Genomic DNA, 144,179 nt, shown 5'->3' on the forward strand with positions numbered 1-144,179 from the left:
GACGTTGCGACAGAGGTGGCAGCTGTGGGTACTAAATTTGGAACCTTCTCACCCACAAATCACCTATAAATTTAATCATTGCTTGTTCCTACTGTACTGCATAAGCACAGCAAATAGCTAAAATTTCGTTTTCCCGTCCTTACTAGTGTTTGCAGATTTAATGACCAGCAATGGACTTTCATCATATCTGCAGGTAAAACATATTCGACAAAGAGCAAAAGAACTAAGATTAAAATAAGACTGAATGCTTTAGTACGATAGGGAGCGCTTGCTTGTAGCAGTTTCCAGCGACAATCTCCTACGCATTTTGGTCAGAGACTAGCAACCCTACACGAGGCCGTTCGTTGTACCGAAACTGTTCCAAGAATGCCCAACATGCACAAGGTGAGCAGGACCATGTTTTAATTAACACGTCTCTCGGAAGTATCAGAGTTCCCTCGTGGGTCTTCCTTGAGCTAGAGAGAATGCCGCCCACGCAGCTTAGTATTCCGGCTATCGGGTGTCTAATTGGAAAGCAACCTTTTCCTCAAGGGACCAGAAACATTTTTCTGAGTAATTAGCCCGGAAATCACTCATGTAAACCGACGTAAGTAACCGTAATTGGTTGTAAGGGAAACAAACGTGTAGGCTGCACGACTCGTGTAATTACAAAGATTTTTGATTTCATTATAGTCTTTACTGTTAAAACATTTTCTATGTCATTATAGCTTTCCATGCGATGCAGCAAAATATTAATTCCAGTTAATATACATCGTCAAATAAACTGAAGTAACCTATTTTGCTTACAACCCAAGCACTCCAGGCCTGTTATTTTACACAGGTGGAACTATTCAAAGACGAAATCGCGTTCTTAATTAATTTCATGTGTCTTACGTAAGTATATCACATTGAGGAACTCTTTTAGTGGTCTGAAGGTATTTTTCTATTACATTTGATTACACACTCTCTCTAAAGCTTTTTCGTAGTTGCTGTTGTCGTTGCCACATTTTCATTTGAGCAACATTTTTTTTCTTTCTTGTGACCGCTGATGGGTAGAAGATATGAGCGCTTTCTTGGGAATTTGAGAACTTGTTATTTTCCAGAGTACGGCGTATAATCGTATATATATGCACACTTTGTACACGTAATAATTAACTGTGTGGCCTAGAAATTTCTACGGTGTGTATAAATTTTCGTTTCTTTGTACAGGATCACTTCTGCCCTTCACTTAGAGAATATCTTCAGTCCTGGAAATCAAATCGAGTAGGCGTGCTGTGTGGACCTTTCTTCAAATACATCGACGAATGCGGAATGCCGGGTTGGAAATAAATGTTTATTACTGACGGTAGAAGAGAAAGATTAGTATTTTTGCATAGAAGAAATAGGTTAGTATGTTTGCATATTTTTATGGACTAAAGTGAGACTACAATTATTGCCCCTAAAGGTGTTTATACCAGTATTTAATTTCATAAAATGTTAGAGATTTTGTAAGAAACATACGTTGAGGAAATGCGTATTATTCATCATGTAGTGATATGAAAAATGTGGTCTCGTAAAACACAGAAGAAAATTTAATGTACAGTAACACACGTTCATTTAATTGCTGAGAGCATTGCCAGTATTTTCAAAATTGTAATAATTGTAGGTAATGATTTCAGTCGGTGTATTTTTTATGAGTGAATCCATTGACCACCTGAGATATTTCACTTTTAGAGCGTAGCATGATCCTGAAAATACCGACGCACCACTTCATAGGATGTCACTAATTGAAGGTCGCTACGGAAACTATGACATCTAAACAAAGTCATTTATACTAATTATGAGCAAACATAAACTGGCACCTCGTGGTGGAAATTCTTCCCTAAGACACATATTGTTATTGGTTTAAACAAAAAGTGACTGAAGTGAGATTCACTATTTATTTTTTCCTTATACTTTCTTGATAAGAAATAATTTTGGCTGTATGATGTCGCCAAAAGGACACAAATAATTCCAGTGTGACACCCGATCATGGACTTTTACGTTCGAAACAAAGAAATAAACAGGAGCGAGAATCATGATTTACTTGCATCACTGATGAGAATGTGCATCACAGCCATTTTTGGTCAACAGAACTTGCAACTTAATAGCCTTCGAATGCAGAAAATAGAAACATATTTACAACGCTAATTTTTGTTGATGCAACAAATATATGTATTGCGAGAGCTTCGAATAAAAGGGTCAGTATTTTCTGAAGCGGTTCAGAAACGATGGAAGACACTTTAAAATTTCAATAAGAAAAGACCTTCTTGAATCTAATTCTTATATCCCCACCAGTCACAGTTCCTATACCTTCGATGAAAAACCATTTATGATATTTGTTCATCTGTGTTTAAAGTTCTTTGGCTGACGAATGTTCCGTAAAGTTCTTTGGCTGACGAATGTTCCGATGATTTTATAATTGGCTTGAAGTTTCGAAGGAAAGACCAGCACTGCTGGTCGCGACCAGAAGTGGCAGTTTTGAAATTTCCAGCCAATTATGATAGCGAAACGCTAAAAATTTATTTAAGCAAACTTCTGCTGAAGAGTCCCCAGTGAAACCAACGTGGAATCTCACGTCTAGTAACTACCAAAGATACAAGACTTTTCTGCTGTTTTAAATTCCTTTTTATTACTGTGGCATCACGGAAATTTACATCGGTTCTTCATTTACATTAGTTAATTCCTCATTTAATATCTACATCTTCAAGTACTACTTGTCCATACTTTCATTGTGGTTCTTTCGGTAGTGAAAACTGACAATGATTTCAACTTTACTTGCTCTATCAGAAAACAGTTTTATGTCTTGCGTAATGATTCAGGCTAGTTCCAGCGGAGAACACGTAATTACCTCACACTGTACTCTTTTCACTTGATAGTCTAGATTGACCTTAATGTTTTTTCTGTGAGCACTGGACTTATTGTCAACTTCTTTTTTAAAGTTATTAATTCATTATTCGATTTGCTTATATATGCAATTATTTTTCACCCTAAATGCTAGAAATAACACTCAGATCGAGAAATCACCACATTCAAGTTCAGAGACGATGCATTTGATTGCAGTTACCTCTTGTGGCCTGCGATCAATTGTTTAACGATTTCGGCTGAAACAGATTTAGACACCTCCGTAAAACAAGCGTCACAAACAGCTCAATCCGACTGGGGTAAGTAGCAGGATACAATTTTCGAAATATTTCGAAGCCCGCTCCGTCAGACACTAATACTTGTTCTGTACTCCAGATAGCGTGTTAGGGCAAGCGTTCTCTGGAGGGTGCAGTACACGCCACAAGAGGAACCGCTCGTATCATTTTGTACTAGACTTTCACCGATCTGCATCAACACCGCAGCAAACTTCTGCATTCAGTTCTCACCATTTAACGTTTTGAAGTTGAGCGTGCCGGCCAATATTTTGCTACAATGCTGTATCGCAGCGTAGAAATATCTGAAAAAGAGAGAGATCAAATTGTCATTACTTGCGAGCTGTTCAGCGAAGAGGAAACGAAAAAGAAAAGGAGATTTGCAGGTTTTGGGTAAGCAACATGGTCAGTAGAATACGTAAGAACTTCACATGCAAATTCAGGCTTGCGTAGGTCCTTAACTATTTTCTGTTTTATCGTATGAATCAAACGAAATACATGTCGCGTTTGTGTAACCGCCCACATTCCGCAGGTGTTGCCAGAACAGGATTCTTATCACGAACTGACCTCTTCAATTATGTCTCATAAATGTTCTATGGGATTCGTGTTGGGTGATCTGGGTGGCCAAATCATTCGCTCGAATTGTCGAGATGTTCTTCAAACCAATCGCGACCAGTTGTGGCCTGGTGACAAGGCTATCGTTGTTTGGGAACATGAAGTCCATGAAAGGCTGAAAATGGTCTCCGAGTACCCGAACATAACCATAACAAGTCCATTCCATGTAAACACAGCCCACACTATTACGGAGACACTAGCAGCTTGCACAATGCCTTGTTGACACCTTGGGTCCATGGTTTTGTTGGGTCAGCACCACACTCGAACCCTCCCATCAGCTCTTACCAAATGAAATCAGGACTCATATGATCAGGCCACGGTTTTCCAGTCATCTAGGGTCCAGCCGAAATAGTCACGAACCCACGAGAGCCGCTTCAGGTGATGTCGTGCTGTTACCAAAGGCAGTCGCGTCGGTTGTTTGCTGCTATACCCCATAAATTCCAAATGTCGCAGCACTGTCCTAATGGATATGTTCGTCGTACGCCCTACATTGATTTCTGCGGACTTTGCACGCAGTGTTTCTTGTCTGTTACCTTCGACAACTCTGCGCAAACGTTACTGCTCTAGGTCGTTACATGAAGACCGTCGGCCACTGAGTTGTCCGGGATGAGAGGTCATGCCTGAAATTTGGTAATCTCTGCATGCTCTTGAGGCTGATGATATCGCAATATTGAATTCCCTATTGATTTCCGAAATGGAATGTCCTTGCGTCTAACTCCAATTACCATACCGCGTTCGAAGTATGTTAATGCCCGTTGTGCTGCCATAATCAGGTCGGAAACCTTTTCATATGAATCACTTGCGCACAAATGACACCTCCGCCAATCCACTTCCCTTTTATACCTTGTGTACGCGATACTGCCGCTATCAGTATATGTACATATCAGCCGGTCTCTGTGGCGGAGCGATTCTAGGCGCTTCCGTCTAGAACCACGCGACCGCTACGGTCGCAGGTTCGAATCTTGCCTCGGGCATTGATGTGAGTGATGTCCTTAGGTTCGTTAGGTTTAAGTAGTTCTAAGTTGTAGGGGACTGATACCTCAGATGTTAAGTTCCATAGCGCTCAGAGCCATTTGAACCATTTTTATATACATATCACTCTCCCATGACTTTTTGTTACCTCAGTGTATTATACTTACATATTAAGAAACTTACAGCGAAAATGATTGAGTTCAATTATGTTGATCTTTAACAGATTCGGGGCAACAGTCAATATATGTGCACCTGTTGGAAGTAGGCCTGTAGATTTCTTTTCTTAATTCTGAAGCTGTTTCCTTCAGCTGTCTGTTTCATTGAAACCGATTCTTGTGATTATGTAGCAATCCTTATTTCTGCTATAGTCACTATGTCAAAGGCTTCCTGTTGATATAGATTTTTCCTTTCAATGTCAACAAATTCGTCGTTTGTGCCAAATTGGCGAGGAATTTGCTACTAGCCGTCTCACGTCGTTGGCAGATTAATTTGTGCAGTGTATAAAACAAAAGCATTCGCGATGTATAGGCAAAACTGGAATAAAAGTCCCAAAAAGTCTCACCTACTTAGTCTTCCTTTGATGAGTTTGATCACTGAAGTCATTGTTGTGACTTACTGATTTTATATATTTTAAATTTCACTTTTTTAAGAGTTTCAATATTATACTGGTATATATTATCAATGAAATCCCCTTCGTCAAGAACTGTACAAGAAATTTATGAATCTAAAAATATTACCGACGAAGCACATTACTTTACTTTCAAACTCTGCTAAAGCCCTGAGGATTACCGTCACACGTTTCATTCACCTCACCAACTGACACCACGCCTGCACTTCTGCTGTTAATTTTCGAACTACCATGAAGGCAATATTTCGTCCAAACAGCTACCATTTCCAAAACGTTTAGAAACTTGGAATATTTACAGATTAACCAAGTTAACAAAGTTGTCATCTGGAAGTTGCAAGCCGACCTCCACTGTGAAGTGCAATTCTCTTCTTAATCGTAGATATTCTGAGTCTGAGAACTAAAACTTAAAAATACGCCGATATGTCATTGTCACCAACTTGGCGCAGTTTCGGTAAAAGCGCGATAGCAGACCTCAAAACATAATTTTTTTTTGCTCGTAGTAGAACGATATTAGTTATGCATCATGAGAGAAAAAAACTGACAAAATAAAAGCGTACGAACCTGACAATTCTTAAACTACGACTTTAGATATGATGCACCGCTTTTATCGTTTTGGCACTCTGCTCAGCAGATTTGAGGCTTGTAATAAGCAACGACTGTGTTCAAGCCATGTCGCGCCGTATAGCCGACCTACAAGCGGCTAAACCGTCGCTGGCTGGAGCTGTTTGTGAAACACGTGCTGTATACACTGTGGTTAGATGCTTTAGCTGTACAAATTAATTTCACATCTCAGGCGAGAAGCATTCGATCACACAAGTACCTTAGATTACGTAAGTTTTCCTTTCTGGAATGAGGAGGGACTACACGTTCCAAGAGAGCCACTTCCCAGGTCCTACTAACCGAAAACATTGTACATATTTCATACAAGATTCCGATATGCAATAAATACATTTAATTGTCTTGGTTAACGTTTTTCACAGATTTATTAAACATACACCAAATCGTGGAAGGTTTAGCGAATGAATCGCTTGTTATCAAACGTTCCAAATACCGTCAGCAATGTAACACTTCCCAAGTATGTGTTAATAATTATTTGTTATAAATATCTTTTGGAGCTTCTGCCTTGAGAAAAACACAATTTCTACATTACAGCTGATATTTTAACACAGGTTTTCATCGGCAAATAAATGGATATCTCACCCTCATACCAAGTATTTCCGAGTAATATTTACAATAAAGCCCGAAACATCATAATAAAACTATATCCTACTATATTTGATATCAATTTCGATGTATGCTGTGTTTCTCATGATGATATTTAAGCATGTACATTTAAAAGTAAACGGTGTATCGTCTACAGCTCAGTGTGCTCTTAATAGAGAAAGGAAGGTTAAAACAGAAAACTGGACATCTGTTTTCCAGCAAGCAGTAATTCAACGATAAATTTTTCAAAACTCATCCATAACTGTCAATTCTTATATCAATTTCATTAATGTGTAATGGTATCAAAAAGACTGTTAAACACTGGGCGGAAATGTTAATTAAGGCAAATGGGGAACAGAAAACTATGAAACTGACGCAGTTTTTGAAGCATGATGATAAATACAGAGGAAAAACAAAAACCACACATCCCACAAACGGCTGGTCAAGCTCACTGTTATACAGTTTACGAAACAAGAACCATGCCAGTTCGAAAGAAGTGTTTAACTATATCAACATGTGTTACACACAAGACAGTGGAAAAAATACTCACAGAAAGAAAATAAGTAAATAATTAACAAGGAATGCACAGTAACTCAAACTCCAGTGCAAGCCTTACAAGAAAGCTAGTAGCAGAGGAAATGAGCAGCATATTATGGGAACATTACGTCTAGACCGAAAACGGAAGATCACTCATCCAAAAAATAAGGCATTGACATGAAACAACTAACTAGGGGAACAGTATAGTAACAATAAAACAAGATGAATACATAAATAAAACTTTTAAATTTCTAGAGGACAACAACATAATAAAATTAACCAGGGTTCTTTTATTTTAGCCACTGAATTTTCTGTTTTGTGAATGTGAGTTGTATGTCTGTTAAAAGTTTACATAAATTTTCTGTTTCTTGTGTTGTATTAATGACTGAAAAAACATCCCACTGAAAGCAGAACTAAGTACAAAGGAAACGAAGTTTAACAACCTAACCGATAACCACAATAAATCCGGCACTTACGAAATCATATGCCACAACTTTAGTTACACAGAGCACATATAAAGGAACTGTGGAGTGAGAAGTGTCACACTATATATACAGAGTACCTTACTAATATGTATCATAGGACAACAAACATTAACTCAGGCCTAGAAATTATTAAATACGGTAATGGCCTTTCACGAAAACTAATAATTGAAGGAATCTGAAACATATAAAAAGCTACTTCCTTCCTCTCTCATCCCCCACATAGTGAGAGAAACTGACAGATCTGTCCAAACCACCCCCCCCCCCCTCCACCGTACCGCTCTCAAAGCTTGCTGTCGATACAAACTTCGAAATATCCGCACATGAGAAAGAAAACAAGACGGCGAAGCAAACGAATGAATCGTGATCAGTGGAATGGTGCATCTTACAAATACCGTTCATAAGGTTTTGACAACATGTAAGTAGTGGGGCTACAGGGGTGCTGCCCCACATTCCATTGTTGCTAGATGTATCCAAGATCTTGGCGATGACGTCATACAAGATGGCTTCATGTAGACTCGACAACAGTGCATGATGTAATCCAAGATGGCGGCTGTGATATCATTCAAGATGGCGGATATTGATGGGAAGTTTGAATTTTGGCAGGAACAAGGTCAAATGAACTACCTCCACTAACCTAACCCCTCCCTAGAAAAATGGCGGGAAGTTCAAATTCCAACAGGATAATGCATCACACCACGGTTATCTCTACTAACCTAATAAAATCGCAGGAAAATAGGTCACATGGGCTACCTCCACTAACCTAAGTCATCCGACCGCCACCTCTTCCTACGAATTTCTGGGAAAAGGATTTAGTCTGTCCTAGGCTGCTGGAGAGAGGAAGGACTGTACTTTATTTATTTTGGAACAATTTATTTAGGGATGGAGTATATTTATTACATTGATACAAAATAAATGTTCTGACATTCTTGGGGTCATGCCACACAGCCTACAGACATGCAAACCACTAAAAGACTCTGGAAACATGCTTGCTAATCGTCAACTGTTGAAATCATGCACCAGTCTTTATTTAAACAATTTGAGCCACTACTACCATCCAGTGTGTTTGCAATGAGGTCCAGAGCCCAACTGACCTAGTACACAGCACCACCACCAGAGGGAGCTGTCATCCGTTCTGTGACATAATCCAAGATGGCCACTGTGATGTCAGCTGATGGATGTGAGTACCATTACCCAAAATGGCGGGAAGCAGTGTGTTCACCATGAGATCTGGGACTAGTATACAGTACTCCCACCAGAGGGTGCTGTCATCCATTCTGTGACATACTCCAACATGGCAGCCATGACGTCAGTTGATCACACGATTACCATTATCCGAGTTGGCAGCAAACAGGGTGTTCACCACATGGTATGGAGTCCAACTGACCTAGTACACAGTACCACCACCAGAGGGTGCTGTCATTCCTACTGTGACATCATCCAAGATGTGGACTGGAGGGGGAAAATGGCGTGAAAATTACTCAGCCTGCGCTGGGCTGCTGGAGAGAGTAAGGAAGGAGTGTACTTTATTTATTTTGGAACAATTTATTTAGGAATAGAGTATATTTATCACACTGATACAAAACACATGCTTCAGGTCGCGCCACATAGCCCACAGACCTATAAACTACTCGTAAATAACGCTCTGCAAACACGCAAACAACTCCTAATTTACCGAAATAATTTCAGTACTGAAATACAGACTCCTCCTTAATAATGCAGTACATAGTTGCGCAGACACGAAATCAACTCGTAAACTGTCCAAATAGCGCCAGGCACAGCCTACAGACCTGCAAAATAATGCAACAGACACGCTATCAACTTGCACAAGCACCGTCTACCACCCCCTGTCCAGTAGACCATGCACGAGGCTACCTGTAGCCCCACAAAGTGACGTGGGCGACAGTTGTCAAACCACGCACAAGTGCCCTCAAGCATGAGGCGGTGACATCTCTTTCATAGTTGTTACCTGAGAAATTCATCTCGAAATACGTGTTCACCTAGGCGCCATTCCTGACACGACCGGATGGGAGCGCAGACGCTCCAGGGACATGTGCGCCGACACAGCTGCGAGCCACCGCATGTGTTTATGTTCTCTCTTAGCAATACCTTCCTGCTCCTGATCCTAGACTCTGGAACAATACTTTAAAATTGATAGTTTGGTTGATTTACGTAAAAATGAGTCGAACTCAATCCATCTGGAGCTCCATCACGAATAAAAATCATCCGTTTCTTGTTCTTCTTAACTGTCTGCTATTACATCACGACATTTTGAAATCTGTTACTATACATCGATAAGGAGTACTAACCTCCTCGATATGAGCATATCTCGAGAAATCTTGTGTACTGGGATGGGTGAGGACTCAGCAAGCCCATTCATTCACGAGACGTGGAATGCAGCAGTCTTCTTCTGGTCGGTTGCAGATTAAATCGGTAACGGTGTTGCAGGGCGGGTTGGTCAATGGCAGTGTGAGGAGGGCCTTTCACTCTCTAATTCTACCCTAAGACAACGAGGATGCTCTGTGACTCCCATTCACAGGGAGACAGATCGTAAATTAAGCACTATGCTCGAGGTGTTAGAAATATTTAGAGCACTGTTTGATGTACTTTGATGTTGTATGTGTTCGAGAATTACCAATGAATGGACAAACTGCACAGTCATCTGTCCAAGTTCACAAAATGGAGAAGGTTGGTTTAGCTATGATACTGAAATTGGGAAACATGCTGTCGCATCATTGGTCAGTGTTGAAATTACTCTAAAATAGCCAAAACTGTTCGCACTATCAACTGGATTGCTTATTATTAGAGTTCATCGATGGTGTCTTATCCATTCCATCGGTCCACTGGCAAGCTGTTGGTTACCACATAATGATTGACTGACATCGCTTGTTTGAGTTGGAGAAAGAGTTTTGGTGGATGGACAACACCTTCTGGGGTGGATAGCACCTAAACAGTGAACACGTACATAACTGCAATATGATGAATCAGTCGAAACGAAACGTAGAGTCATCAGTCATCAGCTATTCCATGACTATGACAGATGAGTTTCAATGTAGAGTTCCTGTGTCACTTTCGGACTGTAGTTTTTCCACTGAATGGTGAAAACACGGTCCTGTTGCACTAACTCAGGTCGTTCTGTTTCTACATGGGCTGCAGAAGGTGCTGGATATGGCTTTCTCTGACTTTTGCTCAGTTCTGACTTAAATTAGAACGATCACATGCGCAAAGCTGCAGAAATGGAGGCAGTTGCAGGATGCCTAGCGACTGACTAAAACCACATTGAAAACTTACTGTAGCAGATAGGTTCGAGAAAGGTGACTCGTTTCGAGATATGAGAGCGCCAGAAATATGACTCACTTATGGTTCTGATCCAACACAGGTGTGTGGTTGAATGGAAGGACTTGATTCCAAATCATAGACATCATTTCTAGCGGAAAGCGTAACACAAGAGATCTGAAAAGCTAGTGTACATTTCTTATGGCCTCAATCAGAACATCATCAACTACTACTGTTTGTGATCCTTCTCCAGCAGTCATCGCTTATAACTCAGTGGGTATATTGCAGAACCTCTGACATGGTATCGAGACAGAATACGTTACAAGTACTATGGAAATATCTAGCTGGGACGGTGTGAGGGAGTCGCAAATACCGCTTACATACCACGTTCCTCAGTCGAATCACCCTCAAAATTCAGCGATTGTATCACGTGGTTGCATCGTGGGCTATATGTAACCGGAGTGCTGGTCTGATAGTACACATTCCTACGATCACCGTCTTAGTATTTGTCCGGAAAAAGTACGTCATTCAGAGATAATGTCGTACCTCGACTGATAAAGCCAGTATAGTTTTTAACGTGGATACTTGTGTGCACCTGTAGAGCCAAGACCGTTTGTGACAGTAACATACAGTAGTTTTTGCGGTCGGTTTTTTTTTTAACATCTGGCCGATTACGTCTCTCTTGTTAAGACACAGTGGCAGCCCTCGCTAGACAAACTTATGAGACATGTCCACCCATCGTTGATTTTCTCTCAGTATTATTTCCTATCGCCAGCGATCAGTTATTGATGAAGTATTGCCGGCCGGTGTGGCCGAGCGGTTCTAGGCGCTACAGTCTGGAACCGCGCGACCGCTACGGTCGCAGGTTCGAATCCTGCCTCGGGCATGGATGTGTGTGATGTCCTTAGGTTAGTTAGGTTTAAGTAGTTCTAAGTTCTAGGGGACTTATGTCCACAGCAGTTGAGTCCCATAGTGCTCAGAGCCATTTTTTGATGAAGTACTATACTTAGTAGTAGTAGGGGATGTGTGATAGGTTCACCTTGAGGATCCGGCTCATAAAGTATGTGTTTGTGTTCCGACATGTGCAAAGGAGATGACTATGGAATACTGTGATAGCGTGGGAAGAGTATGTCAAGTCATAAGGATGGGTACCAATGTTTCTATTTCCAGAGCCACAGCTTTCAGCAGGGTGTATTTCCAATACTTTGCTCATTGACGAGTGTCATTCAACTCAGACCGCAATGGTAACATTTAGTTGTAAGTACAGGGATAAAATATATATGTGAACGATTTCATAGGATCATTCTGTCCATGCGTGCTTGGCCTGCAGCGCCGATGACCTGTACGGGAATTATTCACATTTCCTGTTAATGGCAGCAGCTGTCAGAATGCAAAGGACTGTTGGAATGCTGGAATGTATCTCAATTAGCTTTGCTGTCCTCTAGAGGGCAGAATAGTGAACTAATACTTAGTATGTGTTGGGCAGCTTTCGTGATCGAGTGGAAATTTGAGAAGATTGAATATGGAGGAGTGTTTGCACTGGACCGTTATTTCCTCCCATATAAATTGTTCGGTTGATTGCTTCTGCGCATTTCGCACCTTTATTTAGCTGAACATCGATTGTGTTGTGTGCATCTAGCAGGTGAAAGAGATGTTTGCCTGTTCTCTAGACATGAGAAACACCTTAGTTGACTCCGTAAATTATAGGGATGATCTGGAATCTGTTACATCACCAAAATCGGTATTCACGAGTGGAAATATCATTTTCCTCTATTTGTTTCGAGTTCTCAGGTAAAGGTCTGTGCAGACGGGATAAGCGCTAAAGTTTCGGGTTTGTAGAGAATTAATTTCCAGTCTATATCTTGGGAATTATGTTGCGTGAGCGATCGGTAGGCTAATGCTGTTTGCTTGATATCGAGAAGTACCGCGAAAATGGTATAATATTATGGCAAACCATGCGAAATTACTTGTGTTCTTGTAATCCCAAAGTCTGGAGATGGGTGTAGAAAAGCAAGCATGTTAGCAGGTCCGGACCAGAAACAGTAAGCGGTTGTGCCGAGGGGAAGCGAGCCCGAATTTGTAGAACAGTTCTGAGAGTGACTTCGGTCCGCTGAGGGTGCTGTGGCCACCCGTCAGGCATGGAGGCCATAGTGCCGCGAGTATACGTACTGTGCTGTCTGTCTTTGCGGTATTACAAATGATGTAAAAGGGGCGATTTTGTATGTTTACTGCATCGACACGGTATGCAGTGATATATTGCTGGGTTGGAGTTCGTTTTGATGTTCTAATATTCAAGCTCCTGTCCTCAGTGGGAGAGCAGTGTAAATGAGTAGGAGTCTTTCCGTATTTGACGATATGTAGGGGCACTTTGCACGGTTTAATTGTCGATGCAATATGCCTATCTGTGTAAAATAGGTTTTATCCCGCTGAAATTCTCATCTGCAGAAAGAAAGAAAAGGCGGATGGTGCTGCCAAACCTGTAGCAGCGGCAGTTTGATGGGTAAATTCAGTGACAGACGGGCTGTACTATTAGGAATGCACCCTGTGCTATTCTGGGAAGTATTGCAACATCTCTCTGTCCGCACTGGACACTATGCGCCATCGCGCCAGCAACGGTACCTAGGTGAATACGTATTTCGACAGGAATTTCTCAGGTGTCAAGTATAAAAGAGATGCTGGCGCCTCATCCTTCCTGGACCTGAACGGTCACGTCGTAGCTTCGCGGTGACAGCCGATACACCCCGACTCCAGCGTTGGTGTCGGGCGTATGGTGGTGGGATGTGTTTTTCATTAGCAATCTTTTGTTTAAACTATGTTCCTTCTGCATCTACATATATACTCCGCTAGCCACCAAGCGGTGTGTGGTGGAGGGCACTATTCGCCCAAAAGTCATATTTCCGCCCCTCTCTGTCCACTCACAGTTCGTGCGAGGGAAAAACGACTGTCTGAACGCCTCAGTACAAGTTCTAATTTTCCTAATCTTTGAATGGTGATTATCCTGCAATATGAAAGTTGGCGGTAATAATATATGGGTTGGGTTGGGTTGTTTGGAGGAAGAGACCAAACTACGAGGTCATCGGTCTCATCGGACTAGGGAAGGACAGGGAAGGAAGTCGGCCGTGCCCTTTCAAAGGAATCATCCCGGCATTTGCCTGGAGCTATTTAGGGAAATCACGGAAAACCTAAATCAGGATGGCCGGACCAGAATATATGCTCTACATCCTTGGCAAAGATAGGATTTTGGAATCTAGTGAGCAGCCCATTCCATTTAGCACATCGTCTATCTGCGAGTGTGTCCCACTTCAAACTTTCAATGAGTTTTGAAATGCTCTCACGATGTATCAGTCACGAATCTTGTGGTTCCTCTTTGGACCTTCTCAGTTACTTGAATCAGATCCAACTGTTAAGGCCCCCCCCCCCCCCCCATACAGATGAACAATACTCTAGGACCATTGTGATGCCGCAAATTGAAAAAAATACCCCATGCATCTGAAGAATATCGATTTAGTAATTTGGATAAATTTTTATATCAATGTGGTGTTAGCGGTACAACAGTTAAGGGGAGGCTGTGTGTGAGTGGGTCACATGGAGCAGAACAGCAGGTTAAGTGCTGAACACTAAGTTATTTTGAATAACTTTTATGTAAAACTCATTGCAATAGTTTAAGGGGGTGGATAACAGAGGAGAATGCGCGAGAAATGGCGTTCAAAAGCATGTGAAACTCGAAAGGTGTACCAGAAAATGGTGGGAGGAATAACTAATTTCATAATTTGGTATCAAAGGCGGTTCAATAGTTTAAGGAAATGGGGGTGACATGGAAAACCACTTAACAGAACAATAGGTTAAGTGCTGACAAAGGCCCAAACATTAGATCAAGACACCCAGAGTACAGTGCCGAACATTAGATTATGCAACATATTTGCTCCATGCAATTGCTTCTTGTAAGACCTAGATGTTTCCAAACAGCAGAGAATGATAAAGAAGAGAAATCCAACCCCCACAAACTGAATTTTTTATAAGTAAACTATACACCCTTTCCATATATTCCATACATTGTCGAAATTGTTTAAACATTATTCCATAGAGAGCAATCAATTTCCCTACAAATGACCAATCGACTGAGTCTTTTTCCCGCAATTTTTTGGGAGGAAGGATAGGGTGGGTGCGGAGGGGGTTTACCAGAGGAAGAGAGGTTAATTAATTGATCAACTTAATTAAATAGTCAATCACACTGATAGTAGTAACAGGGGGTATTCCAATAACTCACACCTGAAAGCGTACCTGTAGCCGCAAGGGGAGGTTTACTGAGGGGTAGGGGAGTGGGAGGCAGTAGGGGGACAATAGGTTAAGTGCTGTGACATAGAAAACCACTTAACAGAACAATAGGTTAAGAACCGGTCAATCAAAGGAAAACTATAGGTTAAGTTATGTTAATCAAAAGAGAAAAATAGGTTTGCCACTGAGTGCATACATGCCCCTGATGTAGGCAACCCACACTAACAAAATGTGCTCGCTTCGGCCTACCCCCCTCCTCGTGTAAACCACAACCGCCAGTACCAAAAGTAAGCAAAAGTGAATGACAAATTCCTCCTCACACTCTCGATCTTATGAAGTCCATCTCTAGCAACACGTTTTCCCAACTATCCGGCAGGTACATTTTTTAACGGAGTACCTATAACGCATAAAACCAAAAAAAAACATCAGCGTACAACTGTTGAGAGTGACACTAAAAATAAGAAACAGAAGTAAGATAAATAATATTAACGAAATGGAAAAAAACTTAAGCATCAATAGTTTCATTTTAAGACTAAACTTATCATTCCATACACAGTACTTTAGAGAAATTCTTATTAATTGCAAATGACAAGTTACATATAAACCTCGGCTGTAATGCGATAGAAAGCGACATGAACAGCAAAATGTACTGTTAAACAGCTTAAGTTGTAGTATTCTAGATGACAACGATGTCTGTCAAGAAATACAAGTTTATGGATGCACCTAACATACAGGCAAGACGCCGTACGGTGAACCAGGATGATTCATTTACTAAATCTACGGCCAATTCCTCGCACATTCCTGTTCATCTGAGTACTCCATTTACAAAGACCTACAAAATAAAATAAAAGCAGCTCTGCGATCAGAATCAGAGGACAACGAATGCCGACCGGTCGCCGTATCATTCTGTGGCACATGCTGTCATCGTTTGCGGTGTGGCGGGGTATGTGGTCGGTATATTGTTCTCCTAGCCACCGTCAGGTTTCCAGACCTTGGAGCCGCTACTTCTCATTCAAGTACCTCCTCAGTTGGCGTCAATTGAGCTGAGTGCACATGTTTCCAGTGCTGCTGTCGTCACAACGGTGATAGTTCTTGTACTGAATAATTGTTCTACACAGAAATATTATCAGCCTAACATGTCAGTCGGTTGTCAGTTGGTTCTAAACATTAGTACACTGGTACTTAGTACTCAAGCTCGTCTCTGGATCTTAACTACGATGAGGCTGCTATCAGAGTGGTCTAGCGGCGCTGTGCTCTGACGTAAGGAGACATCCACTAGCGGCGGCGTACGGAACCTCTTCAGGGCGTGTCTTCATCGACGTCTCTCATTCGTAGATGCGACTGTCTCTAGCTTGTGGCTACGTCGCGAGGTACTATCTTAACCATGGGACCCCACTCTTCGGACGTCCCACAGTTCCCGATGAGACTTAGTCTTTTCCGATCTACTGTCTGTATAAATACGCAAACAGAACAGACGTTAACTGTCAGTCGGGCTTGCTAATCAAGTCCGTAAAAAATTAATGAACCGCTCTGAGAGAATATTAAAACCTTCCACCTCAAACGGCAGGCGTAACACAGTATCTTAAGACTGGTTCCACATTCGCCTCTTGTTATGTAAAATAGACGTAGTGGTAGATCAACTGTGAAGCGTTTTTCACCTTTTGACACGAAATGAAACATATTCAGTTCAAGTGTGGCGTACAAAAATCTGTAAACCACAAGCAGCGCACAGAAGATTGTGATCTTCCCGTAGATGGATCAGAGCACAGTGTCCCGTCAGGGGACGCGTTACAGATACAGTCACTACCACGAGAGTGTAGTTGACGTGTAGGGTGACGACTTATTGTGGCACAGTGGTGGTGGGGGAGGGGGGAGGGGGGAGGGGGGGAGGGGGGGGGTTGTTAGGTGTAGCACCTGCGGTCCCATTCCTCTGAAGTTCATCGTTGTACGTCTTTATACAGGAACCCGGAGTTGCTTGATAATGTGCAGAAAGCAGTCGCAGGACTAGACCCAGAAGTTTCTCTCAGTATACCTAAAAGCCAAAACTTTCATAAAACTAGTTCCGTTGTCGAATACGTCCTCACAAATTGTGGCGAGTCGATGTTACGTCTTGAATGTTCTCGGCCGTATTTCTTCTCAATAATAATTCATTAGTTCTTTAATCGCTAAGGTATTTTCTAAAAGAATGAAAACTACAAGTTTCTGTCGTGCATTAAACTTTGTGTCAATATAATGGCTTTTTAGTTTGTAGCGTAAGCATCTCAACTGGAGTAGGACCACTCTCTAGTGTCAACAGACGTAGCTAACAATGCGTAGATGACTGATAGTCATCTTTTTGTAACAGGCAGCCATCGGACAGCACCGTTAACGCGGTTAGACGAGCCACATAGCACAACACTCACTAACTTAACTATAGGCTAAAATTAAAAAAAAAATCAATTATGCTTCCTGACGAACAATCTACTTCTCTGTATAGGGTACAGAAACAACTGACACAAAACAATAGGGGAAAGTGTTGTACACTTTGGAGACTTTGGTGTCTAGACAACCATTAAATGGAAGTTTAATATATTTTGTGATTTCATTTTAAATCATGGCATTCACTTTGTATGTGTTGCAGAATTCTTCAAAACTTACAAAAATTACTCCGGAAAATTAGATTTTGTCCAAATCTGAAACATATTCCAAGGTACAACATGGTCATGTACCTAAGAAGAAATCTTCTATTGAAGTTCGAAAGGGTTGTAGTTGATAAAAATCTTGTCAATACTGTATTTAAACGTCTATTTGTTACGTTATTACTCTGTTACATTCCAAGAGTCAGTAATTGAAATCAAATTAAGCGGAAATATTATCAAAAACCAGTTACATGCTAAATACCTTCTGAAATAGAAGCAAGCTATAGGAAACTAACACAAATTTCCATTTTCAAAACAGATAAAATATTCAACACATTATAAAAAGTCACTTCATTTTCAGATATCACATATTCCATAGTAGAAATTCTTTTTTTGCTTCAAGGTTCATGATGGTGCACCGCCGATGAAGTATGACTTTACTGCCCACATGTTATATAAATAATTCTAAAAATATATATCATTTTATTCGCCATAAAATTTTGAATCAACAACATATTCAAAATGCCTTTAATATACACTCTAAGACAAAAATAAGAAGATGCACCAAGAAGCAATTTCCAAATAAGCAGGAAATGATGTTCTTGTACATGCAAACAAATGAACACAATTTTTTTTAAAAATGAATGATTTATTCAGGAGTAAGAATTTCACAAACTGAGCAAGTCAAAAATGCGTTGGTCCACTTCTCGTCCTTTTGCAATCAGTTATTCGGCATGGAATTGAGTAATGGAATTGTTGGCTGCCCTGAGGGATACTGTGCCACATGCTGTCCAGTTGGGGTGTTAAATCGTCAAAATCCCGAGCTGGTTTTCAACTGGGGAGAGATCCGGCTACCTTGTTGGCCAACGTAGGATTTGGCAAGCACGAAAACAAACAGCAGAAACTTTCGCCGTATGTGGGCGTGCATTATGTTGCTGAAATGTAAGCCTTGGATGGCTTGCCATGAAGGACGACAAAACGGGGCGTAGAATATCGTGGACGTACTGCAGTGCTGTAAGGGTGTCACGGATGACAGCCAAGGATGACCTGACCATCACTCCTGTTTATCAGGCCGTATGCAGGTGGCAGTGACTTTGGTGTACCACCGCTTTCCGGGGCGTGTCCAGACACGTCTTCACTGTTCGAAGCAGGACTCATCACAGAAGACAATTATACCTTAGTCAATGAAATTCCAAGCCGGAGACGTGTGTGGAGGCGCCCCAGACAATGGTGGGTCATCGCATTTTGACTTGCTCTATTTGCGAAGCTCTTTCTCTTGAATAAATAATGCAATTTTTCTGAAATTGTAATCATATGTTTGTCTGGACATGTACATCACATCTACCGATTTCCGTCCCAGTCGGACAGTTACTTCGTCGTACTTTTTTTTTTCTTAAAGTGTTTTACGCAGCACTTAAATGTGTAGAATACGAAATGTGGTGTCACCGCCAGACACCACACTTGCTAGGTGGTAGCTTTTAAATCGGCCGCGGTCCGGTAGTATACGTCGGACCCGCGTGTCGCCACTGTCAGTGATTGCAGACCGAGCGCCACCACACGGCAGGTCTAGAGAGACGTACTAGCACTCGCCCAGTTGTACAGCCGACTTTGCTAGCGATGATACACTGACAAATACGCTCTCATTTGCCGAGACGATAGTTAGCATAGCCTTCAGCTACGTCATTTGCTACGACCTAGCAAGGCGCCATTACCAGTTAATATTGAAATTATAAAACATGTACCGTCAAGAGCGATGTTCTCCAATTATGGATTAAAGTTAAGTATTATATCAACTACGTACTTTATTTGCTACTATTAATTCCCTTAACTGTTCCAGACCTCGCGCCAGCCTGCGTGAGCTTAAGCGCGTGCCTTTCGGCTTCCTCTCATAGTGACTTGGCTGTCTTGCCAAGTCACAACACGAAATATTTACAAATGCTGCACAAAACACAATCTCATGTCTAACAACAACAAAAACTGTAGAAAATGGCGGAAACTGTTCATGGGATCTCTTGTACGCGTTCCTTGGTGTGATTCTGGAATCAGTTATTAGAATGAATTACCAACCAAAGTACACCATGTGTTCCTAGGAACACTATCCTCTAGGCGCAACACTGTCCCCTATTTCCCTTACCTGTATGTTACAAATAAGCATAGATTCAGTTCATCGCGCCACCGAGCGCTTTAAACCTCGTAAAAGTTTTTGCAATTTCGTGGAGTGTTTGTCAACACCACACCACTGACACTAAATGTTGTTCTTATTTTTGTTATTGTTACTGTCATATTCTTACTTTCAGTGGAAAGTGAGAGCTGAACGTAGACCTAAGAAGTATCTGAGCTTAGTAATCTTTCGACGACGATGTTGTTAGAAGTGGAAGAAGCTTGAACTGGAATGGGACGCAGTGGTTAAAACGCTCATCTCACATTCATGAGGGTGGTGGTTCAAAACCCCGTTCGACCATCAACGTTTAGATTTCTCTGACTTGCTTAAGGTAAGTTCAGGTATGGTTCCTTCAAAAAGGATACGGCCCCTTTACTTCCGCATCAGTCCCCAATCAGATCTTCTGCTTCATCTCTAATGACCTCGTGATCGGCGGACGTTACATTCCATCTTTGTTTCTTCCCTCCTTTGGTCTTAACAAAGATTACGCAGATAATCAGATGTGGCCTGTCTGAAGGAATCATTGTACCTTCTGCCTGAAGTCATTAAGAGAACACTGGAGCGTTTAAATTGTCAGGGAAGGATTTATTCTCCCTCTTCTTGATCTCGAAACAGAATTCCAAATGAATCGGTAAAGAAGTGCGGCTAACCATCTGTTTCCTATTCCAAAACGTTGTAGTTTTAATTACCTTTTTCAGTGTTCAATATTTCCTCGCTAGGGATGTTATTAGAGGCAACAGTGTCAAGAACGAAAAATTGCTTCATTAATACAATACGACAATATTCAAAGATTCTTCGCGATCCACGATGCAGATAAATATCTCGTTCAGTTAATTCCCTAAAATGATTTTCTTCTCTGAGCAGTAGAGAATGCCTCGTTTCTACCTTTAAAGATGGAAGATGTTATACATAAATACATTAACGGTAATATATCTCGAATAAATAAGACAATAATGAGCTGAAGAACTGCAAGAGACGCTGAAAACGTTTTTGACGTGATAAAGAACATGTCACGCATAAGAAGCATGCCAAACAGTTCAGAAAAGAAGAGAAGCTTTCGAAATTCGGTGCTACAGAAGAAATATGAAAAACTAGATGGGTAGATCGAATAACTAATGAGAAGCTATTGAATCGAACTGGATACAAAGGGATGTATGACACGGAATTATTAAAAGAAGGGATCTGTTGATAGGACACGCAGTGAGTCACCAAGGAATTGCCGATTTGGAAATGGAAATGTGGAGGGTGAGAATTACAGAGGGAGTCCAAGGTAAGCAGGTTCCAATGAATGTTGATTGCAGTAGTTATGCAGAGATGAAGAGGCTTCCACAGAACAGACTAGAGCGGAGAGCTGCATCGAAACAGTCATCGGACTGAAGACCGCAACATACTTAGGACTATACTACAATCCTGTTTCGTTCGAATCACTCCTACTGCTTCCCTTTTATGTCTTTGGGCTCTTGTAACTATAGTTTAGTTCATGTACAATTTGTAGATAACCTCCTGCTGGCTGTTTTCACTACTGCTGCCCGCAGAATTGAAGGAGATTACTTTGCAATGTATTATCGTATTTGGTAATAAAATTTTATTAGTTTCCAAGAAAGTTTTGTAGTTTACACGATGATAACAAATCTCACACTTCCGAAAATTCTGTGTGTCATCTGCAGAGTAGTAATTTCAAAATAAAATATTATTTGCACCCTGTGCATGTCATTTCCGTTAGAATGAAATCGGGTACCGTCCTAGGACCAGAAGCATAAATCGAAGTCTGACAGGTGAGGCTGAGAGCGGCCAGAGGCACCTGGTGAGTCAGTGGAGCCCCAGGAATTCAGGGACCATAAACTGGACCACGCGCCTCGGTCTCGGCGCTCCGTTGTTTGCGCGCGTACAGACCGCACAAGAAGCGCCGCAACAGCCGTGGCCGGCCGACCAGCAGCCTGGTATGCGAGTCTTAGCAGCCGAACATCTTATTCCACCGAAGAGGCTGCCCACTACGACTGGATACTCCCACTACACTCACGAATCTATGTGGTGCAGAGTGGGTGCTTCACAAAACGACTTCGCAAGAGGTATACGTGAACTTTAGTGTCTAGTCGACATGTGGAGGTAAACTGAGAGGAACTGTTAGCTTGTTGCACCCGAGTGTACTGTCTGTACTGTCTAAGAAACCGCTCTGCCTCACACGCTCTCTTACATTCTTTCGTAACATACTATCGAAAATTTAAGGTAGACAGATAAAGTGTTAGATAAACTTTATTTATATTTGGTGTTCCACAATAACGCATTATCAGTATTCGGATAAGAGAGCCACAATTTTTTCATTATTAGCGATTTCGTTTGTCAGAGGAGAGCATCATCGGATTATCATGCCCTGATGGCAACACATTAAGGGTTGGATCGAACTCGCACTCCTTCATGCTTGACTGTGATCCCGAGTGGTGTTTTTAAACTGTAACTTGTTGGCGTCAGAGAAAATATTATCTGACGATGTTTACGCCTGACGAGCGAAACCAGCAGTTGTGAATCAAATTGTGCGTGACCTGTTAAAGTTAATTACAACGTTCGCTGTGTCCATTGCATGCGATGCCTCTGTGTATTGAACACATTATCACTTCGCTAAGTCTTAATGTCACCAGTCAGTTCAGCATTTGCACAAGAAGAAAAAGAGATTTTGAAACTGAGCAATGTCTTGTCTTACTTATAGTGTTTCGAAAATTTGTTAAACTTTTACTTTTACTGAAATGCTACTAAAACTCAAAATCTATGGCCTATTTTCTGATACACTGAACGTCATTGACAACTTCCGTTCATTACTTATCATTGGAACTCCAAGTGGTTTCACTGAAACGGTCGGTTTCAGCTACGCTTTATGTGATGCTGCGACACATTGCTTTTTATTGGCGGCGGACAGTTTATTACGACATATAAAGCGCTGTCACAGGTTTTTATCTTTAGTGCGCAATCCCTCTGCCACTTGGCAGATCTCTTTCCTCATCCATGATCTCTGCTGCTACACATTAATACGAAAATGCTTTAAAAGGCATTTTATACTGAGTAGGAATCTGATAAACAATTCCTTCTTGAGATGAACGCACACGAAAGGTAAAGGTAGAAACGCATTTGCTGGGTTGCTGTCTGTAACGTTTGTTTTCTCGTTAAGTTCACAGACAGAATCTTGCGTTTCATTAAATGCTTTATCAGCTTCCTTGTGAATAATCAGCCCGCTCCGCACAACTTGGACACACAAATTATTTCATAAACTGTTCGGTATATCGAAATTAACTTTACTATACGTGACGTTACGCAAAGGAATTAAATTCTTACAGGGTGTCAGATTTTCGTTGGTTATTTTAATGCTGAGAGTTGCATTTCTAAGCCGACCGCTGTGGCCGAGCGGTTCTAGGCGCTTCACTCTGGAACCGAGCGACCGCTACGGTCGCAGGTTCGACTTCTGCCTCGGCCATGGATGTGTCTGATGTCCTTAGGTTAGTTAGGTTTAAGTAGTTCTAGGGCCTAGGGGACTGATGCCCTCAGATGTTAAGTCCCAGAGTGCTCAGAGGCATTTGAACCGTTTTCGTATTTCTAATCCCTTTTAAAAGGCCTACGAGCGCTCTTGTAAAGAAGAGGACAATGATGTATAATGTTGGTTAATGCATATTATTCGTTTTGCGCTGTTATGACAATTCCCAGTAGATGTTAACTGTATGTTAGAACCAGCCTCGAAACTCGGAGGTTTCATTTCGTAGGGAATAGTCTCCCAGTGCGAAAAATTATTTTAAAATGTTATAAAGTTTCGAGGGTGGTTTTGCTAAAGCACATGGGAATTGTCAGCAAATCGTGTGGCAAGTTACTGGTCAGAGCCCTGTTGCAGAATGTTCACAAGCCCATACGGGTGAAAATGCCTTCGATATTCACAGTTTTTCACTGCTAATTTGGCAAATCCTCATTGCACGGAACATATTAGCTAATATCGTATCGTGTTACTCCTCTCGTCGATAGGTACCGAAAGCCAATAAAAAAAGGTTTTCGTTCTATTAAAATATTCTGCAATTGCTTCAACGTCCCGTGACACAGAACTGTTCAGAATATTTAGCGTACTCTAATGTACTAGCTCTACTGTGTGACATCAGTTATTTAAAAACGTAGTTCCGTCGTCTTTAAGTTAGGGTCACCAGTAACTCAACAGCTAGTATAGAGCGATGTGGCTCCGTGGTGAGGCAATGGACTCACATTCGAGACGCAGCAGTTGAGATCCTCGTCAAGCCATTCACATTTAGGTTTTTCGTGGCCTATCTAAACCGCTTAAAGCAAATTCCGGATTGGTCCCATTCAAAACGATACTATTTATTTCCTTTGTCTCCATATGTTTATGTGGTCAGTCTCTAACGACGCCAACGGCGGTGGAATGTTAAACTGTAAACTTACTTCCTGTTTATTGAGATGGATACTTTACATCGAAAATTACGTACATTCTTTTATTATTTATCTAGTATTTACATTCTTCTCAATATGGGCGGGAGGATGGAGATGGCAGCGGCGATGTTGCCGCACATCAGCCTTTCAACAAAATATCTTTAAGGAAATGTATGTAACACACTGACAAGAATGAAAATTATCGTATTACGCTTGATGGGATGGTGGAGCAAGTGGTCTGGAAACTGTAAAGATTATGGTGCTGTGGACTCCTAGTGATGGCCGGCCGAAGTGGCCGTGCGGTTAAAGGCGCTGCAGTCTGGAACCGCAAGACCGCTACGGTCGCAGGTTCGAATCCTGCCTCGGGCATGGATGTTTGTGATGTCCTTAGGTTAGTTAGGTTTAACTAGTTCTAAGTTCTAGGGGACTAATGACCTCAGCAGTTGAGTCCCATAGTGCTCAGAGCCATTTGAACCATTTTTGAACTCCTAGTGATGGATTTGGAGGTATACAGGACTGGAGAGGAAAGGAGAAAGCATGTGGGACTGATAGTGGGATACGTAAAGACATGGAGTGCAAGAAGTAGGCCTTGAGTGAGATTCAAAGTCTGCTGAAAAAGGAGTGGGCTGCAGCCTTCACATGGAATAGATGGGGAAATTATAGTTAATGGTATGGGTAGATATGTATTTTTAGTTACTTTTATTTGCGTTCCTACTTCGATGTGAGCTAAAGAAATTATAATAATTTTTGTTTACGTTCTGAATGTGCAGAATGCGCATCCTTCGGTAGATTTTTTTTATGGAAATGATTCTGAAAATTGTTAGGATTACTTTTTGTCTATTTTCCTGGCGAATATGTGAGGTGAGGGATTTATTTCAGTTTTCCTAATACTCCCTCTCTATCAGAGATTTTGATACATTAAGTGGTGACTTTACATTATAATTTTCTTGCACGAGTCCCCTAAATTTACAGGTTGCTTCCGAGAGGCTAAGAGTTAGATGAGCGATTTTACGGACATTTGAATTCACAACAGAACCATAATTATATGGAATTTTCAAACATTATTTTGTTAACTCTCTAAGTTTCGGTATAACAAATCTCTACGCGTATTAATCTCAGTAAAAGTTGCTATGGATTAGTTTCAGCACGTCGTTTGGTCTCCGGCCTTACTTGAGACAGAAGTACAGAATTTTGTTGTTTCGACGCTTTTTACACATAGACTACAAAACATACTGCTTTCTGCCTTATTACTTGGGACGTATCTATTAAAGAGTTGTCAAACAGAACGACTACATTTTTTCCGCCTGCGGTAGAGCAGACCAAATATTAACTTCGTAAGCAATACATGAAACACTTGACTCTTCCAGATCCGTCGGTGGTATTCTACCTATAGTTAGTAGACGGCTCTTGTGCCGTGGATATTTGTTCAGCTGAAAGTTCACGTGTGCGTAGATACTGAGGGCACACCATGCCTCGATTACTATAAGCCTCTGTTTCTATGTACATTGTTGGTCAAGCTTCCCTGTACAGTACGTTCCGAAAGCCAGCATAATCGGAAAATACCATACCAAAAATTTCAAAATAGGTCAGTTATCTACATGTTAGTTAATATTGTACCTCATTTATTATAATATTAACAAGCGTTTTTGAAAAATCATAATTAAACAATTAAAATCAATTTGTGGGTCATATGATGTATCTGTGGCGCTGATAATTCAAAATACTGTATCCTCACGACATGAAGAAAAACATACGGCGTAACCATCGATCCGACGTAAGCTGATATTTATCTATCACTTTATCTTCGCTAAAAATGCTGTCAGAAAGGTGATGATTGATTTAAAGGTAACAATGCTGTACTAGGTACGGTTCAGTTGGAAGTCTTATGTCTTGCTGCTCTCGGGGCTCTAAGCCGGACCACTGAGTCAGTCATAGAAGAATTTACTGTTTAGCATGAAACTCAAACAGCGGAGCAGTTTAATTTTTTTTCCCAACATGTACAAAGCATCGCCACTGCAAGGATATGCCAGAGAATAAAACTCAAAACCTTGGCCATGCTGAGTACATAACTTTCAACGTTCGGCTTTGGAATGTAAATCTTACTTCTGTAGCAACGATGCCGCAACGATCTGTAACTAAAAATTTTATTGACTGGTGACTGCTCTGCTTGTCTTCTTAATCTTGCTCTTTCCAATTTCGTGCTGCAACATACATATATAACTACGGGAAATTCATAAATTAAATGTAGCGAACGTATATATTTTCTTGAAACATAAATGTGCACAAGGCAACTGACTTTTAACTAATCGCCCTTTAATGATATGCTAGCAGTCTGAAGATTCAGTATGTTTCTTCTTTTATTGTGAGGTTTCAGTGGTAACAAAGCTTCATTCCGATTAATACTGTTATAAGCGGTGTAGTGCATTACCAAAGTAAGCAAAGCATTTTTTTATAACTGAGTCAAGAATAAGTTGCTGTTGGGCACAATAATCGGTAGTGAAAGGAAAATGTATTGTCAGGTGATAAACAGAAGGGTTAGTCTTAACTAATTCTATTAAACGAAATCGGAAAAGTTCTGTAGTGTACTGCTTTCCGTTAAATTGACTTACGTGCATAATGTTCAACGAAGATGTGTTAAAATTTTTTTCAGTTTGAAGCATTAAAGTAATATAAAAACTGAGATGATTAATGTCATCTACAACGACGGTTCAAACAAACTTAATACCTGTAATCTCCATTAACGTTATTTGGGATTGGTTGATAACAAAGCGTACCTCGAAACGGTAATTTTAACGGTTGACTTTAAACTAACTTGATGTTGTAAATGTGAGGATTTAAAACATCGATGACCAATTTTAGGTGCCCGCGCATTTCATCCGGAGGAAAGAGAAACTTTTTTTTTTATTCAAGTTCAAGTCGCTTCTTATGTACAGTCCTTCGATAAGTGGTGCTTTATCACAAATAGCTAGCCACATTAGGTTAAGAAGGTGCTCACATAAGTTAGACCTTTTTCAAACAACTTAATGCAAGACAAATGCGATGTTTTAATGAGCTCTCATAGCTGAACATAAGAAATGAAGCAAAGGGCGTAGGATAGCTCCGCGTGCCGGCGTCAGATTATCATCTTCGCACTGAACGACCTATTTCCATTGAATAACCTCTTAAATTTAAAATAATGCGAGAAAAATGCTATGCAAGACATCGTCTGGAGGCGGAGTCGCCGCCCACAGCCGCAACGGGACGTCCGGGACCTCAGCAGCTTCTCCTCGCACTAAACACACTGCGTTTCGTAACAACGGAGGACGGGCTGTTCTGTACCTTTAAACATAAGAACATAACCAAAACGACCTCCGCTTTTCGCCGTACTCAAATATCCGCAAGCTCTAAAGAAAACCGGTAGGTTTGCTGAGCGACTGCCGAAAAAAAGTATCTGTATCCTTATCAAATTACAGACATCGACCTGTGCCTTCTCTGTTTAATAGATTGCTACTATGTTTTACCCTACATTAGCAAATACTTCCTGCGTTGTTTTCAAGACAGAAAACAAACAAAACAATCATATGTTGGCATCATTGTTACTTCCTCGGGGAATTTAATCGTCTGGGCAGTTGCTTCCGTGACGCGGACATATGACCTACCGCAAATGAAAATCAGCGATGATTTGCTCAATGATTAGCATGGGTGTATCTTCCTGTAACCATGCCCATTTCTACTTCAAGTGTATAATTATGTCAATTAGGGAAACACACAAGGAAGATGAGGTAGTTGACATACATGCACCGCACGCAGATTTTCCTTGGTTGAAGCTTCAGTCGTACACCATTGAAACTCTGCCAGGAACAACTCCCTGAAAAAACACACTTAGTGAGGTGACGCAGTAGTCAGCACTATGGAGTCGTATTCGGGAGGACGACGATTCAAACCCGCCCTTGGCCATTTAGATACAGATTTTCTGTGATTTCCATAAATCGCTCCAAGCAAATGCCACGATGGCTCTTTTGAAAGGGCCCTGCCCATTTGGAGCTTGTGCACCTTCTCTAAAGACCTCGTTCTCGAGGGGAAGTTAGAACCTTACCTTCTTTCCTTCCATAATCTTCATAACAAAAACAGTCAAAAAACCTTGAAGCGTATCCGCTGATCAGAAATAGGAAACCGCCATGGGAAAAGGATGAAAGACGAAACGGAATGAAAATAAGAGCTTTTAATTACGACGAATATATCCAAGAATAAATGTCTCACTCATGAAGCAACACGTATCCAGATTCTCCGTTGGCCTTGAGGTAGCATTGTATCCATTCAGCCGGTTTGTAGAAATTTCTAATTAGGTGTTCGACTGATGTTAGTCACCTTCCTTATAATGTTTGGCACTTTAAATTTTTCAGCGTTTCTCCAATACCAACCTAAAAGTGTGACTGCAACAACTCGCGCTGCCCTTCTTTGTCCATGATCGTGGTCCGTTATTAGGGTGACCTGATCTGAGGCCTATAAACGTGTGGAATATTTAGTGCAATCAGTGAGGGAAAATTAAGGGAAAAATTCGTGTAGTCGCAAATGTTTGTACCGAAGTAGGGAGTGCCATGAACAGCATACTAAAAATCTTGATCGATGAGGTGTGGGCGATGAGGTAGGGGGGTGCATTTAACGGTCAATTTTTTTAGGTTTTTCTTTATTGACTCAAAAACTGCGTTTTATAGCGAAAATATTTCTCAGTAAAATTTTAAACTACATTAAATTTCCTACTTGAAAGGTCTTATTCATTTTATCTCTACTATATTTTTCCACTATATAAGCACTTGCTCAGTGAAATTATTTTGTCTACTCACATAAGAGAACATGACAGGAAATGCTGAGGTGGTATAGTCTGTAAACTGGAGACCGACCAGCGCTCGTTGTGGGGAAGGTGCCTTTCCCGGAAAAACACTGCAGCTGCTGTACAGAATGACTAAGAATTAATATCCCCTATGGAACTGTAGAACAGTGTGCAGTGTGCGGAGATTTACGTACATTCTGTCCACATACGCTTCTATCATTAGTGTTATTAGTAACTCACACGTGAATTCTATGTTGTTATAACGCATTTTGTGTAAAATAATCATTGTGACGGCCATGATTCATAAGACACGCCGTGGAGAGTCGGTGTAACTACGTGGGGAAACACCCTATACTTGCTTCCACGGAGTAGATAGAGTGGGGAATCGTCTGCTGGATCTTCAATTTGCAGACCTCTAGCCGGCCGGTGAGGCCGAGCGGTTCTAGGCGCTTCAGTATGGAACCGCGCGACCGCTACGGTCGCAGGTTCGAATCCTGCCTAGGACATGGATGTATATGATGTCCTTAGGTTAGTTAGGTTTAAGTAGTTCTAAGTTCTAGGGGACTGATGACCTCAGATGTTAAGTCACATAGTGCTCAGAGCCATTTGAACCATTTTGCAGACCTCTGAAGGAGGGAAGTGCTTCAACACGACCTACCTTCCCTCGCTCTTCTACTCCACAAATACTCCCTCCTCCACACTGTTACACGCCCGGAACAATATTTATCCCTTAATAAGGCTCTATTGCACTTAGACGTGGTACAAACATTTGTAATTTGCTTTCAACCCATTTCATATAAAGTTAAAGATTCTATTTTATACCGATAAAATAACTATTTAATAAACTAGGATATTTCCATCCCCTGTAACGTGAAGACTATAAGTCTTATGAGAAAAATGAATAGGATCTTTTTTTTTTCTTTTTGCAGGAAATTTAATGTAGTTTAATTTTGCACCGAGACACATCTCGCTAGCAGCCACAGGTTTCGGGTTATTCAAGAAACGCTTTAAAAAGTTACCGTTAAAGACACTCCCCCCCCCCCCCCCTTACCCCAGCGTCACACGCCATAATTCAGGATTCTTAGTATGTCGTTCATGACACCCCCTCACAATATTGTCCAAAAGTTTGCGACTACACGAATTTTTTCTCGAGTTGACCTATATTGGTCTTCGTTGCCTTGGCTAATTCCATGAATGTGTTTCATGAAATGTCTTTCGCAGATGAATATCACTTCCTCGGCAGCATATTGAGGAACTGAAGTTTGCCTCAAGGTTTACTCACAGCACGAGTTTCCATCTTTATTCTTTATTATCCTTTTATAATTGATTGGATATGGGAACATACAGTATGACTGAGGGTCACATTTATAGATCTATGAATCAATAGGGTGCGGTTAGAAACAGACTTCATATACTGTAAATGCACAGTGGTGCGGAAACTGTAAAATTGATCATAATGGTTTGTGATTGATATTATTATTTTATTTGGCGTATTTGTTTTACCTTAGTATATTGCCCTTCCATTGTGGCTATGTCTTCATTAGAAATCTATAACAGACTTTAAGAGAAACGATGGAAGTTCTTATTTCTAAAAGTGCCCACAAACGTTCCAAGTCTGAAACTATCTTACAAAGCAACAACGCAAGACCAGTGCTCTTACAGCTTCTGGTACACTCTATAATAGCGAAACGTGGTAAACCTTGAGAATGCTTTAACGTCCCTTCCGTTATTGTTAGAAACGATATGAAAAGTTTGTGAGGGCTTTGCATGGTGGGTTGTACTGAAATTGAACTTAGGCAATAAGACCTTTGCGCGCGCAAATTCAAGCGACCCGCCAGATACAATTACTATCAGTTGTTCTCATATCGTAAGTCATAGCGCACGAGGCTGCTGAAATGTTGGCTCAAATGAGATCCTTACTACCGACCAATGTCAAATTTTTGTATCGCTCTCTTATTCGGTATTAGGAGGTCAAACGAAGTACTCGTTTCTCGACACAGTTTGGTGGGCCGCTTGAATTCTCGCGTGCAACAGTTTGATGGGATAGCTTCATTGCCAATTCTCTCGTAAACGGCGCAACGTACCGAATTTTTTTCTTAACAATTACTTCTCAGCACGATCTACCCTGAAACAACCCTACAAGCTTTTCAGACTATTTCTGACCATCGTCTACACTCGCTGCTTGCGTCCCGTAGATCTCTTGCTTCTCTCTTGTCCTAAAGCGGGATTCTGTACGAATCGAGAAACTGATTTAATTGGCTTATACGAGGTTTTCAGATGACAATAACCACTATTGTTACTGTCGTTTTTTCCAGTAAAACATAACTTCACTTAATACTATATGGATCCGTTGTTAACTGAGCTACCTGATAAGCCATTTAATTAAACCTTGAACCATTTCGTAAGAACAACCTTCTTATCACCGACGATCGAATCATCTAAAAGTCATATCTCTTGACCGATCCGCACAATCATTCACCGCGACCGCCCGGCAACGACCTTTCCGACCGACTCAAACTATCTATGGCGCTAAATACAGTTCACAAAATACCCACTAATGTGGTCAGACGTGCAGTTTCACTTATTCCCACCAGTCACCAATGTTATTGCTCATCAGGCTCGTGTGGACACATCGATTTTCAGACAAGCTTAAAATTCCCATATGTAAGATAGGAAGAAAAAAAGAAATAGTTATTGTCTATTCCATCTGCGACATGAAACGATATTAATTTGTAAATAGCTAGACTTTCTTTATTTTGCCGCTCTCTGAGTCTCTTATATGTGAATGGAAAGATACGTGTTTCCTTGCAGCGTCTGTACTACGAATACAGGATTATGAGACACTGGGCCATTAGTACTCGGAGAAAAATAGGTTTGAGGGCATTAAATCTAAAACAGGCACAAATCAAACTGCTGTAAATTGCTACTAATAAGTTGCATTGACAATACCACACAAAAAATGGCAATTAAAGATTCACTAATATATGCTGTCGTAGCCGAATTTATTTTTTACGCACACACACACACACACACACACAACCACTAAGCGTCGTCGGAAGCATTATCTCAAATGTTTCCGCAGATAGTTTCGCGCTATTCGTCCACGAGACTCAGAGGGCCAAAGACACGGGTTCCCAGGTAGATGCCGTGTTTCTTGACTTCCGCAAGGCGTTCGATACAGTTCCCCACAGTCGTTTAATGAACAAAGTAAGAGCATATGGACTATCAGACCAATTGTGTGATTGGATTGAAGAGTTCCTAGATAACGGAACGCAGCATGTCATTCTCAATGGAGAAAGTCTTCCGAAGTAAGAGTGATTCCAGGTGTGCCGCTGAGAAATCAGTACCCAGAACAACCAACTCTGGCCGTAACAACGGCCTTGATACGCCTGGGCATTGAGTCAAACAGAGCTTGGATGACGTGTACAGGTACAGCTGCCGATCCAGCTTCAACACGATACCACAGTTCATCAAGAGTAGTGACTGGCGTATTGTGACGAGCCAGTTACTCGGCCACCATTGACCAGACGTTTTCAGTTGGTGAGAGATCTGGAGAATGTGTTGCCCCGGGCAGCAGTCGAACATTTTCTGTATCCAGAAAGGCCCGTACAGGACCTGCAACATCCAGTCGTGCATTATCCTGCTGAAATGTAAGGTTTCGCAGGGATCGACTGTTCAAAGTGCCGTCAATACGAACAAGAGGTGACCGAGACGTGTAAGCAATGGCACCCCATACCATCACGCCGGGTGATACGCCAGTATGGTGATGACGAATACACGCTTCCAATGTGCGTTCACCGCGATGTCGCCAAACACGGATGCGACCATCATGATGCTGTAAACAGAACCTGGATTAATCCGATAAAATGACGTTTTGCCATTCGTGCACCAAGGTTCGTCTTTGAGTACACCATCGCAGGCGCTCCTGTCTGAGATGCTGCGTAAAAGGTAACCGCAGCCATGGTCTCCGAGCTGATAGTCCATGCTGCTGCAAACGCCGTCGAACTGTTCCTGCAGATGGTTGTTGTCTTGCAAACGTCCTCATCTGTTCATTCAGGGATCGAGACCTGGCTGCACGATCCGTTACAGCCATGCGGATAAGATGGCTGTCATCTCGACTGTTAGTGATACGAGGCCGTTGGGGTCCAGCACGGCGTTCCGTATTACCCTCGTGAACCCACCGATTCCATATTCTGCTAACAGTCATTGGATCTCGACCAACGCGAGCAGCAATGTCGCGATACGATAAACCGCAATCGCGATAGGCTACAATCCGACCTTTATCAACGTCGGAAACGTGATGGTACGCATTTCTCCTCCTTACACGAGGCGTCAAAACAACGTTTCACCAGGCAACGCCGGTCAACTGCTGTTTGTGTATGAGAAATCGGTTGGAAACTTTCCTCATGTCAGCACGTTGTAGATGTCGCAACCGGCGCCAGCCTTGCGTGAATGCTCTGAAAAGCTAATCATTTGCATATCACAGCATCTTCTTCCTGTCGGTTAAAAAAAATGTGTGTGAAATCTTATGGGACTTAAGTGCTAAGGTCATCAGTCCCTAAGCTTACACACTAATTAACCTAAATTATTCTAAGGACAAACACACACACCCATGCCCGAGGGAGGACTCGAACCTCCGCCGGTACCAGCCGCACAGTCCTTGACTGCAGCGTCTCAGACCGCACGGCTAATCCCGCGCGGCGTGTCGGTTAAATTTCGGGTCTGCAGCACGTCATGTTCGTGGTGTAGCAATTTTAATGGCCAGTAGTGTAGTACATACTGTTTATATGGTACACGACTCATGCTGAAATAAAATGCAAGTTTAATACGACATACTGAAATATGCACACAGTGAAGAATTGTATACGGAGAATGTGATACAAAACAGGCACTAACCTCACTCAATCCGTATTTCCTTAGCTTTCATGGCGTGGCCCCTCCTTTTCCTCTTATGCGGCATTTCCGTGTGCTCACGGTGAAGCATTCGGCAGTAGTCACCCGTCATCCGAACATCCCAAGGTCCCTGGTATCATCGTTCCATGTCCTTGACATCCTGATCGAATCTTTCACAATCTTTCACCCTGTTCCTGACTTATAGTACCCTAATTTGGAAAAAAAGTCAAGGTGTGAATATAAAAAGTATAAGTTCCAACTCACTGAGCACCCCAGCACTTAGAATTTTGACAAACTGCCTATTTGCTTCTGTCTCGGGTTCTTCGGCCGACGTTTGCCTGATGATTTTACTGACGTTTCGCCAGCACGAGTGGCTGGCATTGTCAAAGCTTCACCGGCAATGGAGGGTGAAGCTTTGACAATGCCAGCCACTTGTGCTGGCGAAATGTCAGTAAAATCATCAGACGAACGGCTGAAGAACGCGAGACAGAAGCTAATAGGCAGTTTGTCAACAAGTGGCCACGAAAGCCTTAACAATTTTGTATTTAGAATTTCGTCAGTATGCTGTCAACTATGCCTATACATTCTGTGATAAGATTGTTTCCCATGACGTTTTGAACCACACACTTTATAAACGCAGTCTAGGCTTCCAGCTCCAAGGCATTCATTGAATGAAAGAGATCTTCAGATAAATTATTTTCCGAATAGCGGGGACAGTGATCACGTCTTCTTTCAACTCATCATCTGCCACGTTGTGTGAACTTGTAACATAGATATTTGAAACAGTTGTCATACTTAGGTAATGCCTAAACAAACTGCTTCATTATGCCAAGGTTGATGTGTAGAGGTGGCAAGAGTATTCTACCTCTTTCCACTACAGAGTCATACTTGATACTTTTGTCCCCTGGAACTAATTCCAACCTTCGGGACCATTGTTTTTGCTCCCAGTGTTTGTCACCAGCACGACTGTCCCATCCACAAATGTTCTAGAAGCATACCCAACACTTCCAAAGCACCACACACCACCCAGTTGTCATCCTCATAATGAATGCTAGTAAGAAGTATCTTCATGTTGGCATACGTTTCCTTCAGTTGCACAGAGTGGCCGACAGGTTTTGAGGCATACATGTTACCACTGTTCAGCAGAACTGCTTTCAGGCTTCTTTTAGTCCTATCAACTGGCACATACTGAACGGCGAACTGACCCATCAAATCTTATACCTCGCTGCATTACACTAACAAGTTTTTTTGAACAAAACATTATGTGAATATCGGGTCCTACTTTCTGTAAAATGTAATAGACGTAGCAGGTGCAGACAAATGTCTTTCGTGCAGCCTTGACTGTAGGAGCTCTATTTTATCCTTTATCAGTCCCAGATCACGGACTAAATCATTAAGATTTGCCTGTGTGAACAAAAGAGGGGTCTCATTTGTGCCTACTACAAAGTCAGTATCATTCGTCTCCTGTACGGTATCTCTTCGTCCGTAATAGGTATATCCGGGCTATGTACAGCAGGACGAATTTCTGAGCGAATGTTGTTTGGATGCTCAATAGTGGCTCTGAGCACTATGGAACTTAACAGCTATGGTCATCAGTCCCCTAGAACTTAGAACTACTTAAACCTAACTAACCTAAGGACATCACACAACACCCAGTCATCACGAGGCAGAGAAAGTCCCTGACCCCGCCGGGAATCGAACCCGGGACCCCGGGCGTGGAAAGCGAGAACGCTACCGCACGACCACGAGCTGCAAACGATGCTCAATAGTCTTCTTGTTTTTCTTCATGAAACCGGTTACTTTGTAAGAGCAGAAGTAGCAGTCTTCGTACGATTCTGTTGCTCCTGTCAGACCATATGTATGCGAAATCGTGATGACTTCTTCTTTTCTGCGGCGAACCGTTGTTGAATCTTGAAAATACACAACGCACACGACCTGTGGAGTTCATGTTTTATTGATGTCGCCTAATTTCACAACGAAACAGGCATGGTAGACTTTTCTCGTGAAGGCAATAACGTTTCTTCGGTCTGTTTTCACCACAAGTTCACCACAAATATAACAAAAACTGTTCAGAGAGTTTACATAGCCTCCGTTAGACATTGTAAACTGAACTAACACGTACTTCCTTCCACTAACAGACGGTGCTATTTGCAATTTGACAGTTCGCTGTGTGCTGCTAGGGGGGCACAAGTGTTGAACAATTAAAAGCATTGCGTCGCTTCTGCACTTCAACGATGTTTCCGAATGCATTATCATTATTGCAAATGTATGTGATCTGTACAAAAACTGTGGGTGATAAGATGTTCTGAGTATCATTTTTCAGGATGTCCAAATACATAAAGAACGCTTACATTTTTTGTGATCTTGCCATTTGTTCCATTGCGTAAGTTGTAAATATTTGTAGTAGACTGTTTTTAGATTGCCTAGTACCTCCAAGTACAAGTGAAAAGAACAAGCCATTAATGCTTATTTTTCCTTGGGAGGAAGATCAACTGTCGAAGTGTGGACACGTGGGTGCAAAATGGTCAGTCTGTACTAACTGGTATAGTCCACTTTGTGGTGCAGTTACGCAGAAAACAGTAGGTTGTAGATTACGTAACGCATTCGTGGGAAGACTGTCAGACGCACTGAAAAAAAAATTTAACTAGCTGTAGCGGGAACACATTGAGGTACAAATGATCACAATATCTGCACGTGTACCCCTAACACCTTGTTTGTACGTGGACAAGTTGTTCAGTGCAATTATTTTTAATGGCACTTGAGATTTCTTTAAGCGAGAAGTACATTGATATGAGCTATTTAACATTTTCAGTCACACTTTTCATCCAAAAATGTGATAAATTTTTAAAGAGAGAAGAATGACCGCTTTTTCACATCGCTTCTATCGTCAGTATCATATCAGCATTAAAAAGGAAATACAAATATTATTTGTCTTCTAGTTTGCTTTAAGATGGGTAAGAAAAACGAAACAACGTTAAAATATTGCTGTAAAACTTTGAAAAATTTTGTAGCATATTGCACACAAACCAGTATTTACGGAACTAACTCTTCTTTTTTGTTGATCTCAAACGAAACAGCAGAACAACTTAAACTACGTAATTCATACTCATAATGAGTACATTACAAATATTTCATGTAACTGCTTCATCTGCAGGAAGTTCATTGTTCCCAAAACGCAAATGCTTCAGTCACGAACCAAGCCAAAGAGCTGGTAACTTCAGAAGTAGAGTACTTCCTCCAAGTTTGGTTGCCAGTGATGTCGAGCAGATAGGACACACTTCTCCTTGTACGTGAGTGCCTTTCCTGACATCTGTCTGCTCCAGTCACAGGCGTCGTTTCTACACTCCTGGAAATGGAAAAAAGAACACATTGACACCGGTGTGTCAGACCCACCATACTTGCTCCGGACACTGCGAGAGGGCTGTACAAGCAATGATCACACGCACGGCACAGCGGACACACCAGGAACCGCGGTGTTGGCCGTCGAATGGCGCTAGAGCATTTGTGCACCGCCGCCGTCAGTGTCAGCCAGTTTGCCGTGGCATACGGAGCTCCATCGCAGTCTTTAACACTGGTAGCATGCCGCGACAGCGTGGACGTGAACCGTATGTGCAGTTGACGGACTTTGAGCGAGGGCGTATAGTGGGCATGCGGGAGGCCGGGTGGACGTACCGCCGAATTGCTCAACACGTGGGGCGTGAGGTCTCCACAGTACATCGATGTTGTCGCCAGTGGTCGGCGGAAGGTGCACGTGCCCGCCGACCTGGGACCGGACCGCAGCGACGCACGAATGCACGCGAAGACCATAGGATCCTACGCAGTGCCGTAGGGGACCGCACCGCCACTTCCCAGCAAATTAGGGACACTGTTGCTCCTGGGGTATCGGCGAGGACCATTCGCAACCGTCTCCATGAAGCTGGGCTACGGTCCCGCACACCGTTAGGCCGTCTTCCGCTCACGCCCCAACATCGTGCAGCCCGCCTCCAGTGGTGTCGCGACAGGCGTGAATGGAGGGACGAATGGAGACGTGTCGTCTTCAGCGATGAGAGTCGCTTCTGCCTTGGTGCCAATGATGGTCGTATGCGTGTTTGGCGCCGTGCAGGTGAGCGCCACAATCAGGACTGCATACGACCGAGGCACACAGGGCCAACACCCGGCATCATGGTGTGGGGAGCGATCTCCTACACTGGCTGTACACCACTGGTGATCGTGGAGGGGACACTGAATAGTGCACGGTACATCCAAACCGTCATCCAACCCATCGTTCTACCATTCCTAGACCGGAAAGGGAACTTGCTGTTCCAACAGGACAATGCACGTCCGCATGTATCCCGTGCCACCCAACGTGCTCTAGAAGGTGTAAGTCAACTACCCTGGCCAGCAAGATCTCCGGATCTGTCCCCCATTGAGCATGTTTGGGACTGGATGAAGCGTCGTCTCACGCGGTCTGCATGTCCAGCACGAACGCTGGTCCAACTGAGGCGCCAGGTGGAAATGGCATGGCAAGCCGTTCCACAGGACTACATCCAGCATCTCTACGATCGTCTCCATGGGAGAATAGCAGCCTGCATTGCTGCGAAAGGTGGATATACACTGTACTAGTGCCGACATTGTGCATGCTCTGTTGCCTGTGTCTATGTGCCTGTGGTTCTGTTAGTGTGATCATGTGATGTATCTGACCCCAGGAATGTGTCAATAAAGTTTCCCCTTCCTGGGACAATGAATTCACGGTGTTCTTATTTCAATTTCCAGGAGTGTATAACCAATAAACTTTACCGTTTGCTGTAGTCTAAACCAATGACGAAAACCGTGGAAGAGCAAGTTTTGCCAGCAATTTGTCCATACTTTCTGCTGGCACATTTCCACACGCATAGAAAAGTCATCCTTTGTACAGTGTGTCCCGAGCGGAATGGTCGAGATTCAGGCATATGACAACAACGAAAACATAAGGAAAAAACACGTGTGTTACAAAGTATTACTTGAAGAGTACGTATTTTTAACACATTAACCTCTAAGCATTATCGTACACTGCAGGATACAGCCGTTGTACGGTTCACAATCCAGGTTCGAATATCCCACCGTGCATTTGTGTACTCTTAGGAGAACATATTGGGTCGCTTGCCTGAGTGCCTTTGCACGTTTCCTAATGAGGGCAGCAGCGTCCGTGATGCAACCAAACAGTTCAGCTCGCATATTCACTTTTCATTTGTACACTTAAGACTTTGTAACACTTATATCGATTAGAAGTGGGTTTATATTATGTAACTGTGTATTTGCAATTATGGAGTGTGTATTCTTTGTTATTTAAAGTCCTTGATTTGTGACAGGAAAATTAGAGTTTTGTAACGTATATATGAAAAAATCAAAATAATTTTTTTAAAATAATAAGTTATTACAATATGTGTATGTTCATAAAAAGAAAATTTTTATTGAAAGCTGGTTCATGCTTAGGGCACTTGTAACTGTAATATATAAAAGATGTAGGGAAGTCCCTCAGCAACGGAAGTGGCATGGTGCGATGTAAAACGTGGTTTTGGTGGTCGAACTTTGCGGCTCCTTGGTGTGAACGGTACGCAGTATGTGGCTAGCCGTAGCGCAGTACACTTCGACGGTGCTAAGAGAGGCAATTGGAAGCTGTTTCTCAATGGATTTGCCTCAGATGTGGATCTGGCTATTATTTGGTATTCTCGGCAAAAAGGAATGGCTCTAACATGGTGAAAATCCGACGTCAAGAAGAGATTTTATAGAGCATTCGAACATCAAGAGCCGTGAGTACAGTTAGCCGCCATGTCGCTTGCCACCAATCTTCGCCACTGCTTCACTAACATCATACATTCAGTAATGTATATGGGCATGGACCAGTTAATTTGTGTGTGGTTTGAATAATATTCACAAAAACAAATTTGTGCCAGAACCATATATTCTATCCTGATCACGAACCTATGCAGGGTCCTCACCTAGGTGCTACTAAAATCGAGTATCCTGATTTAAATGAACAATTCTTGCATTCAAGTGTTTTAAAGTAATTTTGCCTAATGTAAAAGGAGTAGTAAAAGTTAAAGTTAAAACCACAGAAGTGAAATTAGATACGATTTTGCTAAAGTATCTTTAGTTTATTACAAAGTATAGATTTGTAGGAATACAGTGCAAGATTGTGTAAATATTATTGTCTACAATACCTGCTTCACAGGTGACAAATAGGAATATAAGTTAAGTTCATTTTCAAAAATAGTGTGGTTTTGATTTCTATCATGAATGGTTCCTTTTTTGAAGTTAATTAAGCCCAGTGTTGTGTTTTATTGTCTTAAAAAGTAAATTATGAACTACTCCAAGTGAAGTGAATGATTATCTTTTTGAATTTGTCTTCTTTTTTACTGTAATAATCAGAGACAGTTTACTAGAGAAACTATACTAGTTTATGGGTCCCCATCATATTCTCTACTTATTAGGAAAAAATTGAACTCTTACTCTTGCTAAGGAAATCTGATGTATGTAGAGGAGCTTAAACAGTGTATTTATGAAATTATTCATCTTTAGTGATGTTTTTTATGTCAGTTAAGATAAAAGCCCCTCATGCCCAAATTTAGTTCTGCACTTCATGCACATTTCAGTATTTGATTAAGTAATGCTCTTGAGTGTAGCTGTCATTGGTATGAGCTTGGTGCAAAATTACTTCTTATAATTTACTGATGTGTGCGTTATTGGTAACTGCTGCTACACACAGTTCAGAGCGCAGTGTGTCAGTTTGTATCCTGTTTGCTATTCAAAGGGAAATCTCAACAAAAGTAACTTCAGTAATCAATATTCAATTCTCTTAAACGTATATTTCCAAATTAATGTGCCTAATTGGACTGGCGACCGTTCATTTTTTTTTTTCATTCACTTGTGATTTTATCACTTTCGTTAACTCCCAAGGTTAAAGTCCGTTTGGGTTTTTTCTGTTAATTTCACCAAATTCAAAATTATAGTGCGATGCCTTTGTCCATTAGACACGCGCGGTCAGTCCTCAAAATCCCCCCAGAGGGTACAATTAGCTTGTTTCACCGAAAATTTGTGTTCTATGTGGCTTTTCCCGTGACAGGACTAAAGGTTCGGTTGTTGGGCAGAGTGACATAAACAAGCTAGTGTTGTAACTACATCCAACCCCATAAACCAGAATTTAATGGCGTAATGTCTGATGGTCTTGGTGGACAGTTAACTGTACTACCATGACCAGTCCAGGGATTAGAGTAGAGGTGCTCCCTCACATGTCTTGTAAAATGTGGAAGTGTTCCGTCCTGCTGGAGGAATGTTGCAGTCTGCATGGCGAAAGCTACGATATCAAGGTGTTCAACAAACGATTTTTCCAAAAATATTCTGTCCCGTTATTCGGTCTTCTAAAATGACTACACCTATCAACATATTACCTATCATGTCGCACCAATCATTCATTCAAAAGAGAACATTTAAATTTTTTTCCCTGTAGCATATGGATTCCCCTGCAACCATCGATGATAATTTTGTGTGTTATGATTCCATTCCGTGGAAACGCCCCTTGATCAGTGAATAGTATTGATGGAAGCAAATGAATATTACCACTTAGAGACTGACAAAACACAAGTCGTGTGGCAGTGCCGCCAGTATGAAGATTGTGGTCACGCTGTATGTGACATGGACGAAAGTTTTCGGATGTAACTTTCGAGATAAACATGTTCGAGGGTCATTGGTATGTGTAGAAACACGATGCACGATTTCAACAATGTGTTGCTGTTCCTGAACAGGTGGCTGAACTACACTTTCAGAATGAAAATGAGAACTTGGAAGCATACCTGTTTCATGCAATGCGCTGAAAACTCTGGTAGACAATCTACACTACTGGCCATTAAAAATGCTACACCACGAAGATGACGTGCTACAGACGCGAAATTTAACCGACAGGAAGAAGATGCTGTGATATGAAAATGATTAGCTTTCCAGAGCATTCACACAAGGTTGGCGCCGGTGTCGACACCTACAACGTGCTGACATGAGGAAAGTTTCCAACCGATTTGTGGGGCGGCGGGTGGAACTATATGTTGTTATTTAAAATGTAGAATGTTTTGTAATGTAGAAATGATGCATTTCCCGGCCGATGCACCATATGTGTGGCGGCGGGTGGAATTAATTGTTATATAAATGTTCCTAATATTTATACTGTATTTTGCCGTTCTCAACACTGGCTCTCTAACTACAATATTGGCAACCAGAAAGTGATTAGCAAAACGTGAAGCCTGTAATTAGAATTCCTAGTGCCCACTTCATCTGAGAAATACACTTATAGCTACAGCTTATAGCGCTGAGGAATTAGGAGATTGTCTGGGATTCATAATCAAAAACGATCCTGTAAAAACGTTCGCTATATTCTGAAAGTCACAGATGAAAAAAAAAAAAGAATCCACACAATCCAACTACCAGAGTAGTTCAGAGTCTAATGCGCTGATGCAACTATAACTGCCCAAATTAAACGTTTAAGTGAATGCTCGCCATAATTTGATGATAATGTTCATCAAACGCCACGCTAAATAATGGTAGAATGTCTGTCCCGCGGCGGCCCGTGAAAATACGACATACGCCAACTGAAGATAGATCATTAAAGTCATCCCAGAATTAACACTTCACTCGAAAATGATTTCATGGTTACGCGTATCCCAAGTAACTTAATACGGCATTCGAGGCTGTTTATAGCAATGAAACCGACGCGACGCGACCCCCGGCACAGGTGGTGTGCTATTCAGCATCTGGAGAGAACTGGGGCGCAGATGGATCGGGTGGTTTTAAAATACTTGTCAAACTGTCAATTGTAAAGGTATTGGATTGAAATAAAGTGCAAAACGTGTAGTTACAATGGAAGTTTATTAACAAAAAAATAGTAATGTTAGTTTTTAAAAATTACATCCATCAAATGCCCTCCTTCTCGAGCGACGCATTCTTGGAGTCGGTCCTTAACGTTCTGCATTGCCCGCTCAAGCACATCACCAGGAATTGATGTGATTTCGGTGTGAATTGCTGCCTTCAACTCCTGAATGGTCCGGGGTTTGTTCATGTAGACCCTTGCTTTTAAATAGCCCCATAAGAAAAAGTCACATACCGTGAGGTCCGGCGAGCGAGGGGGCCAATGGATGTGGTGTCACCGCCAGACACCACACTTGCTAGGTGGTAGCTTAAATCGGCCGCGGTCCATTTAGTACATGTCGGACCCGCGTGTCGCCACTGTGTAATCGCAGACCTAGCGCCACCACCAAGGCAGGTCTCGTGATACGAGAGAGCACTCGCCCCAGTTGTACGAGAACCTAGCTACCGACCAGATGTACGAAGCCTTTCTCTCTCATTAGCCGAGAGACAGAATAGCCATCAGCTAAGTTAATGGCTACGAACTAGCAAGGCGCCATTAGCCAGACAGTGATTGTACTTAAAGTCTCCTGTGTATCGTCAAGATCGATGTACCAGTAAAGTTAAGTATTAAACCTGCTCCGTACTTTTCTTCCTAACATTAATTACGTATCTTGTTCCAGTACTTCACGCCCGTCTGCTTTAGTCTAGCGTGCATTTTCAGCCATCTCAACTTCACGGTGTCGGCCCAGCTACCGACACAACATTGGCGACGAGGATGGGATGTTCTTTCTGATTGCTTACATTTAATTGTGTCATGGCTTCGCCACATTCTCCAGATGTACTGTCCGAATTTTATCGCTTGCAGAATCAGCAGACGCAGGCGTTACTGGATGCCCTTGGACAGCTTGTCCAGGGTCAACGTACCATTCACACCGATGCGGCCGCCGCCGCTTCTTCGCTGCCGCTGCCACTAAACGCTGTTGCACCTCCCTTTCGACCATACGTGGCAGCCGATGAGACCTGGCACGAGTGGTCTCGCCAGTTCAACTTTCATCTAGCAGCCTACAGAATTCAAGGTAAAGAGCGGCAGCCGTTTTTGCTTTCTTGTGTCGGTGTGTCCACATACCGTGTGATAGTGAAATTGTTTCCCCGACGCGACGTAGCAACTCTGTCCTACGAGGAAATTTTGTCTGCATTAGATGCCTATTTCAAAGAAACAGTTAATGTGGTTGCAAAACGGTATACGTTTTTTCGTACAAAACGTACGGCCGGTCAAACTAATAGGGAGTGGGTAGCAACATTGCAAGGACTTACTAGGGACTGTGCCTTTGAATGTGACTGTGGTCTTTCTTATTCAGATACAATGGTGCGTGATGCAATTGCACAGAACGTTTCTGATGTTCGCATACGGGAGCAAATTTTGAAACTAGTTAATCCCTCCCTTCAACAAGTGATAGACATATTGGATAGACAGGACACACTTGACTGTGCTCAGGAATCTTTTGAAACTTCGCCAGCCGTGTGTAACATTAACCGGCCCGCTGGACGCGCTGCGCGGCCCGGTAACCAGGCCTTGCGCACGTCGACACAGCGGCCGCCGCGTGCTAAGCCAGGTGTGCCGCGCCAGCACACAAATGCAGTGAAATCATGCCCGCGGTGTGCTACTAGACATTCGCGTGAACATTGCCCGTCACGCCAAGCTATTTGCTTTTTCTGCAATAAGAAAGGACATGTTCAAAGTGTTTGCCAGAAAAAGCTCAGATCAGACAATCACAATCATTCCAGGCCTTTTGCTTCGCGCCGGAATCGAACCAAGGACACTCAGGCTCGTGGACCTTCGCCTATGGACATTCATGTCGTTAATTCCACTTCGTCCAGTGACACTTTCTCTAACAGTAACTGTGTTCGTCCCACAAAAACTGTGCGTCGACGTCGCCGGAAATCACGTCAATTAGCAAGTGATTCTGTACCAGTGTCTATTCAAATTGCACAAAACAGTCGCTTTTGTCGTCAGCAGGACAATAAACTTTTTGTGGACTTAGACTTTGAAGGCAAGGTGATACCATTCCAGCTCGATACCGGAGCTGCAGTTTCATTGCTCAATCATGACACGTACAAACAACTGGGCAAACCTCCGTTGCGTTCCGCAAATGTTAAGCTAACTACATATTCCGGACAGACAATTCCTGTGTTAGGACAGTGCAGCCTTCTTGCAACATACAAGGGACAAACAAAACTTGTGTCATTTTACGTTCTTCGTTCTTCTTCTGCAGTGAACTTGTTTGGTCTAGACTTGTTTCAGTTGTTTAACATGTCTATTGTAAATCAGGTCCTATCAGTGAATCAGACTGTGCCTACAGACAGTGTTTCTCGGCTGTGTGACGAATTTGCAGACATTTTTGCACCGGGCTTAGGTTGCGCTAAAAACTATGAAGCACATTTAGAACTGAAGGTAAACGCGCAACCGAAATTTTTCAGGGCGCGCAATGTTCCCCACGCATTGCGTGATGAGGTCGCAAGAACGTTACACGATCTCGAATCACAGGGTGTAATTGAACGTGTGCAAGCTTCTCTCTGGGCCTCACCCTTAGTAATTTTGCCAAAACCTTCCGGAAAATTGAGACTTTGCGTGGACTTCAAGGCCACAGTGAATCCACAGCTAGTGACTGCTACTTTTCCTTTGCCCCGCCCGGAAGATCTTTTTGCTAAACTGTGCCCGGGAAAATATTTTTCAAAGTTGGACCTAGCCGATGCGTACTTGCAAATACCGGTGGACGACGAATCCCAGCGCGTATTGGTGGTTAACACGCATCTTGGATTGTACCGCTTCAAAAGACTGCCATTCGGGTGTGCATCCGCCCCTGCCTTGTTTCAGCAATATTTACAAACTATTTGTGCGTCGGTCCCTACTGCAGCAAACTATCTGGACGATATAGTGATCTCCGGACAGACAGAAGAAGATCATCTTGCGAACTTACGAACATTATTTCAGGTCTTGCGGCAAAATGGTCTTCGCTTGAGGAAGGACAAATGTGTGTTTTTTGCTCGTGACTTACCATACCTGGGACATGTCATTAATGCCCAAGGCATACATCCGAGTCCAGAGCACCTCCGTGCCATACAAGAATTGCCTTCCCCTCAAAATGTGAAACAGCTACAGAGTGTGTTGGGTAAAATTAATTATTACAATAAATTTGTGCGCAATGCCTCTTCCATTTCAGCTCCGCTTCATCGCTTACGCCGTAAAGGTGTTCCGTTCGTCTGGACGACGGAATGTGATCGCGCCTTTCGCCAGTTGAGATCGGCGTTGCTTTCTAATACTTGCCTTACGCCATTCGATCCCCAGAAACCCCTTTTGTTGATGGTAGATGCATCGGATTTCGGGATCGGTGCTGTGCTTGCGCACAAAGTTGGCTCCCATGATCGCCCTATTGCCTTTGCGTCCAAATTGTTCTCGTCTGCGCAAAGAAATTATTCACAGATAGAGAAAGAAGCTTTGGCTCTCGTGTTTGGTGTTACTAAGTTCCATGATTTCTTGTATGGTCGTCACTTTACCATCATCACAGACCACAAACCTTTGACATCGCTTTTTCATCCGACCAAGCCTGTACCTCCACGTACAGCGCAGAAACTCATTCGCTGGTCTATTTTCCTCTCGCAGTACCGCTACGATATCTTGTATCGGTCCACTGCTAAGCACGGAAACGCCGATGCGTTGTCCCGTTTGCCTGTTGCTGAGGATAAAGCATTCGATTCTTCCGAACTTGCTTGCATGTTCATTGATTCGGAAACCGATGAAGTGGTCGAATCGTTTCCGATTGATTTTCGTCGTGTCGCTACAGCCACAGCTGCTGACCCTGTCCTTGCTACTGTTTTACGTTTTGTTGCTACGCAATGGCCTTTGTCAAAGTCTCGGATCGAGGATCCGTTGGTTCGCCGATTTTTTGCTCACAAGGAGAGACTTTTTGTTCGACGTGGTGTTTTGTTGTTGCGTTCTGATAATGATCAGTCCAGAGTCGTGGTCCCACGTTCGTTACAGTCCTCTGTTTTACGGCTTCTTCACCAAGGACATTGGGGTATAGTGCGAACGAAACAACTTGCTCGTCAGCACTGTACTTGGTTCGGAATCGATGCTGCGATTACGCATATGTGTTCTTCTTGCATGGCGTGTGCCGAACAACAGTCCGCACAGCCGCGGAAAGTCTTTGCGTGGCCAAAAGCCACTTCCCCTTGGCAACGCTTGCACATTGATTTTGCTGGTCCATTCTGGAATGCTCGATGGTTGGTTCTGGTCGACGCCTTCAGTAATTTTCCTTTTGTTGTCCGGATGTCTTCCACGACGTCCTCCGCCACCATCCAAGCGTTGTCTGCTATCTTTTGCATTGAAGGTCTTCCGCAGACTATTGTTTCCGACAATGGCCCACAATTCATGTCCGCAGAATTTCAGTCATTCTGCTAGGCCAATGGTATTCAACATCTGACATCCGCGCCGTTTTCGCCTCAGTCCAACGGTGCCGCTGAACGATTGGTCCGGACTTTCAAGTCACAGATGTTGAAATTGAAAGAGTCGCATTCTCGGGAGGACGCATTGTTGCTCTTTTTGTCTTCGTATCGCTCTCAGCCCCGAGATGGTCGCTCGCCGGCTGAGTTGCTCCACGGTCGTCCTCATCGCACCTTGATGTCTTTGCTGCATCCGCCGCATCAGGTTCCTGTGCAGCGGCAGACTCCTGCTTTTGCTCCAGGCGACGTTGTATTTTATCGCAACTATCGAGGTTCACGGCGTTGGCTCGCAGGGCGCATTCTTCGCTGCCTCGGCCGCGCGATGTATTTGGTTTTGGGGGCCTCTGGTGAGGTGCGTCGGCATCTCAATCAGCTGCGCCTCTGTCGTCGCTCGGGTTCTGCCGCTCCCCGTCTGCTTTCAGCGACGGTGCCGTCCGGTCAGCGCCCTGGGGACCCATCTACTGGCTCGCCTCATCCCCAGGTGTTACCGACGATGCCTTCCATTTTGCCCCATGGCGACGCGCCGCCGCCGCCGCAGCAGCAGCAGCCGCCGCCGCCGCCGCTTGTTCTCCCGCCGGCGCCGCCCGCATTCGACGCTTCGTTGCAGCCGCCACGCGCCTCCCAGGGTCACGCGCCGCCGATCGCTTCCCGTGACCAGCTGTCCTCCGCCATGGAACTCCCGCCCGCTCCGGACCACATGACGTCATCGCGCGTCGGCTACCCCGACGCAATGGAGGTTGATCCTTCGGTCCCTCCTGTCTCTTTACGGGCGCATACACCGCATGTTGACGTGCACCCTGGACTAGTTTTTCAGGCGTTTCCTAGCTCCCCTCGGACCGAATGGCCGGGTGCGGGTGGCACAGCCTCGCCTGTTGTTGGGCTCCCCACCTCATCGCATACGTCAACATGTGGTGCTCCCCACGGCGGGCGGAAGCCTTATCACACGACCGTTCGCCGATTTGCGGGGGAGGAATGTGGTGTCACCGCCAGACACCACACTTGCTAGGTGGTAGCTTAAATCGGCCGCGGTCCATTTAGTACATGTCGGACCCGCGTGTCGCCACTGTGTAATCGCAGACCTAGCGCCACCACCAAGGCAGGTCTCGTGATACGAGAGAGCACTCGCCCCAGTTGTACGAGAACCTAGCTACCGACCAGATGTACGAAGCCTTTCTCTCTCATTAGCCGAGAGACAGAATAGCCATCAGCTAAGTTAATGGCTACGAACTAGCAAGGCGCCATTAGCCAGACAGTGATTGTACTTAAAGTCTCCTGTGTATCGTCAAGATCGATGTACCAGTAAAGTTAAGTATTAAACCTGCTCCGTACTTTTCTTCCTAACATTAATTACGTATCCTGTTCCAGTACTTCACGCCCGTCTGCTTTAGTCTAGCGTGCATTTTCAGCCATCTCAACTTCACGGTGTCGGCCCAGCTACCGACACAACAATGGACATCTCCATTACGGGAAATCAAACGGCCAGGGAACAGAGCGCGTACAGCTTGCATTGATATCCTAGCGGTATGTGCAGTTGCCCCGTCTTGTTGGAACCACATATTGCCCATGTCGTAATTGTTCTCTTCAAGTTGTGGGAGAAGAAAATCTTCAATCATGTTCACATAACGCGGCGAATTAACAGTAACCGCCTGCTCCCTTTCATTTTCAAAAAAGTAAGGACCAATTATCCCTACCTTAGAAACCCCACACCAAACCGTCACTTTGTCACTATGGAGAGGCCGTTGGTGTAGATCTCTTGGGTTAGTGTCGGCCCAGTAACGGCAATTTTGCTTGTTTACGTATCCGTTAATGTGAAAGTGAGCCTCGTCAGACATCATGATAATCAGGTTTACATCTTCCAATAACTCCAACATCTGTTGGCTAAACTGAAGCCTTTGAAGATGGTCTGTTGGGAGAATCTTCTGTACCAACAGGATTTTATAGGGGTGGAATTTCAGTTCTTCGTTAAGAATCCTTTGAAGGCTCCGACGCGACATTCCAAGAGCTTGAGCACGACGTCTCGTTGATCGACGTGGGCTCGCAGTGACATCGCGTCTCACACGCTCCACGTTCTCAGGCGTTGTTATTGTTGGCGGTCTAGGCGTCCATTTTGGAGCACATGAACCAGTAGTGCGGAAATTATGCACCCAACTCAATATCGTATCTCGCTTAGGAACACTACCGCGAGGTGGGATGTTGAAACGCCGGCGAAAGGCACGCGTCACAGCAACAATTGACTCGTTATTGCGTATGAACTCTTCCACTGCGAAAACACGATGCTCAACGGACCACGTAGCCATCGCGACTGACTGCCAGCCTGCAACTGAAACTTCCCGTCCCCCCCCCACCACAGGACGAAGTCGCCGAACACCTGGCTCCCCCCCTCCAGACGTACAGTCCACTTCAAAACCACCCGATCCATCTGCGCCACCCTGTATATAAAGCCGCGGTGCGGACGGCTAAGGGAACCTCTGATCAAATCGGCTCTCCCAGCTAGCCGCTGGGCTGGTAATGCACCACTTTAAGTTATTGAATAAATCATCGCTTCCTTTGCTGATTGCCGATGAAGCTGTCAATTTAAATGTGAATTCAGCACACAGGTAAGTAATCATAATAAAAGTCTGACGTGGCTAAGTCAAATATTTTGGGCGAGAGAATTAATTTAATTACACAACACGCAGTAGACGAGCTCTGAACTTGCCCTTTGGAGAGATACGCTATCGCTATAGTTATATAGTTATTGAGTTGAAACTTCTCACATCTCTATGATTATAGCGGAAGTCCATTCTACTTAAATTTAAACATCCTAGCCTTATTTATTAGCCTACTTAATCTATCTCGCTTCCTTAACTTTTAAGACAAAAACCAGAAAATCATGAATTTCAACTAAAATCTTAATTTGTGAGATCCAGAAGATTGTTTCTACTAAATTATTATGAAAAAGGAATCTAAATATTAATTTTTAAGTCTCTAGCTCTTTTCTGTCGCGGCAATGATTTTTACAGAAAAATGTCCAAATTTCGAAAATGGTTAAAGTTATTGAACTGACATTCAACACATATTGATTTAGTATTACTCCTGACATGCTAGAAACGTTTCAGGTTATTTACTTGATTTTTAAAGTATTGCGCAACATTTATGTCTTCAGAGCTAGGCTGGCACACAATGGAAAGACTGATGTGAATTTTATACGGCGTGAGTAGGCTGCTTCCCTACATCACCCTCTACTTAAGTTTTTTTTAATGTTAATGAATGAAAAAAAAATTTATTACAAAAAGGGAAGCAAGAGTACAGCTTAACTCCCTACGAAAATTTAAAATTGAAATGTAAACATATAGAAATATTAAAAGAAAACTGATTACCTACTTCAATTATTTAAATTGCTGGCATGTTCACTGCCTCTTAAGCAACATTATGACTCAAAATTTAAACAAAATCAATGAAACACTTTGGCATACGTATTGCCTTAGACAAACAAACACATAAAATACGTATAATTATGAAAATCTTAAATCCATTAAATACATTTTTACATACACAAATTCAAAGAAAATAACACAGTTATTCTTGATACATAAACAGATGATTATATCTTAGCAGTCTTTTCTAAACCTGAAAGAAAATTTCACAAATCATGACAATTTCATTTCTACACACGTGGTTGTAACCGCTTTGGCTGGTGTTCTACACTTCCATTCACAAGGGTAGAGGAGGGGAAGTTGCTATGGTGTGCGTCCTTCACGTTCATTCTAAATTACATGGGGAAAGGGGAGGGGTCACTGTGAGTTGTGTCCAAGTCACTCCACGCTTTCACGCAGCTACCAAGCTGCAATTATCTGGTTTGTCCCAAAGAAAAAGAGTGCGTCAGACTCTGTTCACTTAATATCTAAAGGTGGGTCACAATGAAATGGCGATATATACATTTTATCTTTCAATATGTTACTGGAACAAAGTTAACAGAACTTTTTTAATTTTATTCTTGCGGTTACTTAACTGTCACAAAATCGGTAAACAAATGGCTCAAAACGCCGTTAGTCACGTACTAGAGAAAATTTATGCTCAAGGCGTACAATCATAAATCATATTTAATCTCAATTTATCATTTCTGGGCCGGAACACTGAACCAATGCTCAGTACATTCCTGATAAATTGGTATTTTATTTACTTAGCTGACTCATCTTTGATTACCTTATTCTTAGAGATAGTATGAGTATATCTGATTAGTAGTTGTCTTCTCAACTTCTTTGTACATGTGAGTAACTTGTGGTAATAGTACAGTTCTGAGTGTTCAAAACACACTACGTTTAGTTGACTACTAAATCCACTTATTGGTCCTCTACTGCTGTGTCAGTTCCACATCTGCAATTATGTACTTACTTCATCGAAGTGTAGTTATGCTGAGCTATAAATAATTTTTCACATCTGCCATTATGTTACTCAATTATGTTGCTAGTGTATGTACTTATTTAACACTCACTCTATTAACATTTAAAGCATAGGATAGCACATTTATTGTATACCTATAGTGTACTGCAGCTGATCAGTTTGCTCACGTGGCAATCCATTTCCACTCGATCGGACGCTGAAACCACAGGTAGTCTCTCTCGACCTAGCACTAAAGTGCATCAAGTAATTATGGACGAGCGTAATGCTAAATTCCTTAAACCTATAGGACACCATGAGCTGCTCTGTCTCATCTAACATAAGGATACCTATGGTAGCATTCACGCCTCCAACTCGTAACCTCAATACGTGTAGGTGTGTTCTGTCACACACTACACCAAATAACGGCCAGCTACAACCTTATAAATATTTCAAAGACGTGTCCCTCACGTCTCAACCACAAACACTGTTCAATTCTATTACACTACCATTCCTTGTTACACAAAGTGAGTTCATTCTTACAACTTATCTGCATATTTTTCATAACACTAAGCAATCTCTTTTACTATTAATTAGTTAGCTCTAATGCATACACTAGGTTTCACTGCCACTTCAGATCCTGCTTGAACACAAATTTGTACATCTTTTTAAAATATTATTGTGGGACCATTTCCAATAAAACAACAACTTTGTACTTATAATATTACCAGGGTTTTATACATACTTGTTACTCAAATACATTGTATCTTAATTACATCATACTTCTCTGTTGTTTATGTCACTGTTGGGTTTGTCACATTAGGTTTTTTTTTCACTAATCGGTGGATAGAATGGTTACAGAACTCATGGCTTGATAGCCATGACGGAGAATTTTTGTATTGCAAAGAAGGAGTCGAAACTTTGGTGGATAGGAAAGATGAAGAATGAGTGAGACCTGAAAAGGAAAGAAGATCTCACACAGCTGGGACTGCACAGCTGCCACACTGTGTAGAGGTTACAGAACAACCTCCTCCCTATAGAATTCATTAGTTTATTATTGGCTTGATAACCACAACGGAAGATTTTAGTATTTGAGAGTAAGAGCCGAAATTTTGGTGGATAGGAAAGATGAAGAGTGAGTGAGACCTGAAATGGAAAGAAGATCTCACACAGCTGGGACTGCACAGCTGCCACACTGTGTAGAGGTTACAGAACAACCTCCTCCCTACAGAATTCATTCACTATCTATGAACTTCTTTAGGTCGATCACGTTCCTGAGACCGAATAGCTTTTTACTCTTAGGGTACTCTAGCCTATATGCATTGTCATGTGGTTTTCCTATGATCCTAAAAGGTCCTTGGTATTTACTAAGATTAACACCTTCGTCCCAATACCTCCTATTTTTCAGAACTCGTATAGGCAGCTCCCAAGTTTCGTCATTAGTTACTACATGTTTATCAATGAAAGGTACCGTAATTACTCCGGTTATCGGCAAGACCATTTTTAACTGGCTTCTTTCAAAGTTAACAACACTCTGATATTTTGACAAGAAATCTATGCCAATTAAAACCTCAATACTGAGATTATTTACAATTAAACATGGATGATCAATTAAATTACCATTAATATCAAAGGGCAGCAAAGCTTCTTGTTTTACCGTTTTTGACACTTTGCCAGTAGCACCAATTATTCTTAGTCCTGATACCCTCATTACTGTAAGCTTGTCTTAACTAGGTAATGCATCAAAGAAGGACTGAGATATCGCACTCACCTCACTTCCCCTGTCTAAGAGACAATGTACATTGATACCCAACATATTCACTATTATTATAGGGTGGCGTATTCTAGGTTGTACAGGTGGTTCCTCAAATTCATCCAATAGTTCCTTTTGGATTTGTCTCCAACTAAAGTGATCGACATCTGTCTTCATTACATTTAGGTCAAAGTGCGTAGGGGTTTCCTGAATTACATTTTCAGCTGCCTTTTCCATTCAGTCTATTGATTTCAAATCGAAACACTGCACGACTTCATTACATTTAGTTTGCTGAATATGACCCAAATTACTGTAGTCTGAGCGATTCTGCGCCTCCAGACCGGGCATAACACTAGTTATAGCTAAACCACTTTCATTATTATCGTCAGGTTCCTTCTCAAGTGACAACTGGTCACAGCTACTGGGTTCATCGACCCCCAACAGGCTATCCTCTAAATTCTCACTTACCTCCTTCCCTAAATCTATTAGTACAGTATCAACATCCTGCACAGGCACTTTAGATAAGAGCACATCATCCTCATCGTAAATATAAGCATGAATTTCTTCTGCTTCTTCACCTGACAATTCAGTATTTTATAGCTCTTCCCTACCGTTACACTGCTGCGCCTTCTCCTTCTCTTCCCACTTAGAAAGCGTCTCTAACACGGTATCTATGAAATACTATGAGTGATCTAATTTTTCTGCTGTATCCTTAGATGCTACCGACCCCTCATCCACATGTTCAGTCTGAGTATTCTGATCTGTCTTACAAATTACCGTAACTACTGGCTTAGGAAATGTAACCGCCTGGTGAGCACCAGTGTCCTCATAGACGGGAACTAGTTTTCCTGCCTCGGCCTACTGTTGTTTCCTTTATTTCCAATATAGTTAACTGGCACAGCATTGCTTTCCGCACTGTTGTTTACCTGCATAATTTTGTTTGGAACAAAATTATTATCATTTGGATGCCATTGTTGGTTCTAATAATTATTTCTCCAATTCCTACCTCTCTTAGGATGGCGAACACCTACTGTTCTCATGTTTACATTGCCATTCTGCTCGTTCTTAAAATTACTACTAGTGTTATTAGCATTTCTGTTATTACATGCTTGCTCCTCACTGGCAGCCACACGCTCTACACGTTCCAAATATTCAATGAAACGATCCAGATTGTCTCTGGGGGCAGATATAATTTTAGTTTGCCAATACCATGGCAGTTTGGCTTCAAGATCTAGTATTATCATTTCAGGTTTTAGCTTTTCGGCCAAATGTGACAAACGTTAGATCCATGACCTAGCAAACTCTTTAATAGATTCCTTCACTGCATTGAAGCGTTTTCCACTCCAAAATTCTCTCAACACTTAATTTTGCTTATTACTAGCCCAATACTCATTAATGAAAGTTGTTTTAAACTCCGCTAATGTTTTACACTTCAACATAACATCAGCTGACCAACGCATGGCGTCACCTGCTAAATGGCTTCTAATAAATGAGATTTTCTTTCGTTCAGACCAAGTTGGTGGAGTCACATCTTCAAAATCGTTCCAGAAATCTAGCGGGTGGATATTTTTATCTGGATCGAACCGCAAGAACTGCCGACATCCAATAAAAACGGCGTTTGCAGCTACAACTTGTTGCATACTACCATTACCAGAAGTTACTGAAGCTACTTTACTCTCAATGTTAGCAATGTTAGTACTAATATTTTCTACTCTTATTTCAACATTATCTACTCTTTGCACAATATGAGTAGTATCAGTTTTGATTGCATCTACTTCTGCTTGACATATGTTTACTTTTATATTAACATCTTTAAACCTATCTGAGCACAGTTCAGATTCCGTCTCTATCTTTTCTGTTAACTTGTGCTCCAGCTTCACATCTTCCATTTGGAAGTCTTTGCGAACCTCAGCAACTTCGTATTTTACTGTTTTATACATTTCAGAAAATTGTTGAGCAACTTTTTTCTTAATATCCCCATGGTTGTAATCAGTTTTATAATTCAAACTGTCCAGATCCTCTTTCAACTTATTGCAACCAGCCTTGAAGGTATCGTTCATTACCTCCAATCGTTTATTAAAATTAGTTTGGCTGGCCATAATCTCGTACTTTAATTCAGCATTATTGGATTCTAATTTATTGTCCATTGCCTCAAACCGTTTATTAAAATTGGTTTGGCTGGCCACAATCCTGTTATTTACCTCAATTATATCAGATTTTAATTCAGCATTACTGCTTTTGACCTGTTCACTTATTTCAACATTTAATTCTAGCATTACTGGCAGCTATTGCTTGTAATATTACATTTAAATCCATATCCCCAGTATCTTTGGGTTGCTCACTAGCTGGCTTTTTATCGCACTCAGGTGACGAAAAAATAGCTCCAACACCAGAATCATCAACACTAAATGAAACATGTGATTGATCAGTCATATCCAACTTCTCCTTCTTAAACTCTACCACCTCTGATGATCGTTTTTAACTCATCAGATAAACTATCATCCAATAAATTAACAATTTCTAATTTTTGCTTTACTACAGGGGTCTCTATTATTGAATCATTACCCCTTTTCACACTACTGCCAGGAGACAATTCTTCATATTTCACCTTAACATTACTATTTTCATGCATATTTACACTTCAACCGTTGTCTGGATTTACAGTTCCCTCAACAGACTTAGGTTCTGATTTAAGTTTAACCTCGGTTTCTTCTGGCAGTTCCATCGCCGACAGTTTTTTAGTGAAGGTTAGTAAAATTTTTAACAGCATTTCACTTAACTTAGTTCCTTCTGCACGACGTATGGCGTTGCCGGCGCGGCGTACCAGGATTACTGATGCGACGCGGCGCGTTGAACTGCAGACGGCACTTCTATGGCTGCAGTGTGCTTGCGTGGCCCGCAACTGCAGGCGCGGCTCCGGATGATCCGGCGGACGACTGCGGTGAGGCGAAACTGGCTTCTCGCGATGCTGACAGCGCCGCTAGACTCAGTGCCAGCTCCATCAATCCAGATGCGTTGTTAATCCAATTGCGTCGTCCACATGCACACGTAACACTATCACTGAGCCAGCCGAAGTGGCCATGCGGTTAAAGGAGCTGCAGTCTGGAACCGCAAGACCGCTATGGTCGCAGGTTCGAATCCTGCCTCGGGCATGGATGTTTGTGATATCCTTAGGTTAGATAGGTTTAAGTAGTTCTAAGTTCTAGGGGACTAATGACCTCAGCAGTTGAGTCCCATAGTGCTCAGAGTCATTTGAACCATTTTTTAGCCACTATCACTGTTCTATTACTCAGTTGCGTGTCGCATTTCACTCCCGAATCCGAATATTTAAAAATCACTTTCACTTTTACTCAGTTACTTTCTGACCGATGCACCATATGTGGGGCGGCGGGTGGAATTACACGTTGTTTATTAATAATAAATATTTAATGTTTTGTAATATAGAAATGATGCATTTCCCGGCCGATGCACCGTATGTGTGGCGGCAGGTGGAATTAATTGTTATATAAATGTTCCTATTATTTATGCTGTCTTTTGCCGTTCTCAACACTGGCTCTCTAACTACAATATTGGCAACCAGAAAGTGATTAACAAAACATGAAGCCTGTAATTAGAATTCCTAGTGCCCACTTCATCTGAGAAATACACTTATAGCTACAGCTTATAGCTCTGAGGAATTAGGAGATTGTCTGGGATTCATAATCAAAAACGATCCTGTAAAAACGTTCGCTATATTCTGAAAGTCACAGATGAAAAAAAAAAGAATCCACACAATCCAACTACCAGAGCAGTTCACAGTCTAATGCGCTGATGCAACTATAACTGTCCAAATTAAATGTTTAAGTGAATGCTCGCCATAATTTGATGATAATGTTCATCAAACGCCACGCTAAATAATGGTAGAATGTCTGTCCCGCGGCGGACAGTGAAAATACGACATACGCAAACTGAAGATAGATCATTAAAGTCATCCCAGAATTAACACTTCACTCGAAAATGATTTCACGGTTACGAGTATCCCGAGTAACTTAATACGGCATCCGAGGCTGTTTATAGCAATGATACCGACGCGACGCGACTCCTGGCACAGGTGGTGTGCTATTCAGCGTCTGGAGAGAACTGGGGCCTTCTTCTCTCGGGCAGCGTTCTTATATACAAAGCCGCGGTGCGGACGGCTAAGAGAACGCCTGATCAAATCGGCTCTCCCAACTAGCCGCTGGGCTAGTAATGCACCACTTTAAGTTACTGAATAAATCATCGCTCCCTTTGCTGATGGCCGATGAAGCTCTCAATTTAAATGTGCATTCAGCACACAGGTAAGTAATCATAATAAAAGTCTGACGTGGCTAAGTCAAATATTTTGGGCGAGAGAATTAATTTAATTACACAACACGCAGTAGACGAGCTCTGAACTTGCCCTTTGGAGATACGCTATCGCTATAGTTATATAGTTATTGAGTTGAAACTTCTCACATCTTTATGGTTATAGCGGAAGTCCATTCTACTTAAATTTAAACATCCTTGCCTTATTTATTAGCCTACTTAATCCACCTTCATTTTTAAGACAAAAACCAGAAAATCATGAATTTCAACTAAAATCTTAATTTGTGAGATCTAGAAGACTGTTTCTACTAAATTATTATGAAAAAGGAATCTAAATACAAATTTTTAAGTCTCTAGCTCTTTTCTGTTGCGGCAATGATTTTTACAGAAAAACGTCCAAATTTCGAAGATGGTTAAAGTTATTGAACTGACATTCAACACATATTGATTTAGTATTACTCCTGACATGCTAGAAACGTTTCAGGTTATTTACTTGATTTTTAAGGTATTGCGCAACATTTATGACGTCAGAGCTAGGCTGGCACACAATGGAAAGACTGATGTGAATTTTATACAGTGTGAGTTGGCTGTTACCCTACAGATTGTGTATTGCAGAAACCTCTAATCACATTTGCGTACAGCAGTTTTCTAGTGCAAAATTGTTGCCCGAAGCGACCACTAGAGAACAATGTTCTGTAAGGCAATAACTCTTGCTCTAAATAAATACCACGATGCTACGAATGTATCTTTATTAGATATGAGACAGCCATTAACACCTGTGAACTCAAATTAATTACAATACATGAAGTTTCAAAAAGGTTACCCCTCTGATTAGTGGCCGATAGGACTAATGCCCGTAACTCTACCACATAAATCATTCCGTAATCCTTTCTCAAAACTAAATTCATTTGCGAATAGGGATATATCAATAATATCTGAATAAAATTTGTAGGATAATTCGAATTATTCTTGCCCTCTAAAAGGCTTTTCAGGCACATATTAAACGACATTCACCTGATGTATGGTTTTGTATAAACTGGTTAACGAACTAACCATGATTAACACTGTCAAGCGCTTTATGACGGAAAGTCATATATCGCCATTTTTATGAACCACAAAGTGGCATTAAAAAGCTACGTTATTCATTAGAAGCTAGATACGCGTGTGTTTGAATTTTAGAGGCCATGACGAACAGTTTTGTTCTGGATATGGATTAAAACCAAGTATCTATAGGCAACGTTAACTAAGCAAATATTTCGTGCCTGACCGAGACTAGAATGTAGGTCTTATTTTCATTGATAACTATTCATAAAGAAAGATAATATACTTTATTTTTAGCCAGTATTTGTTACCAAATATGAAGTTGATGTTATATGATGGAGTTTTTATACCGTACTAGGACTCCTATCCAGTAACTGTTTTCCCCGGTAACTAACCACAAAATATATTAGATGTAATTTGACATACAAGTAAGAAACTCGAAATGACGTCAAGAAAATTTTGTGTTGCAGTGGGTTTAGAAATCAATAACTAACATTATTGTTAAATAAACACAATCAAATACCAGATATCAAGTTTTTCCAGCAGCAACAAGATCCCTGAAACTAAAATGTCGCAACATATGAATAAATTCTTTCTTTCAGGGATTCGAGCCTATTACATTAGTCTGCATGGTATCAGCTGACTGTAAACTAATATGTGTTACTACCTCAACTTTTTATCCTGATTCCAAATCTATTTCTAGTTTTTTGCTATCACATACAGTTTAGCCGCAATTTGACTTCAAAGATATATTGGTGTGCCAGTAGGTTATTGGTATTGTTGGAGGGAAATTTCTCAATACGACCCTGTATACCGTTAGGTTGTCACACCTGTTGATGGTAGTTGTTATTGTGTGACCCTGGAAGTGTTGCTTGTCTCACAGGTTTGGATTACCGGTGCTATATTGTGATAATTCTGTATATTTAAGACAGTATTAATAAAACACTTCGCCTACTGTTGATAGTTAATACAATGTCAACTCGCAAGTGTGTAGAACCTAAATATTTTCTGTTAAATTTTTGGGAATTACACAGTGGCTAAGCACACTTTGTGTAAAAATCTTACCATGCTTGTTTTAAAGCAAAACTTGGTGATCAGGACAAGCAATGGGTGACAGAGACAGTTTGCCCCTATTGTGTGGAAAGGATAAGGTTGTGGACAAAAGGAAAGAAAACATGCATGCCATTTCTGATTCCAATGGTGTGAAGGGGGCCTAAAAATCACGTAAGGACTGTTACTTCCGATTAGTTAATGCTCAGGGGTGAAGTTCGAAAACTAAGAGACAAATTTTGTAACCAAGCACGAATTCAGCCATCAGGCCAGTTTGCACATGGAGAAGATCTGATTGCTCCTCCTCCTCCAGCCGTTGTAGAGAACGTGGCAGAGGATGATGAAGAAAATGAAGTTGATGCAATTATCGAAGACGATAGTGATGTCCACCAGTCTGAATGCGACTTTACTCCATAAATGTTCTCTCATATAGAACTTAATTATCTCGTACAAGATTTGAATTAGCCTAAGGAGTCTGTGGAACTATTTGCCTCCTGGTTAAAAAGTAAGAATCTCCTGGAACCAGGAACACATTATTCATGGTACAGACATAGAGCCAAAGAATTAGTTCTTTTACTCTCACAGGAGTCCTTAGTTTCTGGAACAACACGAAAGAGTTAATGCGCTTTTATGGCATTTAACTTGACCTACAAATGGCTCTGAGCACTATGGGACTTAACTGCTGAGGTCATAAGTCCCCAAGAACTTAGAACTACTGAAACCTAACTAACCTAAGGACATCACGTACGACCATGCCCGAGGCAGGATTCGAACCTGCGACCGTAGCGGTCGTATGGTTCCAGACGGTAGCGCCTAGAACCGCTCGGCCACTCTGGTCGGCCACTTGACCTACACAGTGGAGACATTTCTAGACTCGTCAACGAAGAGTCTGAAAGGCGTGTTGCTTCATAATGGAAACGTGTATGAGTCCAGTCTTGTGGATCATTCAGTTCAAATGAAAGCGACGTATGAGAACATAAAGATACACTTAACAAGTATCCGGTATGAGAAACGCTCTTGGCTTATCTGCGGTGACTTCAAAGTTCGGAATAATATTAGGACAGCAAGCTGGTTTCACAAAAATGCCTTGCTTTCAACGCGAATTGGACAGTCGGGCAAGGCAAAGGCATTCTATTGTGGGAATTTGGCCAGAGCGGAGAAATTTTGTATCTGTAACTAAAAATATCCTGCACGAACCCGCTTGTAGAACAAAAAAGAACAAGAGGTATTGCTTATACCTCTGTAAACAAAATTGGGCTTGATGAAGTAATTTGTAAAGGCTCTACTACAGAACGGACGCTGCATCAAGTAGCTTTCCAAGAAATTTCCCTTCACCACAAGAGACAAATTGAATGCTGTTTTTTTTTTCTTTTTTTTCCTCAAATAAAGAAATTCATAAAGGTTGAAGATTCTGAGAAGACAATGAAGAAAAGTGTGGTGTCACCGCCAGACACCACACTTGCTAGGTGGTAGCCTTTAAATCAGCCGCGGTCCATTAGTATACGTCGGACCCGCGTGTCGCCACTATCAGTGATTGCAGACCGAGCGCCGCCACACGGCAGGTCTAGAGAGTCTTCCTAGCGCTCGCCCCAGTTGTACAGCCGACTTTGCTAGCGATGGTTCCCTGCCTACTTACGTTCTCGTTTGCCGAGACGATAGTTTAGTATAGCCTTCAGCTAGGTCATTTGCTACGACCTAGCAAGGCGCCATTATCTGTTACTATTGATATTGTGAATCATGTACCGTCAAGACCGACGTTCATCATTAATGGATTAAAGTTAAGTATTCCACCAGCTACGTTCGTTTTTCTAAATTCTAATTTCCTTGTCATGTTCCAGACCTCACGCCAGCCTGCGTGAGCTAAAACGCGTGCATTTCAGCCTCCTTTAGTAAAACGGTGTTGGCTCCCTTGCCAACCACAACAAAAAGAGAAAAAGGTGCATGACCGCCTTCAGATCAGTTACTGAGAGTTTTCTGTGGAATGGAAATGAAATGAGCGTTTGGCGTCATTGGCCGGGAGGCCCCTCGCGGGGCAGGTCCGGCCGCCATACCGCAGGTCTTATTACATTCGGCGCCACATTGGGCGACCTGCACGCCGGATGGGGATGAAATGATGATGAACACAACACAACACCCAGTCCCTGAGTGGAGAAAATCTCCGACCCAGCCGGGAATCGAACCCGGGCCCAGAGGACGGCAATCCGTCACGCTGACCACTCAGCTACTGGGGCGGACTTCTGTGGAATAACAAAGATCCTAATTACAAGGCCACTTTTGAAAAAAGTTGAAAAATTTGAAGAAGATGAGTTGTTAAATGAGTGTAAAAGTCCACTTTCTATACTCACATATTGACTACTTTCCAGAAATTTGGGACATTATATTGAAGAGTAGAGTGAACGTTTTCACGAGATATTAAGAGGAGGTACCAACGGCACTGGACAACAGTTATAATGGCCGACTACTGCTGGATGTTGAAGAGGGGCAGTCATCATATACAAATATCTACAAGAAAGTCAAAGAAGAGAAATTTTAAAAGATTATGGAACATTTTGGCTTCTTGTTTTTATACAGGGTTGTCACGAAACAGATTAGGGGCGTTCTGAGGAGTATTTTTAAACGTATTTCATTTTTAAATGTGTTTTGATTAAAAATTCACCTTGTGTGAAATGGTGTTAGAATATATTTGTGAGCTCATAAGTTAAAATCATCAAAATATTACTCCTTATTTTGTATAAAAACCTGACTTGATAGACGAAAACGGTAGTTATTTCTAAAATCAGCATAAAAATTGATTCAACAACACCTACTTTCAGCAAATCATCCGACAAAAATTTTAAAGTGCAGACTACTGTTACCTATTGCCGTTGTTTTATAGCCAAGAATGAACATTAAATATTCGTTTCTTTAACCAGTAACTATATGTGCCCATGGTTGACCTAGAAATAATGCGATGATGATTTCAATGGTGACTGGGAATAGAGCCCCTCACATATAGCCTTTGGTTACATAGGAAGAGAAGTTAAGTATCTAATTATATTTCTCCATTACCTAGGACTGTCACGTTTGATTTTCAAATGATGTTTGATTTTCAAATGATGTTGTATGTCTCACTGGGAGACGAAAGCGTCACCTATCGTTATTGCTATCTAGGATTGGAAAGACTTAAAAATCAAAATTATTTTCCACCGCCAATTAAGTGTGCTCATATTAGAGCTTGAAAAGACGTAATAAAACTTTGTGTCGGACCAGGATTCGAACCGAGACATGCACCTTACATGCAGCCTTGAGGAGTTCTGAATCTTGAGCATACAACGAACTCATGGAACTGTACCATCACGAAGGAATCAAAACCCCGCGAATTGGAAGACCCGAGTTCGAATCCCAATGCAGAACAAATATATTCATCTCAAGCTTAAGTCAAAGATGAAATAAGTACTCCGTGACTTTACCTAGCGTTTGGTGCACTAACTAAAAGAAAACTACTAGTGTAGGAAAGGTAACTACTTGTTCCCACTTCCGCCTCGACCGTGGCCCAACTTATTACTAGTTGGTAGCAAAAGGGCATCATGTTTCGTGTGTATTTGTAACAACGATGAAATTGCACGTTCTTCACTTGGCACACCGGAGCTGAACAGGATTTGTTTGTGCCTATAAAAAACGATTGCCTGAAGTGGTAACCGAAATCAGGCCTTCAGTATACCAACCTATCATCAGTCCAACAGAACACCAAACTCCACATGTGGCACGGTTATGATTTTGTCGTAACGCAGTTGTGCCACAATTGATGAGAATTCTGACACCCTGGCTTCCAGAAGTGAATTACAGCCTGTTTAATATATTCGTACCCTGTTTGATATAATATCCATTAACCGCTGCCTTCGCTATCCAATGAGTACATTCGACTAGATTTTGTAACCACTGAAATAAAAGCGCATAGCAGATATCTACACGAAGTGCCAACAGTATAGGGTGCGGAATTTTCGACAGAAAGTGTTGATTTTCACTTGAGCAAATCTGATGCATTACGTGATCTTGGTAAACGCTGCATGGTGCCAAAAGGCATCTGAATTCTTGAACCTGATTCTACCGTAAACCACACCTTGTCTGTTTGCTAACAGTATCAATTTGTTGGAAGCTCAGAGATAATTTACTTCAGTTTACTAACCGTTCAGTAATAAAAAAAACCTTGGAAAAAGAGTTCCGTTAAAGAGCTATCAATTGCCTGTCCTGAACAAAACGATCTGTGCTCAGCCGGCCTAAGTGATCGCCACACATTTCGCATCGAGCCTCTGATCTACCGCTGACGTTTTTGTCCTCACATTGCCCATCAAAAGATTATTTAACATTGTAGTCGTATTTTTAACTTGAAATATATTCAACGAACTGGCTGTACACCATACAGGAACAACATCGTAACCATTGGTGAAGCATCATATGAGGTCGGGAATAATTAGCATGTGATAGACCATGGTGGCTAAAATTTACTTGGAAAACGGAGGTTGGTGTATCAATTCGTGACAGTTCTGTACGTCATGTTGGTACGTAGGTTCCTATAATGTGCTTATCTACAGTCTTATTTATTTGAGGTTCTAGCATTTTCTACCAATGAAATCTTAAGCGTTCAGAAAAATTTACATTTGTGACATTTTGATCTCTTTGAATATAATGGAGGGGTGAAGGAAGCTCTACCATTTGTGCCGCGCGTGTGTGTTGAGTGCTATCAAAGAAATCACGTCAGAAAGTGTTTTACTCGCTTCATATAGGATCGCTTTAACATGAATTAATCACCACGTTCAGGAAGCTCAATGACTGCAGCTCTGTCACACTAGTTATAAAACGGCAAACTCTCAGGAGACTGGGCAATAGAATAAACGCAGACTTTGTGTTACACCGGGATGACGTTTCTCCAGACTAAATAAGCAACTGCAGCATTCAGTGCTAGTGATGGCTAAGACAGAAAATTCGCAATGAAAAGATGAAAGTAGTTGTAGTTTCTGTGTGGAATAACCTTTCTGGACTCTTTGAGTCACTTGATAGATGCCACATCATTACTGAAAACTGTTCACAATATTTAATAGAAATACCAAGTAAACACCAAGTTAATTGCTCAGGATAATTCTACGCTACTGCAGGACGTAACTCAGCTACGAGATGGTTGCCAGACATATTCTACAACTGCCTGAAGTCTCAATCAATCTGGCAGTTGCAAGGAAGACATTTATACGGACGATGTGTTTCTTGAGTGGGCCAGCTACCCAGACGTAATGCTTGCACTTTGGAAACACAACAGAAATAGCCGACAAACCGTCAGACAACTCAAATACGACAGGCATAAGCAAATGCATATAAGACAACCGAAACACTGTAAATTAAGAGGGGGGGGGGAAATTAATTGGACAGCCCTCCTCACCATAGCTGTTATCATTTTACTTTTGTTTTAGGCTCCAGGTTGTCAGAATATTTATATGAGAATTATTGAGAAGTAATTGTTAGAATGGACTGCTGCTTAAAATAAAGTAATAAAATAACTTCACACTCATTCTAATGAATGGTTCAGTAACGGTAAGTATTTAAATAAATATAAATTTAAAAAATTAGCCTTGAGTGACGTTTATATACAGTGACCCACAGCTGCATTTGGGGATATGGATGCGACGGTGGAGTTGGGCATGGGCATGGGAGACTGTCCAGTTGCTGCTAATTCATTAAATCAGGTTACCAACAGTCTTTAACAGTGCTTGTTGTCAGCCAGGTTATAATTAAACGTAAATTCTGCCATTGGAAGTATTTTTCAACAGTGTGTGAATAGCATCAACATCTTAGTACGCTACACGCAACACAGCCTTATCACACCGTAACTAATTATAGCAATATACCTTCTGCTCACACCCGACTGTAGACAATTTAATTTCTTTGTAACAGACAGTCATCCCATTTTGGAGGCAATAAAAAAGAGTAACAGATTATTAGACAGTATTACACGCCACGCTCCATCACTAATCTAGCCACCCAAACCTCTAAAGTGGATTTCTTATAAATTATGATTCCACACACGCACAGACAATTTAGAGAGTCTTTTTGTCTTTCCCCTTTCGAAATGAGCTACGCAGCTCCATATGAATCCCAAATGCTAATCTTATGAAACTGGTTTACTGCCGAATACAGTTACCATATCCTGAGTGCCTCTGAGAGCTTGGAGCTCTCGTCTACCCTCCACAAGATGTATATACCGATTCCTGAATTCCGCATGTTCAAAATGGACCGTGAATTTCTTTGTGATCAATGCATTTTCGCATTTCATCGCTGTAGGAAGTGTTTTATTGGCACCTTTTATCATCCATTGAATTTTGCCCCTAAAAGCACTACTCTACAAATTTCAAGTAGCTGCCTCACCGTTAATAGCTCACTTGACGTTATGTTCTATCCTCAGATGAACTAAAGGACAGGCGACAAAAGTATCATATTATCATTAATGGCTGTATACAAACGGATGCCTACCCTCAGGTCCTACTTCTTTTAATTCATCTCTCGAACTTTGTACTAACAAAGAGATTCCATCGTATAATTAAATAAAATTAAATGTTTCAATATTGTTTCAAAAGTTGGTCAGATGAAATGGTATGATCGTATGGCACTGACGGCCGAAGTCCCCACTTCGGGAAGTTCGGCTGCCGATTTGCAAATCTTTATTTAAGACTATTAAAGTGTTAAATACTGTGGATCTCAAGAAACATCCAGTTTTTGTAAAAATCGAAGAGGCGGCCAATATTAAAACCAGGAAGTTCTACTTTTTGAAATGGATGCAATTTATCATAAAAACACAAGGTTGTTTTCAGGAAGCTATCCCTTTTACCTCTGAGCTATTTCACTTTTTTCGTGATGTTAAAAGCACGTAATTTTAAAGTTACAGAGTTCTTCTTCTGGAATTAAGTTCCATTTATCATAAAAACACATGGTTGCAGTTCCCATGTAGATACCTCATCTACTTTTTGAATATCAAAGTTTTTTTTAAAAAATGAGTTAGATTAACTAATATTTGTTATTGAGCTTCATATCCAAGGAGCCAGCACTATATTCATTATATGTAATGAAGCTGTAGTACCAATTTTCAAGATTATAATGTATATTTTAAAAGTTACAGACTTAAAACAAGAGGCTGTTCAGAAGTCACCGTCTACTGTCGGTTTCGTTTGGAAAATGCTGGAGTTCAAAATTAACGAGTTATCTAGATGATGATTTTATATAAAACATAAGTAATGTATAAAGATGCTTATAGAATCATTGGGATCGTTGTTAGTCTTTAACTAACACCGATGTAAATAATTTTGTAGTCGTAAGGATGCTGTCTGGGCGCTGCTGCCTGTGCTGGAAGCAGTTTTGGCGCAAGTCTTCGTTTCTGCGTCCCCACCGAGCATAAATAAATAAGGAGGTATCTAAAACTGGATCGATCGTTGTCACTCACACGGGAATGTGCTCCGTTCCACTGCGAATCTGTTTGCGTCCGCTTAAGTTCCCGATGGCGTTAACAATGGCTGACATTATTGCGTTACAGCCTAATGATATATCGCGTATAACTGGTGAAACTGTGTAAAAGTGAATTTACTTGAATTCTGAATTTATCTATGTTCTGTTTTGTATGCCGCTTGACATGTGTCCGAGATTGTTCTCTAATTTTAAAGTGAGCAATTAACTTTTCGTACATTGGAAGAAACTGTAGAAATCGTCTCTGAACTGTTTCGAATTTTCAGTACGATAGAGAAGCTTTAATGATAATCATAGTTATTCTTGTGCCTGTGATCATTGGTCATAGTACAATGTTTCATTAAACGACAGTACACTTTTATTTATCGTCGTGGTTCCTGACACTTTTGCATTATTCTTAGAGAGTTAGAAAATTTTATTTCTGTTTAAGTAAGTTGAGAAGAGGACCTTTGTGATGAAGACATTCTCCGTCGCGATCTAGCTGTCCGCACCAGTAGCATTCAAGTCCTTCTAAAAGGCTGTGGTATCTACAAATCGCACAAGACTACCAAACATTTCAACTTACAAAATTAGAGAGCAAGCCCTATGTATATAATTACCTGTCGCCACTAAGTACGTCAAGGAAGTAACTATTAGCCAATAACTCTGGGATTTTGACTCAAAATCAAGAAGTACTTAGTATGTCAACGTCTCCGTACTTCTTTACTACTCCATCAGAATCCCAGTGTCATGAAACTTTTTGTGCCATTTTCATTTAATTCAGCGGAGCCAACAGATGAAATAACAGAAAACAATTCTAGGCTAATCAGGACCATGCATTCGTTGTTTTCTCGTAGGTGTAGTGCGTTCACTCATTCTATAGTTAGGTAAAACGCATCGAGATTAACAGCTTTGCCGTCACGATGAGAAATCACAAGAAATTATTGTAGACTTAAGTAAATAACAAAGCTAAAGGAAAATGTTGCATTTTTCCAGCGATATTCGGGCCTATGGCAACAGTGGGATTCGCGCCAGAAAACGAGCACAGTATCACAGAAATAGAGAGGTGTCGATGCAAAGAACATTCTCTCATTGTTGTAGTAGCAGCTAAGGCGGAAAGAATAACAGATTGCTCACAAAGTGAAAGCTGAGACAAATTATTGCAATCTACGAGTGAAATGACGTTCTTGGAGTCGAAAAATTTTCTCTCGTAACTTAGTACACAACAATTGTTCACAATATTTCATTACAACTGCAAGAAAATATCCAATGAATTTGGAAGGATAATTCAGCAGTAGTCCCGAAAGTAAGTCGAAGATCGAAGACATTCCAAATATATCTTGAGATAATTCGAAGTTTCAGATTTGCAGCAGCAAGGGCACGTTTTTATATGGCTCTCAAAATCGCACTCTAGTGCTGTTACCCAAATCCTGCTAGACCTCTGGGCTATCAGATACGAACTTCAGGGCAGTCTTCTTTCAATGCGCTTACACTATACATCCCTGAGTTTCACATCACTTCTGCCATAATTATAATTATCTGAATATGTAGAATCCCATATAAACATTCCAAATCTAAGTAAAATGTCTTGCGGTTTATCTAATTGTGGTAATATATGCTTATATACGTACCTGTGTAATGAAGATACGATTGGGTCACGAAAATTGTCAGAGATGAAAGTTCTTTTGTAAAATTTTTGGTATGAGCCATTCCTATGATAAGCATAGTTTAGCCATACTTCTAAAATTGTAAATCATCTTTAGCGGCCAGCTTCTCAACATTGGTAGTTTTTTTGTCAAGAAAAGCATCATGTGAACTAGAGCTAATACTTCCCACTTGGGCCACAAACAGAAATGAATCTGAAAAAATGCATTAACGAGTGGAAAAGTTAATAGAGAATGAGCCAACAGTAAAACGTAAACAAGAACGTATCAGCTGCTGTACATATGTTGGTACTCAAAATATACCAAGATTTGTCCACTGCCATCTTATTGCGGCGGATGAAACTTTCTCATTTTAACAGAAGTGGATGGAATTGTAGTCCGCGAAATAGCACGGTTTTATTTTTCGAGACAATATAGTCATCAGATGTAGGTTGCCGTATTTTAGAAAATGCATATAGAACTATAATCCACTCAGTGGTTCATTTATTTGTCCTTTGAGAGAATAAAAGTGTCTTGCAAAAATTAATTTTGACATCTGTGTTATTGGACATTTAGCTTCCTACTAACCTCAGTCATTGTATTGTGACATTGCTACCCCCATGTAAAAAGGAACATGAATCATGTTCCAGTACCTATTCATTCAAATAACTTATGGTCTGTAAAATTCAGTAGAGTGAAAGATATATTCTAACGGACAGTTTATTGATTAATATAACTACTGGAGAGTAATATTCAGAATTAGTGAAAGAAATATTACAATGATCTGTTTACATAATTAATCGTAACACGTTGAACCTGAAATGTGACTCTTATCTCAGCTAACAGCAGACTAGTCGATTTCTTTTGGAAATATCTACAGATTTTACTCACATACCACAAGAATGAATTCTATTTTCATTTTAATCGCATTAACAGCAAAACAATTGAGACTTACGTTCATTAAGTCTGATTATTCAAGATGATGCTAACTTCAAGAGACGTCCTTAGAATTTCACTTCCGTGACTTTTGAAAACAATGGTAAAAGACTTAACACCAGTGTGATCAATATTTAATGGTGTCATTCATTTGTAAAATTACTATTTATGACATAAATCCAATAAATGAATAACTATTTATAGAACAGACTTAACGTTTTATCTCTGTAAAGGCTATGTTGAGTAGTATATTTTACAGTAGTTACTTCTTTCAAACTGAAGAGCAGCTAAGTTCTGCCAGTATGCACCACTGTTAAGAAATTGTGTAAGTCTAACCACAATAATGGTCAGCATCTGAGCAGTCTACACATATTACAGCAATGACCACATACGAGCAAGGAATTTGTCGACACTCGTGACTGCGTCCTCAAGCTTAAACAGTAAGTCTCCAAAAGAGACTGAGAGCCTGTGAGGACATTGTTTGGCATGTCTGCTTATCGTTCTATTTTTTCTGTTAAAAACGAGCAGATCAATAAGATCTGGAGGCAAATGAATCTGCTGAAGAGCTGTCTTGACGGCATCATTAAGCCTTTACAATGGTGTGCAAGCTTTTTTTATTGATTTGGACATGTTGGACACATGAGAGGTTGGCAGCAAGCAGTTCTATTTACCTGTCAGTGATGAGTCTTCTTTACAACATCTCTTGACGAAAGATAAAATGGGAAAATATATTCATATAACAAAACATCAGTTTGATTTCAGTATAATAATTTTTGAATAATTTTGCTGAGGGGAAGGGAGAGGGGGAGATAAGTGGGGATAGATAGTCATGTTTTTGTTTATCCCCTCCACAACAATGAGATGATAGTCTGTTCTGTAAGGTATGAAATCGTCTACAGAAAGGCATAAGCGTACAGCATATTGCTGCAATTAACAAACGTAAGTGTTAGTTGTGACATAAATTCACCTATGTACCCTTGAAACATTATGGGTATACTGATCACGTGGTTTCTCATTGCTTCATCCAGTCGCTTGCTTTCAAATATCTATTTGCTGACACATTTTGGGCGTATCCCAACATCAGAAAGTCATATAAAACGGTTAATACATAGTACTATGTCATCTGATTTCAGTCTAATGTTGATACTCAGTTAAAATTTAAACCTTCGTGACACTACATCATATCTTGTGAATAAAACTGTCTAGATAGGTTAACACATTTCTTTCTTTGTTTCTTCTTTTAGGCTACTGCTATGTATGAAGTCCTTTTATGTGATATTGTGATGATGAGCTCTACTTGGAAACAATAAAATTTGGAACAATAAGTAGACTTATTATTAACTACCGAGTAAAGCAGTGAAAAAAGATGTGCTCAAAAGCTACACCTTACGTTAGTTAACATTGCTTTGTGTGGGGCATGAAACTGTTGATGCCGTTCACACACTCCTGAGCAAGGTTTTTAGAGTAATAATGTATTTGATAACCAACTTTGTTTATGAATCAAGGTAATTTAACCAAATAAGTCCATGGTAAATAAATAATCTCGACACATTCCAGCACAGACTGTGCATCTATACCGACACATTCATACCCCAAATGTTGCAATAGATAGGAATGGAGGTTAAGTTACTTTATCATTTACATTTAATGCGACACTCTGTTCTAATAATAACTTCTCAATAATTATTCTGATATGAATATCCTGATAACCTAGACACTAAAACAAAAATTAAGTAATTGTAGCTATGAGGATGAGGCTAACTGATTAACTTTCCATGCTTTTAATTTATGGTGATTCAGTTGGCTTATACATATTTGCTTACAACTGTCGTATTTTAGGCATCCGAAAATTTGTCAGTTGTTTCTGCCACATCTCCCAAGAGCAAGCTTTACTCCGGGTTTTCTTGCCCACCGAAAATTCACATATTCCTTCGCGCTATGAGGATGCCTGCCACTTGGCAACATTGAAGAACATGTCTGGCAACACTGTGATAGTTGGGTTACTTTATGCAGTGACGCAGAAATGTCCTGCCAAATTCCCTTCTTATTTTCTCGGTGCCTGCTAGGTCTGGAAAAGGTCATTGAGGTGTAAAACGAAGACTCCTTTGGTTCTAGGCTCCAGTCTCCTGGCAGGTAGGCGTTTTATCTCTTGCATGACACAGCTACAGTTGTTGAACCTCCTGAATTTGGCGAATAATTTATCTCAAGGAGATCCTATTTTTTTCTGATGTGATTCCGTCGATAGCAATTACTGCATTCACAGCAGAAATATTCGAAATTCCTTCTCCCCAGCATTAAATACAAAGAGAACAAAATGCAATAAATGTTAAATTTTTTCCGTTAAATTCTCAGTTTTCTAGACCATTAACAATGCCGCCTTCAAATATGCAACGTTCAAGCTGTCTTCACACGGACAGTATTACAATCTCAATTTAAAAATTAATATTGATAAATATCGTTATAGAAACCTGCGTACTGACTCACCAAACGAAACTGGCCCGAATTAATGCACCAATCTCCGTTTTCTGGGTAAATTTTTTCCACAATTTTATATTACATACTTAGTCTTCCTCACGGCATATGCTGCATTAGAACTGGGTACAACGTTGTAGCTACTGCGTGGTGTACACTCAGTTTATCGAAAATATGTCATGCTGAAAACCAAACTACAATACTGAATAATCATATACATGTCAGTGTGAGAGGGAAAACGTCTGTCATGGATCATTGGCTCAAGGCACTATGCGTCACTATCACCCGGGCTGGTGCAGGCGAGCATCAAGTGACCATAGGCCAATCGAGCAGAAATTGTTCTGTTCAAAACAGGCAGCCACGAGCTCCTTCACTGAAATGTTTTTCAAAGGTTCTTCTGTTACTTGAGGAACAGAACTAGAAGAAAATTGTCTCTGAGCTTCCAACAGATTGATACGGTTAGCAGACATGTGGGGTGTGTTTATTAAATTAAGGAGGTATCGGGATCAGCAACTCAGCTTTTCTTCTGCACTGCACAGCGTCCATTACGAATAGATTGTATAGCACAGTAACTAAATGGCAAGCTACACTTCCTGCGGAAACGTCCCAGTGTCTTTTGTTTGTGTAGATGGCCGTTATGCGATTTTATTTCAGTGATAAAAACAGTCGAATTTGTGGATTGGGTAGCGAAGGCAGCTGGTTAACGGCGATTAGGTCGAATAAAGATATGAATGTGTTGAACGGGCTGTAAGCCAGCCCATGGAATCAGAATTCGCTTCCATTGTGGTGCAGCACTATTACGACGAAATCGTGACCGTGCACATGTGGAGTGAGGTGTTCTGTTTGATGTTAGGTCGGTATACCTAAGATCTGAGTTCGGTTCTACTACAGATGAGGTTTTTTAGGCACTATTAAATCATATTCATCTCTGGCGGTGCCAAGCGAAGAAAGTACGATTCCACCATGGTTTGAAAACACATTTAACATGATGTCCTGTCGCTACTGACTAGTGGTTAGATTTAACCACGACTGAGACGAAAGTTGTGGCATGTAGAATGTCAGTCACCTGCAACCTTTCTTATACAAGTAATTTACTCTAAACAGCGCGCCAAACGCCATGTGAGGCCAAAGGGACTTATTTCATCTTATATTTGAGCTCGAAATGTTGAATATATTGTTTTTGGACTGGGATTAGAAACTGGATCTTCTCATTCGCTGCATTTGATCCCTTCATCACTATACAGGTCCATGAGTTGGTTCTTTGCTCAAGATTCCAAAGTCCTCAAGGTCCCAACGGAAGGTGCGTGTCTGTGTTCGTATCATGATCTCACACGAAAGTTTTCGCCTTATACCACAGATTAGTGCCATGCAGAGAATTGTTCTCTAGTGGCCATTTGTGGTAACCGTTTTGGACCTGCAAGAAAGTTACGTTAAGTGGGCTGCATGCAAATCAGGACGAACGAAAATCAGGCGATTCGGATACTTTTGAGCATGGTGGACATATGCTCATAACAATTGAATTATGATCTTTGTGCGTTAAAAGCAGTTCTACCATCCGCAATTACAGTTTAGCTGTATATATTTTGATTGTGGATATGATCATCTCGGTTTTACTAATTGGAAGATTCATCGATCGCAACTGGATTGTGTCTTTAGCCTCAATGTAGAGAAATAAAATTAATGTCTCCTGGGATGTTCAGTCCTAACTAGCAAATTAACATCTTTCCTTTGTTAAGACAGCGTGCTGAAGGGTAATGCCTACGATTTTTATTATTTGAAAAGTCTTAAGGCTTTTGAAGTACAACAAACTTTATTAACGTTCTACATCTTTATTCTTAGTGTTTACGTGTTCATATCTCACCAAAGTCACACTGACGACGGACACGTTTATCCCAATGATAGACCAGTTGGTTGTCACCGTCAATGCTGAATGTTTGACCTTCTTGACGGAGACACTGAGCACAGATGAAAATCGGATTTAGCTAAGTCGGGTTGTTGCAGATGTCGCAGCGCTCGTGTGTCGTCTGACATTGCCATGCTGAAGGATAGGCTGCTTAGCGTGTGGACGAACGTTGTCTGCGGCTAGAAACTGGATTACAGCACGCTATTTCACACGAACCGATATATTTACGTTACGTGTCTCCATGTTACACGCTACAATTCGTAACCTTCTAGCGGCAGAGGGATGCAACTTGCGTCAGATAATGCGGAAAGTCGACCGAGTAATATGCATGACATGCATTACCTCAATCGATGCTGGTAATGGAATAAAAAAAATCTAAGGCGTTGCTTTTCAGCACGTCCTCGTAAATGTCTCGAAATACAGGGTTGATTCACGAAGATATGGAAATATTTTAATATGTTATTCTACAAGTAAAACTAAAGAAAAAAGTTCATATAAATATAGGTCCGCAAATTTTAGTTATGGAGTTCAAAAATGTGTCCACCGAGTTCAATGCATTTAGCTGCACGAGTATGGAAATATTTTGTTGCTTGTATCAGTTTCACAGAGCTGTTATTAATTTCATCTATTGCATTCATAATGCGAACATTTATTGTGTATGTATTGTGAAATTGTACGTGTACTGTACAACTTCCTTAACACTGAGCTTTGTTTTTCCCGGTTTAACATGAATTCACGTGCGCTATGGTATTAATAAAAGCAGATTATCTGACACATTCATACAGTTTCAGTCAACGTTATTACCATCATTTTTCCAAAATTAAATTCTCTTCAACTTCTGTTGAAAACTGAAGCAATTGTGTGGAATTTAAAAAACAAATTGGGCCAAGTGGTTAATAAATAAAAAATTTAACGAAATTACGTCTTTGCTTCTCTGGATGTTTTGGAAAACTACTGCAGATGCACGTATGGGACGTGTTTTATTTGATTCACCAGATCAATAACAACAAAACAACTGGAAATTGTGCTTTACTTTAACCTCGTACAGATATTAGCGAAGTTGCTAAATTTCAGGCAAAATCTTTCATTAGCCGTAACCCCGCAACTAAAATTTTCTGACCTATGTTTATATGAACTTTTTTGTTTAGTTTTACTTTTAGAATAACATATTAAAATATTTGCGTATCTTCCTGAATCATCCTGTATAAATAAGTGATTTCCAAATCAAACTTCGCCATTCTGCACATGGTCGCACACAAACGTATGTGAGAAACCTATGTTATGGTACGCAGACTTTTCGTCAGTAAAGTAAGGTTTCGAATATCTTTGTTTGTGTTTCTTATCAGTTTTAATCAGCTGTGTTTATTCTAGGTGCCTGATTAATATAGGTATATAAGTGCGTTTTCTGTACGCTTACTGACTATACTGAATGGTAATGACACAATCACGTATTATGGTGTTGCGCCAACTGTAACTCTATTGTTCTCCGTTATACGACAATTATCTTATTATTTTGGGCAATTGTATTCACTAATTGATTTAAATTACAGGACTTATTTGATGTCAGTTGTTAAATACATTCATTTGTACATATCAGCCATAATCGTATTTATCATTTGGCGATATCTTTGGAGCTATCATGGTATGAAAGTGGTAGAAAAAATGTCATCTTATGCTAACAGTAATTTTTGAAGCTGTTAGTAACAGTTTATAACTAGAAAAAACGTAATTTTAGCTGATACATAAAGGTGAACTTATTCGCTAACTGACAGTCGGTGACTCTCTGGCCTTACGATATCGAGTGTATCGGACAGGCGTAGAAAGATGGTGCTGTAACAATCTTCGTTGATGCACCCACCAGTAGATCAGATTGTTCAAGAAAAGGCGTTTGCAGAAAGCGTCTCTATAAATACGACTGCTTAAGCCTCGCGAGGCGAAAAGCGTGTGACGTCAGAGAGGTTTCACGTGGTATATGACGTCAAAGCCTTGACGTCGCTCTTTTAAGGCACGCCGACGGCGCATGAATGTAAGCACGACGTGCTAGCACGCCCACGCTGACCGGAATTGATGAGAAAGTGGGCCGCGATGGAACAGCATGTATTCTCCTGTCATGACGTTTCCCTGTCCGTTTCAGAAATAACAACTGGTGGGTAGCAGACATAAGCGAGTGGTGTGGCAACCCCAGCGTTCCTCTATTGTTAGCTTGTGAATCTTAACCGGGAGCCACGTTTTGTCTGCTTGCCGTTCGCTTTGCTGCTGCCTGTTGATCTCTCAATCAGTTCATTTGTATTATACAGTTTGTTTCTAAACCTTATCGACCTGTATTGCAGTCTACTGCTTAACTGCATCCATTTTCCATAGTTGCCTACTGATCATGTAATTTTTCAGTTTCTGTTTGCTCTGAGTGAAGCGTTCTTAATACATTTTTCAGTTTCTTTTTGCTCTGAGTGTAGTGTTCTTAATTACACTCCACAATGGTATGTCTATCGAGCACGCGAAAGTTTACGAATGTATTGAGAAATTACTTTATGTGAAATATTACACCATTTTGCATCAACTGTCGCTGATATGTAGATCGTCGGAAGGGAGTAGCTAATTATAAAGCACAAAAAAAAAGTTTTGTGACATCACCATATCTTTGAATGCGCATGGACTTAGATTTAAGTGGATATGGAACAAAAACATAAGCATCACGCAATTAAAAAGAAAACTTACTATGCTAGAAGAATATAACACTGGTAGCAGGGCAAAGCTGATACAAGGACAATTTGTTTGTGTGCGTTGCCTACATCAGCAGCAAGCATACATTCAGGGGCAAATTTGATTGATTTATGACCTTATCCTGTTGTTTTTCTAAGTGGTTCATGACCCCCTGGGGATTGATTTATGGTCCTCTGGGGATAATCTGTCCATCTGAGAAAGCTCGACACATCTCCCCCTCCCCTCCTTCCAACCCCAATGCTCTGTAAAATACCCTCACTGACACAAGCACACCTTTGATATCAAATTAATTGACTAAATAATGAAACAGATCAATTAATTACCACCTCCCTCTCCAGCAAAATCCTGCACCTCTCCCCTTGCCCCTCATTTCAACCTTCCCCACCCAGAAAATAACTGGTGGGAAAATTGCTCAGTCTGAGTTGAATTGCAAGACTGTGAGGATCAATATAGTATTTATGTGAACAATTTCACCCTGTTTACTTATTTAGTTATACAATTCTGAACAATTTAAAACTGTTTATTTATTTAAGCAATTCGTGTAAATATTCTTTATTTAACCAGTTTCCAGAGAAATTTTTTTATGTGCTGCCCACTCACAGACACAGAGTTAGACCACTATATTGCATATTTAAAATATTAGAAACTCTTTCTGTAACAGATCACGATAAAAAACATAGTTAAATTTCGACATGCTGACTGCCCAGAGCAATTTGTTCTACAAAGTATTAGATCGCTTTTTTCCGATCATGCAAGGAATATCGTAATGAAATCAACGTCAACATAACTCACCACACGTAATTATACTATTACAAATCTGATTGTGTCTTCGCACTGACTGCAGGGCAGATGCGTCGTTGGTCACGCCGGCCAGGACACTGCTCCCACATCCCATCCACTTCGCTGTGACTGCACCATGTACCACCAACGCCAGCCATTTACCGTTAAGCATGCATCTCCTGGTATCAGCGTGAAATTACATGATGCATACTCAGCATCCAGAGAGCTCTGCTGTCTGTGACAGCAGATACAAGGTACAGTTTTTTGTGACTGTCCAGCAGCCAGGTCATCCTGCAGCTGTGCTCCCCATTGTACACGGCAGTGCCCTTTGCTGAGGAATTCCTACCTCAAGTGGCTACTTCTGGCTGCAGCACCTACACAATCCGATCCCAAACACCTCCCATTCCAAACTAGATCAATGGAAACAATTGCTCTATGTGCTCCCACTGATGTGTAAATACTGACTAAGTTAGTTCACAATATCACTGGCAGAGGCTGCTAGGAGAAGCAATCTTCCCAACCCTCCTCCCACCAATCCCCTCCTCTCCTCTCACTCACCCTCCAGTTATTTCCTGTGGAACAAAGCATCAGGTGGCAGCAACTCTTTGATACAGGTGGTGGCAACACTTTGATATTTAAACCTGAGAAATTCCTGTCGAAACACATGCTCTCTCTCTCTCTCTCTCTCTCTCTATCTCTCTCTCTCTCTCTCTCTCTCTCTCTCTCTCTCTCTCCCCGTTTCTCCCTCCATCTCTCTCTGTCTCTCTCTCTCTCTCTCTCTCTCTCTCTCTCTCTTCCCATCTGTCACATACTGCACTAACCTCTCTTTTGTCCAGAACAAAGTAGTAGATACCTGACAAATCCCCAGCTGTGGAACTCATGGAAATAGTCCATTTGCACTACCCCTACTCTATAAAATTGATTGACTAATTAATTAAATCGATGCCCTCTGTGTTGCTCCTTGCTTCCTATTGGTGGATACTAGGACTGGAATATTTGGTGGGAAATTCTGGGATTAAATACCGTAATTGCCTGGTTTTCAAACCCTACTCTTCCCCCTTCGGGATTTTTTCCTTGTACCTTGTTGCTGGATACTGGCACAGGTAGGTAGTTTGGCCCATTACGTTGGAGGTAGCTGAGAATTTCAAATTTCAGCTCTGCTGCATGCTATGTCCCTAAACAATCTGCGGAGCAGTTGGACTGATGTATGTCCTCGCAGTACCACTATCAGGAACAAAAAGTTCATCAATCAGGTATCTGATGTTGCTGTTGGTTTTTTAAAGGACCATATAATCCCTAAATTGGTCTCCCAACTACACCAGGGTGAAGAATGAGGAGCAGGAGGAAGCGTCTACCACGCGATAGGATAGCGACAACAACCAGTATCACTCCCACCTTTCCATTCAAAGACAGAGTCCATTGGACTGTTTTGAGAAGCAGTAAACACCACACACTTAAACCACCTTCCATTCTGTAGTACTAGTAGTTGGTATGGTTCAAATGTTGGAGATCGGTGAAACAGTCACACATCCTGTGCGTTCATGTCCCGATGTTCACATGCAGTGCCCCCGGCCAGATGTCGCGCAGTGCAACTTGCCCCAATGGACAGGCATCTCAACAATCACGCCAGGTCTGCAAACCAGACTCGGCCACCAGAGAGGACTGTCCGACCATGGAGGGTGCCCAGGATAACCAGAACGGTAGGAATTCGGATGATATCAATACGTTCAGCTCCAACACTTGCCAGTGACCGATATTGAATCTTCTCAAATATTCATGTAAAAATCAGAGAATACTCACACACGCGCGATCACGAAGGCTACCGAACACATACTGAGTATTTGTTCACAATTCACCCACTCTCGTTATAACCACTCTCAACCAATTGCTCTATCTACTTTCTATCATCCTTTAATGCAGATCCATGTCAATTTATAGGGAGAGGGTACTCTTTTCTAGGGAAGCATGAAAAACAGCTGTGGACTTGTATGTGTCCCTATTACCTCAGCACACATACAGCAGAATGTTATTAAAAATCATGCAACAACAGTTCTGTAAAGTACTTTTTATCTGAAACAGCAGGGTTGTGATTTGTAGAGAATACAGAGGAGGTCATTGTAAATACTATTCGTTAGACCTTATTACACATAAGCAGTCTTTCACAGTGTCAAACATACGGTCTGTTCTGTAGTTGTATATTACTGCTCACAAACTAGTAATATAATGCTCTTAGGGTGAGGACACTTTATAAAAATCTTTTAGGTAGTTGCTGACAACTTTGGGGTCACAGCTGGGCTTGTGATCCGACACACATTAATTTATTACTCTACATTAAGTGGTCATCCTCGTTCCAGCCGTCTTATCACCGTGCACGAGAAATGACAGTTACCCTGATTCGCAGTGCTTCCTTGTCAACTTTTTCTCGTATTCCTTTTGCTGTTGCATACTTGTTACATGTACAAGACTTTTCGTGCACCAAGCAGACATGTAAGCATTCCCTCGTCCTCCTTTAATTTCCCCGCATTTGGCGTATTTTTCCTCCATTTATACGTATTTTCCATCAATTTTCGTAATTTTACCGATTTTATGTCACTTCTGCTCGTATGACCATAACATCACTTCTCGCTACATTTTGTAAAATTGCTTCTAAATGACTGACCTACTTTCCTACGGAATCCACAGCAATGCATGCTTCAGATATACGTTGGTACATGTATTGCGTTTTCCCATTCAGAGTTGACGAGATAGAGGTGATGGACAAAAATATGGAAACACCAGAAGCACAACACATTACCATCGCTAGTACGGTGTAGGAAAACCATTGGCATTCAGATCAACTTTCAGCCGTCTCGGAATGGATAAATACAGGTCCAGTATGGTTTTCAACGGAATGTTAGTGGCAAGCAAGGCCGGCCGTAGCTGGCGCAGGGCCATGTGCAAAACCTCCCGCATCACCCCCCCCCTCCCCCCCCTCTCTGCCCTTCCTCCAGCACAGGCTATACATCTTTGTCACGTTCAAGAGAATTTTAAGTTTCGTCATTGACATACTACCAGTCAATCAAAAGACTGTTACTACAGCAGACCTACAGTTGTGATAAGAATATAATTAATTGGAGAAGGAATGGTAATAGGTATGATACTTACTAAAATGTTAATAATAAAAACTAACTTAGCTGTGGGAATCCTTCCAATTTAATGAAATTCAAAATCAAGTAAGTTTCACAGGTATTATTCAGGATATACACTTAAATGTTTTCAGCATTTGGCTGTGCTCTATATTTTCAAGAAATTGAGTTGCAGGTCATAAACTATGAGGGTTTTCTGCTTTACACACTTTACACAAAACGTCTTTTGCTTGCTTTTTGACGAGAAAATTCATGAATAATATCTTAAAAATTCAATTCTGAAACCACGTCGTCTTCCACTGCCAGCCCGGCAAAAGAAGAAGAAAGGCGGTCTTGCGAGACGCTGCTTTTGAAATGTTCTTGATAACGTTTGAACGCAAAAAGCTCCATTCAGCGGAGGCGACAGTCACTGACACAATTAGCAAAATTCTGTAGGCATTAAATGTTGGGAAATGTCAAAACGTCTGATGCAACAATGTCTTTCGAACATCCATCATTTATGCTCACTCTTAGTTCTTTCCCAAGGTTTTTATACGGTATTTTCAGTTCTTCGTCCTGTATGTATCTTAAACTTTCTGGAGAAAGCAAAAAGCCGAATATGTCGGAATACGTAGCCAGTTGCCAAACCTTCCTTTCAAACTTTTTGACACAGTGTCAACGACAGGGTAGAAAAAATCGATTTTGTATTTCTTCTCTGAAGCTTGAGCTCTGCAAATCATGTCGCCACCTTCGTAATCAAACTACTTCGCCTTCTTGCCAATTCTCTTTTCTCCAAATTTTGGTTCAATCTGTAAACTTTCAGACATCTCTTTTTCTGCTGTCTGCGCATTGACAAAACCTTCTTCACGGAAATTCTCGTTTTAGACTTTCGAAGGATTTAGTTACCACTTTCATGTCCATGTTTTCTGCTTGAAGTGCCTTACTTGCTGCGTTAATGCCAAAGAGAAGGTCATACCATACGACAAGCCTACAATATACTGGAAGCTTTATAGTTCATTGACAACAGGCGAGTATGCTTCGCTTTTTGTTTTCGAATCAACACTGCTGTTGCTCACCTCAAGAATGGCATCTCTGACTTTTCTTGCCTGGTATCTTATAGCTTTGGCACTCTCCACCCTACTTGGCCATCGAGTAACTGAGAGCTCCTTCACTGTTAAAATTGGTACCTTACCCAATAGATACCCCACCTACATCTACATCTACGTGATTACTATGCTATTCACAATAAAGTGCCTGGCAGAGGGTTCAATGAACCACCTTCAAGCTCTCTCTCTACCGTTCCACTCTCGAATGGCGCGCGGGAAAAACGAGCACTTAAATTTTTCTTTGCGAGCCCTGATTTTTCTTATTTTATCGTGATTATCATTTCTCTCTATGTAGGTGGGTGCAAAAAGAATGTTTTTGCAATCGGAGGAGAAAACTGGTGATTGAAATTTCATGAGAATATCCCGTCGCGACGAAAATCGCCTTTGTTTTAATGATTGCCACTCCAGTTCACGTATCATGTCTGTGGCATTATCTCACCTATTTCGCGATAATACAAAACGAGCTGCCCTTCTTTGAACTTTTCCAATTTCATCTGCGAGTCCCACCTGTTGCGAATACCACACAGCACAGCAATACTCCAGGATACGGCGGACAAGAGTGGTGTAAGCAGTCTCTTTAGTAGATCTGTTGCGAATTCTAAGTGTTATGCCAATGAATGGCAGTCTTTGGTTTGCTCTCCCCACAACGTTATCTACAATACTGGCCATTAAAATTGCTACACCAAGAAGAAATGCAGATATTAAACGGGTATTCATTGGTTGGTTCGTGGGATTAAAGGGACCAGACTGCCACGGTCATAGGTCCCAGGTCTTCATTGGACAAATATACTAGACCTGACATGTGATTACATTTTCACGCTATTTGGGTGCATAGATCCTGAGAAATCAGTACCCACAACAACCACCTCTGGCCGTAAAACGGCCTTGATACGCCTGGGCATTGAGTCAAACAGAGCTTGGATGGCGTGTACAGGTACAGCTGCCCATGCAGCTTCAACACGATACCACAGTTCATCAAGAGTAGTGACTGGCGTATTGTAACGCGCCAGTTGCTCGGCCACCATTGGCGAGACGTTTTCAATTGGTGAGAGATCTGGAGAATGTGCTGGCCAGGGCAGCAGTCGAACATTTTCTGTATCCAGAAAGGCCCATACAGGACCTGCAACATGCGGTCGTGCAATATGCTGCTGAAATGTAGGGTTTCGCAGCGAGCGAATGAAGGGTACAGCCACGGGTCGTAAAACATCAGAAATGTAGCGTCCACTTTTCAAAGTGTCGTCAATGCGAACAAGAGGTGACCGAGACGGGTAACCAATGGCACCCCATACCATCACGCTGGGTGATACGCCAGTATGGCGATCACGAATACACGCTTCCAATGTGCGTTCACCGCGATGTCGCCAAACACGGATGCAACCATCATGATGCTGTAAACAGAACCTGCATTCATCCGAAAAAATGACGTTTTGTCATTCGTGCACCCAGGTTCGTCGTTGAGTACACCATCGCAGGCGCTCCTGTCTGTGATGCAGATGTCGAGCCAGTCAAGGAAAACTGAAATGAGCCACTCACAGGATATCTACATCTACATCTACATTTATACTCCGCAAGCCACCCAAAGGTGTGTGGCGGAGGGCATTTTACGTGCCACTGTCATTACCTCCCTTTCCTGTTCCAGTCGCGTATGGTTCGCGGGAAGAACGACTGTCTGAAAGCCTCCGTGCGCGCTCTAATCTCTCTAATTTTACATTCGTGATCTCCTCGGGAGGTATAAGTAGGGGGAAGCAATATATTCGATACCTCATCCAGAAACGCACCCTCTCGAAACCTGGCGAGCAATCTACACCGCGATGCAGAGCGCCTCTCTTGCGAGTCTGCCACTTGAGTTTATTAAACATCTCCGTAACGCTATCACGGTTACCAAATAACCCTGTGACGAAACGCGCCGCTCTTCTTTGGATCTTCTCTATCTCCTCCGTCAAACCGATCTGGTAAGGACCCCACACTGATGAGCAATACTCAAGTATAGGTCGAACGAGAGTTTTGTAAGCCACCTCTTTTGTTGATGGACTACATTTTCTAAGCACTCTCCCAATGAATCTCAACCTGGTACCCGCCTTGCCAACAATTAATTTTATATGATCATTCCACTTCAAATCATTCCGCACGCATACTCCCAGATATTTTACAGAAGTAACTGCTACCAGTGTTTGTTCCGCTATCATATAATCATACAATAAAGGATCCTTCTCTCTATGTATTCGCAATACATTACATTTGTCTATGTTAAGGGACAGTTTCCACTCCCTGCACCAAGTGCCTATCCGCTGCAGATCTTCCTGCATTTCGCTACAATTTTCTAATGCTGCAACTTCTCTGTATACTACAGCATCATCCGCGAAAAGCCGCATGGAACTTCCGACACTATCTACTAGGTCATTTATATATATTGTGGAAAGCAGTGGTCCCATAACACTCCCCTGTGGCACGCCAGAGGTTACTTTAACGTCTGTAGACGTCTCTCCATTGATAACAACATGCTGTGTTCTGTTTGCTAAAAACTCTTCAATCCAGCCACACAGCTCTGTGAGCTAGTCTCGCAACATCCTTGCCCTTACGATTTGAAGAACCTTAAATATAGGGACACTTTCTTCAGAGACAGAATTTGGGAAGAAATTGGTGCACAGTTGAAACTGGCAGGTGAGTGAAATATATATTATTTTCCCATTAATGCAAATTTTTCAGTCCTGTTATGAAAATCAGTATAATCCATGTAGATGTTTAATTAGAATGATGAAAATGAACTTGCAGGTCAATTTTCGCATTACTCTTTTTTTGTGACGATAAAAATTGAAAACGGCAAGTACATTATAAAATGAACAATCTAAAGAACAACGAGAAAGTTACATTTTACAATACCTTCACTTTGAAAGTAAACGGTAGATTAGTGTCTTGATGATACCTTCCAGTTGTGAAAAACCACCACCAGATTGTTGTACAGTGTAATGGATCTGGAAGATGTTATTTTTTTTACCGTATTTGTCGATACTGAACTGAAAATGTTTTCTTATATTTTTGTCAGAATTTATTATAATTTGTCTTATTATATGTTAATTTACTTCTGTTTTTGAGAGTAAAAGCATATTGATTACTATTAGAAAATGTATCGAAGAATAGCAAAGAAGCTGATTGTGTAAAATATCTTTGACGTTGGAGTAGTCTTTGAATATAGTCAGTCCGAGTCGGAAGCTAACTCTTGGTGTGTGTTGACGGAAGAACAATGTGAAGGTCGCCGTCATAAACAATTATCAATTATGTTACTATTATTTTTGTATTAACTAAAAAGAAGAAACTACATTAGAAGAAACTGTATTTGAAACACCAAAATGAGAGAAACACGCTGAACCACGTCATTTTCTGCAGCCGACAACGATGCATTGTGGAATCATACTTAGACAAGTGAAGCCAAGACTTATATTTGCTTGCAAACGTCTAATGGAAAAGGTACTGTCACGAAATATGGCAAATTTAAGTTTATAAAAAAATAGTGACCATATTTTCAACTTGTGTAATAGCCGGGATGCCATATTTCAACAGCTTTCTGCAATCAATAGGTGTTCGTTTTTTAGGAAGGCGTTTCTCAACCGATTCCGCAAACAGTATGCTGCCATAAGTAATTTGTCCATTCACTTCAATTCATTGGTAGAAGATGGTGCTCAAAAAACTTGTGCCAAAAGTGCACAACTGTTTTACAAGGCCCTTCTGGTCTGACACAGTTCACAATTGAAATTCGTCTTTTGTAAATCCTGGAGTCATCTTTTGAGTGCAGCTTGGCAAGATTAAATGTTCATGTCATCCATAACGATGTATGCTGTCAGAATATACGAATATGGAAAGTTATTTGGATGGGAATAAAGAGTCAGTCGGCTATGAAAGTTGCCTTAGCTTGTTCCAAAAGTTTCTGCATGGGAGAAACTGACAAGTATAATTTGGGGAAATTTTGTGAACAAGCACGGACATTATTCCTTCCACATTTCTGCCAGTGTATACTGTAGACGTTCAGAATGAAAAATGTAGAGATGTGTAAGGTGTGACCCTATCTTGTTGTCAAGAACTTGAAACAATGCAATGACGCTAGCGTGCGCTTACTGTTAATAAACTTATCTTTCATTGGAATTTTAGGTGCAATATGCAAAAAGAGAAGAGAAGTTTGTGGCACAACTTGACCAGAAGAAGGGATCGGTTGGTAGGACATGTTCTGAGGCATCAAGGGATCACCAATTTAGTATTGGAGGGCAGCGTGGAGGGTAAAAATCGTAGAGGGAGACCAAGAGATGAATACACTAAGCAGATTCAGAAGGATGTAGGTTGCAGTAGGTACTGGGAGATGAAAAAGCTTGCACAGGATAGAGTAGCATGGAGAGCTGCATCAAACCAGTCTCAGGACTGAAGACCACAACAACAACAAACAACATGCAAAAACAGATGGAGGAATATTCGGGACTCGTATCAGAGAAATAAACGAGAAAGAAAGCTTGGAACAGGTCCACATGCCTCAGCAAAACCAAGAAAATGGGTTCTGCTTGATCACTTGGCTCTCCTGGAGACAGTTCAACAGGAGAGGCAGTACGTATATTTGTTGATTTTAAGCACACTGCTTTCATCTGCACATCTCTTTCGTTTCTTTGCTATTGTAAAAAATAATTTTTGCCTCATATTGATATATTTGCCAAGCTACAACCAAAAATACTTCGTTCCAGATCTATCTACAATATTTCTCTATCGGAAGAAACGTCTGACAGTATAGTTTCTGACATTATAACTGATTTCGAGGAGAATACAGACGTTGAATCTCCTCAGCCAGAAAGGTCTGAAATGACAGAGGTGGAATGCACAGTAGATCTAGGTACAACTTCCAAGCAGTTGAATCAAGAACCTCGTCCCAGCGGCACAAACGTACGTAAAAGGAAGAAGTTGCGTTCTGAGGATAGAATATTTGACCTGCTCGAAGAACGACAGAGTAAGCGGGAAACGACATTTGGAGAAATAAAAAAAAGATGCCTGGAGACAAGTGCGAAGGAAGATGATGTCGATTTGTTCTTACGCAGCATTATGCTAAGAACAACACACACAATCATGTCCTAGGGAGGACTCGAACCTCCGGCGGGAGGGCATAGTAGTATGAACAAGTTTTCAAATGCATAGATGCGTATGAAAAACACGTCCTCTCGTATCAGACAACAGAAGCTGTATCCAATGGACTTCCCATGTTAAGTGGAGTTCTCAGATAGATTCCTATAGCAATATGCAGAATACCACAAGTTATCTTCTTCTGCCTTTATACAGTTTACAATTTGGGTGTGTTCAAAAGAAGGAATAGCTATCTATGAGAGGAACAAATGCAATTGCATAAACTACGTATCTTCCGGGCAATAATATGAGATCAGTCAACAGTTAGCGTTGCTTGGGCTTTCGATAGACAGTCCTACATTTAATCTAGTGCAGGAGAGTAACACATGCACAAATAATGAACACCTGTATGTAGTCCCCCAGCAATGATGCTTATTTTTTGCGACATAGGTGTAGCCAAACCAACTAAAATAACGAAGTTCATTTTGCATTCGAGAGACTTTTTCCCTCGCTTAAATTCCATAATGCTAAGACTATTACAGTGAACACAGGTTTATAATAACAACAGTATATTGCGACAGCAAACCGATATGTACAGGACGTCAACAATTAGAGTTCCGCTTTGAAAACGGTGTAGAAAGAGAACCATTCCTCAGAATTACTTCAGATTCGAGAAACAAATTTTTGACACAATGGGCAAAGTCATGAAAGAAACGAAAATTTCGCAAGTAGATGGCGATGTAAGCGTCAGAATATGTCCACCAACAGAGACAAGGCTCTCGGCTGTTTCTCAGTTTGCATCCGAGACGCTCAACACGACTGTCTCCACGGTCGATCGTCCACTGCTGATAAAGCTCTTTTACAAGAATGGTGACTGTGCCCTGCAGAAGTTCCAGACATTCTAGGGTATGAAACAATGGATGGTGTGATGTTTGCTAAGGGTCTGGAGAAAATGATTAAAAGATTCGAAAATCCAGGTTCTTTTAAAGTGCAGTGTGATTGAGCGTGGAAAGCAGTTGATGATGTGTTTATGGAATATGTGGTCACAGCATTGCAGAAGGGGTCGAGCAGTGGTGCGTAAACATGCAGGGCATGGGGAATTGCTCGAATGTTGGATATGCCTCAGAGCACAGCACAATGCTTTAAATCTTACGAAACATCCTGCAACTCTATCCACAGAAAATCACCCATGTTGGGGAGTTGTTTTCTGCTAATATTACAGTAAGACAAACGCTCGTATTGGGATTTGTTGTTCGCATGTAAGTGGACAGTCAATGGCCATGGAACATTCTGCGGACAGATGAAGCCCATTTCCATCTCTAAGGACATGTCAGTACGCAGATTCGCAGACACATCAAGCCGTACCACTTCATTCTGCAAAGATGACTGTGTGGTGCGGGTTGATGGTACCGTTTATCATACGGCAGTATTCCTGTACATTCACTGGTAAACGTTATAGGAGTCTTTTGCGCACCGACATCATTCCAACCCATCAACAGCATGGATGTGTGGGTAGGATGATTTTTACACAACATGGGGCTCCTCCGCACATTGCAAGCCAACGAAGTGGTTGCTACAGAGGCATTTCGGAAGTGCTAGAATTATCACCCGTCATTTCTTTACAGCCTGGCCGTCCAGATCACTTGATCCTAATCCATGTGACTTCTGGCTGTGGGGTTATCTGAAAGATTTTGTGTTCAGAGCTCCAGTTACAAACGTAGCTGAAAGGAAGCGTCATACCGCGCAGTGTAATGTGAACGTGACTCCCTGAGGCACTCCGATCTGTTGTGGAACATTTTGTTTTTCGATTTCAGCGTGTGTTTGAAAATGTCAGACAGCATATTGAACATGTGTTGCGCCAGTCCCGTGATAATTTTAAATCGATGTCATTTTGCTTGTCATGTTGTTTTTGGGCCCAGGACAATTAAAAACCGATTTCACTTTGCTTCACATGCGATTTTTGGCACCAGGAAAATTATACACCGACGCAATTTTGCGTTTTATGCGTTTTTTGGCCTCAGGACAGTTAAAAACCTGTTTTTCCCATCCTATGTGGTGCGACCTTACCGTGGTGGATGGGCTTATCTACCTGTGCCACAGCTGTTGACTGCCGAACTTGTTCGATCATGTACATTGAAAACTACGGATGATGTACTGTGCAACTCGAACCATAGCTGTCGCTTTGCGATTCGTCTGTCATTTGCAATCGACCCTGTTCACATTAAGACGCTTACAGCGTCATCTATTGGTAAAATTTTGGTGAAATTTTCTTGTGCTGTGTCGTTCCCCCTGAGTCCATAATATGCTGTTCAAATCTGACATCATTCTGAGGAGTGGTTATCTTTCTACAGCGTTTTGAAACTGGAACCTTCATTATGGACACCCTGTATGTTCTTGATACTCCACGGATGACAGTGATTCTCGCTATGGTTGTACCTTCAACATCGTACATCTTGCACAAACTCTACTCCCCTGCCACATCTAATGCGCAACGCACTACATACGGCTACTGGACTTACATGTTTGCACATAGCTACTCCATCCTCATCATTACAACACTTGCTGTTGTTTTACAGTCACCTCGCCCCACCTACCTAAAGGGTAGTTTACCATGTGAAACAAGCCAAGGATTGTTCTTCATTATATATGAATTTCTTTCTATATCTGAACCTAGATGAAATAATTAATACTTTAATAGGATTCCTAACTTCAAATTTTACAGCACGTGTGCATAAAAGTGTTCCTCGATGCAGGTGTTTGCACCGTATCTACTATCGACATTTAGGTCGTAGGTCCTCAGCGTCTATAAGTTGGTAGTACCATGTACACTCCACCATGCTGTGTTCAGTGACTGGTAAGGTATTTGTTTGTATGTACCTCTTTCTTCCATAGACTGGTCGTCGTAATATTGTGCGTCATCCCTGGGTTCAAATAACTTAGAACGACTTAAACCTAACTAACCTAAGGACATCACACACATCCATGCCCGAGGCAGGATTCGAACCTGCGACCGTAGCGGTCGCGCGTTTCCAGATTGTAGCGCATAGAACCGCTCGGCCACTTCGGTCGGCTATCCCTGGGACTAGATGTGATTGAACAGAGCTTCATGACATAGTCTTTAGTCGCAGAGATACGTGTAAGGCTATTTTTTCCCAGTGTTGTCACATATTTCTTTTTCTGCTGCTGTAAACAAATCGAGTTAGTACTGTTGTGGTACGTACGTGGCTTTCATAATCTAAACCCCTAAAAGGGAGTGGTTTGTGTCTGCACTACACACTGCTTGCTGAATCACAATCATGTTATGTAGAAACCCATGAACTGTTAGTCATCTACACGAAGCCATTGCAATAGTTGACCAATTCAGCTTTTCTTTCCACCGCCTGCAAACCAATTTCTTGTAATATGTCGCAGTATTGCTCCCACTTTGTCAAACTCATCTTGTCACCGCAGTCACCAGATCTCAATATTATTGAGACTTTCTGGTCTACTTTCGAAAGAAGGCTACGTCATCGCTACCCACCTTCATCATCGTTTCCTGAAGGAATAATGGTATAAGATTTTGTTGAAGCCCGTGGATGACCTCTATTTGTCCATTTTTTGGTTGCCAACGGTTTTCCTACATCACATTAGGCATGGTAATGTGTTGTTTTCCACATTTTTTGTTCAACACGTAAGTAAATCGCACAAAATCAGCATGATGATAAAATAAGAAAGACACTTGAGACTTACCCACAGATCTTCTTCCTGCACACTATTCTCAACTGGATAAGAAAAGGGAGAAACTGACAGTAATATCAGAAGTATCCTCCGCATTCTTAACACTGATGTATTTAAAAAAACACATAACCATAGGAACTACTTTTTTATGATAAAATCAATGTTAGGACTACTGAAGAGTCATTGTCTCCGGGACAGTAAATCGGAGACTACTAAAGACTGCTTGGGAATATCGCAACGTGTGTATTATAAGCTGATCATTAACTTGAAATTCCCCGAATGGATCTGCACACCCACGCGATACGTCATTTGTACACGCTCTCAGTTGCACATCTTGCTTCTCTGCCACACAAGTCGAGCAAGAAGAACTACGTTTAACCCCCAACCATTCCATTGCTGACAGTTGGAAAACATCTACTGTTGTCCTCGCTCACCAAGAATAACTTGCGACAGATTAGCATTATCGCCAGCAGAATCTGTACTCTCACTCCTGGTATGCCTATAGTGGCGGGTACTGTTTACACATGCAATAGCCAATCATCCGATACCATATTCTGAATCTTCTTCGCGTGAATAAGGTTCAACGGCCGCTTTCGATTTCCAAGAGAAGTGCGGCCACTTTCTACTGAGCTATCCAAGTGCTGACTGTCGAACATTAATCAGCAAACTCTTCATAAATAAACGAATTTTGGTTGATGAGCCGTCCGAAAGAAATACTCTCACATCGGCACTTATTACACAACATGTACTAAAACAAGAAAAATATAATTTTATTTATATTAGTGTCGACTCTGTGCTAGTACATTTCTCCTCGTCCTATGTACAGATTCCTTCGATTATACCTGCACAGTTACATAATTTCGAAAAGCAGTTTTCACTTAGGTGTTTACCAGTATTTTAAGCACTTTTATGCATTCTTCATGTAAACAATGCTTAATTATGATTAATTTAACTACGATACATACAGTGATGTATTGTGCAAGTAACAAATGAACAATTATTTCTGCACTGCATCCGTAAGTACAGGGAGAGAAACATTTAATCCTTCTTGGATGTGTGTCAGAAATATGTACTGGGTGTGCACACATACATTCTACTGTAAGAGGCGTAGACAGAACACTATTCGAATGATTTCTTTCCAAAAAAATTCTGTACTGGAAGGGCACTTTTACGAGTCGGAAAAGAAACCGAATCCGCTACCGAGCACAGAGATGACTCTGCGAAGAGTCATCGGGCTTGACCTTAGTGCTGAGAAAACGTATATTGCGTAATTCTGGCTCGAAGTGTCGTGCCATGCTGACTGCGTCAAACGACGGAACTGTGTTAGTTGGCCGGACGCAAAGGCGGAGGAATATTACGGGTCCCGGCGCAGGTCGTCGTTCTCCACAAGGTCGCAGGATATGGGACGCGAAAAGAGAAGAGAAAAAGCTACAGGAGAAGGCTGCCATGCGCTCCCTCCTGCCGGCGCTCCCGTGTTGTTGACGGAGATTAATCGTGACGAATGGGGCTTTAATGAGCGCTGATGTTTCGCTGTGACCGTTCCAGCGTGCTGACAAAATATTCACAGAATTCCTTACTCATCCTTCTGCTGCCACATTTTCCGAATAGCGGTCCTGCTATTAGTGACGTAACTTTTCTGAATGAAAATTATTCTGAATAAGCCACCAGTGCTTTCTGTTACCGAACATGACTCGTCCCTCGTTCCTCTCTCCCTACCCTTTCCCGCTTGATATGTAAGCAGAATTCGTTCGCATCTTCTGCGTACCAGTCTACAAGGTCCTCAGCGAGCCCATGACGTGCTAATCGGAATCATCGTAATAAAGATCTATGGCAATCGATACATTCACAGCTGTCGAAAGCGCCGTTTTGCGCTCGGTGGGACTCGTATATCATTACAAAGTTTGCACTCAAAGGAGATGCTGCATAATGTCTATTTCTTGATTGTGGCCTGTGACATCAGAAGCTACATAATATGCTACATCCAGGATGCAATTTTGAGTTACGTTGGATAAAATTAAGACTTAACACGGGTCTGCTTCTTACACGTATGTTGCTACATAAAATAATACAATGAATTTATGGATCCTTCTATGGTGAATCCTCTGTGCGAATGCTATAAATTGCAAAGCAAGTCCTTTTTATAACTATGAAGCACAAAACTATTCTTTTTAAGTCATCTCCGACTCAGGCGTTTGGAATCTGGACCTCCAAATAAAATGATGCACTGGGAAACTTGCGGAGTAAAAGTAAACATTATCAGACCAAACACGGCAGAAATCGCAAAGTGAAACGATCAATACAATGCCCTATGTAAAATGAAGGAGAACGTTCAAATGAGACAAACTGTAAAATTTTCGTTAAATTTTCTTGTGCTGTGTCGTTCCCCCTGCGTCCATAATATGCTGTTCAAATCTGACATCATTCTGAGGAGTGGTTCTCTTTCTACAACGTTTTGAAACTGGAACCTTCATTGTGGACACCCTGTATGTTCTTGATACTTCACGGATGACAGTGATTCTCGCGATGGTTGTACCTTCAACATCGCATATCTTGCACAAACTCTACTCCCCTGCCACACCTAATGCGCAATGCACTACATACAGTGATGGACTTATATGTTTGCACATAGCTACTCCCTCCCCATATTCACAACAGTTGCTGTTGTTTTACAGTCACCTCCCCCCAACTACCTACTTACTCCGCAAGTTTCCTAGTGCATCATTTTACTTGGAGATCCAGATTCCAAACGCTTGAGTCGGAGATGACTTAAAAAGAATAGTTTTGTGCTTCACAACTATAAAAAGGACATGGCGCCTCTAATCGCGCGGCCACTCCGCGCCGCTTCGTATGCACGGTTACAAAATTAAATAACAATGTGAGTGACTGTAAGCTGTTACTTGTTAAAATATAATCGAATTATACATTATAAATATCACTTTACTGCAGTACAGCAATATATATTTTAAATATAACACATTAGCATGCTGAGTAAAGTGGTATGTGCCATATAGTCACAAAATTACAGACCAAGGTGCTTGATTATAAGGTTTTGAGATTACACTGATAAACCAATTAACTCACAGGGAACGCGAGGTGGATGGGATAGAGATGTTAAGTGTAGGAGGGTGAGTACTATGTAATTTTCGATCACTTGAAAGCTATTGAGGGCTGTGTGTCATTTTGGTATCAATAATTTCAAGGGATTCCATCATAATCAGATTTCACTCTTTAATAACCAATGCGAAGATACGATAGTGGTTTTGGCAGCTGTGACATTCAAAAACTACGTTACATGTAAACTGAAATTTATAATTAAGGAATTACCTACTGTTACTTGTTAAAATATAATGGGGCCACATGTTATGAATATGACGTTACCGCAATAGAGCCAGGCATATGTTAAATAGAGCAGACTAGTATACTGAGTAAATTGGTACGCATGTTCAAATGTGTGTGAATTCCTAAAGGACCAAACTGCTGAGGTCATCGGTCCCTAGACTTACACACTACTTAAATTAACTTATGCTAAGAACAACACACACACCCATGCCCGAGGGAGGACTCGAACCCCTGGCGGGAAGCACCGCGCAGTCCGTGACATTGCACCTCTAATCGCGCGGCCACTCCGCGCCGCTTCGTATGCATGGTTACAAAATTACATAACAAGGTGGTTGACTGTAAGCTGTTACTTGTCAAAATATAATTGAATTATATATTATAAATATCGCTTTACTGCAGTAGAGCCAAACATATTTTAAATATAGCAGATTAGCATGCTGAGCGGGCCGAAGTGGCCGAGCGGTTCTAGGTGCTACAGTCTGGAACCGCGCGACCGCTACGGTCGCAGGTTCGAATCCTGCCTCGGACATGGATGTGTGTGATGTCCTGAGGTTAGTTAGGTTTAGGTAGTTCTAAGTTCTAGGGGACTGATGACCTCAGAAGTTAAGTCCCATAGTGCTCAGAGCCATTTTAACTATTTAGCATGCTGAAAAAGCGGTATGTACAGTCGCACAATTACAGACCTAGGTGCTTGATTATAAGGTTTTGAGATTACACTGATTAACCAACTAACTCACAGGGAATGCAAAGGTGGATGGGATAGAGATGTTAATTTTAGGAGGGTGAGTACTATGTAATTTTCGATCACTTGAAAGCTATTGAGGGCCGTGTGTCATTTTGGTATCAATAATTTCAAGGGATTCCATTGTAATCAGATTTCACTCTTTAATAGCCAATGCGAAGATACGATAGTGGTTTTGGCAGCTGTGACCTCGTTTTATGTAAATGTTCAGTAAACATGCAGTCTCCATTTAAAGTTTAAGAATCGTTCTGACTGTCAACGTTTAGCATTCGAAATTAGTAATGTTCTGTACTCTGCCTCTGCGTCCTAATTGTCTCCTTTTGTTAGGGAAGATACATCTCATATAAATTGAAATCTGTACTTGTGATACTTCATTATCTTGACCATCTTCTGGTCTATTGGTCCTAAGTATGGCGTAGTAAATTATTTGATATTATCCTTCAGAGATACAACACTGGTAACAAAGACGTCAGGCACAAATTTCAGTTTTCGCTCAGCGATATTTTGTTAGCGTGCATAGAGCTATAGGAATAACTTGATGCAAGATGCCTTATATTGTCTAACAGTGACTAAAAACTTTATTTCGAGTTTGGGAAAGACAATAGACCCTCCAGTGTTTCTGTGATTTTAAATCCTGAGGACAAACTAGAGTTGTTGCTTCTGTACTAGTTTCCTGGTGTTTCTAAAATAATACGAATGTGTATTAACAATAATGTTGAAGTCAAGGAAATTCTGTGATCTTTCAACTACACTCCTGGAAATGGAAAAAAGAACACATTGACACCGGTGTGTCAGACCCACCATACTTGCTCCGGACACTGCGAGAGGGCTGTACAAGCAATGATCACACGCACGGCACAGCGGACACACCAGGAACCGCGGTGTTGGCCGTCGAATGGCGCTAGCTGCGCAGCATTTGTGCACCGCCGCCGTCAGTGTCAGCCAGTTTGCCGTGGCATACGGAGCTCCATCGCAGTCTTTAACACTGGTAGCATGCCGCGACAGCGTGGACGTGAACCGTATGTGCAGTTGACGGACTTTGAGCGAGGGCGTATAGTGGGCATGCGGGAGGCCGGGTGGAAGTACCGCCGAATTGCTCAACACGTGGGGCGTGAGGTCTCCACAGTACATCGATGTTGTCGCCAGTGGTCGGCGGAAGGTGCACGTGCCCGTCGACCTGGGACCGGACCGCAGCGACGCACGGATGCACGCCAAGACCGTAGGATCCTACGCAGTGCCATAGGGGACCGCACCGCCACTTCCCAGCAAATTAGGGACACTGTTGCTCCTGGGGTATCGGCGAGGACCATTCGCAACCGTCTCCATGAAGCTGGGCTACGATCCCGCACACCGTTAGGCCGTCTTCCGCTCACGCCCCAACATCGTGCAGCCAGCCTCCAGTGGTGTCGCGACAGGCGTGAATGGAGGGACGAATGGAGACGTTTCGTCTTCAGCGATGAGAGTCGCTTCTGCCTTGGTGCCAATGATGGTCGTATGCGTGTTTGGCGCCGTGCAGGTGAGCGCCACAATCAGGACTGCATACGACCGAGGCACACAGGGCCAACACCCGGCATCATGGTGTGGGGAGCGATCTCCTACACTGGCCGTACACCACTGGTGATCGTCGAGGGGACACTGAATAGTGCACAGTACATCGAAACCGCCATCGAACCCATCGTTCTACCATTCGTAGACCGGTAAGGGAACTTGCTGTTCCAACAGGACAATGCACGTCCGCATGTACCCCCTGCCACCCAACGTGCTCTAGAAGGTGTAAGTCAACTACCCTGGCTAGCAAGATCTCCGGATCTGTCCCCCATTGAGCATGTTTGGGACTGGATGAAGCGTCGTCTCACGCGGTCTGCACGTCCAGCACGAACGCTGGTCCAACTGAGGCGCCAGGTGGAAATGGCATGGCAAGCCGTTCCACAGGACTACATCCAGCATCTCTACGATCGTCTCCATGGGACAATAGCAGCCTGCATTGCTGCGAAAGGTGGATATACACTGTACTAGTGCCGACATTGTGCATGCTCTGTTGCCTGTGTCTATGTGCCTGTGGTTCTGTCAGTGTGATCATGTGATGTATCTGACCCCAGGAATGTGTCAATAAAGTTTCCCCTTCCTGGGACAATGAATTCACGGTGTTCTTATTTCAATTTCCAGGAGTGTATTTTCGCGATGGACTGTATGTTTTTGTGCTGTGATTTAAGGTGTTTATGAAAGGCGTTCAGTTGTCTGATAGCGATGTCTACATAACCCTTACGTTCTGTACACGTATGAGCCAACATGAAACATCTCGATAAGAAATACTTTATTTTTAGTAGGTTTTTTGTGCCACACGAATTAGTCTCTCAGAAGTGGATTAAACTAAGGTTGTAATTAAAATACACTGTGAGCTATTTACAATGTCATTGATAGTGAGGAACATGTTTATTGATGGGCGCATATAGTTATGTTATGTACATTATTCTACTTGTGGGTTTCTGCTACAAGAAAAAGGGAAAAATCACAGCCTAATCAAAATGAGGATATGATAATTCCGCTACTATTCAATAAAGATTCTTAGTATAATTCAATTTTAAGATTAAAAATATTTTCAGTGTAACCGCCTTCAGGTTTTTGGCATCTGAAAACAAAATATTTGATTGGACTTTGTTTCATTAATTAATAGGGAAACAACTGCACTCTCTACTTGCCACACACTTTCCTTCCTACATTCGCCAGACGAATTAGATGGCTGCTCGATACACTCTTCATCTTAAACATATACAAATCTTGAGTTATACATTCATGTCGTTATCAAACCAGAGAATCACACATTACATATACACAAAGCTAACAGATTTGGCTGCTTATATGTTCTTTGGTATGCGCCGTGAACCAAATAAAAATTGTGCTCGAATGCAACTTGTGTCTGACATTGTGCTTCTTTCTATTTCTATAAACATCTGTCACTTCTTGTGCAACCTAAAAACTGTATATAAATAACGTAGTCTGTATTTTATGTCAAAACAATATTTTCGTGCAGCTGTCACACTGCCATGTTACCAGAGTTCACCAAAGAAATTTACTTCCTGGCTTTGCAGTCGTAAACAGCACAAGCATTACTCGACAAAAGAAACTGCTGAAGCTCGATGTTACTTGCGTTGCTACCATACTGTGAAAACAGGAGAGTGACCGGAGAAAACGTCTTCTCAGCCAGGCGTGACGACTTGCTATTAGTGCCATGAAATTTAACGGACTGCAGTTGAGGTTCATGTAAATCGATGGAGTTCAAAGTGTGGAAGAGGGACACAATACCGTGTGGAGTGATATTCTAGTACTTACCAAAAGCACTTACTAACTTAGAGTAATTATATTTAAATTCAAGCAGATATTGGGTTATGAGATCAAAGTTTATAGTCACGACGTTCTTCTATAAAGTGTTCTCAGTTTACTTGTCGCGACCAGTCTGGGCAAAATTTCGAGGTTTCAAAAGAACGCCCCGTTGTTTCCCTTCGGCACAGTTAAATGCGCCGAATTGTTTACGTTCCTTCGAGAGCGCTGGCGCCACTTGTGCAGACATGATGAGCACTATCGCTGGCACTATGGCGTAATAATGACGTACGCCGATCAATTACAAGCCGTCAGTGGGCTGTAACTGGTTACCGCAACAGCAGCCTCGACAGTCAGCTGTTCCTGTGGAGACGATGGAGGAATTCGTCGAAAACCTGATTTGATGCGAAAGGTAAACGAAAAATTTTTCGTGCAACGTAGCGATTTATTTACTCACGTACAGGGAATTGTGTATGATTTCTGGGAAGTGACAGTGTGCGAAAAGTACTATCGAAGAAGAGTTTAGTTCTTACTAAATGTTTAACACATGCCATTGTTCCACTGGTATGATTCATAAAGCGAACACAGTTGCTTTCTCTGCCTCGACCATAATCGAGTGTAACGGAAACCTCACTTCCACTCAAGTCAGTTCGCTTTGTCAGCTAGTAAACTCCCTTAAATTGTGATGGATATTTCAGTTAAGAGTGATATAGTTCCCTCATATGGTACTTAACGTAATTACCTGAACCCAACATTAACGATTAGTTTTATTGGAAATTATATATTTCCCTCGCATAGTCTTTAAGTAATGTAATTCCCGGTCCAAACATGGACTATAAATTTTCTTCGAAACTCCGCACTTAAGCAAATGTTACCGAGATTTTCGTCTAACCCAGGGGTCTCCAAACTTTTTAGTCCGCGCGCCACATTGATTCCTCCATGAAATCATAAGGGCCATGATCTACCTAGTGGGATATGGTTCAAATGGCTCTGAGCACTATGCGACTTAACTTCTAAGGTCATCAGTCGCCTAGAACTTAGAACTAATTAAACCTAACTAACCTAAGGACATCACACACATCCATGCCCGAGGCAGGATTCGAACCTGCGACCGTTGCGGTCGCTCGGCTCCAGACTGTAGCGCCCAGAACCGCACGGCCACTCCGGCCGGCTAGTGGGATAAAAGCACCCTAGTACTCCATGATAACCGTAATGTAAGGCTAAAAGAAACATGAAATCGCAAAAATCTAAGGTTGTGCGAATAGCTAGCACTGAAACGAACTACGATTTTTATTTAATTAGATAATTTTGATTGGTGGGCGTACCTGACCGAAATTTTTGCGTGAATTTCACCGACAAAAAAGTATGACACTGCACATTCTTCACGAAAGCGTCCTGCAAAGTTAACGAAATCTCAAAATCATTGTTAGCAACACTATTACTGCAAGACGTAACAGAGGTAGAGTATATCAACGCATTGTTATTTCAAGCGGCGGAACAATAAGTTTAATTATGTAGTCTTGTAGCGAGTAGCAGAGCCAGAGCATGTATTTGATAGTTCTGTTGCGTGATTGTGTCTATGTTGCGAGTGTCTCACAAGTTTTTTAGTGTTTTCTGCGCTGTACTACTAGGTGAAACGAGGAAGTGTGGGACAATTCAAAGTTAGAATTCGAAGAGACAAGGAAAATCTGAAATCTAAATACGTATAGCACGACTTGAGTATTTTTTCACAGTATTTTTAGTGGAACTACAGTGTAATTGTGAGTATTTAATTTAGTAATTAAAGTACCTTAAAAATAAATTCATTGCATTTTGTTTAGACATACTACTCCCTAGTTTTATTAGTATTAAATAGCAAAATTTTATTTTCAGGTTACAATCATTTGTGAAGTTCTGCACAAATATGGAAAAGAAACGAAAGGTTGACAGTGAATGTAGAATTTTTAAAGAGCAGTGGGGATGTCAATATTTCGTGGTGGAGTCCAGCAACAAACCAATGTGTATTATTTGCAATGAAGCAACATCAGTCTTCAAAGAACACGATATAAAACGTCATTATGAGACTAAGCACTCTCAGAATTACTCCAAGTTTATAGGATGGGAACGATTGGAAATGTATGAGTCTCTGAAACGACAGTTATCGTATTGGTTGCGATAGGCCTCGAAACTCAATTATTGGCAGTATAGGTACCACCTCAAACATTTGGCGGGCCGGATACCGGGGATGTCCGGCCAGCTAACGCGTTTTCGGCCCGCGGGCCGTAGTTTGGAGACCCATGGTCTAAGCAATAGTACTGTAATTTAGTCTTTAACCTTCTAGACAATCTGACGTTGAATTCTTATTACCATACGGAATTGGTAGCTGACTTCAACAACCTGTTTAGGAGAGCTTGTAACATTTTGTCTGAAAATGCAGACTTAAAACAGTATTTTCCAATATGGCAGACATTGTAATTCTATCAGAGGCAGCAAAGGACTTGGGAGAGCAGTTGAAAGGAATGGACAGTGTCTTGAAAGGAGGATATAAGATGAACATCAACAAAAGCAAAACGAGGATAATGGAATGTAGTCGAATTAAGTCGGGTGATGCTGAGGGAATTAGATTAGGAAATGAGATACTTAAAGTAGTAAAGGAGTTTTGCTATTTGGGGAGCAAAATAACTGATGATGGTCGAAGTAGAGAGGATATAAAATGTAGACTGGCAATGGCAAGGAAAGCGTTTCTGGAGAAGAGAAATTTGTTAACATCGAGTATAGATTTAAGTGTCATGAAGTCGCTTCTGAAAGTATTTGTATGGAGTGTAGCCATGTATGGAAGTGGAACATGGACGATAAATAGTCTGGACAAGAAGAGAATAGAAGCTTTCGAAATGTGATGCTACAGAAGAATGCTGAATATTAGATGGGTAGATCACATAACTAATGATGAAGTATTGAATAGAATTGGGGAGGAGAGGAGTATGTGGCACAACTTGACAAAAAGAAGGGACCGGTTAGTAGGACATGTTCTGAGGCATCAAGGGATCACAAATTTAGCATTGGAGGGCAGCGTGGAGGGTAAAAATCGTAGAAGGAGACCAAGAGATGAATACACTAAGCAGATTCAGAAGGATGTGGGTTGCAGTAAGTACTGGGAGATGAAGAAGCTTGCACAGGATAGGGTAGCATGGAGAGCTGCATCAAACCAGTCTCAGGACTGAAGACCACAACAACAACAACTGAAAGAATATATGCAATCCTTCACATCAAATAATAGATGTAAAACGAAGCATAGAGCTACGGATACCGAGATGCTGAATAAAACGTGTTTGACTAGCGGGCAATGTGTGAAGCCTTCAACGACTACTGTAGCAATATATTATGAAAGGATCTCTTACAAACCCCAAATTCTGGTTATATGTAAAGGCTTTTGGTGGTACCAAAGTCTGCGCCCAGACGCTCAAGGACGAGACTGGGACAGAAACTGGGTGTAGCAAAGCAAAGTAACAAATCATGAAATGAACATGCGATTTTTTTTCAATAACGGAAATTACAGAAAGTACATATCGTTTCCACAATATTTAAACAATCAGTAGTTACAAAGGAATACAGATGAATTTAATTCCAATCCCATTAAGAATTTATATTTGTTTTTTCTTATCGAGGTACCAAGATCTGGGAACATCATCAACACAAAACAAAAAATTAACAGAGGAACGTCCTCCTACCTCCTAGCGAAACAAAACAAAATGATGACCGCATAGCAATGACAGATGAGTGGGTTCACATTGATCCCCACGTCACAACAGGCGTGAGTCGGGCACATCTTTTCGAAAAATTTTCCGTGGGTCAAGTTCTGCAACAAACACCAAACAAGTATTCACCTTCTCATACCCGACACATCCCATTCGTGGAAAGAATCCATGAAAATACTGCCCAAGAAATTGACGTAATAATGACGATACTTCGAATTGCGCACTAAAGAGGAATCACGATATTGGACGAACACCCAAATATCAAGGACACTCTTATGTCAACCTTAAAAAAAATTATGAATTGAGACGCCATTGATCCAATTCACTGAGTTTTTGTCTTCGTGCGTGGGGAAAATGTCTCATCCGGGAACAGAAGCGACTACGGCAGAACAGCATATGGAGCAGCATGAATAAGAAAAGCAAGTATTTTACGTATCAACATCCACGATTCTGCTGAAGGTTTACACACCAGTTGATGTTCATCTATGTCAACTGGGTGGCACTGAGGGCAAAGCGGAGAATCTGCCGTATTAATGGCACATAGCCGGAGTCGCGACATGTGATTCTCATTAACTACCAGCTAAGAAGTCGCACGTGTCTCCATGGCGAGGAGGACATGATGCGCGGAATACCATACCACAGGCTATGCGGTCTCAATATGCCAGTTCTCCTCCATCTTCCCGGTGTGACCTCTCATCATTAGGAGATAAAAGCCACATGCCGCTGAAGCACTGGAACGACACAAGTCTGCATAGATACAACTGTATTCGATGTAAAAGTTCTTGAGGCGCGAAATAGTACTAAAAATAGGTGCTACTGGAATGGGCCGCACTCAGGAAAGCGGAGTAAGTTCATCAATCAGGGTTCCTGACAAAACGGTCAGATGGAACGTCCAGAGTTCAACCATCATGTAGACATAGAGGTCAGCCGGTCAAACTCTTAACGTTGACAAGACCAAGGCATTCTCCCCGAGGGGGACGAGTACGAGCGTCACAACGAACTGTAAAGATAAGACCTGCGCTCACAAATAGCGAAACGCTGCGAGAAACGTGTTCGCCATCACTTCTGGCGTTGATAGGATGTGAGCCAAATCCGGTAGCCTAGACACTAGATGGAAGTTAACAAAATCAACCGGCGCCTCGAACCGCGCCACCACTCCGCGCGGCCAGCCCGTTGTACCATTTCCAAAGATCGCGACAGATTAATACGGACGCTTGAAAGAGGCGTTTGTAGTTAACTGTCGCTTTTGTCCATAAATCACACGCGAAGGTAATCCCCAATTATTCGAGTGTGTCCATTGACAGCAATGGTGCCACTCTCCCTTGCTGAAGACCCGCGTCAACATCCAAAGCACCAGACATAGTCAAATTCATACGACTGCCCGCGGCAGTAGTTCATCCCTCACCTGAGCCAAAAAGACTGATTCATCTGCCAACGCCTGTCAAATGGTTCAAATGGCTCTGAGCACTATGGGACTTAACATCTATGGTCATCAGTCCCCCAGAACTTAGAACTACTTAAACCTAACTAACCTAAGGACAGCACACAACACCCAGTCATCACGAGGCAGAGAAATACGCCTATCAGATAAATGTATGGACACTCATCATGGTCTCACTTAACCAACTCCACGATCCACATAAGAGTGGCTCAAGAACAATGGTATAAAGGATCATCAACAGTGGGCATCCCTACTGGACCGATCGCAAAGCGACCTGCTGCATGTCCATTCATGAGCACCCACGATGAGGCACCTCTGAGTAGTCACATGATGGTCTGTATAATGTCTTGGAAGAAGGCTATCGGTCGCATCACTTCCGCAAGACAGTTATGGCTCATCACACTAAAGGGGTGGTCGAAGTTCACTTACACCAAGGTGCCTAGAAAGCGACAGGTCGTTGCTAGCGCGATAACATCACAGAATTCACGGAGCGCTGTCGGTATGGTACTGTCCCCACGATTTTACGTTTGATCCAGGGATATGACTTCAGGCAGGACGCGCTTGAGACGGACAGTGAGGAGCCGGTTTAATATATTGAAATCACAATTAAGCATGATCAACGCCATATAATGTTCAACCCCCGGACAGCTTGGGGACCGGAATAATCAGTTCTCCCGCAACGGCAGGAGGGAATGGAACGTCAAGGACCATCATTTCTTGGGACATCGCAATCCAACAATGCGATATAATGTCGTGGGAGGCCCGATAAAACTCCATCAGGAAACCATCAGGGCCCTGGGACACGTTTATCGCTCCCTTGCAGAGAGCGTCGTCGATATTACCTGCCGCAACCGCGGCTGTAAATACACTCCTGGAAATGGAAAAAAGAACACATTGACACCGGTGTGTCAGACCCACCATACTTGCTCCGGACACTGCGAGAGGGCTGTACAAGCAATGATCACACGCACGGCACAGTGGACACACCAGGAACCGCGGTGTTGGCCGTCGAATGGCGCTAGCTGCGCAGCATTTGTGCACCGCCGCCGTCAGTGTCAGCCAGTTTGCCGTGGCATACGGAGCTCCATCGCAGTCTTTAACGCTGGTAGCATGCCGCGACAGCGTGGACGTGAACCGTATGTGCAGTTGACGGACTTTGAGCGAGGGCGTATAGTGGGCATGCGGGAGGCCGGGTGGACGTACCGCCGAATTGCTCAACACGTGGGGCGTGAGGTCTCCACAGTACATCGATGTTGTCGCCAGTGGTCGGCGGAAGGTGCACGTGCCCGTCGACCTGGGACCGGACCGCAGCGGCGCACGGATGCACGCCAAGACCGTAGGATCCTACGCAGTGCTGTAGGGGACCGCAAATTAGGGACACTGTTGCTCCTGGGGTATCGGCGAGCACCATTCGCAACCGTCTCCATGAAGCTGGGCTACGGTCCCGCACACCGTTAGGCCGTCTTCCGCTCACGCCCCAACATCGTGCAGCCAGCCTCCAGTGGTGTCGCGACAGGCGTGAATGGAGGGACGAATGGAGACGTGTCGTCTTCAGCGATGAGAGTCGCTTCTGCCTTGGTGCCAATGATGGTCGTATGCGTGTTTGGAGCCGTGCAGGTGAGCGCCACAATCAGGACTGCATACGACCGAGGCACACAGGGCCAACACCCGGCATCATGGTGTGGGGAGCGATCTCCTACACTGGCCGTACACCACTGGTGATCGTCGAGGGGACACTGAATAGTGCACGGTACATCCAAACCGTCATCGAACCCATCGTTCTACCATTCCTAGACCGGCAAGGGAACTTGCTGTTCCAACAGGACAATGCACGTCCGCATGTATCCCGTGCCACCCAACGTGCTCTAGAAGGTGTAAGTCAACTACCCTGGCCAGCAAGATCTCCGGATCTGTCCCCCATTGAGCATGTTTGGGACTGGATGAAGCGTCGTCTCACGCGGTCTGCACGTCCAGCACGAACGCTGGTCCAACTGAGGCGCCAGGTGGAAATGGCATGGCAAGCTGTTCCACAGGACTACATCCAGCATCTCTACGATCGTCTCCATGGGACAATAGCAGCCTGCATTGCTGCGAAAGGTGGATATACACTGTACTAGTGCCGACATTGTGCATGCTCTGTTGCCTGTGTCTATGTGCCTGTGGTTCTGTCAGTGTGATCATGTGATGTATCTGACCCCAGAAATGTGTCAATTAAGTTTCCCCTTCCTGGGACAATGAATTCACGGTGTTCTTATTTCAATTTCCAGGAGTGTATCTCCACAGCAGGACTGTAAAGCACAACTGGCAAAGACTGGAGGACATCATCCATTGCTGTGGCGTCCTGGTCCACATCTGCATAGAAGTATTGATAGTGGTCCACAACGGCGCTCATATTATCTTTCTGGGATTTTTCAATCGCTTACCACCCGGAGTTTCAAGGGAATACACCAGTACTCTCCAACACCAATGATTCTCTCCGACAATGTGGTGCACTGATGAGGCTTCCTCCTGTACCTGATCCTGTCAGCAAAATAGTCTTCAACTTTTACCCTGTGAATTTCCACCTGTCGATCAAGAGATAGTGCTTTCTTTGCTAGAGGACTCCTGGAACAGCATGAAATAAAATTCCAATGTATTTCGATGCCAATAAAACTTGTCTCAACAGTGTTGTGTCATCGTGCGAAGAACAGCAGGCTCAGCACATTTGAGCCAACACTGAAGCGTTGAAGGGAACCTCGAAAGACATGTTTTGCAGGTGATCCATTTTGCTTCTATTAATATAATCAATATGTGCGACATTCAACTTCCACGCGCCTCGACTGTGCCACACTCTCTGCCGTTAGAGAGAGACCGTACATACATATGTGATACTGGTCAGAGATGACCGTAGGCCATAACTCAGTGTAAATGTCACAGCCTTCATATTGTGGGAAACATAGACACGATCATGGTGACTCGTCGAATGGCTCTAACATACATGTACCCACTTCGACCACCACGCACATGTTCTCCTGTGTTATCGAGATTCAAAGCCTGCTGAGGAGTTGTAGTTCCTGGTATGGGCTATAACAGGAAAATTGGTCCTTCTGGAATATTACATAGTTGAGGTGTCCACCTAGAATAAAATGGTCGTAGCGGTCGGCAAACAGAGGATCTACCTCTTCCGAATAAAACCACGACTGTTTCCGTCACTTTTCTGAGCCAGACGAAGTATAAACATTGATGATGCGAACACTGTGGAAGATCACTAATAGTCCCCCTACCGATGGCAGATAAACCACATCTTCAACCACGATCCCTTCCTGTAAAAGTATTGCCGTTCAACTATCGCCATTAACGCACTGTGTAACATAGACATCACATCCATAAAAAGCGGGAATCTTGTCGAGGCGAACTTTTTGCAGGAGGGCAATACTGATGCCCGACGCCCGCAACATTTCGCGGAGCAAGTGAAGTTTGATCAGTATCCCGACCTTGCTGATTTTTATAAAGACAGTCCTAAAAGCCTGACATGGTACCATAATCACAGGGACTCTCATTGATGCAAGAAGACCAGCAGTATCCGTAAGTACCTCTCCAGCAGACAGAGCGACGCTATCAAAATCCCACCTCGATTAACAGTAATTGATTGCTGCAGCAGCAACTACAGCTACATCATCGTTTATTGGTCCTTTTCAACATCATCAAACCACTTTGTAGTGCTTGGGCCCATATCGTCCAGCATAGCATCTGTAGCGCCCGAGGGCGACGATGTATATCGGAGGAAGAATGGTGATAGCCCGATTGGTGTCCGTCGACGGGAGGCAATGCTTTTTTTGTAGCCTACTGGAGATGGGCATGATATTGTGACTCAGAATCATCCAATGGGAGAAGGTCTTGGCAGAAATGATCATTATCGTCCATAGTTTGTGCCAGGCAGTTGTCAGATGGAGTAGGCCGACGTGTCTTACGTCTATTCCGCGACCGTTGTTTGTGCTTGTAGTAGTCGGAAAAGGTTCAGTAGTGGAAGAGGCGGCTCAGACAGTTGGCTGAGTCATTCCAGAGGACCTCCGACATACGTCAGTGGAAGCGTCGCCGGTGTTTTCGAAACCAGTGCATCCTGAAGCGACAATTTCGTGGTCCTCTGCTTCATGCACTCCATGAGGACATGCCCATCTCGGCTACAGCCAGAGTACATCTTTGGCTGGCCATCATAGATAACAATGGAGAATAACGATAACGACTTCGAGCGTTCATTGATTACATCAGGTCGGTCTAGTTCCTCCTCAGTTTCGTTCTTTTTTCTTTTTTAGGTGGTCACACGTTCCTCATTCCACTTCCGCTGTTCCCCGTTCCCGCTTCGGTCACTATTCCTCGTTCCAGTTTCACTGCTCTTCATTCAGTACAGATCTATAGTTTCTCTCGCTCTTCGCGTTAGTACATTATCATTAATTTACAAACCGTTCTAGAAAGCTCAACTTCAAGATCTTGGCGTAACGCTGTTCAGCGCCTACGATGAGTAATTCATAAATTTTTAATAACTACATATTAAAATTATAACATGGCGTCCTGATGCTGATGATGATGAGCGTTTGGCGTCATTGGCCGGGAGGCCCCTCGCGGGGCAGGTCCGGCCGCCATATCGCAGGTCTTATTATATTCGGCGCCACATGGGGCGACCTGCACGCCGGATGGGGATGAAATGATGATGAACACAACACAACACCCAGTCCCTGAGCGGAGAAAATCTCCGACCCAGCCGGGAATCGAACCCGGGCCCAGAGGACGGCAATCCGTCACGCTGACCACTCAGCTACTGGGGCGGACGTCCTGATGCTGATTCGTTAGGACTTGCTTTCCGACATTCGTTTCCCTGTGTTTGCAGACAAAGAGTTCATTCTTTCCATTTTGTCTTCCAGAAATACGAGGACGTGCTGAAAAGTGCCTCCGAATTTTTTATACTGTTTTCCACATCGATTGAGTTATTAAATGTCATGCACATTACTAGTTCGACTATCTGGCTTCGCTGACGCAAGATGCACCTCTCTGCCACTAGAGGGCCCCGAATTGTAGGATATAAAGACAGTGTAACGCAACTATGTCGTTGCATAAGAAACAGCGTGCTGTAATCGAGTTTATAACCACAGAAGAGTAGGACTACACAAGGAGCATCCTCTCCTTCAGCATGACAATACTAGACCACACGCGAGCGCTGCGACATCTGCAACAATCCGACCCCTTGGGTTCACTGTCATTTTCCATCTTCCACACGGTCCTGACTTGGCCCCATCCGATTATCATCTGTTTCTAAAACTTAAAGAAAAGCTTCGAGGTCTTCACTTTGATAGCAATGAAGTGGTGCAAGCAGAGGCGAGGTTGTGGCTCCGTCAAAAATGTCAAACTTTCTACAGCGACAGTATCGACAAAATGGTCTCTTGTTGGAAGAAATGGGTTCGTCGCCAGGGTGACTGTGTTGAGAAATATATCTGTACACGTGAAGAATAAGAAACAAATACCGTGTGACCAGGGCCTCCAGTGGGGTAGATCGTTCGCCGGTTACAAGACTTTCGATTTGACGCCACTTCGGCGACTTGCGCGTCGACGGGGATGAAATGATGATGATGAGGACCCCACACTCCCTGAGGACCCCACACTCCCTGAGCGGAGAAAATCTCCGACCCTGCCGGGAATCGAACCCAAGCCCTTAGGATTGACATTCTGCCGCGCTGGCCACTGAGCTACCAAGGGCGGACGACATGAAGAATAAAGATGTAAAATGTTAATACAGTTAATTTTACACAAAAAGCATTACGCTTTTTCACACAAAAAATTCGGAGGCATTACTCTTCAGCACGCCCTGGTAATATTTATTAATAACGTTTAAGTTCAAATATACCTGTTCTAAAATGAATTTATCAACTGATTTTCCTCTTCCATTTTCACTTTCCAAAATCTGAGGCAGAGCTTGTAATCCTTTGCAGGGATTGGCTGGCTCTGAGCACTATGGGACTTAACATCTGTGGTCATCAGTCCCCTAGAACTTAGAACTACTTAAACCTAACTAACCTAAGGACATCACACACATCCATGCCCGAGGCAGGATTCGAACCTGCGACCGTAGCAGTCGCGCGGTTCCCGCCTGAGCGCCTAGAACCGGTAGACCACCGCGTCCGGCTTTGCAGGGATTAGAGGGCAGTCCGACTGACTGAAATCCATTCTAATCTCGGTTTAGTTCACTCAGATCTCTGCTATTTGAGTTCGAATTTCGAAAATTTCTCATCCCCCTTGATTTTTACGTGTATAACACTTATTCTAATATTTCAGTTTTAATGGTGTGGGTTCCTGTAGTCATGTCCTAGTTCATGAACCACGGGCAACGTATGAGTGGCCAAGTAAGTGGTCCCGACAGTCGGGATACCAGTTACTTTGGAATAAGGCTGGGCATCTCGGACATATTCTGAGGCGTGGTCACCTTTGTGCTCATACGGCAAAGACTACCAAATACACCGGTTAGTCCCTCAACCGTTAAGGGAAAAACTCAGTGGGACTCGGGGCAAGTAAGGCTAGCAACCTGCTTCCCTGGTACTTCAAATATGATGCTGGCAACAATCAGAGCAAAATGCCTCGGACCTTTGGAGGTGACGGAGTCCCACCTCTAACTGACAAACCAGGGACTCCTAAGATACGACTTGGAAAACAAATGGTAATGAGATGGGGAGCTATTAATATCAATGGGGGCTACTCTGGGAAGAAGGTAGAGCTGGCAGAGGCTGCAAGTAAGATGGGGCTGGACGTTTTAGTTCTTAGTGATGGTTCAAATGGCTCTGAGCACTATGGGACTTAACTACTGTGGTCATCAGTCCCTTAGAACTTAGAACTACTTAATCCTAACTAACCTAAGGACGTCACACACATCCATGCCCGAGTCAGGATTCGAACCTGCGACCGTAGCAGTCGCGCGGTTCCGGACTGCGAGCCTAGAACCGCTAGACAGCTGTTAGTGGCATTCGGGTAAGGGGTGAGAAAGAAGAGGAAGTGGGAGAATACAAGGTCTACCTGTCAGGAGTCAAAGCAGGAATAGCACAATGGAGTGTAGAGCTTTACATCAGTAAAGAAATGGAACCCTGCGTAGTTGCAAAAAGGTATGTAAACGAACGACTGATGTGGATAGATTTGACAGTGTCTAGCAAGAAAATTAGGATTGTGTCAGCATATTCGCACTGTGAAGCGACAGATCAAGATAAGATGGATAGTTTTTATGAGGCACTCAGTGATGTAGTTGTTAGAGTAAAGGACAAGGACAGTGTTCTGCTCATGGGTGATTTTAATGCCAGGATTGGAAATCGAACAGAAGGCTATGAAAAGATTATGGGTAAATTTGGAGAGGATATGGAGGCCAACAGGAAGGGAAACAACTCTTGGATTTCTGTGCCAGTATGGGCTTAGTAATCACAAACTCCTTTTTTAAACATAAGAACATTTATCAGTATACTTGGGAAGGCAGGGGAACCAGATCTGTCATTGACTATATAATAACAGATCAGGAATTCAGGAAGGCTGTCAGGGACACACGTGTATTCAAGGGATTCTTTGATGACACTGATCATTATTTAATATGCAGTGAAATAGGGATTGTGAGGCCGAAAGTGCAGGAGGTCAGGTCCATATGTAGGAGGATAAGAGTGGAGAAACTTCAGGATAAGGAATTCAGGCACAAGTACATAACAATGATCTCAGAAAGGTACCAGTTAATTGAATGTAGTCAATTGGAGTCACTGGAAAAGGAATGGACAAGGTACAGCGACACAGTACTAGAAGTGGCTAAAGAATGTCTTGGAACAGTAGTAGTATGTGAAGGTAGGATGAAGCAAACAGCTTGATGGAATGACACAGTCAAGGCAGCCTGTAAAAGGAAAAAGAAGGTGTATCAAAAAGGGCTACATAATAGAACTCAGGTAGACAGAGAAAGTTATGTTGAAGAAAGAAACAAAGCCAAACAGATAATTGCAGCACCCAAGAAGAAATCTTGGGAAGACTTTGGAAACAGGTTGAAGACTTTGGGTCAAGCTGCGGGAAAACCATTCTGGAGTGTAATTAGCAGTCTTCGAAAGGGAGGTAAGAAGGAAATGACAAGTATTTTGGACAGGTCAGGAAAACTGCTGGTGAATCCTGTGGATTGCTTGGCCAGATGGAGGGAATATTTTGGAAGAGTTGCTCAATGTAGGTGAAAATACGATCAGTAATGTTTCAAATTTCGAAGTACAATGGGATAGGAATGATGATGGAAATAGGATCACATTTGAGGAAGTGGAGAAAATGGTCAATAGATTGCAGTGCAATAAAGCAGCTGGGGTGGATGAAATTAAGTCGGAACTCATCAAATACAGTGGACTGTCAGGTCTTAAATGGCTACACAGGATAAATGAAATGGCCTGGGAGTCGGGACAGGTTCCATCAGACTGGACAAAAGCAGTAATCACACCAATCTTTAAACATGGAAACAGAAAAGATTGTAACAACTACAGAGGTATTTCTTTAATCAGCGTTGTGGGTAAAATCTTCTCAGGTATTGTTGAAAGGAAAGTGTGAGTATTAGTTAAGGACCAATTGGATGAAAATCAGTTTGGGTTTAGGCCTCTTAGAGGTTGTCAGGACCAGATCTTTAGCTTACGGCAAATAATGGAGAAGTGCTATGAGTGGAACAGGGAACTGTATCTATGCTTTATAGATCTAGAAAAGGCATATGACCGGGTTCCTAGGAGGACGTTATTGTCCGTTCTACGAGATTATGGAATAGGAGGCAAACTTTTGCAAGCAATTAAAGGTCTTTACATGGATAGTCAGGCAACAGTTAGAGTTGACGGTAAATTGAGTTCATGGTTCAGAGTGGTTTCAGGGGTAAGTCAAGGCTGCAACCTGTCTCCACTACTGTTCATATTATTTATGGATCATATGTTGAAAACAATAGACTGTTAGGGTGAGATTAAGATATGTGAACAGAAAATAAGCAGTCTTGCATATGCCGATGACTTAGTTGTGATGACAGATTCGATTGAAAGTTTGCAAAGTAATATTTCAGAGCTAGATCAGAAATGTAAGGACTATGGTATGAAGATTAGCATCTCCAAAACGAAAGTAATGTCAGTGGGAAAGAGATATAAACGGATTTAGTGCCAAATAGGAGGAACAAAGCTAGAACAGGTGGATGGTTTCAAGTACTTAGGATGCATATTCTCATAGGATGGAAACATAGTGAAAGAACTGAAGCGAGGTGTAGCACAGCTAATGCAGTGAGCGCTCAGCTACAATCTACTCTCTTCTTCAAGAAAGAAGTCAGTACCAAGACTAAGTTATCTGTGCACCGTTCAATCTTTCTGCCAACTTTGTTGTATGGGAGCGAAAGCTGGGTGGATTCAGATTACCTTGTCAACAAGGTTGAGTTTACGGATATGAAAGTAGCTAGGATGATTGCAGGTACTAGTAGATGGGAACAATGGCAGGAGGGTGTCCATAATGAAGAAATCAAAGAAAAACTGGGAATGAACTCTATAGATGCAGCAGTCAGGGCGAACAGGCTTAGATGGTGGGGTCATGTTACACGCATGGAAGAAGCAAGGTTACCCAAGAGACTCATGGGTTCAGCAGTAGAGGGTAGGAGGAGTCGGGGCAGACCAAGAAGAAGGTGCCTGGATTCGGTTAAGAATGATTTTGAAGTAATAGGTTTAACATCAGAAGAGGCACCAATGTTAGCACTGAATAGGGGATCATGGAGGAATTTTATAAGGGGGACTATGCTCCAAACTGAACGCTGAAAGGCATAATCAGTCTTAAATGATGATGATGATAAAAATACCCCCTACTTACTTGTTTTCTATTCAAATGGAGTACATTTCACGAGAGAAAGTTTTTGCATTAGCAACATTTTACTAATTCTTATTCTAAAAAATGCTATCAGTTTTACCTAGTATTCATGACATGACATGGGCGTCCCCAGTGAGAAGTGTGGTTAGGAGAGGGGGAGCGGGGTATTATGCCTCACTATACAGACGGATGTGTTCGTTTAAACAAAGGAGGGATAGTGGACATCTAGTAATAGCAAGTGTACCAAGACCCATTTGTTGTTGAATCTAAAAACTACTTTGGGTGGATACTTCTAGTTTTCCATTTTGACCTTTTTTGTTGAATCCGTACAACAATACTCAGTTAGATAAAGAAAGAAACAGCCAACGAGTAAAAATGAATGACTCACAAAAACGGACTGTTCGCCGCTGAATAAGTTTCCAAAGATGAACGAGATTGTACACCTCTGTTAACACTGGACACAGAAGTGGCACCATGTCGTCTTTTCAGACTACTCTTGGTTCTGCGTAGAGACTCAAAATTGATGCACCCATGCGTGAAGGCTCCGAGGTAAATGAAAGTTGCCGGGTTTCATTTCTCGTCGTCATAGAGCCCTTCGCCTGTCATAATTTTATGAAGTGCCAATGGGTTCACACGTCTAGCCCACATAGTAATCTGGACAGCAACCATTCCATTTCTGACGTGTGAAGGGTGGCGTATGTGTCCTATCTCGAAGTCTCCGTGATGTTACCATTCAATCAGATAAAGCAAGACGGTATGCTCCCAGTGCTGTCCTTACTGAATTACAAATAAAGAATGTTGACGTATTATTGTGTATGTGTTTGGTAGGCTGGTGGCTGTGGAAGCACTGACCTTACCTCCCTGGACAAACCTTTTCTTCGCCTTTCACAGGAAAGGCGAGAAGGTAGTCGCTCTAGCCGTCACGGCCAGGCGTAATGACCAAATGGTTGAAATGGCTCTAAGCACTATGGGACTTAACATCTGAGGTCATCAGTGTCCTAGACCTAGAACTACCTGAACCTAACTAACCTAAGGATACCACACACATCCATGCCCGAGGCAGGATCCGAACCTGCGACCGTAGCAGCAGCGCGGTACCGGACTGAAGCGCCTAGAACCGCTCGGCCACAAAGGCCGGCGCGTAATGGCCCCCCTGTCTCTGTGTTTCCCCACGCCGAATAGAACTCGGCAACCGAAAACAGAGGGGCTATTTACTAAAACTGCTGGCAACTGACAATCGGAACCGTTACTTACTTGCAGGTATGGGAAATTTTATTCCGGAATATAAGGGTTAGCTCCTTAGTTACTTGTTCCAAACATCAAATTCACGATTAACGTTATGATGTGGAACGTGTCGACAGAACAAATACAGAATACTTATACGCATCTAAATAAAAAGGAATAAATAATATTTATATCGCTACATGCTGGCCATCTACAGTCCTTTCTTACTTACTTATTTGCTTTAACCTAGATTTGAAAACACTTCTGCTATCTTTCAGGCATTTTAATACGATGGGTAGACTGTCAAAGAGTTTTATAGCTACATATTTCAACCACTTCTGTCTAGGATAAATGCTAAGCAGGAAAGAAAAAATGACAAAGACAGCAGGTTAGATTGACTAGTATAAGTGCTCAGCTATATGGAAAACAAGGGCGTTTTTACACAATAAACAATTACACTAATCCAGAAACGAAAACAGTGACAAACTATAGTACTATTTACGGTACAAAAGAGGTACGGCATCTTACGGATGCAATGGAATTGCTTAACAGAACCATAATTCGAAAATAGGCTCTGGCACTATGGCGAACAAGATACACTGAGGGAAAAGATCACAAACAAAGAAGGAGTTGTGCTGTATAAACGAACGTTGGTAGGCGTGTCTCTACATCTGAAAGATTATATCTATTCAAATTTCATGCCAGTCTCACAAGAGTGGCGTTGGTAGTACCACTATGAGGATGCGAATCAGGTTTCCTATAAATATATGCTGGGGTAAGATAGATACTGCCTACAGGAAAATTAAAGAGACCTTTGGAGAAAAGAGAACCACTTGTATGGATATCAAGAGCTCAGATAGAAACCCAGTTCTAAGCAAAGAAGGGAAATCAGAAAGGTGGAAGGAGTATATAGAGGGTCTATACAAGGGCGATGTACTTGAGGACAATATTATGGAAATGGAAGAGGATGTAGATGAAGATGAAATGGGAGATACGATACCGCGTGAAGAGTTTGACAGAGCACTGAAATACCTGAGTCGAATCAAGGCCCCGGGAGTAGACAACATTCCATTAGAAATACTGACGGCCTTGGGAGAAGCCAGTCCTGACAAAACTCTACCATCTGGTGAGCAAGATGTATGAGACAGGCCAAATACCCTCAGACTTCAAGAAGAATATAATAATTCCGATCCCAAAGAAAGCGGGTGTTGACAGATGTGAAAATTACCGAACTATCAGTTTAATAAGTCACAGCTGCAAAATACTAATGCGAATACCTTACAGACGAATGGAAAAACTGATAGAAGCCGACCTCGGGGAAGATCCGTTTGGATTCCGCAGAAATGTTGGAACACGTGAGGCAATACTGACCCTACGACTTATCTTAGAAAATATATTAAGGAAAGGCAAACCCACGTTTCTAGCATTTGTAGACTTAGAGAAAGCTTTTGACAATGTTCACTGGAATACTCTCTTTCAAATTCTAAAGGTGGTAGGGGTAAAATACAGGGAGCGAAAGGCTATTTACAATTTGTACAGAAACCAGATGGCTGTTACAAGAGTCGAGGGGCATGAAAGGGAAGCAGCGGTTGGGAAGGGAGTGAGACAGGGTTGTAGCCTGTCCCCGATGTTGTTCAATCTGTATATTGAGCAAGCAGTAAAGGAAACAAAAGAAAAGTTCAGAATAGGTATTAAATCCATGGAGAAGAAATACAAACACTGAAGTTCGCCGATGACATTGTAACTCCGTCAGTGACAGCAAACGACTTGGAAGAGCAGTTGAACGGAATGGACAGTGTCTTGAAAGGAGGATATAAGATGAACATCAACAAAAGCAAAACGAGGATAATGGAATGTAATCGAATTACGTCGGGTGATGCTGAGGGAATTAGTTTAGGAAATGAGACACTTAAAGTGGTAAAGGAGTTTTGCTATTTGGGGAGCAAAATAACTGATGATGGTCGAAGTAGAGAGGATATAAAATGTAGACTGGCAATGGCAAGGAAAGCGTTTCTGAAGAAGAGAGATTTGTTAACATCGAGTATAGATTTAAGTGTCAGGAAGTCGTTTCTGAAAGTATTTGTATGGAGTGTAGCCATGTATGGAAGTGAAACATGGACGATGAATAGTTTGGACAAGAAGAGAATAGAAGCTTTTGAAATGTGATGCTACAGAAGAATGCTGAAGATTGGATGGGTAGATCACATAACTGATGAGGAGGTTTTGAATAGAATTGGGGAAAAGAGGAGTTTGTGGCACAACTTGACAAGGAGAAGGGACCGGTTGGTAGGACATGTTCTGAGGCATGAAGGGATCACAAATTTAGCATTGGAGGGCAGCCTGAAGGGCAAAAATCGTAGAGGGAAACCAAGAGATGAATACACTAAGTAGATTCAGAAGGATGTAGGTTGCAGTAAGGATAGAGTAGCATGCAGAGCTGCATCAAACCAGTCTTAGGACTGAAGACAACAATACACAACAGCTGTCGTGAGCGTTAGTTACCTTTGAGATTGAACGTGGTAATTTCATGTTAGTCAAAAATGCTTTTGAGACGTAAAGACACCATTATCAGCAGCTTACTGAATTTAAAAGAGGTAGTGTAATAGGGTTGCGAGTAGCTGGATGTTCCTTCTGCGATACTGCAGGAAGACTTGGCAGGAATGTAGCCACTGTACATGACTGCTGGCAGCGGTGGTCTCGAGAATGTACGGTCGCAAAATGACCGGGATCCGGACAGCCACGTGGCGCTACCGAGAGGTAAAACCATCGTGTCGGTGTATGGCTCTGGTGCACCGTACTGTATATGCAGCAGCAACCTGAGCTGCAGTTGGCACCGCAGTGACACAATGAACTGTTTCAAATCGGTTACTTCAAGGCCAGCTTTAAACCAGACGCCGTGTAGCGTGCATTCCACTAACCCCAAACTACCGCCATTTACTACTTCAGTGTTGAATGGTAGGGTGGAAATCTGTTGTGTTTTCTGATGAAAGCTGGTTTTGCCTCGGTGCCAGTGATGGGCGTGCTGGTTAGATGCAGGCCAGCTGACGACTTCCAACCAACCTGTCTGCGTACACACTGGATGTACACTTGAAGTTGTGGTCTGGGGTACGATTTCGTATGACAGCAAAAGCACTCTCGTGGTTATCTCACGCAGCCTGGCTGCAAATATGCACGTCAATCTGGTGTTAAGACGCGTTGTGTTACTATTCACGAGCAGCGTTCCAGGGGTTGTTTGCCAACAGGATAATCCTCGCCCACATACCGCTGTTGTAACCCAACGTGCTCCCCAGAGTGTCGACATGTTGCCTTGGCCTGTTCAGCCGATCACTAGATCTGTTTGCAATCGATAACATATAGCACATCATCAGACTACAGCTCCAAAATCATCCACAAACAGCAATACGAGTAACCGTCGCTGTATTGACCGACCAAGTGCAACAGGCACGTAACTTCAATCCACAAACTGATATCCGGCACCTGTGCGACACAATGCATGCACTTTCACAAATGGTTCAAATGGCTCTGAGCACTATGGGACTTAACTGATGAGGTCATCAGTCCCCTAGAACTTAGAACTGGCACACACATCCGTGCTCGAGGCAGGATTCGAACCTGCGACCATAGTGGTTGAGCGGTTCCAGACTGTAGCACCTAGAACCGCTCGGCCACTCTGGCCGGCCTGCACGTTCACATGCTTGCATTCAACATTCTGGCGGTTACACCAGTTATTAGTTTACCAGTTTTTCACATTGGCAATGGTTTATCTGGCGTTTATATTAGCCTGCGATGTTGCAATATTCTTCACTTAAATATGTTACTTAGAAAGAAGTATTCCCGAAAGTTCATTATTCGACAGTAATAATTATTTGGTGTTGCGATTTTTTCCGTCAGGGTAGTTACTACAAAAATCGTTTCTGACTATAGCCACCACTGACATGAGGAACATTTTAGCAGGTCTAATGTCAAAGGCTGAAAAATGTATTGATCTTCGGAAAGAGCAGGGGCACCACTAACGAGGATAGGAATTGAGGAGCGCCGGAACAAAAACCCATAAATCCGCTTTTGCTGTTAATACAGAAAGTAACAAACAGTGGTCTCTAAATGGCTTCACAAGCTATAAAAAGAAGAAACACACCATAAAACACTTGATGTGGCGTTGTGCTGAAAATTATTTTGTGGCAGCATGTATTATTACTCCCGTATCTCCCTCCTACATCTCAAACACGCGAATACAAAAAAAGTGTATATATCGGGTTTTGTTCCGGCGCTCCTCAATTTATATGGAGAACTGAACGTCTAACACATATTCCTTACCTGGCTTGACTGTGAAGCCTGGGGAGTGAGCTGCAGCTACGACGGCGGTGAATTGCTACAAAACTCATGACGCGGTTCGTAAAACTAATGTTCCGTAATTCATAGGTTAATGTGCAGTCAAACTGCCAGAGTTCCTCTGCCAGCCAATACTTGCAAGTCATATGCGTAAGTCTATTCTGGAACACAGATTAAGATGGATGCCCAAGGGGAAGGACTCGTTTACTATTGGTCCATCTTCTTTGTATTTTACAGGAAGACTCGTCTCCACCAAGATAAGACTCGAAAGGTACGTAGCACAGAGTGAATGTGTGGCGACGTGAGCTCGCACTTTTACTAGCTCGATTTCCAGAAAACTGGAGACTGTCCGAGTCTGTATCCTACAAAATCTCTAGCGCCGATGGCCAGACACGTTACTATGATGATAAGAGACGTATAAATACTCTTCTGCGAGTAACAATCGTTCTCCGTGGCCCGGGCCGCGTTGCGCCGCATCGGATTGCGAAGCGTCAGCGTTCAGGCCAAGTAGAGGGCGCGCAGCAACACCGGCACACCTCCGGCCGCTAGGAGCATCGTCTTCGGCGGCGGAGGAGGCGTGTGGCGTCGACGACTGCGGAGACAGCACAGGCGTCAGCAAAAAAATGGCTGTGAGCACTATGGGACTTAACATCTGAGATCATTAGTCCCCTAGAACTTAGAACTACTTAAACCTAACTAACCTAAGGACATCACACACACCCATGCCCCAGGTAGGATTCGAACCTGCGACCGTAGCGGTCGCGCGGTTCCAGACTCATGCGCCTAGGCGTCAGCAACAACAGCGTCTGCTTATAGTGAGTACCGACACGGCAACGCCTAGGTATCTTATCCACACATCATGAAACATGGCTGAGGCAGAAAGCGACACAGAGAGTGCAACAAAGCCCTCCACAAAACTTCCTAGCATTCTGAGAAAAGTAATGTACAGTCAGATAAATCTGAGGACGTAATACAATACTCTGATGAGGAGTTCTGTGTAATCACAAAGGTTACTGCCACAAAAGTACTAAAGTTGAAATACAAATTCAATGAGTGGGCAATTTCACAACCAAAACTGACTGGGCGTATACAACAATGGGAAAAAGAAAATACCAGACTAGGGAGGAAAACAAAAACAAGAAGGTCCGTTCGTTTGCTAGTGTTGCAGCCACTACTCCATTCGTTCAGACGGTCACCACAAAGTCAAAGATTGAGACCACACAAGTCACGTATGGTAGCATACTATTCATTAAATCCAAGGACAAGAAAGACGCAAAGGAAATACTGACAAGTCTGGCAAAGCTTATTGATCCGAAGGGGAAAAAAAGATGAAACCAGGAAAATGAAGACAACAAACAATGTAGTCGTAACTGAAACAGAAACAGATGTGGTAATCAGGACGCTGAAACAAAATTCGGAGCTAAATAAAGAAATGTTATGCGATCCACCTACGAAGCGTAGGCCAAAAGTGATAGTGTATGACGTTCCAGCTACCATGGCAGAAAATAAATTAATGGAGTCACTGAAGGGAACGACAGATAGGAAGCAATTCTTAGCAGAAACAAAAGTCAGATTTAAAACAGGCACACGGGAGAAGTTGACAGTAAATAATGCACTGGAGGTTAATCCAAAAGTCAGAGCACAATTGGTTGGGCAGAAAAGAATATACATAGGATTCCGATGAACCACTATGAAGGAATTCGTTGCAGTCAGCAAATGCTAGAACTGCCACGACGATGGTAACATTGCAAAGTACTGTAAGGAAAACAAACCGACATGCTCCACTGTGGAGAGTGTGAACACGTAAAAAAGAACTGTAAAATACCAACTCAGATTCAGTGTGCATCCCGTCTGCGGAAAGGAAGAAATCATGCAGCCAACGAGATAGCCGGAAATTCAAAGAACCGAATATGTATCCTGAACCATTATGCATTCCGCCGGCGAATATCACAAGAAACCACACGCTAAGTACAAGCGCAGCAAATATCACGTTGACAGTCGAAGAAGACAAAACACTGTCCTGGAAGAAAACTATTAAAGGCGAGCCCACTGATCAAACGGACTATAAAATTACCTCTCATCTTTGTAAGAAACGGAAGCCTTCATCGAAGACAAAATGAGATACAGAAAGAGCCAAAATATTCTAGTCCAATGAAAAGGACAGAACTAGAAGAGACGTAGCTACACAAACCTAAAACGTGTCTGACCATTTAGGCAAGGGCGATAGCGAGACGGACAACAAAAAGACCAACAGTAAGAATAATGGAGACAAGGAGTGGAGTTTCTGGAAGTGGCTAAGAAAAAAGGAAAATCAGGAACGGACAGCATGGCTACCACTAGACAAGGAAGACTTAAAGAAGGACATACTATTAAATTCAGAAAAAGTTGAAAGTGCAATAAATGCAAGGTGTGACAGCACGTAACACGTTGTAGTACCGGAGTGTGCTAGCAACAGCTAATAGAGGAAGATTATAGAACCTACAGATGGCAACGGGAATTACGAAAAGGATGCAAAAGATTATGGACATGACATGAAAAACGGAAGAAGTTTATGGCCAGGCCCTCAGCCTGTTTACGAAATGTGTGAAAATGAAATGAGACTGGCTAAATTGGAGGATGTGCATGTGTTAACCACAGCAATAGGACACCTGGTTAGGTACAGTCATACAAAAGGCTGTACAATAAATTTTCCTGTCGTGGAGGAAGTTGATCATACTCAGCTCAGTGTCAACAACTTGCCTACAAATACGAAGGAACTTCAGATTCTACTTAAAGCCGTCTATAAGAGGTGACAGAAGGCACTTGATATCGGGCATCTGTTCAGGCAATTAGTGATGACACATGGCTGAATTGTATATGATTACAGGTTACAGTGGCCCGATACTTATATGCTCACTAGCTTCCAATAGCATTCACTTATAATCGAAAAGCACCCAACAGCAATGGAACAGAGACAAGTGATTAGAATCGGGAAGGTAAATGCGATGCGCGGTGCTATGGTGATGCAAGAATTTGGGGAAGTTTTGGAGGAGTTGAACCTACAAATACTATGTAAACAGGAGCCATATTCCAGAAACGGGGCACTACCACACATGTCATTTACAGCACAGAACATAACATCAGGTCAACTTCCAATCGCCGCGACTGTGGTGCCAAATAAAGACACAACAGTGACAATGCTACATCAACTCTGTGACGAACACGCTGTGAAAATAGAAATCAGAAATAATGACTGCCGTAGGAAAATTTTACATAACTAAACAATATTTTCAACACAGTCAGTACATACAACCACTCATAGAAGACTTAAAAACAGCAGTAATACTGGGTCGACACGACAGGCACATTTTCGTAATGGACGCAAATGTGAAATCAAGATTGTTGCATAGCAGAAAACGGTCGAAAGAGGACTCTGCCTTCAGGACACTGTACAAGAACGTGAATTCATAACATGAATAGGCCACTCAACCCACCCACTGTCCAAAATCGCGAAGGTGTGGCAGTAAAGATGAATAGCACCATCGAAAACTCGAAAGTCAGTGACTACATTGCTAACTGAAAGGCTTGTGATGAACTTAAACAAGTGACGATAATCTCATTTACTTCACAATTACAAACGCAAATAATGACTTAGACTTTAACATCCAGCCCGAGCGGCTAAACAATCTACGCAGAGCTAATTGGTAAGTTTTAAAGGCAGAATTGAAGATACAACCACTCAAGGAAGCGGGTTTGATTTTGACGTCAAAGCAGAGGAATTGGTGCGAGCGCTGCAGACGGCGCAAGACATGGCGGTCTCAACATTTGTTAGGAATTAAAAGGGATTTAAAATTCTCTGGAGCTCCACCCTAAAGTCCTCAAGACTTACAGCAAGGCAGGCGAGAGTATACTACCAAAAATCTTTAGGGGAAACAGAACCACAAAGATGCCTAATTCTCTAGCTAACAGCCAAACGATGATCTAAAGAACTACTATACCAAACAAGAGTAGAAAAACCGGAGGCGTTATTAAGGACTAAATTGTAACAGATGTTGGTGTTTTCCATACAAACTCGCGTCAAACGAGGTTCGATCACCCACTGTATTATTAACGGTGAGAAGATCTACGGCACTAGGACGACAGACTGGGAAACATCAGTGCAGTACCTGCTCAGAACTTCGTTGCCGGACGCTACAAAGATGGTAGACACAGAGTTCCATCCGTATCTTCGCTCTGAATTGCTAGGGCTGCGTGTGAATAACACTGTTGCGATTCCTTTTCCCTAGGAGGAAGTGAGGCTGGCAATAATGAGGTTCAAGAATGAGAGAGCACCAGGACCTGACAGAATCCTAGCGTGTTGTGTGTTGCATCAGCTAGTGGACCAAATTGTGCCGTGCGTAACAGTGCTATTAAACAAATGTCTTTTGGAAGATCGGGTGCCCAGAATCTGGAAAATCTTGAATATCATTATACTAAAATAGGGGGAAGACAAAGACGAAAGAGAACCGAAATCTTACAGTCCGATTTGCTTGGTAAATGCTATAGCCCAAGTACAGGAGAAGCTTCTGTACCGCCGCCTGAGGGACCACAAACAGTAGGCGTAAGCTCCCTGCAGTACGGTTTCGGAAAAGGGAAACTCACAGACGATGCGATAAAGCACACAATGAATATTGTGAACACCTCAGCCGATAAGTATGTTATAGACATAACGAATGATATTGCTGGGACGTTTGATAATTTGTGGTGGCCTGCCCTGTCCAAAAGTCTGAAACAGATGGAATGTCCAAAGTGTCTTTTTAAGAGTCTACGAGATTATTGCATCGACAAGCAGGTGCAATTAGAAAGTCCTGGAAAGAAAATTGTGAAAGACATTATCAAAGTCTGCCCACAGGACCCTGTTTGAGGTCCAAAGTTCTGGGATGATGGCACAGAGCCATTACTGAGCCAACTTCAGAGTATAACAAACACTAGAGGCTGCATGGCCTACGCAAATGATCTGCTAATTATATTATCTCCTAACCCAAGGGCTAAATTAGAGGAAAACAGTAGGGTAGTTGTTGAACTACTGAGCAACTGGTGCGTAGAAAACAAGCTAACGATAGCAGCGCACAAAACAGTCTATATGTTACTAAAAGGAAAATTATCAAGAACGAGAAACCCCACAATCAGAATAAATGACAAACCTGTGAAAAGAAGTAAATAGGTGCCTTGAAATTAACATCAACAGAAAGCAAAACTTTCATGCCTGTGTAGAAATCGTCTGTCAGAGAGGCATTAAAATCCTAAATAAAATAGCAACCATTAGCCAAAGAAGTTTTCAGCTGCCACTAAGTGCAGGAAGATCATACCACAACGTTACCATACTCGCTATTGTGGGCTGTGGGTCGAGCATTTGGACTCAAAGAACCAGAAAGGATAGGACAGCACAGGATCTAAGGCGAGCACAGAGGAGTGTACTCCTGTGCCTGACAGACGCTTATAGAACAACACCCACTGACGCGTTGCTGATGATTTTAGACTTGTTATCTCTAGACATAGCATTAATAAAGAGAGCTTCACAATATTTTCTCAAAAAGCGCGAATATGGTAAGGCAAAGGAGATACTGAGCACAAGAGCCTTGTCGAATAAGGAACAAAAGCATTCATTGATAGAGAATGGCAAGAAATCTGGGACAGTGCAAAAACAGGGAGGAGAACCTACCAGTTCCTTTCTAACATAAAACAACAAGAATGACATATTTCGCCGGTCGGAGTGGCCGTGCGGTTCTAGGCGCTATAGTCTGGAACCGATCGACCGCTACGGTCGCAGGTTCGAATCCTGCGTCGGTCATGGATGTGTGTTGTCCTTGGCTTAGTTAGGTTTAATTAGTTCTAAGTTCTAGGCGACTGATGACCTCAGAAGTTAAGTCGCATAGTACTCAGAGCCATTTGAACCATTTGACATATTTCCTTCCCAGTAAGAGAGCTATACACTACCCATCGGGACATGGTCCGCATCCCAGCTGCTTACTAAAAATAGGACAGAGCACCACAGACACTTGCGAAAGTGTAGCACTAAGTACCCCGAATCACATCGCCTGAGAGTGTGCCGTTAGAAAGACGTTACAGACCAGGACAGGAACGCATTCGGGATTTGCAACAGTCTATAATATAATAAGAAATGAGGAACTGTGGCATAAGTTGAACTCGCTTACAGCTATCAGCTTATGAACTGCAAGCCTACATGGCTGAGACACAACCAAAGACCTCACGATAACGTGACGCGCATGGCAGAACACCCACCTACAACGACCTTCTGGACGGAGCGAGGAGACAAGCCTCGGTGAGAACCAAGAAGGACTTCCTGACGCTCTGGCAGCCATCACCCAATCTCTACACCTTGGGTAGCACAGAAACACAGCCCCCGTGTGTCATGAGTTGCACCTCAGCGCGCCAGGGATGAACCATCCAGACCAATGAGAGATCAAGCTTGGCTCTAATACCAAGAACAGTGTGTAGTGTACTGCAATGCTGTGCAGTATAGTGTAGTAGTAGTATAGTCCAGAATTATCGACTAAAAAGTTCATAGTTGCAGAAATGGAAGAGGTAAATGTAGGTGGCTATAAGCTTTGAGCACATGTAAGTAGAGACACTATGGAGAGAGGAGGAGTTTCCATGTGTGTTAAAATTTATCATAGTGTGAAAAATTTGGAAACTACAAAATTTTGTGTAGAGCAACATACTGGAACATGTGCTTGTGAGCTTAAACTAAGTAATAGTATTTCTATAACTGTAGCTGTGTATAGGTCCCCATTGGGAAATTTTCGGCTGTTTTTGAAAAAACTGCAGTCTTTGTTGCGTTCTCTGTCAGACAGAGGAAATCAAATTATTGCTTGTAGGGATTTCACTGTAGATTTTGTAAAGGAGTGCAATAGAAAGCTTGAACCTGTAGTATTACTTGATTCTCTTAATTTGACATCAGCTACTGATTTTCCTACTCAGTTGGTACAGGAAAGCAGCACACTGGTACATAACGTTCTTACAGACCAAGATAAATTTAATCAAATAAAAAAATTTCCTGTTTAAAATGACGTGTCTGATCATGATGCACAGCTAGATATGACAGCTCCATACAATAATACAAAACAGTCCTCCAAAATAGTGCATTCATTTAACGATTTAAGAATTGAAAATTTTAGTGAAAGCTTGCTACAGTTAGACTGGGATGCGGTGTACAGGGAACATGATGCTAATTTAAAATTTATCCAATTTCATGATACATTTGTGAATATATTTGAAAACAGCTTCCCCAAAAAACAGTGAAACATAATTGTCAGAAATCATCTAAAAAGCCATGGCTTACTAAACGGCTAAAAATATCTTCTAAACAGAAAATGGAGATGTACCTTATACCAAGAAGGAGTAATGATCCGGAAACAGTCAAACATTACAAAAACTACTGCACTCTAGTAAGAAAAGTTTTTAAAAATTTCAGAACTATGTGCATTATGTCTGAGATTAGCATCTCTGGTAATAAAATTTAAAAAAGTTGGAATATTGTTCAAAGGGAAACAGGGCTACCAAGAGCACAGGAATACTGTATCTCTCTCACACTCAATGAAAACTTAGTTGATAAAAAGTCAGAAGCAGGAAAGTACTTTAATAATCATTTTTTAAGTGTTGTAGAAAAAATAGGATCCAGCCATTCATTAGAAAATGCAAGGCTGTATATGGAAGAGGCAATACCTACGCAATTTGATAAAATTGAAATTCAACCAACCTCTCCTACTGAAATTAGGAAAATAATAAATTGAATCAAAAGTAAAAGTTAATGTGGAATTGATGGCATTTCCAACAGAGTACTAAAAGCTTGATGCCAACATATAAGTAGGATTCTCAGCTACATATGTAGTAGCTCACTTCAAAAGGGCATTTTTCCAGATAGACTCAAATTATTGTTGTTGTTGTTGTTGTTGAGGTCTTCAGTCCAGAGACTGGTTTGATGCAGCTCTCCATGCTATTCTATCATGCGCAAGCTTCTTCATCTCCAAGTAACTATTGCACCCTACATCCTTCTGAATCTGTTGCTATTGTTAAACCATTGCATAAAAAAGAGGATAGGTCTGACGCTAACAAGTACTGCCCAGTCTCACATCTGGCAGCTTTATCAAAAACTATTGAAAAAATTATGTATTCAAGAGTAGCTTCACATATGTGTGAAAATGAACTACTAACAAAATGTCAGTTTGGTTTTCAGAAAGGCTTTTCAACAGAAAATTCTATATATGCTTTCACTGATCAAATATTAAATACTGTGATTAACCAAACATCACCCATTGCGTATTTTGTGACCTCTCAAAGGCTTTTGACTGCGTGAATCATGAAATTCTTCTAGATAATCTTAAGTATTGTGATATGATTGGGACAATGCGCAAATAAGTTAATTCATATTTAACAGGAAGAATGCAGAAGGTTGAAATTGGCAGTACAGATAGTTTGCAATAATCAGCAGAGTTCTCTATCTGGGAAGGTATCAAGAACGGTGTCCCAGGCTTGGCTTGCATTCCTTATTTTTCTTAATATATATTAATGACCTGCCACTCTGTATTCATGAAGATGCTAAGCTAGTTCTTTTTGCTGATGATACAAGTATAAAACCACACCCAATAAGCAAGAATTAGCTGAGGAAATCGTATATAATGTTTTTCAGAAAATTATTAAGTGGTTCTCAGCAAATGGATTCTCACAAAACTTTGAGAAAACTCAGTATATACAATTTTGTACTGTGATTCACATAACATCATTGAGAAATATAGATCTCGAAAAGAAGTCCGTTGCTAAGCCAGAATATTCAAAATTTCTGGTTGTGTGCACTGATACTAAATTGAACTGGAAGAAACAAATTGATGATCTGCTGAAACGATTAGGTTCAGCTACTTATGCTATTAGGCTTACTGCACATTTCGCACAGCTGCAAAATACTAACACGAATTCTTTACAGACGAATGGAAAAACTAGTAGAAGCCGACCTCGGGGAAGATTAGTTTGGATTCCGTAGAAATTCTGGAACATGTGAGGCAATACTGACCTTACGACTTATCTTAGAAGAAAGATTAAGGAAAGGCAAACCTACGTTTCTAGCATTTGTAGACTTAGAGAAAGCTTTTGACAATGTTGACTGGAATACTCTCTTTCAAATTCTGAAAGTGGCAGGGGTAAAGTACAGGGAGCGAAAGGCTATTTACAATTTGTACAGAAACCAGATGGCAGTTATAAGAGTCGAGGGACATGAAAGGGAAGCAGTGGTTGTGAAGGGAGTAAGACAGGGTTGTAGCCTCTCCCCGATGTTATTCAATCTGTATATTGAGCAAGCAGTAAAGGAAACAAAAGAAATATTCGGAGTAGGTATTAAAATCCATGGAGAAGAAATAAAAACTTTGAGGTTCGCCGATGACATTGTAATTCTGTCAGAGACAGCAAAGGACTTGGAAGAGCAGTTGAACGGAATGGATGGTGTCTTGAAAGGAGGATATAAGATGAACATAAACAAAAGCAAAACGAGGATAATGGAATGTAGTCGAATTAAGTCGGGTGATGTTGAGGGTATTAGATCAGGAAATGAGACACTTAAAGTGGTAAAGGCGTTTTGCTATCTGGGGAGCAAAATAACTGATGATGGTCGAAGTAGAGAGGATATAAAATGTAGACTGGCAATGGCAAGGAAAGCGTTTCTGAAGAAGAGAAATTTGTTAACATCGAGTATAGATTTAAGTGTCAGGAAGTCATTTCTGAAAGTATTTGTATGGAGTGTAGCCATGTATGGAAGTGAAACATGGACGATAAATAGTTTGGACAAGAAGAGAATAGAAGCTTTTGAAATGTGGTGCTACAGAAGAATGCTGAAGATTAGATGGGTAGATCACATAACTAATGAGGAGGTACTGAATAGGATTGGGGAGAAGAGGAGTTTGTGGCACAACTTGACCAGAAGAAGGAATCGGTTGGTAGGAAATTTTCTGAGGCATCAAGGGATCACCAATTTAGAATTGGAGGGCAGCGTGGAGGGTAAAAATCGTAGGGGGAGACCAAGAGATGAATACACTAAGCAGATTCAGAAGGATGTAGGTTGCAGTAGGTACTGGGAGATGAAGAAGCTTGCACAGGATTGAGTAGCATGGAGAGCTGCAGCAAACCAGTCTCAGGACTGAAGACCACAACAAAAACAACAACACATTTTGGTGATAAACTTTTAAGTAAATTAACCTACTGTGCCTATTTAATTCACTGCTTTCATATGACATCATATTTTGGGGTAATTTTTCATTAAGAGAAAAAGTATTCATTGCACAAAAGTTTGTAATTACAGTAATAGATGTAGCCCAACCAAGATCATCTTGCAGAAATTTATTTAAGGAACTCAAAATATTTACAATACCTTCGCAATACATATATTCATTTAGGAAATTTGTTGTTAATAACCAATCCCAAATCAAAAATAATAGCAAAGTGCGTAGGTACAACACTAGAACAGATGGTCTTCACTGTTGTGGATCAAATCTGACTTTGGCACAGAAAGGGGTGAATTATGCTACAACAATAATCCTTGGTCATTTGCCAAATAGCATTAAAAGTCAGACAGTTAACCAACCAACATTTAAAAACAGATTAAAAGAATTTCTGAATGAAAACTCGTTCTATTCAATAGATGAATTTTTAGATATAACGTAGTAAAGAAAACTTAAGTTAAACTGACATATTCCACTTCATTACAAAATGATGTATTCATGATCTATGGTACAAGTATTAATGTAATGTAATGTAATAAATGTCATGTAATGTAATGTGATCTACCAATGCCGCATAGTGTAATAGACCAGTAGTGTGTGCCTTCTGGATTTCAGATAAACAAATATCTGTGCGCCAGATGGCCAAATGGTAGTACGCAGCCTTTCTCTCTAGTTATTATTATTATTATTAATATTATTTTATTTTAAAGTAGTTACTGTATGTAGATTTTCCCGCTTTAAATAGCATAATGCTCAGTTATTATTACCACATCTGAAATCATATGTTAAAATATTATGTACCTTGTTCATGCCAATTCATGTGGAACATTCCCTCTGTTCTCTTATATAGATAACAAACTAAAAGAAAGTATCAAATAAATAAATTTAAAAAAATCGCCACACATGGACACGGGGGGAGGGGGGGTGGTGGTGTTTGGAACTGGATACGGCTGGTAAAAAAGGAAAGTTAGGGTTTGACGTCCCGTCGACAACGAGCTCATTAGAGTACCGTTGGTACCTCCTGTGCATGTGGAACGGAAGCCTTAACGAAATAGTGTGTTCAAACGAGCGACAGCTTCTGCTGGTTAGCCGTCACCACGTGCATTTTATTTAATGTATTAACGACTTATTCTATCAAACCAGAATTTCTGTTACAGAGGCTCTTGCACCTTAGGATGTTATTGACAGCTCTCCATGCTCACGCCATCTAAATTAAAAATGTCGAAATCGGTCATAAGATTCCTTGATCTAAACTACGTAATATATAAAAATTTAAATTTTATACATGCCTCTCTCATAATTTTTATTATTTTAATAATAGCATACTATTATTTAACAGATCTGACCTACCTAGATACACAATACGTTCGACTGTTCTCTGGCCAGCACGCTCTCGAGAGAACTCACGTACTGAAAACATATGGTCACGGGTTGCTGACAGACTGCCACATCTCTGCTATTGATGAACCCTGGCGTAGAGTTGAAGAAGCTTGAAATCACGTAACCATATCTGTGATCCAAGCTCGGTTTGGCTCGACGCCCAGTTACACCGGCGTAACCGCAAATTTTCGTCACATTCTCTGACCAACATAATAAAGACGTCCGTATTTCTCGTGCCCAAAGTGTTTTCTGCTTCAGGAGTATCGATATTGCCAGGGTATCTATGCTTCAGCAGATATTTTTTCTGCTGAATTCTGACACAGTTTTAGGAGTGTGATGAATGTTTATTGCCGTTATATACAGGCAAAAAAGCCTACATTTAAAATGCCAAAACAAAAGAAGGCTTCCGAATTTGACGGAATCAACTCAGAGGAGCTCCAACAAGTCGGACCCTACATCATCCCATACCTAACTGAACTACTCAGCGGTTGCCTTCGGCTGGGACGAGTACTGGTAGTGTGGAAGACAGTGAATGCATTTATTATCAAAACAATCCAAGGACAAAATTCCGACAAATGTATTGGCTAAGGTCCAGGAGTTCCTCCTGCATGTTATTAGACGTCACACTATCCGTTGTAAGTCTGCATAAATCGCACGCTGGTATATTAATCCGTTCTTAATATGGTTTGGATGTCCTGTCTTAGCTGCCTCGCCCTTTCAATCACACCTTTCATCCGTGTCCACGGTGGGAGTAAAGTTCTTGAAATTTCTATATTAAAGTACTGATTGTAGCAGAATGTAAAATGAGAGACTGAAATATTAAATGTGCAACGCTTTAATAATATTTCTAATGTTATGTCACAATCTGTAGAAAACTAAGCAGAACGATACTAAAAAAGTTAAAGAAATTACAAAGTGAAAACAAAAAAAAATTCATGCTCAGTTTGAACGGATTCATATAACTGTCAGGACGAAAGCTACATAATTTGTATGTCTTGGTTTATATTACTAAGCTGTGGGGAATGTGAATGCCTCCCGCTTGCGATTTTTTTTTTTTTTTTTTTTTAGTCAGGGTACCTAAAAATATTTGTGCTACCGTAGACGATATACCCTAGCCTGTGCGTAATATTTACATATTCTGTTCTACCCACGTATAACCAGATTCCGTAAAACTGCCCTGGAATTCGTTCTGCGTATCTTCCTAAATAGATCTACGTGGTATCTGATCCACAGTCTGCTAAAACTGCCAATGATTAACTTTGTATATATTTAGATATCAACTCATATCTTGTGATACTGCAATTTGTGCTTGGAGAAGCATTGCAAGCGCTCAGCATCTACGTATGAAACACTTCGGTTATTTTTAATGAGTAATTTCCGTCCTCTATCCGAACACAGTCATGCATTTCGTACAGGAGTGTTCATGATGATGGATCATTGTTTAGTCTGTTCAATCTGGAGGATGTATGTGCAAGTGCATTTTCCACACTGCGGTACTCTGTCAAAGAAAATGAACTATACTAAATATGTTCTCACAAACGAAAGTTTGGCGTAGAGCAGGATTCGAACATGGATCTCCTGGTTCTCGTAAGAAGTCACCTGTACCATTTACGATATCTGAACATGCCTTCAGTGCCGACTCTAATATTTAATGTCATTAAAGTTTCCCTCGCACTTTTCCATACGGGAACAGCATCACCTTAGAATTCAATTCAATTGATTTGTGGCAGGATATGCCACTGTTCACCAAATTCATTCCCTATTAGGGTGTTATCCTCATACACGCAGTAGCAGTATCTTTGGTTCGAGTGTTCCGAAGTAATATGAAGTAGCATCAGCCTGTCTTTCCCAGGGTTTATCCCGCCGTAAGAGGTCGGTTGTCTTCATGATGAAGCAAATGTTCCTTTCAATTTAACTTGGTAGGCTGTCACCACAGTCGCCAGTTAACTTAAGGTAGAAATTCGTGTGCGCTATCTGTCCGTAAATAGTGTGTTCTTTGCCTTGTGCGTTATTGTATTTTAACTGATTGTGTATCATATTTTTCGAGGCAGTGATTGACGAACTTCGCAAAATTTGCCTAGACGCGTGTGAAGATCCACCTAAAAATCACTCAAAGCTGACATGGGCACCAGACCAATGTTCGTTAATCCACCGCACCGGTCCGATGTGGGGGTGGCTCACTCCAAGTCTTGCGAGCCAGCACACTACGTGTTAAGCTGTACGAGTTAAGCTGGAACACCACTACCATTGCTAATTGGAGTTGAGATGGGAGGCGCGCTCAGACTGAATTACGGTTATGGCTACTGCTCACAGTAAGGTGGCGATTCGTGTCTAAATCCCAGTGTAACACAAATATTCATTTCTCACGCCATATTTTACGGGTTCAGCGTTAGTTTCCATTTCTTTCATTACTACACTATGCGAACAAAATATCCGGACACCTGGCTGAAAATGACTTACAAGTTCGTGGTGCCCTTCATCGGTAATGCTGGAATTCAGTATGGTGTTGGTCAATCCTTAGCGTTGATGACAGCTTCCACTCTCGCAACCCTACGTTCACTCAGGTGCTGGAAGGTTTCTTAGGGAATGGCAGCTCATTCTTCATGGACTGCTGCATTGAGGAGAGGTATCGATATCGGTCGGTGACGCCTGGCACGAAGTCGGCGTTCCAAAACATCCCAAAGGTGTTCTACAGGATTCACGTCAGGACCCTGTGCAGGCCAGTCCATTATAGGGATGTTATTGTCATGTAACCACTACGCAAAACTCTGCACATGCTAAACATGTAGATACAGCCCTGAACGAGACGGGACGCATTGTTACAGGCTGCTTACGACCTACTCCTGTCAATAAACTGTACCAAATTATGGGTATAGCACCGCCACGCATTCGAAGGCAAGCTGCAACAGAAGTGGAGAAGAAAAAACAAGAAATCGATCCTAGACATCCTTTGTTCGGACGTAACCCTCAACAGCCAAGACTGAGGTCAAGAAAAAGCTTCCTACAGGAAACTATGGCAATTCGTTCATCTCCCAGAACTCGCAAAGAGAAGCTTTGGCGAGACTCCCTAGCTGAAGACAATCACATAACGGTCTAGGAGGAAATAGCCGAAGGTTCACACTTGTCATACGTGACCTGGAAGACTTCGAACAGACTGCGAGTTGGGGTGTCAAGGTGCAAAGCCAACCTCAGGAAGTGGGGCTTCAGTAATGAGGAGGAAAGTTGTCAGTGTGGTGACGTGCAGGACGAACAACATCTGCTAGTCTGCAGAAACCTACCGGCTGCATGCACTATCTGTGATCTTGCTGCAACCAGCGAAAATGCTGTGAAAACCGCCGAATACTGGGCCCGCCAAAAAATATAATCATCTTGCTGCTTGTTTATCTGCCGCTGGTTTGTATATATTATTGAATCTATGTCATAAATACTACTGTACATTTTAATTTAGCAAATTTGTTATGTGAATCAATACTTATTAGTTCTTGTAATTATTTTATGTCCTGGACTCGAAAAATAAAAATAAATAAACAACGCCACAGGCCGTGCATTATGAACAGGTGCTCGATCGTGTTGAAAGATGCAATCGCCATCCCCGAATTGGTCTTCAACAGTGGGAAGCAAGAAGGTGCTTAAAACATCAATGTAGGCCTGTGCTGTGATAGTGCCACGCCAAAAAAACAAGGGGTGCAAGCCCCCTCCATGAGAAACACGACCTCACCATGACACCACCGCCTCCGAATTATACTGTTGGCACTACACACGCTGGCAGATGACGTTCACCAGGCATTCGTCATTGCCGGCCGCGGTGGTCGTGCGGTTATAGGCGCTCCAGTCCGGAGCCGCGCTGCTGCTACGGTCGCAGGTTCGAATCCTGCCTCGGGCATGGGTGTGTGTGATGTCCTTAGGTTAGTTAGGTTTAAGTAGTTCTAAGTTCTAGGGGACTAATGACCACAGCAGTTGAGTCCAATAGTGCTCAGAGCCATTTGAACCATTTGAACCATTCGTCATTTCTACGCACTGCCATCGAACTGCCACATCGTATCGTGATTCGTCACTCCTCACAAAGTTTTCCCACTGTTCCATCGTCCAATGTTTACTCTCCTTACACCAAGCGAGGCGTCGTTCGGCATTTACCGGCGTGATGTGTGGCTTATGAGCAGCCACTCAACCACGAAACCCAAGTTTTCTCACCTCCCGCCTAACGGTCATAGTACTTGCAGTGGATCCTGATGCAGTTCGTAATTCCTGTGAGATGGTCCTGACAGATGTCTGCCTATTACACAGTATGACCAACTATCGGCGGTCTGTCAGTCAACAGACGAGGACGGCCTGTACATGTCCCTTCACGTTTCCACTTCACTATCACAAGTAACATCCAATCACCTGGCCACGTTCTTAGTCCGTCAGTTCCTCGAAGCGTCCCATTCGGCTGTCTCACGATGTCTAATGACTACCAAGGTCGCTGATATGGGGTACGTGGCAGTACGTGGCAGCACAATGAATAGTGTACGAGTTTAATTAAGCTTGTATAACGAATTACACATCATCAAAGGTTTTGATTGTTTAATATGGTACTATCTATGGCAGTGTGTGAAGTAAGGAGTCTGTAGCAAGAGACTGGCCAGGTATAGCACAGCTGAGCGTTGATATGTGGCAGTGAATAATTTTGGAGCAGTGGAAAATGGAAATGCCGTGTGGCTAGGGCCTCCCGTCGGGTAGACCGTTCGCCTGGTGCAAGTCTTTAGAGTTGACGCCACTTCGGCGACTTGCGTGTAGATGGAGCTGAAATGATGATGATAAGGACAACACAACACCCAGTCCGTGAGCGGAGAAAATCTCCGACCCAGCCGGTAATCGAACCCGGGCCGTTAGGTATGACATTCCGTCGCACTGACCACTCAGCTACTAGCGGCGGACTTTGGAGCAGAAATCTGCCTTTGTTAACTAAAGAAAACTTAACGCTACTTGCACATTCTGGAAAACTTTTTATTCGCTTCCTATTATGGGTACTTCTCGAGAAGTAGTGCGCGCTCAAAATTAAAACAAGAGACGAAATATGTACCCTTCGGAGAAAGCCGATCATGAACGACTGCATCCGATTGTTCATAAAATTACTGCATTTGATAGTTAATTATCTCCTAGATCATAGTCAGAACGCCGCGGCCACAGAGTAATTTCTATACATTATTGAGTACACCATCCATCCAAGATGTTGCGAAATTGATTTTATTTATGGCGTATTATATGAGAGCTGCATTCTAACTGCAGTTGCAGTTTGATCTAATAACTATAAAAAGAGTGGTGCATTCGAACAGTCAGTTGTGAACGGGCAGTGTTAGGTAGTGGTCGTGCGACAGTAGTTTGTCAACGTTTTTGTGTAACAAATCGAAATGGAGCAACATCTCTGAATCAATTGTTCGAGACATTCTCCACAACGTTTTGAAGGAGAAGAAAGTGTGTGCAAAATTTGTCCCGCACACATTAACTTCAGAACGACGCATCGACAGCCGCTGTGGCTTGATTAAAGAAAGTGCGTATAAAGTGCGTATGACATTGTTGCCCGTGAGAATCCAGCTGGGATGTTCGGTCACCTGGTTAAAGTCTTTTTATTTGACACCACTTCGGTGACTTACGCGTATATTGTGATGAAATGATGATAACGATAATACATACTTCCGGTCTCGAGCAGAGAAAATTCCCTGTACCGACCGGGAATCGAGCCCACAGTCAAGTAATAAAAAAGACTGCAAAGCTAACCACAAGGTCACGAGCTGCTGACTATGAAATGTAAAAGCGAGGACAATTTCCTTCTGGAAAAAAAAACGTCACGAGTGACGCGATTTTGTGTTTTAATTAAAAAATCCTACCGCAAGGCGGTAAAGTGCAGAAATTCAAATGAAGGACCAACACTGGCCAAGTAACGTACATTCAGGCCAATGTGACACGCGAGTTGGACAACATACCAAAAAAGGATTTTTCTGACAGTTTCACAGTGTTCCGTGCATGGTACTCAAGGGGGAGGAGACTATGTACAACACGTGAAGCATTAAATCCACCATGTGAACTTTCCTCTACTTTTTATCAATCCTGACTTGAAACTCTTTGCACCAAAGGAATACTATTTTGTTTGGTAGTAACATATACTGTAGAGATGAAATTTAATGGTACGTTACAAATAAGCAGTGAAAGGAAATTTCAGAATTATTTTTTTTATTAAGGAACTATCACTACCCACATCCACGTTAGTAGATGATGAAGGGGAAATATGGGATAACGTGCATTGTTGCAAGATTTATAGTACCTACGTACCCTTAAAGCTTCATGTAGTGTTTCCAAATATCCTCGCCCTATCCTCCCCCTCTGATGTAACAATGCGAGATGGCGAGTAGCCCACTTGTGCTAAATTTGAAATGGTGGGAAACACAAAAAGTGCAGGATGGATCACTGGTATTAAGTTCAAAATATTTGGAAATTCAAAAGTGCCTGGTTGTGCTAAGTTAAGGATCCCCACCTCTCTGACATCACAGCGCAGGACTACCGCAAAAGGTTTTCTTCGTTTAATGTTTACTGCATAAACAGTTTCAGTCCCCTAAGGCACCAGAAGAATAGGCAGCTGTATACTGCAGGTCCATATGTTATCTATGCACCCTAGAGGACGCTTGTGATCATTGTCATGAAGCGTCTGAGATACAGCCTGTTAGATGGCAGTCTAAAAAATCTTCCTCTTATAGTCAGATATAAGTATTAAATCTTTATTCATTGTGAATATGTGTTTTCGCAAATACTTAAAGTTTTCTTTTAATGATCCCTCAGTGTAACATATCTCTGATGCATTTGAGCAGTAATCATGTGTGGTCTACGAGGAAGGCAGCACGAAGGAATGCTTCCAGGCTTCCAAATTTCCACCATCATCAATCTCGGCACCAATCATCGACCTGTTAGCTTTGGATAGCGCACAGATGAAAGTCTTGTTATTCTGTGCAACATACAAGCTGAATGCGAGTGACAGTTAAACGTGTTATTGTAGACATGTCTTAAGATCGAGAGTTTAGTGCAGTGATAATTACCGAAAATCCACGATTTAGTAACATGAAAGTAGTGATAACTATTATAAGTGGCATCAGTTATGTGGGAAATCAACGAGGACAACTGCAATGTTCAACGGTGGTGTAGCTCAAGGGCCATCAGTGTTACTGGATGAGTAGACAATATGTGGCGGTCGCTTCTCAAGAACAGTAACAGTATACAATACTGAGAATAACAGGCAGTGCATTCACTTTCAGGAATCTACATTCAGTAACTGGGTGTATGCTAGCTACACCGTCCAGTGTGTGATTGACGAGACTATTTAGTGACACCCTTACATGTATAGATTTTATGGAAATATTTGGCTAAGCACTGCAAAACTTACACATCTGAACACTTCTCTTCCAATGAAAGAATTCATTGCTAAGCATTTCGACACGTGTCGCACTTCGGTACACAGTGTGTATGATGCAGCGGCACCAGTGCTGTACAGTTAGGTGCATATTTGAACTTGTTTATGTGTCCTACTATATTAAGTCCAATTAGTGAAGTGACGTAACTCATCATTGGGAAAAAATGATTGTCTCTAATAATGCTTTTCTTCTGTCTATACTGCTTTTTTGCAGATTTTGCTGCCTAACCTCCAAGACTTTGTGATAATTTGATAGCATAGATACAAAAGAGCCACACATACTGAAAAGTATTGCAGTATGATGATTGTGGATGACGTAGAAAAAACAACGACTATGTTTGATCAATACTGATTTCATTTCAAAGTTAACAAAGCTCAAGAAAAATGTGTATTAACAATGTGCAAATAACTGCAACAAAATATATAATAATATTTTTAGAAATTGGTATACATCTTATATATTTCCCATGATACTTACCAGTTTGCAGTTTCGGAGAGCGAGCCTTTACAGTTGTTGTTGCAATGTTGGAGAGAGAGAGAATTGGCAGATCAGCTGCTTGTAATGTCAGAGACTTACCACGTTTAACATGAGATGAAAATTAACAATACAGTTTTCGCTATGTCATAATAAATTTTAAATGCAATGAAACTTCATAGTTCAGTTGTTACTATGTCATAGCACGTTATACATTTTACAGAAATGTTGTTTGTAGTCTAGACTTAAGACGTGAAAATATAAGATTTATCGCAAAATTTTTGGTTTTTAACTTCACCAGCAGGAAAAATGAAAACTAAGTTGATACATAAATGTTCAGGACTCAAAAGTACTTAATTTACATTCTGCGTTTTCTATATTCACAGCGGGACCGCCTCATAAAGACATCCTGTCAGCACAAATGTCACTCCGGATGGATGAAGACTTGACACCTCTGCTCTTCTGTGGGTGATATGAGGACCCTGACTCGACCGCATAATAGGAAAAACACACTTCATGTTGAAACCATTCCCGAAGGAGCACGCTCAGGCAATCTAGTTTGGACTGCTGAGAGGATTTTCCGGCAAAGCGAAGAGGTGGCCATGGTAGCCGAAACCTCCCCTACTGTCAAAGGAAAGTGCAGCAATATCCACTGTTACGTATCGTCCAATACGAGGACTAGAGCCTCCAGTCGATCGTAATCAAGAGTCGGCCCCGTTGGCAAACGTGATAGTACAATTGCATTAGTGTGCTGGATGGTGGACAATAACGAACGTCATGGCAATAATTATTAAGAAAAAAGTCCACATATGCAATCGAGTGGCAGTCGTATCCCGTAGCTTAGGACGAGTGCCCAATAATGGAATCAGTGGCTTGTGGTTGGTGGTGAGTAGGAGCTTTGCTTGAAAAAAACACATTTTAACGCCACATACGGATGGCAACACTTCCTTTTTCACCTGTGAATAGTTACTGTGCCACACTGAAAGCGTATTCGATACGTACGTAAGTGATGGTCTGCTCGGTGCCCTCTGGGTTCCAATGTGACAGGACCCCACCAAAGCCTTACAGGACCTTATTTAGCGTGGAAGCAGCTAAGCAGAGAGTGGAGCACAAACACTGATTGAGGGACTAAAGAAACCGTTGGCAACCTGAAGACTACACGAATTTGACGCCATTTTTCTAAGCTGGTTAAGGGGATGACAGATGTGCACGACCTACTGATTGAACTTAGCATTATAAGGAAACTTGCTCAAAACGGATTGGAACTCTTTCACGTTCTTGGGCGCCAGCTCGTTGATGATGGCTTTGGCATGCTCGTCTGTAAGTGCTTTACTAAGCACATGTTCCAAAAAATGCACCTTGGAACCAAAAAGGCACAATTCTCCAACTTGCAACGAAGGCTGTTCTCCAGAAGGTACTGGAAAACTGCCTGGAGATTCCGTAAACGCTTCTCTCGCGTGGGGCCCATAGCCCAAATGTCATCAAGGTAGTTAACATTAATCAAATGCTCCAAATAGCACTGATAAATTCCTGGGGCAGACTAAAGTCCATAGGGCAAGCGATTAAATCTGTAAAGCCCGAAGGTAGTGTTGAGGGCTGTAGGTATGCGTCACGCAAGTATTGCAATGACATCTCGTTAATTTTTCGAATGAAAAATACTTCCTCAGAAGAAAATATAACAAGACGGTGACCACTTCCATGATTATCTTTTGCGTTTATCATAAGCTATGTGATTTATACTCAGCTCTGTGTTCTAGTATTATAAAATCAAAAAGAGATAATGGCTGGCCACTACTTAATTTCAGATAGAAAAATTCCATTAGTGCCAGTAGATAAATATAAAAGTACAAAGAACTATGCAGAATTATTAGTACCTCCCACAGGAGGAAATATGAATAGGACAGAGATGGTTAGAAACAGGGGCAGATCACGCAACCCCAGATTGAGAGCGAGCATCGAGGACAAGGGGTGGCAAAATAAATAACTGACATTCAGAAATTATTCTATAGAGAAGAAGATGTTGGCAATCAGATAAACTGCAATTTGTATTTGAAATTAACTTCATTATTTGTTAGATTCTTCATATCATATCAGTTATAGACATCTGTGTAAACAAATGAATTTCTTATCCTTTCTGTATTACAAAGGGTGAGTGGCTTTTATCCTTTTAGTACAGTATTAGATTAGTGGACTTTGACCACAAGCTATTGCTTATGAACTGTAGATTAAAACTGAAGAAACTGCAAAACGGTGGGAATTTAAGGAGATGGGACCTGGATAAACTGACTAAACCAGAGGTTGTACAGAGTTTCAGGGAGAGTATAAGGGAACAATTGACAGGAATGGGGGAAAGAAATACAGTAGAAGAAGAATGGGTAGCTTTGAGGGATGAAGTAGTAAAGGCAGCAGAGGATCTAGTAGGTAAAAAGACGAAGGCTAGTAAAAATCCTTGGGTAACAGAAGAATATTGAATTTAATTGATGAAAGGAGAAAATATAAAAATTCAGTAAATGAAGCAGGCAAAAAGGAGTACAAACTTCTCAAAAATGGGATCGACAGGAAGTGCAAAATGGCTAAGCAGGGATGGCTAGAGGACAAATGTAAGGATGTAGAGGCTTATCTCACTAGGGGTAAGATAGATACTGCCTACAAGAAAATTAAAGAGACCTTTGGAGAAAAGAGAACCACTTGTACGAATATCAAGAGCTCAGATGGAAACACAGTTCTAAGCAAAGAAGGGAAAGCAGAAAGGTAGAAGGAGTATATAGAGGGTCAATACAAGGACAATGTACTTGAGGACAATATTATGGAAATGGAAGAGGATGTAGATGAAGATGAAATGGGAGATACAATACTGCGTGAAGAGTTTGACAGAGCACTGAAAGACCTGAGTCGAAACAAGGCCCCGGGAGTATACAACATTCCATTAGAATTACTGACGGCCTTGGGAGAGCCAGTCCTGACAAAACTCTACCATCTGGTGAGCAAGATGTATGAGACAGGCGAAATACCCTCAGTCTTCAAGAAGAATATAATAATTCCAATCCCAAAGAAAGCAGGTGCTGACAGATGTGAAAATTACCGAACAATCAGTTTAATAAGTCACGGATGCAAAATACTAACGCGAATTCTATACAGACGAATGGAAAAACTGGTAGAAGCCGACCTCGGGGAAGATCAGTTTGGATTCCGTAGAAATATTGTAACACCTGAGGCAATACTGACCCTACGACTTATCTTAGAAGCTAGATTAAGGAAAGCCAAACCTACGTTTGTAGCATTTGTAGACTTAGAGAAAGCTTTTGACAATGTTGACTGGAATACTCTCTTTCAAATTCTGAAGGTGGCAGGGGTAAAATACAGCGAGCGAAGCGCTATTTACAATTTGTACAGAAACCAGATGGCAGTTATAAGAGTCGAGGGGCATGAAAGGGAAGCACTGGTTGGGAAGGGAGTGAGACAGGGTTGTAGCCTATCCCCGATGTTATTCAGTCTATATATTGAGCAAGCAGTGAAGGAAACAGAAGAAAAATTCGGAATAGGTATTAAAATCCACGGAGAAGAAATAAAAACTTTGATGTTCGCCGATGACATTGTAATTCTGTCAGAGACAGCAAACGACTTGGAAGAGCAGTTGAACGGAATGGACAGTGCCATGAAAGGAGGGTATAAGATGAACATCAACAAAAGCAAAACGAGAAAAATGGAATGTAGTCGAATTAAGTCGGTTGATGCTGAGGGAATTAGATTAGGAAATGAGACACTTAAAGTAGTAAAGGAGTTTTGTTATTTGGGGAGCAAAATAACTGATGACGGTCGAAGTAGAGAGGATATCAAATGTAGACTGGCAATGGCAAGGAAAGCGTTTCAGGAGAAGAGAAATTTGTTAACATCGAGTATAGATTTAAGTGTCAGGAAGTCGTTTCTGAAAGTGTTTGTATGGAGCGTGGCCATGTATGGAAGTGATCAAAAGTCTGGGAAAGTTCAGAAAGCCACGCAACAAGGGAAATGTCTGTTGTTCAGTAATGCAAATCACTGATCTTCCAATAGCTTAATGATTTTAGCTTGTGCCTGGCGACTGAATAAAGGCGGTATTTGTTTCGCCTTACGTGTAAAGTGGCAGAATATGTATGTTGAAAAGGCTGCACTCAGACGGAAATATATATTTATTACAGGGCAATGATGAGCTCCAATAGGCTGAAGTGAAACGCTTCAAACAAAACCAATATTTCTTTTAACCAGGTGCAAACGGACGGTCATAACTTAAAAATTAATAATAACACCTTAACAGCAACTGAGGATTGACAGATTAACAAGATAAAAGATCTTACAATAGCCATATCAAGTATTTCCTGGCAACATATGCTTCAAGTACAACAGAACTACATCTTTCACTCCAGAGGACGACTCAGCACATAAAATTCAACCAGAGGTGCAAGAAAAACAACATGATTCCATGTTACATAAACGTAAAGGCTGAAAACAGTTCTAGATCGTCATGAAAGTCAAAAGAGCTTGTAGAAAAGTGCTGATTACAGAATGAAATTAGAACCCTGTGTTAAGAGAAGCGATTACTGATTAGGATGTTGCTCATCTAGAGTCATCACACGCCGGCCGCGGTGGTCTAGCGGTTCTAGGCGCTCAGTCCGGAACCGCGCGACTGCTAAGGTCGCAGGTTCGAATCCTGCCTCGGGCATGGATGTGTGTGATGTCCTTAGGTTAGTTAGGTTTAAGTAGTTCTAAGTTCTAGGGGACTGATGACCACAGATGTTAAGTCCCATAGTGCTCAGAGCCATTTGAACCATTTTCTGAGCAGTCATAGCAAATAGGCAGTTACACAATCTTCAGAACCATGACAGAAAAAAACGATCATTTTACGAACACAACAATGAAACACATTCAATATTAACGTAAGTTAAAGATCAGTACGCTGACCACAATGAAGAAACAAACATCAAATCAAATTAGGAACTAGAAATTAAAGGAACATCAACAGAAATTTTACTCACGTTTAAGAAATCTATCTCAGTGAGACAGAATTAGATGAAAATGAAATACGTTTGCTGGAAAAAGGAATAAACCATAACGTCAGACGTCAATAACCACATAATGCAGAGAAAATCCTATAATAGAAACTGGGTATTCGAAAAAATAGACACGCAGGAAAATAAGAAATCTCGTAATGATACAGAAATGTCGAGGTCATAGTTTGCCTACTAGATGAAATATAAGGAAAAACAGAAAAATTTCCTTTGAAATTTAGCTTGGCACACAGGAAATTAAAATTCGCATTAGAAAAGGAAAACGATAAACAGATAAACTTTCTTGAAATAATAATAACTAAGGAAAACAGTACACACCTTTTCGATATATACAGAAAACTTACAACCACAGACACACTCTTAGACCTAACATTTAATCAGTACCCCCCCCCCCCCCCCATACTAAAGCAAGTTGCTGTGGGACACATTATACAGAGAAAATAGGTTCCCACTTAACAAAAGAAATTATGAAAAGGAATACAAAAATAAAATAAATGACAATGAACAGTAGATGTGACACATAGACAGCAGACAAAATTAATTACGGAATTAAAACTAAAATAAATAACGGGAACTACGCACATATAGTTCAAGAAAATTTAATAACCAATAAACCAAATACAGAGACAACACATACACAAGTAGGCTACACCACATAAAAGAAAAGGACTTGGTACACAATGGCATATGCAAATAAACTAACACACAAAGTTGCAAACATCCCAAAGAAACATGTCCTCTATATGGCACATAAGACAGAAAAACTACTTTCGAACAAACATCTTAACGTCCATGAGAAACAAATT

This window comes from Schistocerca serialis, chromosome 3, assembly GCF_023864345.2.
Source record: "Schistocerca serialis cubense isolate TAMUIC-IGC-003099 chromosome 3, iqSchSeri2.2, whole genome shotgun sequence".
NCBI classification, from domain to species: Eukaryota; Metazoa; Arthropoda; class Insecta; order Orthoptera; family Acrididae; genus Schistocerca; species Schistocerca serialis.